The sequence below is a fragment of the Trichoplusia ni genome, chromosome 5 (genome assembly GCF_003590095.1).
Source record: "Trichoplusia ni isolate ovarian cell line Hi5 chromosome 5, tn1, whole genome shotgun sequence".
Classification (NCBI taxonomy): Eukaryota; Metazoa; Arthropoda; class Insecta; order Lepidoptera; family Noctuidae; genus Trichoplusia; species Trichoplusia ni.
The window spans coordinates 12,586,569-12,730,354 of record NC_039482.1 but is presented as its reverse complement, the minus strand read 5'-3'; the positions used below and the strand labels follow the sequence as shown (position 1 = coordinate 12,730,354).

Genomic DNA, 143,786 nt, shown 5'->3' with positions numbered 1-143,786 from the left:
GACAATCGATTGAAATATATCGTGGTCAATTTAAACATGGCTTCAGCATGCCTGTCAAAGTTAAATTTAATGTTGTTTTAAAATCATGTAAAAAAGGATCGATCGAATTTGTATTGTCTAACATTCACACGTAGTTAACTTTTAATGAAAAACAAAATAAAGTCTTTCCATTCGTTCGGGATCTATGATGCCATAGACAGAGAAACAAACACGCCAACTTATAACACATCTCTTTTTGAATCAGAGGTTAAAAATACTAAGTACTCCTTCTGATTAAACTTATATCCAAGGCCATTGGAGTATTAGCTCTCTACAATAAAATTATTCAGAAAACAGACAGGATTATTACGTTACCAAGCAATCGTACCGGTCATTGGATCTCATCGTAATATAATTTCTGTTCATAAAATTCTATAGGTTTAGAAAGCATGTAAATTGCGGGCGGTTCAATAAATATTAATGGGAGGGCGTTGGGAAGGCGTATTACTAAATTATTATTATTGATAAATTAATTGGATAATTGGATGTTATAATGTGGTCTATTTGATGTAGATGAGATTAGTGTGCAGACTTTTTAAATGTTGTTTGTTGACAGAAATACATGTGTGTAATTAGTTAAAGTTATGTTAATTAGTTTTTATTTAATTAGGATGCCGTTACCACGATTTCTGACTAACAGTAGAAAATAAGTTATTTAATTGGTGACATTTTATATATTTATAGTTTTATTAACAGAATTGGTGACTGGAATAAGTCAAATTTGAGGAGTTTGTTTTTAGTTTAGACATACGACACGTATTTGTATAAAAACGACAAAATATGAATAAACTGTAACAAAAAAAGAAGACTCAGCTTTTGTACTCATTTTTTTAACCCTTTCAGGTCTACCACGACTTCAAAGGACGCCTCGATTAACGGAAAAAACTTATACTTTTTAACTTACGCATCGTGTTGCGCAGGAGTTTAGTTAGGTATGTGGCCTGACAGGATGCGTTCACTGACATTTTTATGTTAATACCGGCGTGCGTAAGACATGTGTAATCTTACTGGTTTGGTGTGTGACTAAAATCTGTATTTGTAAATGATTCTCTCTGCACAAATACTTAACATTTTTGACATTTTTCTCAGCCTCGTCTTAATCTGGATCTTGAGATTCTGCAGAACTGCAGACTTATCAACAGATTCTCCACGAAAGATTACTTCAGTAACTAAATATTCTCATCACCTCAAACGATGTTAGCAAAACGGCGCAGCCATTTTACCTAATATGTATAATTTGTGTAGTTGGAATCGGCAGAGTCAGGCCGTGTAGATTCAGTAGCTTGGCTCTACAGGAGATGTAATATTTGTTACACAGGACTAACCTTATATGGTCGTCAAAGGTGGGATTGAAGACTTTTGAACCAATAAATAGCAAACTATTCTGATCATTTGCTTCCTCACATCTTGAAAATTGTAGATGATATTAAATTATAAACCACAGGGCACTAAGTCATCTTTTCACACCTATAACTTACCTTGCAACTTAACAAAAATGTGATGCAAAATGCGCATTCACATAGCAACAATTTTTAGTCGGCATTCACAAGTACAAAGAGCAATGACATTGAATTAAATTGTTATTTCCAAAGCTCCTTGGGTATGCTAAACCCTTTTCTGATGTAAAATGTTTTCGGTCTTTTCGGCCAATTTATTTGACACGGGTAGTTTTGGGTTTAGATGTATGTGTACAGTGGTAAGTAAATCGAGATTTTGTTTGGCTTCTTACGTAAATGTATTTTTTTAGTGTATTATAAAATTGGGTGTTATAAATAATGCATACAATTTAGCTTTCTTAAAAATATGCTAAGCTATGTTATGCTAAGCTAATAAGCTTTGTATGGAAAACAAAACATATGTAAAATGCATATTTTATCCAAGTAGTCTCCAAGGAGGCATAGCTTTATATTTTACATTAATACGTAGGGTGTTGCACTGAGCCCCTTCAGAAACTAGTGATAGAATGAAAATATAAAACCCTTTGCTCTTCAGTTGCGTAGTTTGGGCACAAATACTTATAGAAGATACAGAATTCGACGCGCGACACCGCCTCGCTGCGTTATCTCATGACTTCGGACTCTGATACTAGTCGGACAATCGCAATAAATACCTGTGAGTAGTTTTTTTATCTATCCCACTGTATCCCACTTCTGGGAAAAGGCCTCCCCCAAATCCTTCCTTCATGTGAGTAGCTACCGTTATTAAATCAATAATTACAGAACATACAAACATGATTCTGCAATCGCAATTTCGCCCTCAATTCTCATAAGGCGCCGATCTGACACACGGTCATTAAGAACTCTATAAAGGTAAAAGGGATGGATGAAACATACGTCCGTGAGAACCAGTAATAAATCACACATAATGCAATTATAATTAAGGTCATGATGTAAGTCTTCGAACATGTGGTAACAATGTAGGGAGATGGGAGTGATGAAACTTGTACAATGAAAGAGAGCCATCAGTAAGGTAGGTGTATGATCTATCAAGTGGTTTTTTAATTCGACTTCGAAAAGGAGGTTGTCAAAGCGTATTTTGTTTTATTTTATGTTTGTTACCGAAAGGACTTCGGACTGGTTTAACCGTTTTTGTTGATTCTTATTTAACGTGAAATAGCGTTCATTGGGTCCCCATAAAATTTTCATCAAGTTTGACTAATTAGTTTTCTGTTTGAAGTCTCTTGTAAGTTTTTGTTGTTTAAACAATATTATGAATTGCCTTTTTTATGTAACACGGTTTTGTGACACTTTTAAGATGAAAATCACCGCCTTTAAATTATTTGGAATTAGATACTCGTGGTTTAAAACATAATGCAACTCCTGCTTTAAAACTAAAAAATCAAACATTTATCTGACGAATCATTAATGCCGATATAGATAAGTACCTAGAAATTAAGATATAATCATGTATTCATGTAAATAAAATCCAATTTACAATTGTATATAACAATTCATAAAACGCAGTATAAATAATGAACACGAATTCTATTGCCTATTTCCGTAAGCAATCTATTGTCTGAGGATTGTGGAACACTATCTGCTGGTCTAGTATTGTGTGTCCGATGTCAAGGTGAGTAGAGCTAAGGTCAAGCTGCGTATCACCTTCCAAGGTATTGTACCTGCCGCCATCTTTAAAAGTAATCCTAAAACAATAGAGTATTTAACTAAAAAATCTAAGTACACCGTCAGACAGGTTTCCCAAAAATATTGAATACGAATTTTTCATTTTACCATATCATCAAAAAGTTAGGGAGATTAAAAGCACTTAAGTTGAAAATGCATGGTATTGGGGACTAGTAACATCACTTGCTAGTAAATAGCGTACTGGTAAGTGACGTCACACGAGATTTTAAATCACTGTATCCTCTTAATTTTTTGTTGACGAGAAAAAAAGAAAAGAAAAAAAGACGTATCGAATATACTTTTTAAATCTGTCAGATGGACTAAACTGTTTCTTTTCTTAAATACTCTACTGTGGGAGGGAGATACCGATATACGCCGTATACAGCTGTCTTGCTCACACATTTGCAATAGTTTTATTTTTATACTGGTGGTAGGGGTCTTGTGAAGTCAAGGGCGTCGCATCGTATTCTGCATTTTACATTCTAACTATAAAAGTTTATTGTTAACCTGATTGGTTATCGATTTTTCGACCTTATGGTTATGGACTACGTTTTTATGGTGTTTTTATGTTCGTTTTGAAAGTCAATTGTATGCAATTGAAATATTTAAAGCTAGTAAACTGTGGAATAATCAGAGGTAGCTTGACTTTTTTTCGGTATCAATTTTAATCAGTAGGTATCTAACACGATTCAGTTTTCGCGCGACCAAATGAAAACGGTTGAAAATAATGGATATCTTTTGATTAACGTTTTATGCAAAATCTGCTTACGTATTTTAAGGGTTCAACTTAATATATACGATACATTATAGTTCTTATTCACACAAGGAAGTTAAAAATAATGGTTTCCTTTAGGTTCTCATCCTGTTTTCTTTTTTTATTTCGATTTGTAGTTTGCAATTCATCTCTATAAATGAAGAAGTGTGATTACACAAAGTAAAACTAGTCTAATCGAATATCGTGCTAATAAATCAGGATGTTGAGTAACAGTTCTTTCTCAAAGCCCACGCTTTCAGCTTTCTTTTGACTGATAGCATCTTATTGTGGTCGTGGGAATATCGAGATCATCTGATCGTGTGGTGCGGGCCAAGAGAAACGCTGATGGCGTGTGGTTGCGAAATCGTGCTCTTTAAATATATTATGATCGTATCTTTAATAAGTAGTTTACTAATAGAGGGTTTTGCGTCGGAAAGGAATTCGCCAAAAAAGCCTAGCAGAATGATAAGAAGTAAGTTTTTTGAATTATATGTTTAAAAAATAACAAACTTTAAATTAATGAACTGGTAGCGCAAATAGTCTTTCATTTAATGTATGAACATCACAGGTTAAGCTACGCTTGATACGGTCGGTCCGTGGAAGGGGGATATCTCAGTCATAACAATTTAACCGGGAGGCAGGTAAATCGTGGATCTTGGCTGCCAATAACACTTCTTTGACAGTTACAGGTATTTAGAAGCTAGAAAGTCCGACGACAAGGCTTACTAAGGTGTTGCCCAGGTAACGGGGGTAAAGGGGTTGAGGATATGATAGGAGATCAGATAGGCAGTCGCTCCTTGTAAAACACTTATCTGCATCTAGTAAGACTAGAAGCCGATCTGAAAAGGCTCGGCTTATGACTTAAGAAAATATAGTGATTCTATGAAGCAAAGACTTTCCAAGCAGATTTCTTAGCCTATATACTGAATAAAATGCCTGAATCTTACATCTTAACCTTTATAATCATTACTTAACACGCCTATTAATAACAAAGTGTAATAAGGAAGAGATAACAAAAACAAATGGAACATTGACAGCACATTGATTCATCTTTCCCCATTCACTGGGGAAACGTGAAAAACCCATTGTCTCACGGGCGCGAGTTCATCTTTTGTCTATTTCTACCTTTTGTCTATTTTCTTTCTATCTGCATTTTGTTTTTAAGCGTAACTTGCGCGGAACACTTGCTCATAGTTGGAATGAAACTTTTAATTGAAAGATATCTCGCGGAAATTCTTTTGTTTCTTGAAGTGAAATGTGTTTTTAACCGTGTGGGGAGATTGTTACATTTTTCTTTGGCTTTTTGATTTACGTGCTGCAGTGGATAAGTTTAAAAGTGAGGTTTTTTTTAAAAGAGGATGTCTTATACGTGAGTTTCATGATCGTTTAGTAACTTATGTAGTGTTTTTTTTATCATAAGCTTAACTTATGCATTTATTAATAAATAAGTTACGCTTATTGATGTATTTTTAACGACTGCGTATCTCAAGGTCTGTCCACCCATCGTGCACCAAGTCCTGTAGATCATGAACTATGATATCTAAATATTTAGCCTTTTTGTACACCCTCAGTGGTGGATGGTAATCAGGATTTTCTGTTTTACTAGACACTTACCTAAAACATTCGTATCCAATCTTACAGCGACTATCCAAGATTACATAACAAAACTCATTGGTACTCAAAGAAACTACACACCTACTTAAGTTCTCAATCAGTCACAGAGGTAACGAGACATGATTAATCAGTCATGTCACATCAACGAGTATGCAAACAGTGTAACCTACATGCATTCACAACTCATACAATTCGCGTACGATATATAAATAGATAATTAATTAGGCATTCACTGGTCTCAAGGTCGTGGGAATGTGAGGGTTTTGAGGCTGGTAGCACAGTGATGGATATGAGCGTGGTGAAGATATAGTGGGGAGGGCAGTAGTATTTATTGCTGGTGTTTTGGAGTTTTTGTAACTCCTTGAGAATAGGATAGATAGTAAAAAAATTAGTTCAATCTTGAGAATGTACCGAGCTTTTTCTTATTTATTTATTTTTATTCTTTGTTGTAAGATGATAATAAGGTAGAAAAATACAAAGAAAGTATGTACAAAAGGCGACCTAGACAATAATATTAAAAGAAAAACTATTTATATCAGTAGATCTTGAGATATGCATCTTCAATCAACAATTCTCTCTTTTATTTTTTCGGGAAACGTGCTCAAAGTTTTGTGATAATAAATCAATGTATCAGAAACTCGAGTTTTACGATTTGATATTTCATTCGTTTTTGCCAAGATCTAAAACTTAAACAACAAAAAGTTTGCAATCAACTACTTTTAAGGATCTTACAACAAAAAATTTGGCGTCAACTATTTTGTAGGTTCTAAAAACGGTTTTCACTTACATTTAAATCTTAAACGAACGTTAAGTATCAACAGTCGGGCTAAATAACGCTTCGCATAGCTGGCTATGCTACCCGCCTCTCCACTTGACACCCACGGCACATTGTTGTCCAAACAATAGTAAGCTTCTGTCAGATCCGAGAAGATTACAAGATTGCCTTTTCATGTATTTAGCAATGACTCGACTAGGGTTGTCCTGTATAATGCAATTTCGGGCAAGAATGCAATTATTTAATTTATGAACCGATTTTGTTTATACTTGTCGTTTTGTATAACGTGAGATTGTTGTCATTTGGTTCTATAAAAATTTCGTCATGTTTGGTAGGTACAGCAGTTTTTACGTAAACTCGGTTCTGAGTTTTTGTTCTAAAAAATATTCATGATAGTATTGAATAGTTTCTGTTAAGGACACTACTATATTTTGGTGGAATTATTGCAATAAAATGGGACAAGTGTCTTAAGTGTCAGCTCAGCTGATAAGAAATATAACATATAATATGTCTAAAAGCGTTTAATTGAAATTCCTGCCTTTAATTGTTATAAACCTTTACATCTCGTTGCCAGTCTTACAAAATATCTTATTTCGGATATCCGATACTTTCGGATAAACATTTACGAAGCTGTAACATCTCTAGTCTCAACATACGCCGACGCACTGAAGGGGTTAATGTCATTATGACAATTAATTAAAGTTTTAGTTAAATTGTCCATTCTTAGAATGCGTTTTGTGTTAAGATCTCTTTGTTGCTAATAGCTTGCTTTGTTAATTACATTCAGGGACGTAGTGAAGAAATTTTGGTTTTAAGTGTAGTTTTGTTTGGCTTGGAGTGGGTGGATATTGCTGTGTTTAATCATGAGTATCATTATTCTTTATAATAAGGGTTATCTCTCATCATTCTCCTTTTAAAAGAATATACCTACTTTTATCTTTTTTTCCCGTATAATTCTTGAAAGATTAAATAAAAAGCCGGTCAAGTCGACCCTGGCACACTGGGGGTTCAGTACAAATAAGACACGAAAACTAATTTGCATAAAATAATTATCACCTTGAAATGAAACTACTTTTACGGATTTTATCGCGGTTTAATTTTAGATTTTAGTTCCCGACGTTTCGAAACCTTTGCAGGTATCATGGTCACGGGCAGACTGAGATGGTGTTCGTCTTGACAGAAGATGTTGCTCGTTCTACCTTCATAATAAAATCCGTAAAAGTAGTTTCATTTCAATGTCTAACATTCGCGTAAACCTAAGAAATAATTATCACCTATCATTTTTTAATCGTAAGAACCGATGTCGTTGCGTGGTGCTCAAAACTCGAGTCGAAGAGTCGTGTGCCCAGAAGAGGGACGTATATATAAGTTGGTATAACTATATTTATAACTATAACCTACGTAAATCAACCATTACAGTCGTGAACTTAATCTGACCTTGTAACTAATTGATTTAATCCTAGGCAGCTTACACAAATAAAACATTTGCTTGTGTAGCAAATCGTGAATGAACAACGTATTAAAGTACAATGTTGCAGCTGTGCAAGCGAGATGCCGCTCTACATCGTCTATCACTATCTCTCTCGCACAACGGTTATAGCACTAGGGTTTTATAATTCAGTTTGAATGTCAAATATAGTTTAAGTGCAGTTATTATTAGTTAAGTTTTATAACATTATTGATTACCCTTCAGCTAATAGTTTTAGTTACTTTTTTTTTTGGTTTTGTGGCTATTTGTAAAGGTTTTTATTTAAATAAAACTATAGAAGGTTTTTAGTTTTTGTTAACATTGATTGTTGTTGCATGTTTTGTAATAGTTAGTTAGTTAAAGGTCAGGAATATTGAGTAAGCTTAAACATCTAGATCACGCATGAGATAGAAAATAGGGGAAAAAAACGAATGCAGACGTTGTACTAAAATTCAAATCACAAAACGAATTTTAGTTTTTGAGGTTCCATTGGATACTCAAAGATTCCTAACAATTTATTTTGTTAATTCTTTAGCGTATTTATATTGAATAATCAGTTTCGTGAGCCCAACTCGTACAAACCGTTTTTTTATAGTTTTACTGATGTAATTAAACCAAATAAATATAAGTGGTCTCCTCATTTAATTTGTACAGATCTATAGAAAACCAACATCATGCAGGTGTCTTGCTGCCAAGGGGTTTCCCAACATGTATAAAGTTTACATATTAATTATCGAATATATTAATTAATAGCTACACAAATAGGCTTGTTTAACCACAAACTCTGTTTTACGACCGGGTTTTACTGATCACGAAACGCTGAATAATATTAACATAATATTGTACTAAATGATAAATTATTTGCTTTTAACCAAAACATTGAATATTTAGAGTGGATATGTTAAATAATCTGTATTTTCGGATGATAGGAGAGCGGACAGATAATTAACCAAGTACTGTATATATTCCGAAGGGTTTTAATTACTATTTATTAATTGTAACTATAGTGTAAAGCGAGGCGAGGATGAAAACTCGACAAGCCAAAACAAAGTTATTTTCGACTCTACAATTTTTCCGCAAACTTCCTTTTTTGTATTGAGTCCCACACAATGGAATCTATCTCTCGTTGGTTTTGTAAAATCATTCAATTTACATGTACATAAACACCCAGACTCAGAGCAAGTATTTGTGAAAACTTGTTCTACGCAGGGATCTTAACTGCGACACATCCCGCACCTTGTCATAAAGGTATTGACATTGATACCACAACCATAAGGTTCAAAATCAATTGAGGAATTCAAAAGTTATAGCGAGATCATGAAACTAACATGAAAACTTAATTAATCAATTTTATAAAGAATGCAAACGAAATAATACAGGAGAAGTTAATAATTGACATAGACTCACCGATCAAACCCGTCCAATGTTGTCTCGATAACATTCTGCGAGTCGTTTCTCCAATGAGCACTGCAACAAACACACGACAGTTCACTACAGTAATTCAAGTCTTCACAAGTTATTTAACTTAAAACATAGAAGCGATAAACTTTCAAGTGCGAGTCAGACTACTAATAAATCGATAGAGTAGATAGTAAAGAATTAATACATTAAAAAATCTAAACGCCATGTTTTTAAAAGTCACTCCATTCAAATTTTATCAAAATTGGTTCGGCTATTTTATAGTTGTAAATTGCATTGTTATTGGGTTCGAAGTTACCCTTAAAATTTCAGCCTGCTAGCTTATCGGGAAATGCCTCAAAATTGAGTTGCAAAAATCCAACCGGATCGAAAAACAAACAAACAAGAAAAGTGAGTGTATAAAACCGCGGGAAAATAAAACGATAGGGTGACATAAAAATTGGGGGTGAGCACAGACTAAAATTGAAAAGTTTGTGTGTTGCTGACATTTTTGCGGCTGTCGCAAAAACTACTGAACCGATTTTGAAAATTCGTTTACGAATAGAAACATTACTTGTGATCATCATTGACTCATCATCATACTAACCCAACATAGTAGGCAAATTATCAATAATCATAAACAATTAAGTATAATGAAATCTAACATATATCTTGACCAACAAATCAAAGGTAAAAGGTCTATTATTGCTTAATTTTTGCAAAACCGCATCCAAATCCATAATTACCAGGTGTTAGCATTAGCCGCATGGTATCAGGTTACCGTGGCTTATGAGGTAACTCTGTGTAACATCGGTTAAGTAACCCATGTTACACACTTGATAAGTTCTCATGGGTTCACAACATTTTGTTGACCTGGTTTTTTAAAAGGTAGATTTATACGTTGTGGTTGTTTTTTTGTTGAACTTAAAGGGTCATAATTGAACTCTATTATGTGCCCTCTATATGGCTGTATCTCATGAACAATGATAGCTAGACCGTTGAAATTTACAAAGATGATGAACGTTTTTTTGACTACGCTTATTACGGTCAGAAATTTGGTGAAAAATCATAATTTATTTAATAAGAATTTAATTACAAATATATTTTAAGATGTCTGTAGAATAGGACTTGCTTTGTTAAAACTAACTATAATTTGCGTAGTATTTATTTCGAGGTTTTAGTTCAAAGGGAACTATTTAAGCTGGCTATGTTTAGCGTAAGAGTTTAAGGTATATATTTCTAGGTCAAATATTAAGATCATTTCTCTAATATATAACCAAATATTTCAAATGTTAATGAAATTCCCAAAACAAATATTTATTATTTCACATTAAACTTCTGCAATTGGTTTTTCAATTGAAATTGGAATCCCAATCAGACATTCTAATTGCGTTACATTTCCTATTTGCAGACATGGATCGCAACTGACTTAATGAATACGTGCTCGTTATTTTACAACCTTGAATCGTTAACTTAAGGTTGAATATCGAGTGGAGAGCATTGGACTGAAACGTCTTAGTGGCTTGGAGTGGTCAGCAGCAACAATAATTAGAAACTGTTGTTTAATTGGAAGCATCTTTGAATATTTTGTTATTGAAATGTATTGGTATTTTTAACGTGGATTTGGGATTATAGATAACTAAATAAAAGTCGTTTCTTAGGTTTACGCGAATGTTAGACATTGAAATGAAACTACTTTTACGGATTTTTTCGCGGTTTAATTTTAGATTTTAGTTCCCGACGTTTCAGTTTTAGTCTGCCCGTGACCATGATACCTGCAAAGGTTTCGAAACGTCGGGAACTAAAATCTAAAATTAAACCGCGAAAAAATCCGTTAAAGTAGTTTCATTTCAATAAATAAAAGTCGTTCATTTTTTGACCCTATTAGTATTATAAACACGAATCCTACTAATATCTTTCTAACAATATAAAAACAAAAGTTTGTCTCTATGGATGTGTGGATGTTTGTTCTTCTTTCTCGCAAAACCATTGAACGGATATAGACGAAACTTGGTACATAGATAGTTTATAACTAGGATTAACACATAGTTTTTATCGCAATCTACAGTGACAACAGCTAGTTACAAATAAATCAAGTTAAACTATTTTACATTCAAAAGTTTACTCAGTTAATTTTAATTTATGTTTGGGTAGAATATTACCGAAATAATTTTAAATCCTTTATGGAGCTTTTGAGCGTTATTTGCCCAGGCATGGGACATTGCATACTCATTTATTGCACGCACGTTGTACCAGAATCTTTCAAGTTTTTAAAGTCGTAAACCTAGTTTAAATAATAATAAAAACATCTCTAAACTTGGATTAAATACAAACTAACGATAGAATATTCTACTATGGACATAATATTTAGATTTTCAATACATAAAATATAAACTGAGTTGAAATTAATATTCGGAAACTTGATACCTCAGGGCTTAGCTTGGCTTAACAGATTTAAATGTTGCCAGAGTCTAGAATATTAAATAATATTCGAAATCCATGCGGAGAATATAGATATCTAACTGTATGTAACATCTATAAATAATTTTAGGTGGGTTTTGATTGGATTTTAATTAAATATCGTGAATATCGCTATCCGAAAGGGGAAATAAAAATAAAGCTTATTGAAATCTTAAAGGAGAATGGTATTGTGATAATATTGTAAACAACAAAAACAATACAAAATACTTCAAATAGAAAACTACTGAGCAAAACTTGATGAAGTTTTAATGAGACCAACAAAATCGGTTTATCCGGTCCGAAGTTTTGAGGGAAACAAAACAAAAAATTCAAAATACAGATGAATTTAGAACCTTTTTGAAAATATAACATATTTTTATACAAGATCTTCTACTAGTGTGATATATGCTTTTAATTAGCCTTCATTCTAATAATTTTAACATGATTTTTTATAAACAATTAACATAACTGACTTGTCCTACATAACCATTTAATTTTAGCACCAATAACACTAACTTTGAAGGCTTCAGTGGGAATATTAATAAACCGAGAAACTCACATGTTTGTAGGTCTGAGTTTATTTCTATTATTAAAATTGATTGGAAATCAACCTTGAATGAAAATGTTACGGCAGAAATAATTCATAACTAGCTGTAGCACGCGGGCCCACCCGCTACATATAGAAAATGATCATACGGGGACAGATAATCGGGGTAAAAACTACCCTATGTGTTAATCTGATGGGCCAGTTGGTCTAGTGGTTAGTGACCCTGACTGCTATACCGGAGGTCGTGGGTTCGATTCCCGCCCAGGACATAATTATGTTGTGTGATGAGCATGATCATTTGTTCTGGTGTCTGGGTGTAATTTATCTATAATATGTATGTATTTAGAAATATATAAGTAAGTTTATCAGTTGTCTGGTTACCATAACACAAGCTCTGCTTAGCTTGGTGAGTGAGTGAGTGTGTGAGTGTGTGAGTTGTCCCAGGATATAAAAAAAAAATCTCCTGGTTATAAATGAACCGTGTAACAAGTTTCGTGTAAACTTGTTCAGTAGTTTTTGCGTGAAAGATTACCGAAAATCCATACATACATACATACAAACTTTCGCGTTTATAATATTAGTTTACAAATACCTACATGAAGGATAACTTACAGTTGTGTTAATTGGTTGATTAAATTATTAATTTTATTGTTTAAATGCTGAATTATTTCCGGATTCATTCGTTTTATGTTTCCTTACCATACTAAGTTGTTTTCTACACAAATGTCAAAATTAGTCGGGCAAAAAACAAATCGATCGTGATAAAAAATATCTTTCTAAAGCGTCTATTTTTACACAAATGTGAGATTTTTGACAAACATTTTGTATTCGACTGTTTTATTTTTTATTTTAAATGTATAACATTAATTAGAAGTTTTATAATATGAACTAAAATAGAATAGAAAGTCGTACTTATCTAAAAAACCGCATCCATGCAACTTGTGTGATGTATTCACAAGTTTCTAATGTGCATGTTAAAAAATACGAGATTTTTAGCACATTTTGTTGTTGAAAATACTACTAAGCTTTCACTACTTATCCATCGTCGGATCGTTCGTTTGTCACCAGAATTTATCTGATGAAAAAAACAATACGTCTTTGTTTTGTCGATGTAACGATTTTTTTTTAAATACTTTTTAAATACGTATTCCGATCTCATTACAAAACCTTTAGAAGGGTTAAGGTCAGACCTTAAACAATTTACAACACCAACTTTACGAGGAGTTAACTATTTAACAGTTTTCAGTATAAGTAAGGGTCAAACTTGTGACCCTTATTACTAAAAGCTAAGTTCGGTTAACCGCTTAAGATAACCGTAAGTTAATCGTGACCTTTGACTAGGGTTAAACTTGTTGGCGTTTGAAATAACGATAAAGTGTTTTGTTATTGAAAATGCATCTTAAATTGTGTTAATTTGTTTTGTTTTCGGTATTGTAAGACAATGGATCGTATATTAATGTGATTGACATTGTCCTGAATATAAGTATTGTTGAGGACAAGGATTTTATGTACTTAGATGTTATATAAGACTGGCAAATATGGAAGGTGCTTTATGATTGAATGATATGTAATCACCATCATTCAATAATAGTTCCTTTACTTAATAGCTGTTATAAAAAGGTAGTCAAAAATTTAATGCAAATGCACGGTGCAGTGTGCGCGACGCGATTTTATGAATGCTTGTTTTGAGTCCGAGTGTCTTGTGCATCGCGACAATCCTTTAAAGAAAACAAACTATAATTGCTTTATCAAAAATATTGAATATAACTCACATGAGAATAAAAACCGTGAAGGATTTACACGATTCTTATAAATGCATTCGTTTCTAGAAGATTCACGGCTACGAAATTTTGTAAAGCAATTAATTTTGTTTCAGCAATGTTAGTAACACATCTATTTACAAAACAACGATTCACACGCCTGCATTACACATAGTAAATCACCGCTAACCGTACTAAATCGTTCATTCACGAACAAAAACTAATATTACATCATTGTTTCATTACAGATGGGCCTACCATCTTGTGGAAGCGAGACAGCAATACACAGCATAGAGCGACATCCCTTTCCCACAAGCAAGCCCCACTTTAACACCAAGTAGTAGGGCCCCAGTTCTCGTAAATTCTCATTGACGTAATTTTGTCGCACATGCGATTCGCAGTCGCACGTCATTGCGTCATTGATACCGGCCTCGACAAAAAATGACGCGACTGGCGCAAGATTCGCCAGTGAAAGTGTTCAATTAGTGCGTCTTGCGAAACACATCCGAATTCGGAGAGCAGTATGCGACCGGTCCGAACTTATTCCTAGAAAACTGATTGCACTTTGATTGGGTCTGTATGTGGAATTTTCCATGATTTGTTTACTTTGCCTGTACTTAGATTTTTAGGTCAAAGGAGCTAAGCTGTGTTTGGTTCGCCTGATGCTAAAGGTTAAGCTGTGGTTATTGGAGCTGTTTGGAGGCTGATCTTCATTTTTCATACGCAGACCACTTTTTATGCTTTTTGTCATCAAATGATTTTTCTCGGTTTGCGTTGTGCGGAAGGGAATATCAGACATTTACTCACTATCCACCGATATTCCTTCCTTTGCTAATTGGGTATCGGGTCCGCGTTAAACCATTCGGGTAACCCCACTTGCCCGGCAGGCATCAGCAACTATCAGCCCAACTGAACTTGCTGTCATCTCTTTGAACAGAAATACGAACACCTGGCCGATGAATCGGGGCCCTGGTCCCTCCTATGGTGTACGAAGCATCTCCCGCGGATGTTGGGAGGAGGCCGAGGGTCTCTGCCTGACGTGTTGAGGCACCGCTTTTCACCGCCGAAGCGGCCGCTTACCACTACTTCATAGGACCGGACGCAAGAGGACAACGCCGCCGCCGTTTCGTTTATTGTAACCACGTAATACTTCCATCGTAATAACGATGGTTATTCCCTTGCTAAAGTTAGGATATTACCTATTTGGTCCCCTCTGTGAAACTTAAATTTTTGTCTGTTAGTTCTTACTGCTTGTCTGAATTTGTATCTAATACTATGAAAATAGTCTGTAGATGATAGGTAGTTACTCGCTTCATGTTAAAAACTTAATCAAAATTTCGCATCAATTAAAATTGCAGGTTTTATCTTCAAATATATGAGATTTCACTCTTTAAATTAATAATTTAAATGAGTTTTCGATTCTGATTTAACATCCCAAAAGGATTAGTATAAGAAGATTAAGCGAAATAATACTATGTTAAAATTTTAACGAGATGTTATTTTGTTAACTTTATATGGTATTATGGTAAGGTAAAACTCTCAAAGTGAGCTGGTTATATAAATATTAATTAGGGATTAAATTAAAAATAACTTTAATTAAAATTTAGTAGACTAATGATTTATAAAACTGTCATGAAAATAATATAGTTTGTTAATTAACTTTAATACACAGATATAGGAAAAATAAAAACATGCATACATAAGTTGTAATCAGCTGTCATTCCAGTAGTTTGTCGAGTTGTCTGGACCATGTTACTGGTTTAACATCTGCCTTAACTAACTGTACAGTGACTAAAGATAACTGTTCCTACAAGTTTAACTAGTTTTAAGTGTTCCCGTAGACTCTAGGATAGGTAATTATTTATAGGATAAGAAAAAATTACATGTTACTTATTTAATAGATCTGGTGACTGTACGAGACAAATACGTGTATTTTTGCCAACTGTAAAATAGGTGGGGGTAGTATGTTTCACTCAGTTTTGTAACATCGGACTGTAGGCCTCTCATTGCTGGGCACAGGCCTCTATCCAGATAAGGAAGGGTAGAGTGGAGATCACGCTTGCACACGGGGGGTGGACGAATTCAAATGTCAATATTTTGTATCCAGCTTTCCATGCAATGATTTAAGAAGAAGAAATGCCACAATTTACCTTTATTTGGCATCAAATACTATCTTTGAATACGTCTGAAATTTCATGTCAGTGGACAAAAGACCGAAAAAAATAACTAAAACATTTCAGTATGAGGTTAAATTCCAAAAAATAAAAGGTTAGATAAGAATGCACTCAAAGAATTTGCTGTTGTCTTTCAAAGGTTAAAAGGAAAGCTTCAAAGGGCTGTTTCTTTGTAAGGGTGAGGTCCGCCACATCTTATAGTAAGATTATTACAAGTGTGAAAGGGAGAGAATGCACTACACCGCGTAGCTCGTCGTCTCTTTTACACAACGGTAACACTTATAGTTTATGATGGAAGACGGCTGGACTAATTCGATTCCTTTTGGCCTCTGTCAGCCTTAGTCAGGACGAATGGAAGGAGTCTTAAAAAATATAAGAGGGAGATCTTTGAAAAATGTAGGTAAGCATACTACGACTTCACTTCTGAGTTCAATATAGAAACATACAATAAATATGCTTCAAGTATAATCTAAGTCAAACACTAGCTTCAATGAGAGGTTAAATAAATGATATTAAAAATCAATTCATCAGTACTTATTCAAATAAGCAAAAAAGGAACATGATTCAAAAATAAAATTCAAATTTTTGTCACACTCCAACCTGCTAATTTGACCTCTATACTAAATAAGTAGAGTCTCTTTTCGAATACCAATTTCTATCTGTAACGTTCTCTGCATACTACAGTTAGTCGCACACATATGCAAAATGCATGTTTATTGTATATGTGTACATCAATTGTGTTAGTGTGCATCTTCGTTACTCTGTCTAATAAATAATGTAAGTATAGTGAAACGAAACAGTCGACGGAATTATTTTCACGGTTGGCCACAAATGGCGGATTCGCAACAATTCTGTTCGACGTTTGATTTTGTATTTCGAAGTTTGAATTTATTTCTTCGTGTAATGTCAGTTTTTACGATTGTTTTTTTTTTCTTGATGGCCAGTTTAGTTTTGCAAGGGATGTTTGTTAACACATGCGTTTTATGCGAAATTTTATGGATGTGCAAAGAAAATAAATGTGGATGTTAAGAAGTGCTCTATCTTTATTCATAAAAAAACACTGATAGAATTTCAATATATCTATAATAATTAATAATGTTCCTTCATTGACGTACAATAATGAATTAATCGTTACATAATAAGTGGATTATAATATAGCGAAAGTAAAGTAACTTATAAAATTCATATCAAAAACCTATTAGTCTCAAATATGTATTTATTACGTAGACACATTTTTGCTGATCCGGAAGATCGATCCATCTTAGATCAGACAGATTAAAATTTCGCAACATCCATCAATTCAAACAAAGACATAAAAACATTATAATCGAAATCGATGTTTATCGATTATTTCGATCACGATCGGAATTCATCGCCGGTCATTGAAATCGACCAATCGACCTCTTATATAACTCTTGGAATAACGAGCCGGCTGACCGACTTGAGAAAATAATACCATAATAAATATTCAAGAACCATGGATGGGTTGGTAAAGACAAAACGAATTCATCATTAACAGAACCGGCAATGGACGTCGTTCTTACGTTAAGTACGTGTTATGTAAGTGTCAAGTTGCAAAAGTTATTTAAATAATTTGTAAACTGATCAACCTTGGTAGGCCGTTGTGCTTTCGCGAATAATTTAAACTAGATGTTTGTGACAACGCCTACGTAAACGATTAATTCCGGATTAAAATGTCAGTACCTAAAAAGATTTTTGAAGTTAAGGAATGTTAGAAAAAATCGTACAATAATTTCTCTTAGAATATTGGTTTTAATCATTAATTGTTAAACAGACAAACAGATAATGTAAAAAATATTATTGTTAATGCTTTAGGATGTATTCTTACCTAATAACTAAGCAAAATTCGAAAAATATAACTAGGGTCAATAACCTTAATGTCGTGAAGTATCTATATCCATATTTAAGTATATCTATAGCCTTCCAATCTTACGAGAAACAACAAATTAAAATATGGACGGCGAAATTTCTTTGAACCTTACTCCTGAACTCATAATTTTAGATTTTTTTAAATACAAAGTCTTACATAACTTAGTTTACTTAACATTCAGGTTCTAAAACAAAGACTCACCTATTTGATCAAATGATTCAACAAAGTGGAAAGGCTTTAATCATTTACAATTGTACATAACCCAATATACTCACATATTACATAACAACACTAAAATTAACATGATATTCAAATAAACATTATTACAGCACAGTTACAAACATTAAATAAAACAATACTTTTTATTCGTATAATCAAAACAACATAACTAGTTATTAACTAGTTTTTTATAACGTTTAACTGCTTTTTATGCGATTTCAACTAGTTCTTTTACTAGTTAATGCACTGTCAATATTGGTGATGTTGCTATTTGCATGTTGTTCTTGTTATGTAAGAGCTAGCACTCACTGGCAACTAAACAGTCGTGCAACTGTTTTTTAACTTAAATTAAACTGTTTTGTCGGCGATACGTCTCAGAGCAACTCTATGAGACGGTCGATTCGTGGACGGGTGACCATCTATAGATGTCATAACGGATTTCCTCCGTGATTCGGAAGGCACGTGTACTGTGGGCTCCGGCTGTTATTGCGGATAGTTAGAAGTTAGAAAGTCTGACATCTAGTCTAAGGGGTATCCTGTTGCTCAGGTAACTGGATTGAGGAGGTCAGATAGTCAGTCACCTCTTGAAAAAAAGTACTTAGCATCTGGCTAGACTGAAAGCCGACCCCAGCATTGTTGGGAAAAAACTAGGATGACCTGAAATATTAATTACCGACATCGGTAGCAGGCAAAACCGTTCTGTTGTAGTTGGGACATAGTTGCGAGACCATCTTGCAACTGTTTTGTTGCCAGTGAGCACTGGCTCTAAAGGTGTTATAAATGTTATATTGGTGTTGTAATGATTAAGTTGAAGACGTTTTAATGTTTTTGCTGCCTGTTTTATTGCTGCAAATAAAACATTTTATGAACCTTCAACTTTTTGCTGTTACATGGTTATTATATAATTTATTGTGTCTGACGAATGTACATGGAAGTATTGTCTTTACTTTGGAATAAACGATGAATTAATGTACTATTCATCACCGGAGTATAAATGGAAGTATTCGTATATTGTTTTTATGCTGTGTAAGAAAAAACTTTACATTTATAATTAATTCGTGTATCACACTTTATCTAACCCTCACATCACGGGCTGTTGTTTCATGATGGTTGCCTATATCACATCATCTACCTATGCAGTCACCTTCGACTCGATAAAACGAATATAAAGATCTAAAATCAAAATGGAAAAAATATTTGCACATAAAGCATGCACCCTATAAGACCCTTTATAGCTAGCTACTCTTAACTTAAGTCTGAAGTCAATATCCTTCATTGACCTTTGTGACTCTACCTTAAATTTGACTTTTTATCTGATGAGACATAAAGTGTCCTTACGTTGCCTTTAAAGACTGATGTAAGGGTTCATATGGCTTTAAATCTTGCTTTATGATAAGACAGACGTTGAGGAGCTGACGTATCAAGAGGTCAACTAGTTAATTTATAATAGTGACCTTATGGTAAAAGTGTGGGGTAGAGTACGAAAGATAACGGCACTCAATCGGTACGTCACTAAGAGAATGTTTCATTCTACGTACCTTTCCTTCACATGAAACTTTTAAAACAAATACTTTCACGTCTCTTTTAAAGCAAACGTATTTATTATTAAATGATGCAACGGTTTACTCGCGCGTATTTATCGGGACTAACGCGACGTCCTCGCCGAGTCAGACTATGATTAAGGACTCCGGTTGGGTTCGAAACTACTCGGGCACTCCCGAGAAATACGCGTGCATAAACCGTTGCATCATTCAATAATGAAACAGTGTCACAGTAGTTACTATAACTTATATATTTGGCGCCTATTAGAGATCCAAAGTCCACTAAACGTTAGTAAATAGTTTAAAGAGGTCTTAAGCGAAAGGAAACGTACCAAAGTAGACTTGAGATGCGTTCCTATCATTTTAACGACGTCTTTCAAAAGCAATGCCTTAGCATACATTCTAGAATAATCTAGACACATTTACTTGGACATGCATGTGACATATTCTCGCTATTTATGCGTTTCCTCTCATTGCGTGTAAAGCTACGCTTACATAGCAAATACGCGAATTTCTGCAGTCGACTTTTGGCGATTTTCTTTTTTTGCTATTGTTGTACTCATACTCATTTGAATGAGATTGACAGATGGATTTGACAGAAGCATACGTCAAGAGTCAAAATGCAGATGATGTCTTTTTGTCCTGGTTTTGCTACTCTCAGAGCATATACGAAGTGAACTTTGAGGTACGTTTAGAAGTACCAATATTACTATTAGCCACAAGCGGAATGGAATGTATCTGTATGCATGTTACACCTTAAAATTTGGTATGCAGACAGCCGACACCCTGAATTAAAACACAGGCATTACTTTTTTCACCTAGGACATCGCGAACAAATTCTAAGCACCTAACTAAAGCATCGTAGTGTAAACTTATCTTAAATAAATATTACTTAACGCACTGGATTTTGCTAAACATTGCCGACAGCCGGTCAGTTTCCTCACACGTGTGGGGGGGGGGGGGGGTTCTGTGTTTTCTTGCTCTGACTGATCTTGAGTGAGCAAACATTTACAACAGACTGTCATTAGGTCTCTAGAGGTAGTTATAATTGAAGTAGGTACTGCAATAGACTTGGGACTTAGGGTTAGAAATGGAAGAGCTAAAGGATGGGCATCTTTAGCTTTTACCATTATACATTAGAGTCTAAAAGCTGATATTTTCAGGATTCCGGAAGTAAAGGGTAAGACGGGACCTTACTACAAATACTCTGCTTTTTGTCTCAAATGATGAAAAATAACAAAAATAATATTTATAATAATCAAAAATTATGTTATTCATATACATAAAAAATAAAATTTTAACTTTGAATCGAAGCAGCAACATGACTTTTTGGTTAATTTTACGACGTTTCAAAAAAGATTCTCCTTTTTAATAGAGTTGATTTCATATAAATATTTTCATTGGATTGAATGTTCCTAGATCAAGTCAAAACAGTTGATAAAACACATCACGGATTATGCCGAATTAAAAGAAAAAAATAACACAGGTTCTGTTAATGCTATAAATTGCTAGAAACCATCTAAAAAGGTAATTTATAATTCCTACCCTCCTAAAATTGTATTACCTTGTTAATTCCCCCTCATGCAAGTAACGAAAGCACGCGAGCTTTAGCTATTAATAGATATAATCACCGATCCGTGTGAAAAGAAATAGAAAGCCGTCATAATATTAAACAGTGCAGAAAACTTGCTTTCCTGCTTATGCCAACGATCGGAATCTGCCAGTGTATTTGTAAAGTTCGGGTCCCACGATACCCGATTTACAAGCTCTTACCTTGCAACTTCTACAACAAATTCAAATATAATAGGAGGCCAGATAGATGCTCGGATTGGAAGAAGGTCATCTAGAAGGATGTACATAGACCATCTACGGGAAAAGGCAGAAGGAAGGAGGAAGTAAAAGATGTGGCACCAAAGGATCAAGCGAATCAAGAAAGTTTTTTTCCATCAAATCATCATTAATTTTGATTAATAATTGTGCGCTCTGCTCTATCTTGGGAACGCTATGAACATAAAGTTCTCGTACGTCAAATCGCACCATGGGACGATGGCGTGTGCTGATCTGGTTACAGTAGTTAATTTTCCGTCTTTAATATTTCGAATCATGGTGCTCAAGTTTAAGATAACATTAATATAACTCGTCTTTTCTTATGTGAATATAGAGATAAGCTGACCGGCTCTACCACTTAGCATAGTATTTCTGAATGACTGAATTATTCCTATGAGAAGTGAGACAGGACTACACAGTTAATAATGCCATCTCGCTCGCACAATGGCTTCCAGTTTTAAGAGCTTATAGTAAGCGCAATAATGAATGACGAAGTTGACATTTCTAAGTAACAGTTTTTATGCAAAACTCTACAGCTTTTTTCCTTGTATTGTAATTAATTAATTTGATTAGCATAACTGCTATCCTAGTATCTATATTTATCGATTATCTTATCGTTTTGTAAGTAGTTCTTGAAAAATTTGCTACATTTTTATAGGATGAGTACAAAATTATTTTTAATAATAACTTTCATGGCACTAGTTTCAATAGCCGAATACTAGGGAAATGTCATTTTTCAGAATTCTGAGGGTATTTATTTAATAAACATGTTAGATTTTTTTTTGGTTGCGTATCTTAAGGGTAAAAATGGAACAAAATTATATTCAAGTATTTTTTTCTATCATACTTATATCCCAAAATATGCAGCCCGAAGTCACTTTTGACGAACGACATGGCTGTAATATCTAGTAGAGAATATAGAGTGAACGTTCACGTTCCAATCCAGCAAAAACTGAGCAGGTAGTACAAAACAAGAAATGTCTTCATGCACAAGAAACTTAATAACGGTCGTAAGTTCGTAACACATTAGATAATACCGTATAGTGTATGTATGGACATGGGTAGAGTCAGCAACGAAAATCGATATGGCAAGATCGATGGCAACAAATATATCGATAACAAAATTTTAAATCATCACCTAGCCCTTTTTTAAATCCCTTCTTTATATATCAATGCCACCTCGTAAGATATTTGTGGTGATAGCATTGATATCAATGGTGACAGTAACACATTTGAAAGAATTCTTATCAAAAAAAAGAAATGTGGTAAATAATTTTCTCTGTATCAGAAATGTAATTTTATTTAAATGCGTATTTAAGGTATTAAAAAAATATAATTTGATTTTCCCGCTCTTATTCGTATTTTTCCTCTTAAAAACTTTTATCAATATTTATGTGGTCATCAACTTGTTCTGCTGACCGTACTAGTAATAAGGAAACGTGGTCGCCCAGTACTTGTCGCTCAGTCAAATCTTCCACATCTGTCACTAGGCTGACTACACCACTTTCACTGTGTGATCTAACAAATAAACTCTACATGACATAATATAACACATCTTGCGACTTTCAAAACGTTATTTATTAACAGATACCTAGGATCAACTGTGTTTGTACTGTAACGTGACAATTAGAAGAATATAGGTACTGTGAACTACGTATTATTATTGCAAGTTTCGTGAGGCTATTTATTTAAGAGACTAATATTGAGCTGTCATGGCGTAGCTCATGATTGAGGACTCAGGTTGGGCCCGAAACTAGCCGGGCTATCCCGATAAATACGCAGGAGTATGCTATTGTTAATAAATGTACATTTATATTTCATTAATTTTAACCTTATTTTTCATACTTGGTCAAATAAAAATGTCTGATTACTTAAAGTAGAATTGAGCAATTTAAAACCATAATATAATTACCATTAAAGCTCTGAATTATTGTATTGCAATTGTTTTATATTCAGTTATATTTTTTCAATTGTTTTAAAATCATCTGCCTTGAACGTTTTTTTTTCTTGGAATTCTTAAAAACGTATTCTTTGTAGCAAAAAATTACAAGTAATATAATATATTTTCATTTCTTTTGAAAATACTTTATTTAAAAAAGACAATTAAAGAAGAAAAAAGTTTTTAAATATATATTTTTTTAATTTATTCTTCGTCCAAATAAATTTATTTAAATTAAATGAATGGTGTTTTGTTTTTAATTCGTGTTTTTTATATTATTGCAAGATTGTATAATGTTCGCTAAAAAGAAAGTTGTTTTATGAATATGTATGAAAAAATGTATGTAATTATAATACTGCACTTGAGCAGGTTTTGTTTTCTAGTATGGTCTACAGACTAGATTAATTTTACCTATTTTAAAATTATACTGACTTGTATATATTTGTCACTGCTGTTTTTTTATTGCTTTTTTTTAATATATTTTTTCCATATATTGAAAAATTCCACTCTAATATGACAATAAGTTATTAAAAATGAATGAAATATAGGAGATATTTAATGAATTTATACATAAAATACTTACGCAAAAAAATATCCGTCACCGTTGGCAACACACACAAGAAAAAAAGTACGAATTCAGAAAAAACACCGTTCCAAAATGGCGTCTGTTAACGGCGCGTTCGCGAGCTACAACTGCGGAATCGTCGCTTGCGCAGGTGACTGTGCACGTCACTCCACCACTCCTGTTTCGCGTACACACAGATGCACCTTCCCTACTTAAAGGCTAATTTAGACGAGGTAAGAAATATTGCTCGAGACCCAATACATTGCTGGCAATGATCTATTAATTTTGTAATGGGAGCTTGGCGACTCCGCAATGTAACATAGCTCTTACGATATTATCTGTATAGGTCTAAACGAGCCTTTATTGTTTTACTTGTGAAGGCTTCTTAATTCAGAAGGCGTATACCACTTGCTATGTACATTGAACTTTGCTTATTTGAATGGACGATTGTTCTCGACACGAGACCTACATTTTTAATGTACGGTGTATTTTGTGCGTTTGTCATTTGTTTTGTTGCTAACTGTTTTGTGTGGTATTTTTAGCCGACTGCGGTTGAAGGAGGGGTTATGTATTTCGAGTGTATGTTTATATATTTTTATAACATTTTGTAGTCAAAAAGTTAATTAGATTTAGTTTGCGACGTGTCGTCTGATTCGTCTAACTGTGAGAGTGGCATTGGGTATATCCAATTTATTTTTATTATCTATTTATTTTAATATGAACTAGTTTCCAAACAATGTGTTTTTTTTTGTTAAGGTGATATATAATTTTTTGATTATTCATTTTAAATATTGAATTCTCTTTTTTTATAGACAATCCATTTTCACCTTTGGTAGGAATTAAGGAATTATATTAAGAACCTTCATGTAGTTGGGATTTTAAAGATTGCAGTAAAGAGAAAGTAGTTTGAAAACTATTAATCATTGTACTGTCCTTCCATACACATTCTGAATTTTCTGTCAATTATTCATGCAAAAGTTATGTATGAATGAAAAAACTTCTTTTGCATCAGTATTTTTGCGATTAATTGCTTTTTCTTTATCATAGCTTGCTCTTTTATACTTAATTGAATATTGATTGGGGTTGAAAAATTTACGAATGATTAATGACCAAATATAAGACTAATTCAAGTATTGGATGATTATGATTAAGCGGTAAAAGTTCGACTGCTGCTACTGCTGGTAATTTAAATTTAAACTTTTTACAAAATGGCTAACTTCAACAAAGACTGAAATTTTCTAAAAGATAAAGCCAAGAAAATGTTTGTCTGTTTCTGCAGAATACAAAATACTTTCCGTGACGTGAGAAAAAAAAAGCTTCTTCTCTCGTGTCGTTGCCTTCAAACTTTCCACTAAGAATAGAGACTAAAAATATACCTAAGTCTAATTAATTAAAAAACACATCGTTTTAATTGAAAAACTTTATTATGGTTTAATAAAATATTCTTGTTATTTCTATAGACGTGTTTGCAAAGTTTTATATAGTTTGTCACTGTTGGACGAAAATAGAAAAGCCATTTGTTTTATTAATGAGTCTGTGTAGTTTTTGAAGGTATAATTACTGTTTTGGGGTCGACAAATTTTGTTTGTAGCTTTTTAAATTAGTAAAAGACTTTATAGGGATCTCTCCCTATGAGGAGATGAAAGGATAGATTGTGTGAAAAGTGATATAACAGTAAAGAGAATTAGTGGTAGAGTGAAGAATGACAGGGCAGAATGAAAGAAAAAACTTTGCGTAGACCTCAAATAAAATTGGACAAAGAAAAAAAGGAAGTGCAACGACTTAGTGTATAAATTCTTAACTAAAACTAAATTGTAAAGATTTTAAATATTAAAAAAAAATGCCGTCTAATGATAAATTAACATCGATACAGTAAACTTGGTTTATTGTATACTTAATTCGACACACTGTTACCATGTAGGTATAATTATAAATAATCGAATCTCATCTTCAATCAACTCATAAATAACTTTAACATCTTCAGAATACCGACCGAGGAAATAAAAGACAACATTTTTAATCACTGGACGTAAAAGTACATGTGCATCTACTACTTACTTCTCAAAAAAGGTAAACTGTTGTGGAAGCGAGATAGAACTAGACAGCGTAGAGCGGCATCTCTTTCCCACACTGCTACAGATATAAAAGAGGTCTTGGGTCCCTTGAAATGTCATTTACCCTTTAGTTTGATGGGCCAAGACAATAAGAGTACCAGTCGAGTCACTTGTTGACCTTTGGAGATCGGAGGATGTCCAAGGTCGACAAATTAACATACAAGAACAATTATTGTCAATAAAAAATAAACCTTCTTTACTTTTGTCGGAATTTATTTGTGAAATTGTCGATGGTAGCTTTTGCTGCCGGTAATACTGGTTCAAACTTCAAACAACAATTAAAGGTAAGTCGGACACGCTACGCTGCGCTCGGGGTTCCGTGCAAATAAGCTAAATAATAATTATGGGTACAAGTATTTGTTTAGGAAAAATTACGGAATCATTTTAGCTAAATAAATAATTTGACTTTACTTACATGCATTCATAAGCGCCAAGACTTAAAGTTAGGGTTGAATGAATAGAAAATATAATTTGAAGTTTTTTTTATCGATTGAAATAAATTGTATTATTTTTACTACACATTTGTATTTTCTACTACATTTGTTTATTTATTTTAGGCCTTTTCAATTAGTAGATGATTGTCACACAAACGCTCTCATACTTACTTTTGGTTTGTCACAATTCTTTCACACGCTTAAGACAAACGGTTTTATCATCTATGTCGCTCTTACATAACTATCTAAATCCAATCATAAATTGGGAACAAGTTGTGCTTCAAATTATTTAAATGACCAGTCGCAGGCCTAAAACACATTAAATAATGTAAATACAACCTCTTTAGTTCAACGAATACATTAAAAGTTGCGTTACGTAGCTAGGTAACAACACTAGTTGCTCATTACAACACTGACAAATCAGCAATCCTGTCAGTTTATGTTACGTAATCGTACATGGAGGTACTGCGAATATTTTTATTTGCATATGTACTTCAGTTAAACTTTGCCTGTGGCAATTTTTGCGGGCTAAACAGTTTTATTGCTGATGCGATTGTTATTTTCTGAAAAATAGGAAATCGTTGTTTGTGACTCTTTTCATTCACGGGATAACTTCATAGGAAGGATTAGGTCCTTTTATAGGCGTACTCAAGAGGAGGACACAGGCCCAACGCAGAGCCCTTGTAGATGAGTTTGATCTAGATTTTAATAGAACATCTACCAGGGATCATTCATCCAGGGCTCTATGGAAAAACAGATCCAAAGTAAATGCTTTTCATAAACTATGTTTGTAAAAATAGTCAGGCTATTCTACAGTAGGATTCGGCGGTTTATTTGCACCTAATATTGTACCAGATATTTGATTAATTTTAGAATGTTCTCCGATACTTTAATTATTTCTCTATGCCAGTTATTGCTTTTAACTATTTTTGTTAATCTCTTCAGCATACAAAAATAATCCTTATGACGTGGAGAGTTTTCCAAAGATTCAAATCACATGCAAAAAGACACTCAGACTCTGGACAAATATGTCTTGATGGAACACATTTATGCTTGTCTTGTTGAATGCTTTTTTTCTGGTCATCTCATTTCAGAATCCAGAAGATTCAACCCTTTGTCTCCTTATATCACCTCTTTCTCGGAGTTCTTCAGCTTATTTCATAATCTCTAAATATAAAGCCTGCCACGTCAATAACTTTTAAAAATTCCAACAAATATCGTACAATAATTTGATTTTGAATGAACATTTCAAAATGAAACCTCCCTATAGCGCTGTTCATTATTTGAAACCGATAAAAAATAAATTGCATCGCAGATATTTTTACAAAAACTCGGTTCAGCAATTTATTTCGTAACTAAATAAATGTATTTATTTGCACACTGGTTATTTCAACAGTTAATTCACATCGAGGTTTATGTCAATTTTGATGCGTTTTGGCAGAACTGTATGAATGAGGCAACGATATGCGTGTGATTTTCGTTTGGTATTATAATTTGATTTTCACTTGTAATTGTGAAGTAAATTATTTAAACATATGTTGCTATCTCCCTTTAGAGTAAAAGAGAGTACAACTCTCTATGTGAAAGAGACTTATTTATTCATTTGGTATACCAACAAATCAAACATCGTTTCTCGTATGCATGCCTATTATGGGTACACACAGCATTTACAATATTGGTTTACTTAAACTTCAAGTGAAAGATTGAAGCACAAATAAACCTTTCTTAAGCCAACGCATTAATACAAAATAATAGAGAAATACCCTTACCTAAGTTTATCTACAGTCAAAATCATTAATAAAAACCCACCTTTTAACAAAAAGGAATTCCGTAAATAAGTACTATTAATAGATTACAAAATGCAACACTCAAGACAATTCAAAACCAATACGCAATATTCGGCAACAGCTAATTATCGATTTAACCGGAACTTATCAAAGTAAATGACTTACTAATTATCGAGGTATTGGTTGAAAAGATTCTTCAATAATTTACATAATAATCGTGACGATTCACGTTACTAATTCTGACAACCAGTCTTGTCGCTTGCCGTTCTGATAAGTGAGTTGTTGTAGGTCTACTTTTTTTTGTTTTTTGAAGCAAAACAAAAAAAGACTCTTCGCAGTAAGGAAGATAATCCTTGTGTCCCTCGCTATAAGGATTAAATTAAAATTTTCAATTCAAGGATTTCAATTCACACATGCACAAAGTCAAATCACATACATAGAGTCAAAACAAGCATTTGTGGATTACACTAATGCTTGTCCTGCGCGGGGATCGAATCCGCGACACGGTTTGGCGTGGTGACCTTAAGCACTCGGCTATACGTGCATGTGCAGTCAAAGAAAAAAAGAACTCCCCAAGTCTCTCGTTTCGCAAATATCCACATAATAAAGACATCGCTCTACATGGGGCAGAGTGTGGTAGACTACATATCTCTCTTTCGCACCTGTAATAATGTCATTTTAAAAGATGGTAACAGGCCTGAACGTTTTCCGGGGTAGGTAAGCTTGATAAAATTATAAACGAAATTCCGTTCCACATAATTTTGAAAACGATGCTTGGGGTAAAATTATTCTATACTTGGATGACCACGGAGGGGATCAAAGTTGCGTATTTGGGCCAGTTAAGTGACATGGAAAAACAAGTTTTGATAATTTTACAAAGGGAAATTACCACAGAATAATGTGGACTAGCGTATAGGATAATTTATGACCGGATTATGTGGCTTAACGGATAAAATTAGGCGAGTACGAAAAAAAAAACATGACGAAACTGGATGGATATTTTTGAATAACGAAATAGTTACAAGAGCAAGATACAGTGTTTTGAAACCTGTTTTAATTGAGCTATTGTTTTGAAAAAAACGTTTATTTTATTTTTATTTCACGATAAGATATTGTTGGTTAAATAAAAGTCGTGCGATTTGCAAAATCTTTGTACGCTGTTGATTGTAAACTCCATTTTTAATTAGAAATTGATAACTACGATACGATTTAACCCCAACGCTTAAGGAGGATGTTATAAGTTTGATCTGTCAGGGATTTCTTTTATTTTGTATTTGTCATTATTTCTATTTATAAAGGTATTTTTGGTTTAGGTTTTATTTAATCGCAAGGATAGAATAGTGCCTGCTTTTCATATTAAAGAAAAAACAAACTTAATTGTGAATGAAGTACAGAAGGAATTGAAACATAACGTACACAAAACAACCGTGAGAAAATTATTTTCATTGTCCTATCGTTCATTCAATTTCCTCTCGAGACCTTTGAGTATAAAATCCAGCGGTCAATATTCATATCTGATACTTATAATTAAGTTTAGTACAAGAAGAAGTTCAACTTTCAAAATGCCCTCGTTTCGGAAACGGCCAGTCAAAACAAGGTTCCTTCCTTTCTAAATACGTGATAGTCCCATCGCAAGGTCGTTGATTATGTCCACTCGGACTGGGTGTGGTCCAAGTTATAATGGTCCAGCGATATTAAGGGGAAAATTTGGAGAGACAGCTTGATCTTTGAGATTTGTATGGTGGCGTAAGCTAGATGCAAGTTTTTTTTTTGTTATGTTGTGCCTTTTTGAGGTCTTTTCTTTAGTTAAGCAATTAATGTATTGTTTGGTTTTGCTGCACTGAAGTCGTTTTATAGATGCTCGGGTTCAAGAAGAAGCTATGGAAGTAGGATGTTAGGTACCTTCATAAGTCTCACAGTCGCCTGTAATGAAGAATTGTAAAGCATTGCCATGTATCGTCATCAAAGTGCGGCAATTTCTCCCCCGATATAGGAAAACGTTATATATGTCTATGTGAATGTTAACCTTACATTTATACTCTATACTTTTACCCGATAAAATATATCATCTGTCATAAAGTAATATCATCATTGCCCTAGCCTTTTCCCAACCAAGTTGGGGTCGGCTACCAGTCCAACCGGTTTCAGCTATGTACCAGTGTTTTACAAGGAGCGACTGCCTATCTCCTACCTCCTACCTCCTTAACCCAGTTACCTGGGCAACACGATACCCCTTGGTTAAACTGGCTGTCAGACTTTTTCAAGCTTCTGACTACCTGTAACGACTGTCAAAGATGTAGGAATAACAGCCGGGACCCACAATTTAACGTGCCTTCCGAAACACGGAGGAACTCGTTATGACAAAGATGGTCACCCATCTACGGACCAACCGCGTCAAGCATAGCTTAACTGATCTGTGAATCTGAACCACCAAAAGTAGTATTCGAAAACATACAAAACCCATTTAAACCGGCTCAGTCGTGTAGATGGAGTTTAGAGACATGCACATGTACCTACAAGATATACGGTTGATAAATATACAAAATGAACATGCCAACAATTGACCGTACATTACAAACTCTACAAATGTGGAGTTTATTAAAGGTAACACAAAGCTCTCTAGAAATGAAACTGCGATTCTTAAACATGCTTTCGAAGTCATGCTCACTTGAGCGTCAGAGGGCGTATATACGTGCATATAACTGGAGTGGGTCTGGAATGTTCCATGAAACCTACGCGTTAGTTCTAGACAAGTCAATAGAAAGTTGCATAATACAGTCCTTGTGCGACCTCGCCTCGCCCAGTGTTTATAGACTAATGGAGTACAAGGCGGTTTGATTTGCATGTATGTAGGTACGTGTGTAGTTAGAAAATATGAGGCATGAGTCGATGACATGGTGTGTGGTTGGTGGATTTTGCTCAGTTCTTTAGGGTCAGTTCAGCTTGACGGTGACAATTTAAATATGTTTTATTATAAATCATTGTTTTGTGCTTTAATTAGTTTGTTTTAAATTGATGTATCTCAAACAGTCGGATTTTTTATTCTCTATCTACTGCAGTAAATGGTAAGCTGCAATATACATATATAGTCATGAGCATAAATACAATAATATATATTTGCACAAATTGATTGGCGTTAACGATAATAGAAATGGAACTCAGCTAAGGAATCTGTTGACGCAAAAATAAACATTTTATTAATAGACCTATTTTTTATATGCCTATCTTTAAAGATATAGAATAGAATAAAAGTTGGTATCCTCTAAACAATTTGCAATTTCATAAAAATATCAGTTTCTTTGGTATTCATTTAATTCTTAAAAGTTGCTCAGATATTTTTTTCTCAATGAATTTCGTTAACCATTACATCGCCCGCTGCCGCTTTCACCTCACACCAAACGCGACCCATCAAAGCGCTCACAGAAATAGTATAAGCGCACAGCTTGGGAGTTTCCCAGCATTGTGGCACAAACGAGGCATTGTGCGGCACCCTTGGCCGAAATCTACGAGCTGATGATCACTGCGATCAAGCTTCAGCTATTCCAGTCAGCCATGGACTCAGGAAGCCGGCTTTTGGCAATTAAGAGATTTTTCGGCAAAAAAACAAAAAAAAAACGTGGTAACTTCGACCATAACATCGTTTCGTGACGGCTTTATGACTTTCTGCATGGATTCTAAGCACGAGTTGCAGGCTCTATCCCATTCCAGGCATACTACCAATATATATTTTTAAAGTTATATGAATCCTCTAAATTAATTTTAAGACACCACTGACAAAACGGTAGATGCCTGGATTCAAAACATTGGATCCTGAATGCGATGAGCAGTAAGCAAGCTAAGTGATCAGTTGTCAAACCATTCCTGTTTGGGATGAGGCGTATGCTCAGCGGTGGGACGTTTATAAGCTGGGGAAATAGTGATTCTTGTGTCGAAGACCTTAACATTGTTCAATGTTATTGCTTTCTAGAACATGGCGAGACATGTGAAACACTACCTACTGTACCATCTTATAATATCATACCATGTTCCTAGCAAATAAAATTTCTTATTTCATGGTCACTTAATTGTATCAAAAGATGCTGATTAATACTGATTATATTGATAAATTTCAGTGGAAATGAAAATGAAGCCTTGTACCTATGTGCATTATGAGGCTTCATTATCTTTCTTAATTGGAAAAAAACTGTTTGTAAAGCATGGATTAATTTCTAATAGTATAGTATAAAAAATCACACCCGATCGTGTTCACACACATCAAACATTTTTACTGGATGGGAATCAAACCCACGCTCCACTTATCAACGTTTTAAATAACCGTTTAAATTAACATAAAGATAACAATGAACATGAAAGGGAAAGAGAATACGTAAATAGCTATCATGTTTGATGTTTCACAAGATAAAGGATATCACTTAGGACTTGATTGCTCCATTAAAGATATGAGAAGGGAAATATAAATGGCACGTCGCTTAACCGTAAAGATACATTTAAGGTAAGTAACCAATCAGAACGGATTAGCAGTACTTGTGTGTGTTAGAGGAGTTATCTATGGTTTAATCGTTTTTTTTTAAGTTTTTAGTTTCAAGTATAATCTTTATAGACAATATATTATTAAATATTTCCTGAATATAATCAGTGTAGAGTAAAGGGCGCAATGTGTGTTCTTGCCCAAAAATTTGGCTTACACTTTCGTACTAAGCATACTACGGTATTATCAGTCAGCTTGGGCTAATAATTTTAATATGTATTGAAATTCTCGTGTCAATGTGCATCTAATTAAACTCCTTCGGTTCCATCGATTCTTACCAAAGCTTGTTTGCATATTGGGTAGGCCTATGAACCGGACAGCATCCAATTTGAATCACAATAACTGAATTGTCTTTTTTCTGCATCTTGTCAAAACAACGTTTGCTGGGTAGGTAATAATAATAATTGGCAGATACGTTGATCAAATACCGCGATACTATGTTATATTTTTTTGTTTTGAAAATAGTTTGCCTATATGTTCAGACGCGGTCTACCTGAGAGGCAAACACGAGGCTCATCACTCATCCATGTTTCTGACACTATAGCCTTGCCCAAAACTTTCGTTTAAAACAACAGCAATGCTGCAATAGAAATAGGACTTTATACTCAACTGGTAAGGTTGTGTTTCAATTGTCCAGTAATAATGATTGCTGCTTGGTCAAAGTTGTAGACGTGGTAGCCCTTTGAGTATTTAATGACAAGGACACAAGTTTAGACTACTAAAATCTGTTTTAGTTTGAGTAAAGTTATTGTCTAATTTAGTATTTAGCTATGATTGGATACTGTACATGTGTAATTAAATAAAAATGGAAAGAAATAAAATACAGAGTCCGATCTACGTAGCTTCTAAATTTAATCAATTTCGTTCACCCAGTTCCGCTCGCACCTTTAAAGTAAAGGGGTGATGTATTTTTTTCATTGTATATTTTTTTGTTTAATGAATACTTTTTTGTTACACAAACAAAATTGATCAAAAAAGAGAGAATGGAACCTATGTGTGACGTCACGTGTTTGTATTATTAATTTTGCAAAGTCGTCACAAGTATAACTTATCTCTGTTTTTTTTTTTTTTCATTTTTCAAATGTCTAATATTTTTAATCATCTATGTATGTTATGTAACGACAACGCACAATCTATTATCTATTAAGCACTTCTTGGCCTTATTTCAAGACAAACTTATTGTTAGTATTGCTAAGGATAAATTTGTTCTTCCTAAAAGCTCTCGGATTAACTAATTCAGCGTAGTCCAAAACAAATGTCCTAAGCTCGGATGAACCAGTTTAGACTAGTTCAAACTAGTTGATCTTGATAAATTCTCACTCTCGAGAATAAACCAGGGTTGGAGCACTAAACGTTTTCCGGAGAAAGTACATAAGCTTGAAAACTCCAAAGCTGTTTAATAAACAAAATGTCTTTTCACGTCATCCGTACTAATATTATAAATGGGAAAGTAACTCTGTCTGTCTGACTATTACGCTTTCACGTGTAAACCACTGAACTGATTTAAATGAAATTTGGTACAGAGATAGAGTTGACCTTGAGAAAGAACATATGATAGTTTTTATCCCGGATTTTTGAAGAGTTCTCTTGGAAACGCGATATAACCGACCTCGACGCGGGCGAAGCCGCGGGCGAAAAGCTAGTTTTATATAGATTATTTCACGTCTATAACATGAATTCTCTGAGGGTTGATGGTGGGTATTATCAACTCCTAATAGTAAATGCCTTATAAAGTGTCTTCCGTGTAGATTCCATCATAATATTAATCTGATTTATGGGAATGGGCTAGAGCATCTCTATAGCGCAGATTACTGGTTATATTGAAGATTATCGGCAATCACTATTGTTCCTCGGGATACGTTTGCGAGAAAATCGCTTCGATTCTGTTAATAGGAATCAATAGGTATATTACAGATGGGTGGAATTGTACTGACTATGTAATATCAAGTTATAAAGAAATATCAGAATAATGTAATTGTTTTGCTGTTGTGCTCAATCAAAAACGTAATCTATATCCTGTATTAGGATTAACTTAATCTATATTATTTATTTATTACAAAGTAGCACTTTTTGAAAGTCAAAGAATAATATTATAAAGGCCAACCCTTCTCTGCTTCCTAAGTGCCCTGGCTGTAAGAAAGAGAAAAAATGCTGCAAAATAAAACAGTGTTCAATCGTCTCTACCGATCAGAACTTTTGTCTTACATAAAAATAAAACATAATAATTGAAGAGTTGTTATAACAAAGGCACACTTTTGTCTTAATATCTGATTGAGAAGAAAACAGAATTGAGAGAGTAGTTTTTCTCTAAGAGACATAGAGCTGTTTAAAACAGTTGATTGAATGCTATAATAATATTTTAGAAGCCGATTCTCTTTCGTCTATTCCAGCTTTCTATAAAATTATAGATGAGTACGTAATTGCATTCAATATCCTGCAAAATTATAGAAAACTTGACATTTGATTTATAATTTGGCAGTGGGCGAGGAAATAATTAAGTATTAGCAAATTTTTACGCTAAGTGCGAATATCGATTTAACGCTTATTTATGAAATACAGGTAATTGGCTTTATTGCATATTATGCATTTAACTCTATCATTATATTGTTACTTTCAACTACCAAATTCAACGTTTAGTAACAATAATTATATATTAGGTACATGGAGGCATGAGGGGTCTAGAAAAAATAGGATGTCATCTGATAAGAAGAGACGGCGCGGCGTAGAGCTTAGCTCTCTTCCATGATTGTAACAATCTTTCTTTACGAGAAGGAGGCAGGAAAGCCTTTTCCGACTATCAGGGAGTTTTCAGTTTAATCGGATGCAGGACCTACTAGTGTTTTATTCGGAGCGACCGCCTATCTTACCTCCTCAACGCGATTACCCGAGTAACACGATACGAAATAAGATTGGTTGTCCGTCTTTCTCCCATCTAACGACCTGTAACGACTATATTATAAAACATTGTAAAAAAACTGCCTGGATCGAAACAAGGAGGAACTCGTTATAACATTGATGATCACTCACCCATAGACTGACCGTATCAAGCATAACTTGGCCGATAAATTTTCCAACCTGCAATCATAGCTTAGCCACGGGCTCCTCATGAGTGGACATGGATATAACTAACATTGCATCGTTTCTTCTGATGAGGCTGAAAATATAACTGCATGCAGTTGGAGAGTCGGAAAACAAAAAAAAAACCCTGAACGAACATTATGTGTATTATTAATAAAGTTCAGCACAACCATTAAGTACTTAGATACGTGAAAACATCAACAATAGGTAACTAAGGCACTTTGTAAAACTTTCATACATTGCGAAGTTTTAGTTTAAAACTTGTATCTTATCTCATTACCTCATCTTACTAAAGTACTATTAGGAGACTACAGTATTACCTAATGCAGACATTGCCTCGTTAAGTACTCTATAAAGCATTTTCTAAAACTCAACAAGAAATATTACACGTAATACAAGGTTTACAGGTAACGTTATCGGCTTTTTCGTTCGTATAAAAAAGGTGAGTTAAACAACCCGAGCGCCTGCATGCACGATGAAGGCAATTTTTCACTAGCCGACGTTATTGCGTTTTGAAATTTTTATCCCGCAGGCGCTTAGCCCTTTCAGTGGCAGAAAACCTTTAATAAAGGTATAAATTGGGCAAATTCAACTCATTTATTTTTCAATTCATCTTAATATGAAAAACTAGTTTATTAAGATCATTACTTTAATTCAGTTTTTCCCATAAATATCGAACAGTAGGTACCTAAGAGCAAATGCAAACATGCTTTAAAGAAAACACCTCAAATAATACATTATACCCATATTTCAGTCTTGCGAGATACTCAAAATATATTACAAGGACGAAACCCTCGGAAGGTTTTAATAATAATTTAGGTCTCTTTGTGCATCCCTCTTGTGAAGGGCGAAAGACGTCTCTCGAAAGTGATGGATTTTAGCATGACAATACGTTATAATCTGAGGTTTTGCCAACAAATTTAGGCATAGAAAGCTTTGATATTCAATACCTATTTGTAGTATCTACTGGGTTTTCTAAAACCTTTTGTGGTTGAAAACTCTTTTTGAAGTGGACGATTTTGGTATGCTTAAAGGCCTAATTATGACTTCACATTACTGTTTTTCAGCGTAGGTATTTAATTTGCTGCAAAAGAATCGTTTCGACAAAGCAAACAAATAAAGATGCCGCACTTTTGAGCTACTTTATTGAATTTGGCACTTGCGTTTATCCTCCATAGACGGAAGAGGTCTTTCCGGATATGTTATGCACCTTAACAAAAAACTGATCACTATAAATTGCGGACAACATTCAGAAATATTACTTGTTCTCTATGAAGATAAAGACAAAACATACAACCGACTCCAAATAAAAAATCTATTTTAGCAATGACAGCTATTTCATGTTAAAGTTTACAAAAAGTTTATATAAAAATAATCAATTTACAGACGAACTGAGAACTCCTCCTATTTAAAGTTGGTTGAAGATATTTCTCTAAACAATAAGGCCACCCATTGTGGCACTATGTACCTAATAATATATGTTCACTTCTGAACTCATGCTTGCAATAAAGAATATTCTATTCAAACAAAATTCAAAATAAATACCCAACATTAATAAAGCCGATAGGCGATATTATCGAAAATGTCCGATTTCCTTCGTACCTGACTGCGCTTCAATCATGGTTCGTGACTTGACAAAACTAGTCCTCAACTTCTGCTTGCCTATAAACCGATTTTTGGGGTTCTATAATCTTATTTTCAAGGGGTCAAAAACTAACTTCCATTACTGAGGCACTGCTGCTATCCGTGGGTCTGACCATCTATCTGTCACCAGGCTATATCCCAAGAAAAAGATTATGTTTCTGTTGCCATTTTAATAAGCAATACCAAATAAACCTCGAGGTAAAGCCAAGTTTGTTAAAAAATACTAATTTACTTATTACTCAAAAAAATTGTCTTTCTTTAGCCAAATTCGTACTAAACTTTCAGCTTTGCGAGTCCAAGTTCTTTTCATGAAGCCAGTTTTTTATATGTACACAATATTAATAAAAAAGAAAAATGAATCCCGCTCATAATAATCAAAATCCGTTGACTAACAAATGGCTGTACCACAGTTACCTCATACGTTGTTTCCCTTACATATTACATTTCCAGGTCTTTTATATCCCTCATAAATAATAAGCACCGCAATTTATAACCCTGAAGTATTAGCACTCGGCAAGTGAGGTCGTTTCGACCGGGGCCCATGGTGTTTTATATTTTGTCAATTTTATTATTGTGATCCAGCATTGTAAGGGTTGAGTGAGCTTTTTATTATGAGAAAGGGTTTCATAATTTATGACGTCATCAAGTAGGTATCATGTGAACATTTTAGGTGAGGATTGAAAGAAGAGTGGGTTATTTCGTTTAGTCGCGTGCTCGGTTTCAGAGATATTGTTTGATAGTAATACATGAATTGGGTATTTGACTAAAGAAGTTTACTCAGTAAATAATATAATATAGATTCAAAAATATATGGGCTTAATATTTCATACATTTCCACTTTCAAACATTACCACACTTTTTTGATTTAATAAAGAAAGAACAATGTTATTTAAAATCTACTTCACGGACAAGTTCGTTTTTTTTATATTCTATTTCAGTTTTTAGATATCCCTCTTTTGGACAAAGCCTTATGAGACTAGCAATTACAGATTCTACTAACATGAAAACCTAATCTTTTTCCACTTGTTCAATATTTTTTTCATTCGTCAGCTGCTAATCGGCTTGGCAGCACTGAGGATTTCGTTTATCCAGAGAATATATTTGTAACTAAATAAGTCACCCATCAAATTTATGACCGTGCCAGCAATAGCTTAACCTCAACCTTTACACTTTACTTTTAATATTTAGGCTGTTTCGTAAAGTGTTAGTACAAAATAATAACCAATCATCCGCAAGCTCTAGAATCGATAAACTTCCATTACCCTATAACGCATGTCATCGTTCCTTACCTTTTTCGACTAGGCTTAGATATTGGGTCAGCTGTCTATAGCTATAGCCTTCAAGTATTAGATTACTATGAGTAACACAAAATATCCTTGGGCTTATCGGTAAATGTTCCATCAAGCGATAAAGAAAATGTATTAGGATTAGATACTGGATGCCACTTTCAAGGACATCTTGGGTAGGGCATGAGGATGTTATAAAATCAAAACCTTTCTTTTGTTATTAAAGACTCTGGTTGGATCCGAAACTAGTCGGGCAATCCCGATAAAAACGCGTGAGTAAACCGTTACATCAATTAATAATTATATTGTTTATACCGCACTAAACAGTTATTAGAGCTGTAGGAATGTAAAACCCGAATTCCCGAAATTATTTATCTGAAACGCCTAATGCGCAAATGAGCAATTCAACAGACGTGGATCATATGTCCACACTATTTTCAATATGGGAAAAGCCCAGCCGTCGGTTTGTTCATTTCACCAATGTTAATTTTTTCATTTCATCTCAATAGAATCAAGATTACTGCTAAATGTATTACTTTAAATAGAAAATACCCGTTTCGTTTGCATTATTAGCCAAAATGACTAAGATAACATTTATTTTTAAACGCAGAAGCCAAATAAACGTTTTTACTAACGTTTCGAGTAAATATGAATGTTTAAATATTGTCCAGAACATTGGTTCTCAAACTTTGGCAATTTTTTCCAGATGTCTTTGTCCTACTGTAGTGCTTGTCTACTGTCGAACAACATTTAGCCACCAAAACATGATTCGTGATTATCATTTGTTCGATTTAATTACGAGAAAGACTACATACGTTTCTATTTTCAAAAACAAAAGTAGATACACAGTACATATTACAAAACACAAATACTTACCAATTATTTGTCTAGTTAATGTTAAAATACTATAAAGGACTTTTGATTTTAGATTTTGAACACCGTCCTCCATACAAATAATATAATGTACAAATAAAAAACCTGGGACTCGAACCGGCGACTCTCTCGGTTATACTCGCAAATCGTTATACCAACTAAGCCACCAAGGTCACGGACCAAAAATTAATTTGTTCATTGCATCGTAACACGTGTTATGGCGGACATGTAATATAATAAAACAATGAATACATTATGTACCAACGTGTGAAGTCGCTGTGTAAGCGAGATGATATGCTAAGATATGCAATGCGCCATCTCGCTCCTGCAACTGCAACCGACACTTTAAGTGGTGTTAGTAGGAACACGGGGCAAGTAACCAAGGTCAATTTTCCTGAGGCACCGCTCAAATATTTAATTAACAAGACAGAATGACGTCACTTGTTCGAAAATAACATTCCTATACATTAGAAGTTGTTCACGTATCACATGGGTGCCCCAGCCAAGAGTCTCCAAGGGGGCAGTGGGAACTACAGGGTTCTACAACTACCGCGAGCCCCTCCACTCACTTAAGGAACCAGACATTTATGCATATACCGCACGATTCAAATCATCAATTCAAGTTTATTTGTAAACAACACAATTAAATCGAACTACTTTCATGCAAGCCTTTAGTACATCTTTTGCATCCTCAACAGAAAAAAAATAATGCTATTAAACAATGATCAGGGCTCAGGTGTCGTTTAACTTTTAGCCAGTAAGAGTCTGACGCTACCCGCTTCCTCCCCCGAAGAGGCGTGTGTCCATGAGGATTCCCCGCTTTACAAAAAAAGGTGTTCTTAAACTATTATAATAGATTTTAAACAAAAAGGTTGAGAACCCCTGGTCTTGATCGTCTGCTGAATATTACCGTAATGTTTCATTACATAGCCTAGGACCACGAGATATTTGTCTAGACTGTAGACGCTATATTCCTGTCCTATGATTGTTTGTGGTTGACTGCAGTCCTCTCTACCGAGGCTAATAACTACTGGACATTAAAATTTAAAGACCAAGATATGGGTTGTTATAGCTTTTACTATTTTTGAATGGGAAAGGTATTTTAGGGGAGAAAAAATATTATAGAGTTCGGAATGATTGTTTAAAACTAAAAGTATATATTTATCGGGATCGCCCGAATAGATTGGATCCAACAGGATTTCGCCTTTTGTCTTTTATGTCTCGCGTTCCCGTCGTCACGACAGCTCATGATTAAGGACTCCGGTTAAGTCTGATAATCTAAAGTTTGGGCTTTCAGTAAAAGAACTAAAGACTAAAAACTAAAAGTCAAATCCACGTCCGGATATGTCATTTTTTGTAAAGGTATCCAATTATTTTAATGACCCTTAATGAGTTGTAATTTTGTTCGTGACCAATGAAAATCTATTAATCTTATACTGTTAAAAGTAAAGCAATAAATACTTCTATAATAGATTGGCTTCTAAATATAGTTGTAGTAATAAAAATATTGAAGCTTATTAAAGCTCTTTATCTCCAAAAATTATCAAGTAAATGGCAGGCTGAGTAGCTACATCACAAAATTAAAAAATAATTCGCTGAGTTGCGAGTACGACTACTGGCATTGTAAAAATATGACAAAGAATCAAATTGCAAGTAAAATCAAGGTCACCTGTCAAATTTATGACCGTAACAGCCGTTTCTTAACTGCGATCTCAATTTTTCATCAGTCTAGCTAAAACTTTCGCGAGATACAGTCTGGTGGCAAATGGACGGACAGACGGAGAAAGTTGCAGTAAAAAAACACACTGCGTGTGCTTATTAGAAGAACTAAAATATTTTTTCACATAAAATTGACAACCGAACCGAAAAATTGCTCACAGACAAAAACATGCAAAAGAAAAACAGTCAAAGCATTTGAATCAAATTATAAAAAAAAACACAATGCAACAAATGGCAAAGCAAATCCGAGCTTAAGGCACACATGTCAGTATATACACATAAACATACACACATATATACTTGTTGAATGTTCGCGTAGAAAGTTTCAGGCATGAATTCAGTTGGATTTCGATGTCGGCGGCGAACGGACGCTTGCATCGTACGCGGCGCGGTTCGAACTATACGTCCATTATTTAAATACGGATTCTAAAAAACGTGAATTAAGAAATATCATTCAAATTTCGATTGATCGGTTTCGTTTTTTATTTTGCTTTTAATAGTCGAGTTTTTATGTGGCTGGTGTTTTTATAAAAAATAATTTAAGTTTTTTTTTATTGACTTGGTAAAGAAATGGATCACAATGATTTTGTTCCTGTACATTTTTGATAGTTAGAAACTTTTATAGATAGTAATATGTGTTAGTGTTAAATAAGTAGTGTTAAGTGCACAGTTAGTTCAGTGGATTAGTGATATTTCATTGAAGAGAACTGAAACTCAGTTTACCACAATTTTTCCAGTAAGAAGGTAATATTTTATTTTTTAATATTTAATTGATATAGTTAATATGAAATGAATATTTTCAAAAAAAAAAAATTAATGCTAAACATAGACTCTAAATTAAATTTATAAATACGGCTGAAAAGGAGGGTGCGTAAATGAAATAGGTGCCGACAATCAACATTTCTTATCTTCATTCGTGCAAAAATACATAAACCAGTATTCGTCCCTTGGGCTTTTCTACGCACTACAAAATCCTTTTCTTAAAATAAATTGGTACCTACCACTTTTTTAGGTACCTTTTATTTTATAAGAAGTTTTTTTGTCTACCTTTTTTGCGTATATTAAAGTTACTTATTACGTTTTATTCTGATCACCATTTCAATATGAATTTATTTCTATAGAATTAAAATTGATTTGATATTGTTGTTACACTACAGACAGTCTGTGTCAGTGACAGTGCCTATTTTCATAAAACAAAAAAAAAACGTAGCGAAGCCTACGGTTATTTGAATAGTGATAGCTTATTTCGTATTAATTTTGATTACTAAATAGTCTTTGTTTTCTAGCCGTTCAATACAATGCTTACGTAGGTGTAAGTAGGTTTAAGCCGAAATTACTAAAAATGAACGAATTTTTAAAAGAGCCTAAAAATAAAATGAATATTATATTTATTTTCATTTAAGAGGTGTCTATAGAGATTTGCGTTTCTTCGTCTAGGGAATGAACCGTTGGAACCGTGCAAATAGAGTTACTAGATTTGTAATTGAATGTTTCTAGAGCGCCTTTTTTTTGGCCGACTTATTTATTTTATCTAGCCCCCTGTATTCAACCGCTAAGCAAAAGCTTCGACCAAATTCCAAAATATCTTAAGCCGCATATAAGCAGCTCACGCCAACCTATTAGAAAATAAAAATATATTGGTTTTTTTTAACGCGTTTACTGATAGCGGTTTCTTAGTAACATGGTTTCATTATTTTCCCCACGTTTTTATAAAATCACTTTCTTGTTTGTTTGTTTGTCGTTCCGGTTGGATTTTTGTAAATCAATTTAGAGGCACTTCCCGATAAGCTAGCAGGCTGAAATTTTCAGGGTAGTTGTGGTAGTAAAACTATAAAAAAGCTGGACCGATTTTGATAAATTTAACTCAATACTCAATGCTCAATTCGTTATTGCATTCTACAATGTAATTTTGAACAGAGTGACATTTAAAAATGTGGGATTTAGGATTTATTATTAACTCGACTCTAGTTCGACTCGCGATCCCGCCGCGTCTGCTCATGATTAAGGACTAAGGTTGGGTCCGAAACTAGTCGGGCTACCCCGATGAATACGCGTGAGTAAACCGTTACATCATTTAATAATGAATCATTCTCACGTCAGTTACTATCAAAAGATTTAGGATTTGTTTAAATCTATTTTACCCTCTACGCACGGAACCCTAATAAGTAATAACCAATAGACTCGTATAAGTGTTAAAATGATTAATGATCGGAATGTTGTTATGTTGACACCAATGTTTAATCATTTTACAATTCAAGGTTCGACGCCCGATGTGCTGGAAAATATTCAGTTTGACAACTTATCTTTTATTCAGACCCCATTATCTTATTACTTATTACTATGTATTTATGGTATTCCTGTTTTAACTGAATGTGTGAATAATGTCTTGGGTAGGTAACATTTTATTTAGTTCACTACTTCTTTTTCGTTTTCTGGTTATTGCGTATTTTTGTGACTTTTTTTTTGAATGGCTCTATGTAGAGTTTATACTTGCGGAGGTATTTTTTTTTGGACAATAATTGCCCTTGAAACTCTTGTAAACTAGGATCAAAAATCTACTCTTGTTAACTAGGATAACCAACGAAAACCAACTGGCACGTAATCTAGGCCTACTCTTCGAGAGAAAATGCCCCAAGAGAATAATAATATAATCAAAGTGATTTGTTTGCCACAAACGCCTACATTTATTAAAGATTGGCGTTTGTATAGCCTGCAAGTGACAGCCGCTATTCATTCAATACTCGATAATGTACAAAACAATGTTGGAAACAGATATCTTATAACAGTCGAAGGAACGAATTAGGGGGTCTACTACTGTGTCTCAATATTGCAGGCTTACTGTCAAATTGTTTTTTTTTTAAGTAAATGTTCTATAGGCGCGATTAGGCGCGTAACTTGACGACAATGCAACGGGAATCCGTTACGGTAATATGGCGTCACGTGTCTGTATCATCCGGTTTTTGAATATTTTAGATAAATTGATAAATGTTTTAATTCAATCGCGTGTGACGGTTATAAGCACTCTTTTTTAGTTTGATTAGAAATTGTATTCGTTTTCGAGCTTTCGTTTTGTTCTAATCAAGTTTGAGGAGCTACTCAAGTGTTATTAGCGTCGTTGGTAGTCGGCCAAGTATAGTTCCAACTCATACAACCACACGTACTACCACTAATATCCAATTTCAGAAAACCAACTAGATGTCCTGCTTATTGAAAAAGTCCCCTCTTTTATTGATGGTAAACCCACAGAAGATGTACGAGGCAATAGGTACATTGTACACTTTACTCTCATTTTAAAACTGTCTGGACTTTAAAAGAGACTACGACCCCTGAGTTTGTTTCGACATTTCTTCTCAGGGTAGTCAGATAGGAAATGTCGGCTCTAGCGTTCTCATAAAAAGACATGTAAAAGTGATGAAATATTCTATTTGCAGAATAAATGATTTCATTTCATTTCATTTCATGGTGTGGAATGGGGAAAATGAAAATTTAGGAGGCAGTGGTAGACCCCCAGATTATTTGTTCTTAAACAACAAGGAAATTGTCGAAACTGTCGTAATGATGCTAATAGTAGGTCTTTACCCACATCGGTGGCGACACGTGTAAAGACGAAATGTTTATCCGTCAATAGTAACTCATAGTGATCAAATAGTGATAAATGTTTTTTGAAGTTATATGAATTTGATAAGTAGCACATTTTCTAAAAAACAATAATATAAAAACTAAAGTATCAATAAGGCTTCTGCACGTGGGACATGTGTCCCGGTCATTAAGGACAGGTCTCTTGTCATGAAGCTTCCCCTTGAAAGAAATGGGATATTATAACCTATTTTATTATAAGTTAACCTGAATAGGTACCTAAAGGTAAAGTTTAGATACACCGTAATCCATCACTAGGACAAATATATTTTTTTTTCGCCAATGTTTGAAATATACAGCGGATATACACGGTGATTTTTTAGTCGTCTTACAAAAGGAGCCCAGGTCATGTATCCGACGTAAAATACCCCTAGGCGCGATTATCATTTTTTTATCATCAACTAAGATAATAAGTACGAAGAAAAATTAAACAAGAGAAATCTGAAAATACTCTTCACCATTGTTATAAGGCTCGGACCGCGCTCGCAACACGTGTTTCTAAAAAACTACGAATTGCATCATAATATTGTATAAAAATTGCATTTTAAATTTATTCAAATCTCATAAATACCATTTTTTTTTATCATGAACGTGTTCTAGTCATTGGATACACGAACTGGGCTGCTTTTGAAGACGACTAAAATCACGGTGTATAAGTAACATTCGTATGGACAATTCATACCTACATGATACAAAGTATTACTCACACGTATTTATCGGGATTGATCAACTAGTTTCGGACTTAACCGGAGTCTGTAATTATCAGTTGACGTGACGACGGCGCGAGTCGAATAGATATATGTTTTTAAAGCTTGGACAATACATCATACGACGTATAAAATCGTGATGTCATGTGAAATGTCTGATCATTGTATTGTATAGTATACAAGCTGTTGCCCGCGACTCTGTCCGCGTGGAATTTAGTTTACAGAGCGATTTTCTATTTTTTTTAAATAAACTATATTTATGTCAAATTTCGAAGTTTCGTAAAACCTTTGCCCCTCCCATTACCCTATTAACATCAAAATACCCAAAAACCGCTGCGGAATTATTTCATTATTAAAAAAAAAACAATATTTAAGATCAACTTTAGTTTTTTACTTTATTCCACTCTATTCCTAAAAAACTTTTACCCGCATTGCAACTTTTTCTTACATGTAGAAAGTAGTCTCTGTCCCTTCCATATTCTAGACTACCTGTGTACCAAATTGTATGGCAATCGGTTGAGGAGTTGTGGCGTGAAAGCGAGACAGACAGAAATCCTTTTTCATTTATGATATTAGTATGGACATCATTGTACAATAAGTTACTGATAACTAGTCGAACAATGAGGTTTTATCTGTGCCTTACAGCCTTCCAAGTTAAATGGACTATCTGGCAAAATAAACTCAATTAAAATTTGGATTACAATCAAACAAACCAACTGTTCAATTATAATAATATTCTTATTATTTTATGTTATTGCAAATTGGTTTATCTTATAACTAGCTGTTGCCCGCGACTTCGTCCACGTGGTTAGAAGATATAAGTTAAGATTTATATCTACCCTGTTTTTTCTACATTTTCCATTGTATCTTCGCTCCTATTAGTCGCAGCGTGATGATTTATAGCCTAAAACCTTCCTCGATGAATGGTCTATTCAATACAAAAAGATTTTTTCAATTTGAACCAGTAGTTCCTGAGATTAGCGCGTTCAAACAAACAAACTCTTCAGCTTTATATATTAGTATAGATATAGATAGTCTAAAAGAACCCATGCAGCTTTTATATGTAGCGTGTTTTATTTTATTGTTTAGGTGTTTCCATTGAAAACTGCGTCTACCTCATTGAATGATTGGATATTTATACATCTGTGAAAGGTTTAAAAAGCACGCGGATCCGGTTCTATGTGCGCTCCACAGTTTAAAAAGGCTTTGTTTTTGCAGCCTTTGTTTCACTTCAATAGGTAGGTATACGTGCAAAAATATTGTACAGCAATCACTGTACTGTTTACCTGTACATTTAAAAGGCAAAAAGAAAAAAAAACAGATATAAATATGTATACTAAATTTCAACCCCCGTTTTATCGGCTAAAGGGTTGAAGTTTCAAAAATATTTTCTTTACTATAAAAGCAACCCCTGTTCTAAATTACGAGTTTCTAAACCTTATAGTTTAGGCCCTGCGTTCAGTTTTAATTTCAGTAAGGATTTTTCTTGAGACTCTAATTAAGTATTCCTCAATGCAAATTAAACCAGTTTAATTCGTCGTTTTATAGTGGAGTTTATATGACCATCTTACAGTTCTAACGTCAGATCAGCTCCATACTATCATAATATGGCATTGTCAGGAAATGTACCATGCAAGGAAAGTGGGATTTAATTTAACTTGTATGACAAATCCAAGGTAAATAAAGGTAGTAATTTTTTTTAAATTCATTTAAAAGTTATGTTTGGTACAAATAGAACATCGTTGTTTGCTTAAAAAATCATGTGTTTTAAACGTAAACAAATTTCAATATTCATATTTGTGAATATTTGTTTTTGTTTCATGTTATGTTACATAACATATGTATACGTAACTTTTCATCAGATTTAATGTTTTTGTATTTCAAACAGAATGGTTAATTAATAACGCGGTTGTTGTGGATTTTTCGTAACAAAGAATATTTCAAAATTTTGTTTCATATTATGTTACAATTTTCAGATACAAAAAATTTTGTTTATCTGTCTACACGTGGAAATGAAACGCTTTTTTATGGTACCATTACAGTTGTTCATCTTGATTGAGAAAATCTAAGAAAACATACACTATATTTAATTCAAAAATATTAATCCGACTACTCTTTGGAAAATGATTACAATGGCTTCTTATATTAGCTCTCCATTCCACGAAATCAAAATCTTTTCCCATAACCATAATATTATATACATAATTAATTATTATTTATCGTTTTCTTTTTAAACATGGAAAATTTGAATATTACTTATTTGATCAGCTTTAGGCCTCCACGCGCATGTATGTAGCATAGTAGCGGGCATTGTTTTTAACTTTTTTTTAGTAAAAAGAAATAACAATAATTTACTATACACATTTTAATTATAGATATAATCGTTTTCGTCGTATTTGTCGGGGATGATCGGACTAGTTTCTGTCTGAATCTGAGTCTTCAATTATGAGCTGATGTGGCGGCAGGGTCGCCAATCGTACTGTTGTATTAAATTTAAATATAAATTAACCTCACTAGTAATATTTGTTTCCTTTTTAAGAACGTCCCTCCCACTAAAGATTTAATAATTTCATTTGTTGATCACGTAAAAGCTTCTCGGATCAAACTCGCGGCACGTCGCAAATACCGGGTTTGGCGTGGTGACCTCTACTATTCTACTACCCATGCAGTCAACATAAACACAGACTGGAAAGAGGGATGTGCATTTAAATTCTATTAGACAAGCATATTACCTCTATTACCGTACGCGAGCGGACAATTAATTTACACAAGCAGCACAGCCTTCGAGACTCCTGTGTACGTAGCAATCGCATGTTTACCGCCATGATTACATTAAGACGCCTAACCCTGTTTCTAGAATAACACGTCCCTATTACAGGAGTTGACAACATTTTGTGGTTTTTTAATAGGTTGTTTTCGCACGTCAAAATATTCATTAGGTAGTTTGTCATACACAATTTAATGTTGAGTAAGAATATTTAGTACTGGATTTAAATTTTTTATACGTTGCTACATAATTATTCAGGTACACAGCTAACACCACATGTTCTCAAAATTGGTCCGGCCGTTTGGAATACGTAACAAACAATCATGCACACTCAGAATCTTTGCCCTGTCCCATTTAGGGAGTATTGCTCTGCTAAAGTGTGCTTGTCAAATTGCAACACACTGGACATTCTGGGGAATTCGGGACAAAACATTTTCCGCGCAAAACCGGCTGACCACGCATTTTCTAGTCCTTCAGCATTGCATATCGCAGTATTCATTTGACTTTAAAAATCGCTTACACCACGCCAAACACCCTAAAAGCGGAAACAGAATATACAAAGCAAATATAAATAATATACTTGTGTTACTATTTTCTTCAATAAAAACGTCAAGAAATATTTTCTAATATGGCTTCCATTTAATAAATATCGCCCTTTCTTTCTATACTAAGCTTTTGCGGTGCCCTTGGAAGCTAATTAAACGAGATTGCACAAAGTCAAAGCCTCAGACTTTTTATGAAGACCTAGTAATAAACTAGACGTTCTTTATTAAATTCTACTACATTTTTTGTGTTAAAAAATGTACATAATTTTAAAATTAAACCGCTTATACACACAAAAAAAAAACAAATGCATACAATTATATATTATATATTACGTATATATTATTTATTATAAATTTTGACATGTATAATTTATTAATTATAAAATTGAATGACGTAGCAATTTATGCCGCCTCCGTGTTTAGGGCTATGCCAGGTAAATCAACGTTTGGGGTATTTCTTTCAGTCTTATTTTATTTTATTAGCCGGCAGCAGATACGTCATGCTCCCTAAGTCGTCACTGCCTGCGGTGGCGTCTTGGGTCGGGTCACCTCCTTCCCTCTAATATGGCGAGGGAGGTGATGGCTGACCCTTGCGTCATACTCGTGAACGGGTGCTGCTTGCGGTGGCTGGTCGGTCTGCTGACCTTGGCCTTAGTACTTAAAGTTTAATTTCGTATAGGTTTATATACAGCGACCTCAAACTTTCTTTTGTTTGGTATGGCACCTGCACACTTATTTTTGTTATTGTTCTGTACAATTATAATATTTTTTGTAAACGGAATGACAGCGTGCTGCTGGGGAGTTTGTTGCGCCGTTTCTTCTCTCACAGCAAAAGCACTTAGGAAGCGGTGAAGGGTGGGCGAAACTGGGTGCTGTCCAATGTAAATGACCTTCAAAAAGTGCTACTTAGTAGCCTAATTTGAATAAATGAATTTTGTTTTTTTTTTAAATTAAAAAAAGAAAAACTGTGTCTGTTCAAAAAAAACAATTTCTGCAATTATTTATTTAACAAAATACAATAATTGCCAAAGGTTTACTACCCCTGCCTAGTCCATTACCGTGATGTACAGATAGTAATCTTTACGAAGGGAAAAACGAGCTTTTTGTGTCGTGGTGTTAATTACTGGCCTACTTAGCTTTGAGTGAAGGGTGAGCTTCAGTATTCCGATTTGAATGTGAAACTTTAACTGTGATGCATTGTTCTGCTGACCGCTGATATATTGTTTGTTTGAAAAAAATTTGTTATAACTGGTGGTGTTGTCAACCTTCGGTTATCTGGATATTTTTTTAGTTTTTAGCAAACCAATAAAAAAAAGCTAGTCCTCGTGGCAGGCTCAGAAGAATATGGCAGGTTTACGATTAGCTTGAATCCTTTTCTCAAGACCGGCTATAGTTATTTTTTAATGGCAGTCTGTAATTTTCACGTTGATAAAATATCTTCGCTTACGCGTACCATTTGTTTAAATACTACCGACTTTTAGCCCTACAATATAATAGTGAAAAACAGAATTTAAGAAAGTAATTCATCTCGAAATTTAACAGTTTAACTAAAAAAATCTTTATTATTGCCTACAAAAAAATTTAGAATGCAATAAATCTATCCTGATTTCGTAAATTGAACTTTAGAGTTGCAACAATACAGTACATTTTTGTTAAAAAAAATGTATTTTCCATTGTTTACTTAGCCTTACCTTAGTATAGATTTTTATTAGATCGTTTATCATATTTAAGTACTGTGTGCGTGCGAGTATTATAAACAGAGTTTTTTTTGGGTTTAATACTCAAAGCGTATAAACAGAACTCTCCTGCATAGACTCCAATGTCTTTTCGTCTGTCCTTCTGGTACCAAGTTTTATCTCACGAAGCGGGATCGATGGACATTAATTTTTCTGCAGTTGATTTTCCGCAATTTCAATAAGTAATAAAAATTCAAGTTACTAGCCTTTGGTCCGAGTCTCATAGAGATAAGACTCAAGTAACAAATTAAGCAGGAGATTTTACAATACCCCAATAATTTATCACAAAGGTACTAATGATAATTTTAATTGCCGCAACGTGACATTATTGCCAATAGTGCCAATCGGTCCATTAACCATAAATCCAGTTCACTTAATTCAACCCTTACCTTAACGAGACCGAGAGGTGATGAATCAATTAATTTCACTAATTAGAGCTTTGAATACCAAATTGTATACCTATATTTATATAAGTCTATAATGTCGAGCGCGTTTCCAAACAAATTCTATTGGCTATCAACAACGAATAAACATGTGTGTGTGTGTCTCCAACGAGAATGTTTATTTACACTAACATTGATGTGTGCGTGCTAAATGTTCATAAGCGTTTGCATGTGTTTTCTCATCCGTGTTTCTGAGTGTGTGTGTGTGTGTGTGTGTGTGTGTTTGTTTGTACCCAGGGTTGTGTAGCTTAATAAACAAGGGCAATTAGATTTAACCAAACAAAAACAGCTACGTAATGCTTTAAGATATTAACATGCGTAGCTTACTTCGGTATACATTCTAAGTTGGAACAATCATAAAAGTTGAGATCGTTGGGGAAGTTAACTTGAATATCATTTACTTAGTTTTTACCCGGGCCTTTGTTTGCTTAGAAAACTATATATATATATATGATGACTATATATATATATATATATTTAATTAAATTATCTCACCTAACCTGCCATTAAAACTGATCAAAATCGATCCAGCCGTTTCAGACATTGGCCGGAACAAACAGACCCAGCAGACAAAAAGTCTAAAGAATGTGTTTTGGCGGACTGTGTATTTACGCATCTAGTTAAAAAGATTATTTTACTATCATAAACGGATACTCCAATTTTAAATAAGTATGTATATGTTTGTATAGATTAAGCGCTTTTGCAAGACTTCGTTTTGATTTATATCAGAATCTTGGACAGATTTAGGATGAATTATTAGTAGTTAATAGTTAATACTAGCTGTTGCCCGCGACTTCGTCCGCGTGGTTAGAAGATATAAGTTATAATTTATACCTGCCTTCTATCTATCTATCTGCCTTCTATCTATCTTGTAGGAATAATATAATATCATATCATGGGACAACTCACACACGGTTATCTGATCCCAAGCTAAGCAGAGCTTGTGTTATGGTAACCAGACAACTGATAAACTTACTTATATATTTCTAAATACATACATATTATAGATAAATTACACCCAGACACCAGAACAAATGATCATGCTCATCACACAACATTTGTCCTGGGCGGGAATCGAACCCACGACCTCCGGTATAGCAGTCAGAGTCACTAACCACTAGACCAACAGGCCCGTCAAGGAATAAGTCAGCGTTTGCAATGTAAGCGCAAAAAATGTGTTTTTTTACGACCTCACATTAGAAACCTCAAAAATTGTAGCCTATGTGTTATTCTGATGTATAAGCTATATTGTGGTAAAGTTTCATTCAAATCCATTCAGTAGTTTTTACATACGTGAAAGAGTAACAAACATCCATACATCCATACTTACAAACTTTCGCCTTTATAATAGTAGTAGGATTACTATGAAGTACATACATACCTTATTTGACGAAGCTGTTCAGCTCACCTGTCCATGTCTCCTGCTATTCAGATCCATTGTTCTGATATGGGTTATTAGGTAGCCCATTGTCTTAACTTTGATGCCAGATTCCCAATTCCGAAATGGCTAAATTGAGGACTAATTATCGTCTGCTATTCACTCGTCTTATTATTGAGCAATGGAACATTATTATAAGATAAGCATAACGTATACAAACTGTAATTGTATTAACTCATTGATATAATAAAGAATTTTACAGATAGTAGTGAATATTCTAAAGCTAGTGTCTTTGTCGATGCCTCAAAAAACGTAATTCGAAATAAAATGTTTGTTAATAATATTTTGATAACGATCTATTTAGCATCGGATTACACAACTGTCTAAAATATGTTTTTTAAATTCATTTTTTATTTTATAGGCTTTTGTATCAAGTAATTTGTTTCTTGTTTTCTGACTCGTAAACTCTGGCTACAAGTAATTTATTAGTTTAAGAAAATGTCATCAAAGAAAATTACTTATTAAATAAACTTATTTAGAGCTTTTATAATTTTGTTTTAACTTATTTTGAGACTTAAGATTGCTTAAAAATAGACTTCTCTTTTCGATATACATTCATTCAGATTACGCAGAATATTTACTTTCTACCCTATTTATCATCTCATCAGCCATACTAAGCCTCACTTACTTTTGTTTCACACCCTCTTCATATCTCCTATGAAATTTGTTCAACTTCTTGTACCTAACATATAATATGGGTTTAAAACTTCTCCGAACAAAAATTCAACTGTATTTTTCCGTAACTGATCCGCCTCGAAAAACAAATAAACGGCTTTCATTAAAAATTTGATTGACACACACCATACGCAGTTGTAACACGTTAAAAGCCTAGTTTATTACACATTATGGTAGGTAAACGCTAGATCTAATTTTACCCATCTGTGTACGGATCAAAGATCATAAACAACACCTGTTAGAACTCTCTCAACAAAACGAAAATCTAAATAATGCAAGTGAATTTTACTGGAAGAGTTTCTCCTGTCAAACTATACATAATATCTGGGCACTATTGCAACTCGTTTAAAAGATAGTGTTTTGACGAATTTCAATAACAATTCCAAAAATAAATCTGTAGTTCCAATTTTGATGTCCAACTTTTCAATACATGTGTTAAAAATGTTGCCAATTTATCATCAACTGAAGTATGAATCATATTATTATTCGAGTCAGAAGTTGAAATACACCGAAAATTACGGAAAAAATAATAACCTGGTGAATTTTCGCCTACTCATTTACATTGCCACGTGTAGAAAGGCAGGTGCCATAATTTGACCCAAATTCCGTCTTAGCAAAACAGACCAATTATTTTTTGACAATTAGTAAGCAGTAGTTCTGCAACTTCTTTGTTTATGTCTATTCTTCCTCAGGGCGTGGATAGATGTTCCCTGATACATGGATAACATTTTCGTATATAATATGTTACATAGGATTTTTGGACCTGTCTCCCCGTGTACGCCATTGAAAGAGCCATGACATAAAATGAGGCATATAATTAGGAATCAGTCCAATTGCGATAAACTTAAGCAGTCCACAAAGATGAGATAATGGGCCTAACTATCTACTTAGTCTAGAACTATGGATCTAAATGGGTAGTGAGACAGCCGGATGAGCTTAACGACTTAGATAAATTATGTGATGTAGGTTCGAATCCCAGTAGACACCGATGTCTCTTTGAATTTATGTATTACCTACTAGTTGTTAGTTGCGGTTTTATCTGATATTATGTCAGTTAAATCTGCAAAAGCATGTATGTCAGGTGTCAGCCACCTTAACTTTATCTAAAACGGGTCCCCATTTGTGTGTAAAGAGGAAAAAAAACACACTCACATGTATAATTTTCGTGGGATTTATAAGTAATTGTCACTTAAAAACGTTAAAGAAATACAGCGCGAGAAAACCGAAAGCACCTAAGAATTTCGATAATAAAAAATAGTACCAGTGTCAGTGTAGTAACGCTTGGCATTTGACAAGAAACGACGAAGTGTTCATAAGGAATACAAAAGATAATAAAAAATCTGGATATGACGGAATAAGAGAAGCCAGATGCAGCGCCCAGTTCACTGTTGATTATTTCACCATCGAAAACGATTCGGGGTAAACAAACCGAATCAGCATTTAATCAGAGCGATTTGGAACAAAACAACATCGCGGCAAAATGGAAAAACAGAATGAGCTTAAAAAAATAATCCAATGTTTAGAAATAACGAGATTCCTGATTACCATATTCCAGATTAAATTTACTGGAGAAATTTAAGGCTGCCTTATATCTTCTGTTTTACGTAGGGTTACCAAGAGAAAACTGAATAATCATGAGTTCGTTAATTGGTATTTCTAAATGTTCCGAGCTACTGAACGGTTTTCGAGGTTTTGTTATTTAATTTGGTTCTTCTTGAATCCTTTTTTCTTTTCTTTTTTAATGTTTCTTGATGGGGTTTTAATTGCTTTAGATCAGTTGCCTATCACAAATTCTATGGTTTGAATGTGGTTGTGTAATAAAGATGCCACTATGCTTTGACTAGAGCACCGTCTTGCATCCACAGGTGCTATAGTCTTACTTTCCGCGGTTTTTCCTTAGTTTCACCAAAAAGTCTAGTACCTAGTAGATAAGTTTATCCGTTTTATGGTCCTTGGCTGCAATAGAAGAGATCGGATTTTTTATTCCCACCCACGAGAAACGTCCGTGAAAAAGCATCATCATTGTGTCTAGATGATATTTATCTACAGCATACATTTAGAAGTTTATAAGGACGTTTAGCAGTTATCAACTGAAAAAACTGTGGACTGACTGCTTCAGTCATTTCTATAGCTGATCTATACTTACTTACTCTAATCGCTGATCGCGATCTATGTTCATCATTCTATTCTATTCTACTCTATTTTTCTTGCATTTACTATTTTCCTTGTTACTTCTCAGCCTCGCGACTTTGTATTTATTTTCACAGTTCGCAATAAAACTGTTCTGTTTCAATGGTTTATATTATTTCGATTTCGGATGAATAGATTTTATGCTTTATTCTCATTATCTCGTAAACGTCAGCTGTCGTTAAATTCGTCTCCGAGATAATAATGTGATCCTGTGTTCAATAAATATTCTGTTTCAATTCATTCCACATTTATTATTCAAAGATTCAATTGTTGAATGTTTGTTGAATCTTCGATTTCTTTTCTTTAAGGTCGTATATTCCAATTTTTGAATCTTGTTTTTTAGGATGGTAACTTGATTTTCGACTTAGTATATGATATATTTACATTATAATTATACTTTTGAGCTAGGCGCTATAAACTTTTGCCATTTGATTGCGCTTAAGATAAGTCAGCTTATTTGCTACTGTAACAATGGTGTCCCAAACCTGTCACGTAAAGCAAAATAATCTTTCTAAATAAGGAAAATGCGTATAAAAGTCGTAGAAAAAAGGTGACGCTTTCAATCCGGCTTCACAAACCCTCATTAATAGCCAAACAGGCCTGCATCAGACCCAGGCCAGGATAACTAGGTCACTGGCGATTGAGGGCCCTCATGACAGTGAATAATTACACACGCCACGGCAATGTGTCGCGAGAGGACCATTTACAACGAAAACGGTGAAATTACGACGGCTTTGATGCTAAAACAACAAAAATAAGCTGGACGCGAGTTGAGGGTACATTACAATTCATGTGACCAAATGTTACTTAATAACTTTTATATTTTGTCGTTATAATTAATACAAAAAACATTATCTGATTGTACTGTCTTACTATCACGGTTCGTGTGACAGACGAACAAAAAACTCAGCCTTGGTAACATGATTCTGTCATTAATTTCTAGGTAAAAAACCAATTACCTTAAACAATTGTAATTTCTACCCCAAAATGGATTTTGTAAATCACTATGTAAATTGTCGTTAAGTTCACATATCTGCGCTGTCTGTGTTATGATTAGGCATATAGCATTTTATATAGATATACAGACTTTTGACTGCTCGGATAACCGAGTGGTTGATTTCACGGTTCGGTCTCCTCGTAGGACAAGCCTTTGTGTAGTACACAAATGCTTGTTCTGAGTCTGGGTGTCTATGTGCATGTGACTTGAATGTTTGTGAAAACGCCCGCAACACAATGATTAGATTCCTTAACGCGGGAAAAGTTTAAAAAAAGTTTTAAGATCTTCATTGTAAGCAATTTTACTTTTTCCTATTGTCTCAAGTCAAATGTCATTAGAATAACAATTTTTATTTAAAGGGATTATCAGATAGACCTTAATCTATCATTAAAGTTTGTTGAAGAACATATATCACAACTTTCAATAATTCAATAAAGCATCAGTTTTCTATCGACGCTGTGTCTAATATAAACTTTTCGATAGTTTTAAGTTTCTTGACAAACTGTTTGTTTAAAATTGAACAAAAGCTCCTAAACTGTTCACTTTTATAACAAATGCAAAAACTGAAACAACTTATCGAACTTTTGAACTAGCAAAGTGAGAGACCGGTCTCGATAAGTCCAATGCTTAGCTCTAATGCAACTTTATTGAACAGATGTTGTATTTGAGAATATGAGGTATAAGTATTGAAAATTGGATATTTTAAAATAAATCGATTTTTTTTGTAAGAGATTTCCAAAAACGTTAGAAAGGTATCTTTAGTTTTATAGTTAAAAAAATGCATTATCTACAGATGGTGAAACATATCATAACATATGTCGTCAATCATATAATCATGTGTTGTGTCTAGTATGTAACTTGCCTTAAAAAATCGTTTCTAGTAAATGCATTATTTTATTTAAAATTATAATTTTTTGTTAACGCGATGAAAGAAAAAGGAACGTACCTATTTTTTTGAAGTTTTGTGTGACTATTTCGTATTTTTTTGACTAACCTTATTACAGTATACTAAATTCTTCACTATTGAGACGACATAAATCGATCGTATATGCGGGTTCCTCATATTTGCGAACGTTCCGGTCGATCCGAGTAAGGTCATTGCATGTTTGCAAATGTTAACCGCATCGCATGGCTTTCCAAATACGAATTTACTGCCAAGAATTGTATATGCATGCAAATGCGTATGCGCCAACTGTATTTTATTTTACGCATATTGTGTTCAACTATCTAAATTATGTTTTATTTGTCTGAACTAAAACAATTGTTAAACAAAACCATTGTACTTAACGGTTTTGTGTGGCTCTGTGTGAAATAAAGGCAAATAAATAAAAAATCCTCACTCAATTTCTTCCCCTTATACAACTTAAAGACACTCAAATTCATAATTTAAATAGGTCCTAATTATGAATTTCAATACTTCTTTTCAAAAAGATATTGACTTGAAATCCTCATTCATTGCTCTACGTTGGGCAGTGAAAAGAATGAATAGAGTATTCAATGAAGTCACCTATTCTGTCATTAACGAACGGACATTCGACGCGAACAAAATTGATGTATGGCACGGGACATGATGGATTGACAACGTATTATGACGTCACATTTTGAAGGCAAACATAATAGCTTTGCATGTGTTTATATTCTTGCGGCAATGGGGAAATCAATATTTGAGGACGGTATTTTGTTTTTTCCGCCATTTCCATTTTTTTTGGGGTCTTTCGCTAATGTTACTTTTGCAAGTTTCTAAATGTCAGTATTTTTTCCCCTAAAATTTACCAGAAACAACAACCTCACAAAATTTACCACTTGGTGCTATTATGTTAGTCTTATCATTTCTAGCTTTTAAAAGCCTACTGCAGTGAAAGGCTTTCTCTTCTTTACGGCAATCTTTGGTCTCTAATATTGTTATTATTATCTGCCATTAGTATCCCACTGCAGGGTAAATGCCTCCATTTCAACCTTCCACTTATTTTCAGTCTATGGATAACAGAGGCCAGATCTATGCAAAGTGCTCGTCCCTATTTTATTGTACTCTAAATTGAATTTGAATGTTACTCATTTTTGGACATAACCGGAGTCCTATACCGAGCTGACATGGTGGTCGACTCGCGAATCGAACTCCTATACGTAAAGAAACTGCTATTAATTAACCAATTATTTAAATCCACCTCACGATAAAAATGATATCTTAGAAACGAACTTCCTCTACGAAATATATCACTACTTATGATAACCAGTGACATATTCTGTAAGAAGCAATCTATATTCTATTGGAAGCTGTGAAAGTCCGCCATGAATTCAGGTGAGAGGCGAAACCTTTGATAACATCAGCATTCGAAGTGAATGCCCCATCTTGAAAACAGATAATATTTTATTATTATTTCCTCTGAAATTTTATTTTGTGGAATTTTATGATGAAGTTGAGTCTGGATGGGATTGGAGTATGTATTTAATAATGATTGGCAATTTTAAAAATATGTGTTCGTATTGTTCTCTTTTATTTTTTAATACCGTTTTTGCATCAAATTAAATTAAACAATTTACGAATGAGGTTAAGTGAAAGATTGTTAAACTCAGTTATTTGTTGAGTGAGAAATAGTTCTGCCATCCGTCAATTTTTTTGGCTTCATTTTTTTTTTGGTCCGTCTTAAACTTGACCGGTTTTACTTACTTGCAATGTAGTGGTTTTGTAGAACAACTCCACTAAACAACAACTTTCTAAGAATTACGAAAATGGACGAATAATAATTTAACTTTACAAATCACTAGTAAACAATACCCATTTAATTAATTGAGAAGTCTTTAATCATGGACAGTCCTAAGAAATCACTGTTCACTGTGAATCACATTTGAGTTCAAAGGGCTTTTGTATTATAAAGTTATCAGGGGTTATTAAACGTCGATCTCTCTTTAATTGCATTGTCCAAAAAGGGTTTAACTTTATACCTTTGTGGATTTTACTACTCGAATTTAAAAAAAAACTCTCAAAAATTTCGAGTGTTTTGGAACAGAAGCCACGTTACAATGCCTTCAGTTCTTAAATAAATAATTTACAAATGTAGGTATGTGCAACTAACTATACCTTGTCAGTTAAAGCTAACAAAGCATTATATGAAAAACCGATGTTGTTGAATCGATGAGAGAACGCAAAAATCTAGATGTTGAGCAGATCACGATTGATATTCCACGACACTTCACAATATTTATTAATATACACAAAAAAATCTGTGAATTGCAAAACATAACATACCTTCTTTATTCTTTAAAATTAAATTAATCGTTCTAAATTCTTCTTAACAAAAGTTACTGGCAGAAATAATAAATTTGAAAGATTCAATAACTAGGTAAAACTGTAAGTCAATAACGGAGACAAATAAAGAACTCTCTAACACAATACAAAGAAACTTAATCCCATTAAGATGTATCTTATACGTTTGGGATTCCGTTGGATCCCGAAAATAACCAAAAATGCCCAGAAAATGGGCCGAAAATGGCTAGGAAAAGGCAGAAATAGTGGGTGTCGGGTTACGTTTCCCAGTGTGCGGAACCATTATTCCAAAAGGGACTGGAGGTCAATAGTAAAGGGAAGCCAACAATATTCGTAGCTTTCCCTTTGTGTAATGGACTTAGGATTATAAAAGGATCTGTTAATGTAAGATGTGAGGTCCAGTTCTATCTTCCTCGAATATTTTCGGGTCATCGTCTTAATATATTATTTCGTTCCAGAAGAAATAGGTTTGTTAATATCCTACTGTTGGGTAAAGGATTACCGTTAAGATGGATTTATCATCATCGGCTTTAAATAAACTACAGCTGAGCGTGGACGACTCTTGGTTTAAGTAAAATAAAAAACTTTCATAATTTAGAAATGCAAGTAATATGTTGAAATATTTGCAGCATTTTTATTGTAAGAATGATTCGAAATATTTATGGAATAAGTCAGTAGTTTTTGTTTCTAATGCGTATTCATTAAATTACTCCTCACGCTTTGGGTTGAGCGGAAGCGGAGAAAGAATGTCCTGATATTCCGCTTATTTAACTCTCTTTTCGAAGAATAAACAAAGTACACACGGGGGTAAACAGAAACATGCCCAATATTTTATGCCCTACTTTTAAAATTATCACATCATTACTGTTACATTGACAAATCATGTCCTTTTAGATCAGAAATGACACTGACGATATACAAGAACACAACAGCACCCCAATTTTCATAGGACGAGCTCAGTGATTCAAGAGCGCATAGTGGATAAACATCACTAATTCTAAATCACATTTCAGTACAGTCAGACCGACAATCTAAGCTTTCGGTAATTAATCCCTCTCGTAAACCACTCGCTTTGCAATCAATGCTATCTTTGAATACCCGAATCTCATATAGCCTCTACTCTAACTCTTGAAGTAGAAATACTGCTTTTGTAAAAGGGAGACAGCGCTACTCTTTTTGTATGGCGCCATCTCGCTTCCACATTAGGAAGAGGTTAGTTGAGAGGGAAATTTTAAGAGCTTGGTACAGGCATTGATTTGGATAACTCGACGCTCGACGTTCATTTGTCACTAATTACAATTGACGACTGGGAATGCTTTATGAGGTCGTTGGTTAAGTTTGATTGAGTGGCAGAGATCTAAAAGTTCAGGTTACTTAACACAAGTGAAGGATTGTTAGATTTTTCAACAGCACCATGTTAAATACTCTCCTTTCTTCTTCTCTTCTCTCTTTTTTCATGAATACTGATATGTTATTTTCAAAGATAGAGTCAGAGTTTGAACTATATGTATGGCAAAAATCTCTCATGTCTTGGATCTGTTGCATCAGTGTTTTTACTAGTGATTATTATTTTGTTACTTAGGTAATACACAAGAATTAGAAAAGCTATTTGTGCTTTTCGGGATTCCAATCTACGTTTTATTTGGTAGACCAACGTATCATACTAATAGACGATCACTGCTATATACCGGGATTAGTGAAAATTTTCAATTAACTTCAACGATTTCATGAGAATCTTAGGTCACATAGCTTACAGTAAAAACACACTAAAACATTCGTTTATTTTTATAATAACTATCGTGAGACTGATTCATTATTAAATGATGTAACGGTTTACTCACGCGTATTTATCGGGGTAGCCCGACTAGTTTCGGACCCAACCGGAGTGCTTAATCATGAGCAGACGCGGCGGGATCGCGAGTCGAACTCTACTAGTCGGGCTACCCCGATAAATACGCGTGAGTAAACCGTTACATCATTTAATAACATTCGCTTATTATCCATCGGCTACTATTAAATCTTTTCGTCCTTTCTCTAATTTCCTCATCATCCTTAGTCAATACTTTAGCCGTAGATCTATTTTGCGCTTGTTCTGCATCGTTTAGGTGAACAATAAAACAGTTGAGTACTAGCTGCCAAGACTCTAGAGCCTTTAAACTGTTGTTTTATTGCATAGTTTGGTTTCCTTTGCCTCACTCAGTTTCATATTGCGCAGAGTGATATAGAATTGCGTACTTTAATTTATATTTAGTACTAATATTTACACAAAAGGCAAAAAAGCAGCACTTTGTTGATAATTTCCAATGTTTGTGTGGCTATCACCAGACTCCATCTTATTAACCGTGGTAGCTAGACGGAAGAAATTTTCGCAGATGATTATAACAAAAAAATCGAAGTTAAAAAACGATTGATAAATTTTGAATTATTTCAAAATAGGATCTTTTCTCAACATAGCCTTGTTGTTGTAGCTTTGTTAACATCGTCCTCTAGTCTTTTTATGGCATGTACTACTAATATTTTTAAGCCATTCCATAATATTTTTCCCCTTAAAAACAACTGCTCTAAGGAATTTAATCCTTATGTCGCTTGAGTTTCACAAACATTTAAGTCTAAGCACATTGCACAAAAACACCCAGACTCAGGACAACCATTCGTGGATCACACAAATACTTATTCTACGCGGGGATCGACCATGCGACACGTCGCGCGCAACGGATTTTGGCGCTGCTCATGAAATATTATAACAATATGAAAATATTCTCGAAGCCATAATAACTCCAGAGGGTTCTTTGCTAAGAGAATAAACCCAAAACACTTAAACACGACATTTGGCACAGTTTCTTTACCGAAGTGGTAATTTGGGTTGTGACTTGATTTATTACTGCAGAGTTTCTCTCCGAATCAAAGGTCACTGTTTTCCGTTTGAGAGTGCTGTTAAAGTGAAAAATGTTTGTGGAAATATCGAAGGTAAATTCGATCACTGTTCGAAGATTCATGAGAGTACTTAAGGTCGAATTTCGTGTAATTTATTGCTGTTTTATTGTTGTTAAGTGTAATTTTATGACTTGTACTAGAATATAGATGTTCTCGTAAACCAGGCAACAAGGCAGGACCTTTTGGTGGTTTTCTTGTCCTGGCCAAATTTGTTTCCAAGTCCATCTAAATTAAGTAAATTAAGTAAGTAGATCTTAAACCAGAGGTCCCGTTGGATAGGGATTTGTTTGTGATCATGCATGATCTGAGTCTAGGAGTCTTGTGCATCTGATTTAATTTTGAGTGAGTGAGACGGGGGTCTCACAAACATGCAAATTAAACGTGACAAAATAATAAGGATCTTATCGATAGTGTAATGCAAACTAGCAGAATAAACTTATTTACTGGCAAATATTATTTCTCCAGAAATTATTTTTGCACACAAAACCACAGAACAGATCGGTTTCCAGTTACTAAAAAACTCTATCGGACTACAATAGTCGCAAATTGCATGCTAGCCCTTACCACAATCCCAAAAGCAGTACCGGTCGCGTTGTGGAAGCGAGATGCCACTACATGCAGGATAGTGCGCTATCTCTGTCACAAAAGAAAGAATACGGCTTTAGATGCATATTGTACAGGTACGGGATTATGTCCCAGTCCATACGTTACTATACACTTTTGCATACCAATGTACTTTGTACAGTCAGAAACAAATATCCATGAATACTATCAAAATTTAAACGATGAATGTAACCAAAGACAATAGCATAGTACAAAAATGGGAAAACAAATTAGGTAGTCACAATTTAAAACCGGCCAAGTGCGAGTCACCCAGGACAGGCTAACAAAACATATTTAAGACAAAAAATTGGCATGCATCAAAACGACCGTACTTGTTGTTTACTTTATTTTCTTCGAATTAAAGCACAAACTATATATCTTTCATAGTTTGTGCTGGGTGAGAATCGAACCCACGACCTCCGGTATAGCAGTCCACTAGACAGGTGAGTCCGTGTTAATCCATCAAATCCACTTGTATAGCTGACCAGACATCGTGCATTTGAATGAAAATGCCTAATTCTGTTCTGCGTGGGAGAACCACAGATATCTATCAGTAATCTAGATTTTATAGGCATTGAGTTAACAACTTTAGTCGATAACTGAACGCAGGCAGAGAGCGAGTTTTATTGTAATGTAAGAACGTCTGTTAAATGGAGTTTAGTATGTAGTTTGAATGCAATTTATGCTCTTCAGAATAGTTTAACTGTAAGCAGTGTTGGCTCAAGGTTGAATATTTTTGAATCGAATTGTTTGTTAATTCTGAACCGGAGTAAATATAAAAGTCAACATTGTTTATAAGTGCGAGTAGGTATGGTATGGCTTGATTGGCTTGAAAAAATATTTTAAGATAATAAATAAGAAAACGTTATATTTTGATTTTCATATTGGAGTAGTACTTATTTCATAAAAACTATAATTGGTAAATAAATAAATCAGTTGAAGAAATTCACTTGTGGTATTAAAAATAGAGGTTCTCATAAAAATATATTCAAAAACCTTGAAATTTTCCGAAGAAATACTGCTTTTTTAGATAATTCTCAACCATTCAACAAATTTTGGGTTAAGAGTGATTTTATTACCAAAACGATACAGGGTGATACATCAGAATCCCATTAGATTTGTCTTGTCATCGTTTACGAGATAAATTGCTTGTCCTGACATGCCAGCGATAAAAACAGATCGTTTTCCTTGTTTTGGTTAATAATACCACAACAATAATGGAGTTTTTTATGAAATTGTTTGAGATAATGTAAAACCTTAATTAATATTCTAAAGCTAATTTTCACTATTCCAACCTTTTTTGTATCTTACAATTTTTCTCACAGTAAGAATCGTATTAATTAATTAACTGCATAGGAGTATTATTAGTTTACTTTAGGTATTATTTTAGTTAGTTTTAGTTTATTATTATTAGGTTACACGGCCAATTTACAATATTTTATAGTAATGTAGTCATGTGCATGATTCATTAAAGCGATTCAACGGTTTATTCACGCGTATTTATCGAGATTGCCCGACTAGTTTCAAACCCCACCTTAGTCCTTAATCGTGAGCTGACGCGACGATCGTCAACTCATTTTACAATATGGTTCAAGCATATACAAAAATGTGCCATCAAATTACACTGATCTTTTGTCTTTTATTTTCTTTCCCCTTTCTATCAAATTACAAAGTTTTCGTCTGTGTAACTTTGCCACCTACACAGCATATACTTAAGTGATATCCTAAACTTGCTAATAAAGTTATAATATCATTATGATCTCCTGTAACGCCTAAGATAACCAAGCCAGTGTTATCTGAAGGTCTTGGATAATTGTTTTGCCGCAAATAAGGGGGAGTTAAATTTTAATCAGGACTAAAGCCTCTGCCCTTGACGTTGACTGATTGTTGGCTTACGATGTCTTCGATTCGTTTTAGCTGTGTTTACTACGTACATAATATATATTATCTAGTAGTATGTACCTCATTTATAACAAAAGAATGTATAGGAATAATCCTACACCTCATGCACCTTATACAGTATGTAATTAAACCTGTGCGATTAATTAAGGGATTGTAGTGCAGTGTAAAATTATTAGGTCATAATGATTATTAATTGAAAAATAAAACAAAAGAGTTTCCCCATTTAATTTCATTAATTTCTACGTTTTGTATACACTAACTTTTCTTGTTTGTTTGTCGTTCCGGTTGGATTTTTGCAACTCTATTTTGAGGCCCTTCCCGATAAGCTAGGAGGCTGAAATTTTCAGGGCAGCTTCAAATTGGATGACGGTTTTAACGATTTTTTGTATGGAGTAACATTTAAAACACGTTTTCTAATTTATTAATTTTCAAATAATGTCGCCTAATATGTCGAAACTGAAAAAAATGCAATTTCAGTTGCATTTCCAACAAAACACAATTTTAATCACTCAGTAAGATAGTATTGTTTGTGTATCCTCGTGTTAAATAAACACAAACTTTTGGCAACCATCAAGTTTGATCTGTCTGGTGAATCTTGTTTAGTAGGTCACGCCTAAATAATGTAATGTTTGTTTTTTAACGGTCAGACTAGTACCAGACGCCAGTTTACGTAATGCTCTTGTAAGTTAATACGGACTTGTTGTGACGTGAGTAAATTGAAACGTTGTTTCTTATTTAATACGCCGTGGTCGTAGGTGGACTGTATTTGAAATAAGCATGATAATATATTATATTTTTAACTGTCCTCTTGTAGTTTCATAAATAATAATGGACACGTGCTTTTAATTTGTCCCGCAAAAATAAAAGATGATAGAAGAGGAAGATATATGTATTTATCAATTGATCATTAAAAAAAAACAATGTTTTTTGATTGATTTCATTGTCAGTCAAACTCATACTTACCGACTACTAAACTTGGCACAGGCACTTCATTCCTTTCTGTCTCCATTTTGAAAAACACTCCCGATGTCTCGCTTTTGTCAAAACAATTACCATCGCGTACTTACAATCAAAAATGTGTGTTAGTGTTTTTGTTTACATATTTAATCACCCCATTTCCACCTATGACTTTTTTTTCGTCGACACAAAACACATTAATATTCCACAAAGTATTTAGAAACTGAGCATTTGAATTCAATATTACACTGGTCCACACATCGATACGGTTTTCGATATTCGATTTAACTTTGTGTTCAATCTAATCTAAACACTGTAATCGATTCCGATAAGTTGATTATGGGTTTAATTTGATAGTTCGTTTATGTTTAGCTTTCGTCGGTGACTAACAATTTCGATGATATTTTGGGATATTTGAACTTAACGTTATTGGGTATTGTCTCTTTTAATTATTAAGTTACTGCTCCTAACGGACGGGGCATGAACGTCTTTGGGCTTCCTCCTTAAATTAACTATAAAAAAACAATTCCGACGCCTATTGGCTGAGATTCGCGAGACCCATCAAACAATTGATCCCACAGTCAAACTGCTTTTACAGTCTTGTGGAACATTGTAATTAGTTCATAAGTTAACAAATTATTTTAATAAATAAAATAAAATCATATATGAATATATGAGTATTTTCGGGGTTTCACTACATTGTGCTTCTATTCTTAATTATATTATTTTCTTACGTTACCACGTGTTCAATCGATCTTAAAATTAAAATACATTCATTTTGACATGTCTTAATAATCTGACACTCGAGAAATTGATCAAGGATCAAAACTTAAATGAACATTTCCAGTTAAACTTTAAACAAAGTGCTCTTCAGAAAAGTTGAAAGCATCAATCGATCATTTCGATTTCCAACTTTGTTACCATCGGTTAAAGTTTGAATTTGTTTGACGAGATGATATTGGCGAGGAAGGGAAATTTTCAAGAACACTTATCATAACTATAAGCTTGCAACTTGAAGTTTTGAAGGCTCGTTAAAATGTGCCAGTTCTTGACTTTGATGCGAGGCAGTTTCAAAAACTTTGAGATTTTCAACCCATGTTTTTCTTCGTTCCCATTTTTTCATTAATTTGTCTGTTTTGTCTTTCATACCGAATATTTTTTTACTTTTTTCATTTCGACTTCTTGCTGGCCTGTGATTTCATAATTTTTAGTCTTCATTCGTTTTATACATGGTCTATATATTAAAACTGAAAGCCATATTGCCATATGCCAATCTCCGGTCTGATTTACCTCAATACTATGATTTATAAAAAAACCCCAACCGTTAAAGCGAAAGGACTTAAAAACTTTTGAATCAAAACACTTGTATCAACTCATATGTAAATATTTTCTGCATCTAAATCCCTTCCTCTCACCCATACAACTAGAACATCCTATAAAATATGAAGGATCCACAGGAAAGTAACGATGCGACTTCATCAAGCCCGAGGTTCAGTATTAATAAAGCTTGTGTGAAGCCACGTTGTTATCTTAATTGGCCGTGTTTGAAACAGTTTGATGGCAGCCTCCGGACCGGCTCTCATGAGTTTTACGACTACTGCGGTGGCGTGTGTACTATACGTATAGTTCGAGTTGGTCTTGTGGGATTAAGCCTCGTTTGAAGTAATTAATTGATGAATAGATGTTATTAAAGTATTTACAAAAAACTATTGAATAAGTATTTTCCATTTTCTTACAATATTCAAAAGTAAGGAAGATAAAAAGCACTTAAGTATGCTAGTGGGGGCTAAAAACATCACTTGCTAGTAAAAAACGTACTGGTAAGTGACGTCACATGAGTTTTTAAATCACTGTGTCCCCTATGTTTACGACATAAAAGCAAAGATAAGTATCTAATAGTTTTGGAAAATGTCAATTACCCTATTCTAATGTGTAGGGCAAAGGTGAACGGCAGATTTCGTACAGCATACATTTATTGTTGTTCTGTTATAGAATTTATACCACTTATTAAGGCAACTGAGCCATTTATTTTTATGTAAGTATACTATTTTTAGAACTTGGGATTAATGAATAATATCAATAAAAATATTTGCATAACTAAACGAAAAAAATGGTAAACTAAACGCAGATACGTTACGATTTAATGATAGAAACGATTTTCGTGATCAATATTTTTTTGTTACTATGGCAATTATTTATTGACAGGTTAAGAAAATATGTTTTACTGTCAGTTCTTTGCTGATGCTTTGGATTGTCCGCATTCTATCTCCTGATAGTAGTTTCGCGAACGAACGCTTTATAAACTATGCTGTGTGTGTACGTGCTTCAAGATGTCGAGTTTTCAATGTGTTAATTGCAACGTTCGACTGTCCCGAATAAGAAGGCACGCTTTATCCGTTGAGAGTGAAGATGTTGTCAGTACGATTCGACTGTGGGCATATCCTAGAGATGTAAGTATTTTACGAATAACTCCGATAGGTATAACGTGTTAAAAAGTAGTCCTTACCATTACACAGCACTCTAAATCAATTCATTATTTCCAGATAACACCTGCTGACCACGATTGCCATTCATGCAGGCAGTAAGCTAGTTACTCGCAACAGTGGGAAGCTGCTCACATGTCAGGAGTATTATTTGGTACCTCAGCTATGCTCGCCATGAGGGTCTTACTCGACCTGCCTCCTTTTTAGATTATGTTTAAGTTATGATAAGAATTTATTGATTATGATAAAATAAATTGTATTGTATTAACAAAAAAACGTATTGTTTTATTTACCTCAAAACTAATCAAAACCCTATCAGACCTTTATCCTTATCATTATCAAATTGTTGCCGTTCGCTGCTGGATATGAGTATCTCCTCACGCAAGCTGCTGGTGTCATGAGTAGGTACAATCCTCATCTCAATCTACCTAAGTAAGTAAAACACTAAAAGATAACGACAAAAGGAATAGATCATTTACATACTCACCAAAAGCAATGTTTTTGTACCTATATGTAACAATCTACATTGGTCAACTAGTACATAACCTCAAAAAAAATAATGGTTATAACTTTTACGTCCCAAGTTCTAAAAATCTAAGAATTTAAACAAAACTTGTCCGTCATATAAACTAACTATTAAAACAAAAACTATCCCAAAACACGAATATTTTTAGCGGTACGAAACGCCCATACAAACCTGCCGTTCTCCTTTAAATGAATAATTATTTTTAATCAATCCATACATTGAGGACTCTAGCGACAGATGAAACACGAATAATATATTTGTCCATAAAAGTTAATATGTTCTTGCCAAGAAATTATTATCTACATTCATAATTGTATCAATACAACTATTCCACATATCATATCATGATGTTTCATATTTCATATACAGCTCCTTTATTTCATTTTCCAAGAAGAAATATACAATGTCTTTCTCGTTACACTACAATTTAGGCACCCGATACACTGTAGTTCCACGAAAACTCAGGTAAGAGCCTGTATTTGGGGGCCACTAAAATGCCGAGCACATGTGCTTCCAAACCTGATCAAGTCGTAAACACAGCATATGGTGCGATGATGGACGACCTCCCTCATTGTTTCTTCACAAGGTCGTTTAAACAGTTACTGGGAAACGAGGTACAGTAATCATTTTAATGGAGATTGGATGGAATTTGGGAATGAGATGGAATGGATCGAAAAAAGATTGCAATGATAATGAAAATGTTTTTGATGGAGTGCTGAGGAAATTATCAGCGTCAGTGATCTATGTTTGGGCTTGAAATCTTAGTTAAGAGATGGTTGGTATTTAAAGTCACGCTTTACATAGATTTCGCGTTTTAAAAATTGTCTGGACTTTAAAAGAGACTCTTCTTTTCAGGGTAGTTAGATAGGAAATGTTAACTCCAACGTTCTCAAGAAAGCTAGTAGAAGTCATGAAATATCCTATTAGCCGAAAAATGATTTCATTTCATTTTGGATATTTAAAGCGACAAGTTCAGGTATGTTCAATTTGGATGTCATAACGCTAGCGTCAATGAACGGAATTAATGTTTGTATGTCACGATGTCTCACGTAAATGTCATAAATAGTACGCGAGCTACGATAGACTGGACTGACTGGTACAATAAAATTAATCTATAATAATAACGACAGTGCTCGTAGTATTTTGGTGAGAAAGTTGAACTACGTGACATTTCCGATTGTTCGACATACTTTCAAGGAAAGATGATTCAAAAATATTTAGGAAAACCCGCTATCACTTCAATACACATTTGGTGAAATTTTACTTTAGTAAATTAAGTCAGAATATTGGACTGGATATGCCCCCCCCCCCCCAGCAGGAATCAACCCATTGGTAGTTGTGCTACAACACCCGATCCTCCGCCTTCCGCATTCAGTCCCATACTTCACCAGCTACCTGTTTTAGGTCATCGGACATGCAAATTTTATTTAGTGAAATAGAAATTACGCATCCTACATTCCTATTTGCGACACAATGATTCAAATTCAATTCTAGCAAACATTTAGAACAATATCAACCACTGCCAAAGTATGAATTTGCCTGAGAGATTCACTTGATTTACTGACACAGCTGGTACATGATGTATGCTAGAAGATAATTTATGTCATTTGGCAAATGATGTGTGGATTTAGATCTGCCCCTACGATGAGGAGACTGTGCAATTAGATGCGACAGAGTTATAGTATTGTGTCAAAATAGACCTGATCAAAGCGCTGTTACACCTGCGCAATATGGATACAGATTCTTTGATCATAAGTAAGGGACGTATATGAATGAAATGGTTTATTTTGGTGTTTCAAAATAAAACATTAAGATTACTCATATATTTTCAAATAAAGATCTTGTTTTACGGATCGCAATAAACATTATCGTAATTACATAGGTATTATCTAATTATCTTGTTCAACAGTGAAGTAAATAAGTAAGAAAAACAGCAAAACCTGAGAATTTTCAAAGGTAGTCAGAATCTTACGTGTGACTTAAAAACTGACACCAGAAATTGTACCGTGTGCAGGAGTGATGTCAGAACCCTATTAATTTTACTTTAAGACGTATTGGTCGACCCCTAAACTGTAAATCGACCTAACAGAAAACTTGATGTGATTTTACATAACAAAAGCGCGTCTAAACGAAGTATTGATTGCAAAATCACTTGGAATGTCCACCACGAAAGGATATCACCATACTTCGATCGGGACTAACACATTTTTCCTTTATCCATAGCAAATCTAATCCTAAGTTACACGGAAAAGGTCGTTCCTCATATTTAATTAATGAATGGTCATGTTAGTACATTTTCACAGAATATACTAACATATAATAAAAGAGTATTATTACGTAGAATTCCTGCCATCGGTTCCTTCGGGATTTGCTGACCTTGGTTTTTACTATAACCTTTTAGAACAAGGCTATTGTTATTATAGAAAGCGAGTCCTTAGTATCGTTAAAGACGCGAGTTCTTACTACACTCAGCGTAATATGTTGTCCAGATTTTACAATGGCTAATAGTGCTGAAACAAGCCCTCTTAATATTGGCTTTATGATATTAACTAGCTATGGCCCGCAGGCTCGCCCGCTACGAATCGAAAATGATCCCACGGGAACCTAAAATCAGGATAAAAACTAACCTATTAAAATATGTATAATTCCACTATTTCACACTCAGTAGCAATTTAATATAACATCATTATAATAATTAAGGGTCAGGTACTATATAACTCAATCAACGCAACTATTGGAACAAGAATTTTTTCGTAACCGTACTTGAAGGCACTATACGTTTCAAATAATCTCTGATAGAGGCGGAATTAGAAGATTTATGATAGGTTTTTTGTGATCTCATTCAAAATAATATAACATCATCATAAGTCTGTTTCTGTTAAGGTATTAACAACCAGTTTATAAACTGGGAATACTGGCGAACCTAGATACATGTGCAACTTCTCGGCTACCGACCTCTTTTCCAGCACTCGTATTGGTCAAAGCTTTTTGTGCCCGTCTCCATTCCCACCTGGTCGGACCTGTCTTTAAATATTTAGGGGACCCAATTTCCGCGAGTCTCTTGACGAGCGGTAGACGTGGACTCAATCTGACGTAACCTAGAGTTACATGGAAACAACTTTGTTACAGTTCAGATTTATTGTTTAAAATTGATGATGGATGGTCAGCAGTATGTTTTTGGTTTTTATGGGGAAGAATACTGAAGAAGAACTTTACTTTTTAAATTTATATTTCCTTTTTTAAAAGAGCCTATTTTGTAATATATTTACGTAATTTAAATTATTATACATAATCTGAACGAATATAACCTTTTTCTCTGTATAATCCTAAACGATTAATCCGATTTGAATTATTTTTAGATGCTTCTGGGTGAAAACCTGGATGATTTAGATTTACAAATCATCCCGACGGAACGAAGTGAGCTGGATTAGTAAGTTTTTGAATGGAAATAGCTACATTTAGTTTCATTTAATCGAATTTCATACACATTCGCCTGTATAATATAACTTCTATATCGCACAAGACGCGCTATGTAGTTAAGTCTTAGACATGATTACGCAAATGCTAACACACCTGAAAGAAATCCTAATTGCTACACGTCTCGAAGATTAATCTCAAGATAGCTTTAGCTCCTTGGAATGCTAAATACTGGAATGAAACAAGTAGAATAAGATATTATGTTTATATTATGTTTTATATTGTTAAACATAAATTGAGTGGGTTTGTTATATTAAGATACGCGATTTTATGAGCTCACTGAATAAAACTATTGTAAATACTATACGAAATATTACTAAGCTTTATTTTTAAGAGTGAAAACAGAACCTGATTGTTCAGGATCAACTGTCCGTCTGTCTGTCTCGAGATGAATATGCTAGTTAAACAGTTGGAATTTTCAGGGTTAATACATTTCCGTTGCCGTTAACAAACAATGAGGTTAACGCTGCTACAGACATCAATGTGATGGGTGACCAATTTTCGTTGAAAAGTTTTCATTCTTAGCCTATTTGTTCGGAACCATTTCCAAGTCCATTTCGCACTTGTCCGACTTTTAGACTTCAAATATACGTATGTAAAAGATATATACAAGACTATTAGGTATAATATTATAAATAAAAATACTTGCGTTTAAAGTTAACAGAAAAAGGCACTTCAACTTGAAATTAAAAAATGTATAACTGCCAGACTTCAAAATGAAATTGTAAGTTAAGCAAAATATTTTTTGCTCTCCACTCATGAATCGACGACCATTATTTTTAATTGGCAATGTTAAAATTTAATACTTTTATTGCGTAAAGAGTATTTACATATTCAGGCTTGGAATCGCACATCGGTAATCCATGTATTGCTTCGATATCCAATTGCAACCCATTTATTTTTATTGGTCGGCCATATTTTGTTAATTACGCTGTATAATACTTACATAAATGAATAATTTTGGATTTTTTTGCCAACAATTTTGATCAGATAAATTGGTAAAGTACTAGGATACCGTTTCCTAAATGGTAAAAACGGAAAGCTATTAGCGAGGCTCCGCCATGTGTCTATCTATCCGTCTGTTATCAGGCTATATTTCAGGAACTGTGACAGCTAAACAATTGGTATTTTCACAGATGATGTGAGTCGTGCGTTTAACAATCACATTACACCTTAACATGTACCTTAAAATAAACAAATTCTATTTGACAGAGCGCTGTGTAAAAATGTACTATTTTCCTATCCATGCCTACATATTCTATGATAGTCATATTAAAATATGTTCCACGTGAAATGATATTGGACAATTCGGAATCAGTGCGATGCCGCGATGGAATCGTATCCGTCAACTTCTCATTATTACCGTGGTTTTTCATTAATTACCACTTGAGGCGATGCCAATTATCTGTACAGTTTGTTAATTTGTTATTAAAACGAGTATTAAAATTAATGATTGACTTAATTGATACCTGATGTTAGAACGGTAATGTATTTCTTATATATTTTTGATGAGAGTTATTTTGCACTGACCTTCTCAAAAGGTGAAGTGATGTCTTCTCAAGTGATGATCCAGGACGCTTTAAACTTTTAAAGGTTAGCAATTCAGGTATGCTACATAGCTCAATTAACTGTCAGAATATTCGAAATAAGAAATACTTTTTTCTTAACCCTGCTTGCAAACAAGGTTTTAGATAATTTCGGAATGCGGAATTAAATCATTTATGATAGGATTTTTGTGATTTCAGTCAAGATACGTGATTATTCAATGATGCAACGGTTCACTGCAACTAGTCGGGCTCTCCCGATAAATACGCATGAGTAAACCGATGCACCATTTACTAATGAATCAGTCTCACGATAGTTACTATAAAATGAGATGTGTGATGTTTCATATAATACGTTAAGAATATTCCAAACCGAAAATTCCCGAAATAAACCATTAAGCCGACATTTAACCGACATTATACAGCCATATCCGTATTCGTAACCGGATCTGATATGCCAACACTAGTTACATCCGTGCTGTAATTATGAAGTATACGAGATCATTACTGTGTTGTAGACTAGCTGTTACACGCGGGCCCGCCCGCTACAAATACATATGGAACGGGGGACATAGGGAACATAAAATCAGGACTAAAAAATTTATCTAATATATAAAATTCCCGTGTCACGATGTTAGTTACCGTACTCCTCCGAAACGGTTCGACCGATTCTTATGAAATTTTGTATACATATTGGGTAGGACTGAGAATAGAACAACATCTATTTTTCATACTCCTAAGTGATAAGGGTTGCTCACACTAAAAAAAAATATTTTATTTTTTGGACGAAATTGTTTGTTTTTATTTTCTTATTATGTGGCATTGAAAATACATACAACTAGGAAAAAAAATCGGCAAAACAACGTTTGCTGGGTCAGCTAGTAGATTTATAAAATCTAATAACCCACGTTTTTAAATTTTGACAGTTTTATAGTTGTAAATTGCATTGTCATCGGGTTTGAAGCAACCCTGAAAATTTAAGCCTGCTGGCTTTTCGGGAAGTGTCTCAAAATCGAGTTGCAAAATAACAACCGGAACGACAAACAAACAAACAAGAAAGTGAGTTTATAAAAACGTGGAAAAATATGTAAGTGTAAATCTTGGTTATAAACTATCTGTGTACCAAGTTTCGTCTAAATCCGTTCAGTGGTTTTTGTGTGAAAGAGGAACAATCATCCATACATCCAGATTTTCAAATTTTCCCGTTCATAATATTAGTGAGATTTTGCATTAATAATATAGGTAGGACGAGTTACTACTTTTCAGCTGGTAATATAGGACGTAGTTATTTTTGAGATCACATGACGCATGCGTCAGCCTTCTTTGACTCAACTTAGACCAAAATAATGTCAATAAATTCCAATACAACGTACACTGCGAATGCACTTTACAGTATTTCAAATGAATTTAGTTCACCGACATTGTTTTAAATGTTGTGGAAGCAGAAATAACTAAATATTTCAACGTCCCACGTTCAATGATTTTTGATTAGTGTATAATGTAGTGAACTAATTTGTGATAGGAGTAACAGTTTGACCTTAACCAAGTTAATTTTATATAAATAAATAACCCAATAACGGTTTACAAGTAGTTTCGGACCCAACCGGTCTCCATAATCATGAACTTACCAAGAAATATATAAGTACCACAAATAATTTTAGATATAGGTAGATTCCATTTATTTGCATCCATCACTGCATGGCAAATCCCTCCCTTACATTTTTTCGCTCCGTCCGGTCTATTGATTTTTCCGTCCCTTTTTTTTGTGGAAATAAACTAATACGCACAGCAGGAATATGCTAAACCACATGACGAATAAGAACAATAAGTACGTTCTCGTAACACAAATTCTGACTTAATTAGAAAATCAAACAGCACCCTAGATTACGTACAACTTAGCAAGTCTAACAAGAACTCCAACTATTATTGAGTAAACGTCGAGTAATATAGCAAACACAAGGAGTTTCATCGGCGGTATTATTGTTAGGGATACCCTACAGTTGGAATGGAGATAATTATATAAATTTTATGCTATCGTTTTTTGTTGCTATGCTTAGTGAATATGAATCGATTTTTGGTAGTCCTTTGTTTAATTCACTCAATTCATACTCGATTTTGATGAAGCTGTGGTTAGTTTGGAATCAATCGATTAAAAATCATCATTCCCCTGCCCTTATCCCAATCATTTTATTTGGGGTCGGCGCAACATGTCATCTTCTTCCATACCTTCCTATCGGCCGTCATCTCACAAGAAACACTCTTTACAGCCATATCGTCTTTCACAAAATCAATCGATTAAAAATGCCAGGTAGAAACCCGTTACTGGCTTATTTAGGTTGTACTTAATATTTTTTTAAGATTAAAAAAAGCGATTAGAGAACACAACAAAATGAATTTTTAGACTTAAATGATAGTAAAATTCTTCGTGACGCAAAGATTAGATAAATAATGAGACAGTTATTAGAAAAAACCATGTAATTTCTCACAATTTCTTAAACATATATTTAAATAAATACAATCTTTTCTTTCATTACATTTTATTTTGTGTTCAAAGTAAAACATTGGAGCGATAAACATAATTTCTTATTTATGGTAAAATAAATGTTGTTATTGCGTTACCCCACGCAAGAGAGTTGTATTTTTAACAACAATAAATAAACAAAACTGCTCGAGAAATGAATATTTAGTATGTTGTTTAGTATTTGTATACATAAACAAATTTGTATATAGGTACTGAAAAAGTTGCGGTTACTGGCTTCGCTGTCCGTCTGCCTATCAGTCTATGCGTCAGGTCGCGCTGTCCGTCTGTCTATCAGTCCGTCCGTAACCAGGCTGTATCGCATGACCCGTGACAGCTAGTCACAAGAGATTTTCACTGATGATGTACATACTTCTGCTGCCGCGTAAAAGGAGATTATATATATGAAATCAATATTTTGCCATACAATCTAAATATAATGGATGCTAAAGAGAAGTTTTGAGGAGAAAACGGAGCATACTATCAATTGGTTGATTCAGAATGGTTGGAGTGCTGTGTTCTAAGATAGGTCACATAATAGTCTATTAACCTTTAGGATTCTAACAGAGTGGATCGTCAACCAGACGATCCACTCTGTTAGAATCCGCTTACTAGCACCTGAGCCACAGGCAAAGATAGTCAATTCGTTGCACATCTAATAATGAGAATTCTAGAACAATCTTCATGAAGTAGATTGTGTTATTAAAAACATTATCAAAATTACCGCGGCCTACTTATTGAACTCTTTCGGGTAAGATTAAATAATAAATTTGATATAATAATGATAAAAGTTGGACGTCAATGCATTTAATTATGAGATACCTTGATTGATACAAAGCTCTCATTAAAATGATTAGTCATTTAGCCTATTGCGTTTGGCTAAATTATTAAGTGGGCTGATTAGGTCACAAAAAAACACACACACACTGACAAATTGGATTGATTGTGAAGTATTGTTTTAGTTCACATTTTATTTAGTATTTTGAAGTCTGCAATAGCAATAGTCCAGAATATTCTTCAATTACCGATCGTCATTATAATTCGAACAACGGGTCTGATTAAAAAAATACATGTCAGTATTAAACAGCCAGTTCATTGAGGAAAGCCTTAATTAATTAACACGACAAAGTCAGGCACAACAGCAGCTAGATGACAGATAATGTAGAAAAGTTGGGACATAATATTCTTGACAACCTACATTAAAATATTTCGGAATAATAACTAAAATCTTCATACATACATACACACCTACTTACAGGTCAAACTCAGAACCTCCTTTTTTGAGTCGGTTAAAGCACTAAAACCTTCCACTGAATGTAACAAATACATTCCTGAAAACTGCATTCCAATTGCTTCAGCCAAACGCGAGATAATCGCGGACAAACACACATACAAACAATCAAACAGAGGACCTCCTTTTTTTGAAGTCTTGTTGTGTCTTGTTAACGACTGTACATTTTCTTTAAAGCAAAATGTAGTCGCTTTAATACAGTTTTGCGAGAGCTGTTATAAAAATAGTGTCATTGTGCTTTTCTACTCATTTTTTAATTAACTGGAGCACGTAGGTCATTAATAGCCGCATCTGATTTGCAAGATAGAGCCAACCTCGACATAGTTTTTAAACAGCTGGGTTGAGGTTAGATTGAGATAAAAAAAAACAGTTTGTGGAACACTAAATTTGTGTGGATTTTGTAGGCTAAAGTTTGGTAAATTAATGCTTGAAATTTAAATAGTGGTACTAAAAGAATGAAGTACGTGTAGTTTGGTACTTTTGGTACATCGACAATGGTAATTCATATTAATATTTTTAATGCGAAAGTATCTCTGTCTGTCTGTCTCGCTTTCACGCCAAAACTAATGAACCGACAGTCTTGAAGTTTGGTACAGAGTGGTCTAGAGTCTACGAAAGGGATTTGCTACTTTTTAACTGTATAAAAGGGCTGTAAAAGGGGATCAGGGTTTGTATGAAACATTTTTTGGAATTGTTTATTTAAAATAATGAAATATGTGCACAGCGGTCTTTGGGTATTTAGATTAAAAGATGCCAATGGGTGTATTTACGAAGTTTTAAAATTAGACAAAAATATTGTTTATTTAAAACATGAAATACGATTACGTATATAAATAACTCTAACTATCCGGCTAGAAGACGGAGTTGCGGGCAATAGCTAGTGGCTTGTAATACTGTATTGATGATTGCCTCAGATTAATTCGAGAACTACACAGATGTGAAACAAAAAATCACATTGATATTAAAATAAACTTGAAATAGGTATATCTTATGTTATTACTGAACCCGATAAATCAATACTAGATAAGTATGTTGTAGTCACAACAAATAGACATATCAATGTCAATATTCTAAAAATGTTTACAAAACAATTTCAGTACGGACCGATTTTGTGTGAATGTATGAAAGGCGTTTGGTTCTACGTGAGCTTTGGTGAATAGAAGTTCGTTTTAAAAAACGTATTTATAGAATAAATGATCGATAACCGAAGTCTAAATACGTGGATTTGTAAACATACTATTGGAGAATGTTTAAGCCATTTATTGAAATTACATTTGGAGAAGAGTATTTTTATAAGTTTTCGTTTATCTTTTTTTGACGTACGTAGACCCGACTTCATATTTTTTATCTATTTAATACAATCAAAAATAAGCATCAAATCTTTTTTTAGAAATCTAACGCGATTCTTTTTTTGTGAAATACTGTAATATTGATTTGTACTGTCAAATAAACAATATACTCTAAGAAAGCTTATGAAAAACCCGATAATAATTACGGACCTCCTATACAAATTGTGATCTCCACGGATGCTCTATTAGAAACAAAAACGAGCATCGCACACACACTGTATATTGAAGTGTCGAATACATAAAATTACGACACTACACTTGTACCGACCAAAAAGACATAACTTTTGTGAACTTTAAATAGCTTTATGTGATCGTGATTGCACATAAATCACAGTTTTATTGCTAAATTTATTGCGAGTTACGTGATTAATGCGTTTGCGTACCTATTAGAGGCATTAATAGAGTTTTGGTGTTTGTCCACCGCGGCCGATTTATGTCTGATTTCGTGTCGAAAGTGATATGAATGACGTGACGTGACGCAATCATGTGAAAACATCGAATACTCCATATACTAGAATGACTGTGTTTTTTAAAGAAGTAAATGAAATAACTCATCGTTTTCAGCGCTATATTTCAGCAGATTATGAATAGACAAGATACACACACTCAGACTAAAATGGTCTAATTCAATTATCGTTTCCTCATCTCATTAAGCTAAATATCACTGAAAACACTCAAGCTTCAAGTTACGAAATTAAACTTATGACTATATTTACTTATTTTATTTATTTCCTCATATAGTAAATGGAAGTGCACGCAAAGGCGAACCAAGTGCGAAAACGCAATCACTTCTTTGTATCGTACTAGTCTATGACGACCATATTTAACCAAACTTGAATCTCTATCATAAAGCATTTGTATCAAAGCGACATAATTTGTATGGACACCTGTGATCTCCACTCAAAATTTCCACATTAATAATAAGCTCATCATCGTCCATACACTTATAAGTGTAGAATTATTATTTTACTGTAAGTGGCACTCGTTCCTGCACTCAAACCGTATGTTTTCATGTAATATTTTTATTAATAAACACTTTTGAACTGAAATTGATTATCCTATATAGCCTCCACGTGATTTTTTATTAAAAAACCTTTACATAAAACACTTGCTCTGGAAAATAAAAACTTATTAATGACACCAACAATATTTTCAACTGCATTACCAAGAAACATTTAAGTATTTACGTAATTGCGAATATATTCAGTTTACAATACTGCGCTTACATTCCTCATTAAACAAGTCAGTTGTACAAAAACAACGATAATTAACAAAGCGGATTTTGTAATTAATGTGTTGTAAATGTCGCTCAAGTATTTTGCAAGACTTGGCTTTGAGCCAAGGAAAAATCAAGGTACGTGACTCTTTCCTGTTGATATCAAAGTTATTGCGTTGTATGCTTGTACTTTAAGCTCTGAAAATCTTCTTAAAGTGGTGTAAATCGCCACGCCAAAACCTCAGTAACGCGTCGCGGGTGTGATCCCCGCGTAGACAAGTATTTGTGTGATCCATGAATGCTTGTGCTGAATCTACCACTAGGCTATCCGTGTAGTCAAATTATTTATGCCTTTTTGTAAATCACCATTTTTACTCTAAAATATCAAATGTTTAGAGGTTTATATAAACTTTTCACAAATAATTTGAAAAAACGAGGTAATAACTGAACTGACTTTAAGAAATAGTTTTTGCTTTTCGCAAGGAAAATAAGTTGTTTGTTACAAGAACTAAACATTAAAAGCTCAAGTTTCACAAGACTCCGACTGTTACTGAATGTTTTTAATTCAAATGACTTCTAGCTTGCTTGTTAGCAATCTGCAGCTAGTTGGCTGATTGTATTTCAGGTCTTAAGTAAGCTCTACTTTAGCTTTTAAAACTACAGCAACTAATTTAGAAATTGGCTTGCAGGCACTTTTAAAATATGTTATAGATGTTTTTAAAACTTCGATGAAATAGCTCGTTTGATGAATTTCTAAAGAACGAAGAGCACGCGGTGAAACTTATGAAAGTGGGGTATAGTAAGTCATTTGTCACTAAACAGTATACTAGTAATCGTAACGTCACACTAGCTTCAACTTACAAGGAGGTACTGCATCATCTCCATTTATATTTTCCCACGTTTTTATGAACTCACTTGTTGTTTTGTTTGTCGTTCCGGTTGGATTTTTGCAACTCAATTTTGACGCACTTCCCAATAAGCTAGCAGACTGAAATTTTTAGGGTAGCCTCAAACCAGATGACAATGCAATTAACAACTATAAAATCTGTCAAAATTTATAAAATGTAGATAATATCTAGATCTTTTTAACATATATAATGTATATTAGTTATTTTTCTAAGTTAAATACTCAATTAAAGAATATAAGACATTTTTTCTTTTTGCGATAGTAAAAACGAACTAAATAAAATGATTTATAAACTTCTGCAGAATAATGTGTTGAACAAAATTGAATGGAGATGATTGCTACTTTTATGTTAGACCTACAGATTAATGAAAAACATGGAGGCACGTATTTTTTTCTGAATATACCAACCTAACAGAATAACAATGAAATATTACTTTGGGCTGTCACATGGCATCAAAAACACCTGTGCTCAAAAGTTATTTGTCAAGCAAAATGACAAAATTCTCTAACGGAGAAATATTGATCTAAATAAACAACACATATTTGACAAGGCATTTTGGTAAACATGGTATTAATCCTCATTAAAACAAATACAAAAATACCTTAATCGTTCCAAGTTTTTAATTCCTGTTTTTAGGTACCCGTTGCGGTCGTAGTGCCGTAGTTTGCCTGAGGATACCAAGTAATGTGACAAGTCCTTAATTTTAATACACTGTGGAACTTAATATCATAGCTTATGACTGATCTACCATGTCAGGCATAAGACAATTATTTTTCTATTCATATTTCAGTATTATATTTATAGTAGAATATAATTTTTCAAGATTATTTTTCAGTATTTCGTTATCTATACTCTATACTAATATATGAAGCTGAAGAGTTTGTTTGTTTGAACGCGCTAATCTCAGGAACTACTGGTTCAAATTGAAAAATTATTTTTGTGTTGAATAGACCATTCATCGAGGAAGGCTGGCTTTAGGCTATAAACCATCACGCTGCGACTAATAGGAGCTAAGATATAATGACAAATGTGAAAAAAACCGGGCAGGTATACCTGAATCATAACTTATATCTTCTACCCACGGGGACGAAGTCGCGGGCAACAGCTAGTTATCCAATAAGTGTTCTCTATAAATTTAACAACGCCTTAACCTATCCTGTTGTTACAAATACAGTAACAGCACAACAGATTATAAACGGAAGATCCATCAGGTATGAAGACACGTTCCCAATGTTTGTTTCTGAAATAGACTCACAGATTAAATCAAAGGTGAACTTAGGAAATCAATCTCTTTCCGCACGGTAGGCAGGAAAAGATAAATATAGAAAGTACAAGCCGGTTATATTAAATTCTTGTCATCTTTGTACGTCGCTATAATATAGTCTATTTATAATTTATAGTATAGTCTATATGTATAAAGTCTTTGTAGGTATATATTGACGTTGGATACTAATACAGCTTTCATTTGTAAGTCATGATCAGCTTGAATAATCTACTGCTGGGCATAGGACTCACTTTGTTTATGCCATTCTCCTCTGTCACTTGTATTTCGCATTTTGTTTGTCAATTTTATGTCACTGTCACAAAAATCAAAGCTTCTAAATTAAATAATCATATAAACGGGCGCAAAGATAAAATGAAATGATATTATCCATTGTTCCTACAAATAGGATAAATGTTATCTTTAACATGTCAAATTCATATTTAAAAAAAAATCTGGAGTCGACATTTTTGTGATATCTACTCTAAAAAGAAAATCAAAACAAACTCTCAAAATAAAAAAATAATAATTTTGAATATTCCACAGATTGTATATGGTAGCTCTGAAACTAGGTAACTGATAACTAACTATTTTTTTCCATTAAGAAAACAATGGTTCCGTTACCTTATCATATTTTTGAATGTTTTAAATTTAATGGCCTCTCCTTATTTATGATGGTGAAGATATCGGAATATACACCTAACATTCTTCTTCGCCGGCACAAGGAAAGCTGCTGCATGATTTAGTCTATAAACAATTTCCACGAATATACGAGTGGTGTAAGTAAGGACGCCAAAAACACTGAGCCAACAGCGACATGTCACGAGTTTGATTCTCGCGTAGGCATTTATTGATCCACGGCCTTTTGTTTTAAGTCTGTATGTCTGAATATTTTTGCATGTGACTTATATGTTTGTGAAAACGCTTAGTAAAAAGGATAATAATGCCTACATTTTAAACTATCCCGTTTAAATTGCTATAAAGTCATGTCAGAAACAATTATAACTGATTGAAACCGGGCTCGGACCGTATTATTATAAACTATCTGGCCGTGAATGACCCGTAACAAATTTTCAGCGATAATCCGTTTCAATTGGTTTTATTTCATAAAATCATCGAATCGTGCTGTTTCCAATTATTTTTAGGCGTGTTTTTTATTGATTGGACTATTTTTAAACGTCAGTCAACATTTTAGGCTAAAAAGAATATGACTGATTTACTCTTTGATACTACTATTTAAATGGCAAACCTAGATACTAAAAATTGTTAACCAAGAGCATGAATAAGATAGGAAAGTTTTCAGACTTATATTTATTTTTAAGCTTAATCAAGACATATAAATCTTACTATAATCTTTGTTTATTAATAGGACCGTTAAGTTCGAAAAGCCAAGTTTTATTCCCCAGCCTATCTCAATATGTTAAAGACAAAATATGTAGTTATGAAAAACAAAAGTGCTAACATCCTAGCATCGCTTTAAGACCAAAAAAAAATGTATTTTACCGATACTTTGCAATAAAACATTAAATTTCATCTATTTTCATTAATTAACTTAAAACAAACCTTTATTAATAGATTTTATACAAGCTATCTTTTTCAAAATAATTGCACTTCTCAAAGGCAACGCGAATTGAATTTCATTATTCTAAATCTTAATTAAACCTCAACTTCTGTGAAGGTAATTGACAGAGGGATATGAAAGAAAATTAATTTGTTCTGTGTCTTAACCAGAACGATTTATTTTAATACTAGCTGTTTCCCGCGACTTCGTCCACGTGATCGATTGTATCTTCGCTCCTTTTAGTCGCAGCGTGATGTTATATAGCTATAGCCTTCCTTGATAAAAAATCTATTCAACACAAAAATAATTTTTCAATTCGAACCAGTAGATCCTGAGATTAGCGCGTTCAAAAAAACAAACAAACAAACTCTTCAGCTTTATATATTAGTATAGATTATTTTAAATTTATGAGGTGATTTTAATTCAATAACGATTTGGATGTTAAATGTTTCAAAACTCGTAAAAAAAAATATATCCGCCGTTATAGGTCACCCTGGATTGGTTTGATCACGATTTTGCCTGTAATTATAACCGCCATCAAAGTATTTTACATTTTAATATAGTATAGTTACCGGAAAAAAATTTACCCTGGATTGAAAACTTAGTACGCTTTCATTTTTGTGCCCACCGGATAATTAAAGTCAATTACACCAGATTGAAAATCATAACATATTTTTATGAATGCTTTAATAAATATAACATTATGAAACATTAAATAAAAACATGCTGTATAGATGATTTTTTTTATCTAGCCAATTAAGTCCCTGTGCTGGGCAAAGGCCTCCAGCAAATCCTTCCACCATTCTCGGTCTGGGCCACATAGAACCGGCCCATACGTAATGATAATATCTTCATAAATTGTCAGCTATATCCCAAAAGCATTTCTCCAAAGTCAAGGTCTTCCATTAATACAAATGTTTAGAGGAAATTCCCGATAAAAATACTAAGTATAAATCATAATAGCATGGACGATGAAATCCAAAATGGACGACTACCCTTAAATGTAAGCATACGGATATAATATGGCTATCTATTCACAAAATATATCGTATATGACGCAGTATAAATATCGTTGATCTGCGGACTTCCTGATATAAGACCTGTGGTTGAGAAAGCGAGATGTCGATATGAAAAGTGTATTACCGTCTCGCTTCTACAATAATCAGCGTCCTGTATTATCTCATAGTACAGGCATTGCTTTCTCTGTTGTGTGATATTACTGCGTTATGGAAATTATCACGACAACCCTAAACGGATGGGTAGGGTACAGGCGGTTTCACTTAAGTAATGCAAGATATTAAGGATTTTATTGTCATTCCGCCCTGTAGGCCGACCCAAATATCGCTGGAGTGATAGTCGAGGCGGATGCGGCAAGAAGTGGCTAAATATCGGGTAAAGTGGCGCTCTTTCGTGTCAGAGGTCAAGAAACATTTTGGGTCGCTGAGCCAACGGTGTGAGTAGTATTTCCATTCAAACGCGATAAATATCTATCTCTCTTACTCTTTTTTTTAACTTTTGAATGAAAACCACAGAAATTAAGAATTTTATGCTTAGAGAACTGCTGAAATGCTTTTTTTTTAATTGAATCCTAAAATCCATGGATAAGGATAAGTTGAACGAAAGAGATGCGAAAAAAATATATCGCATTAATACTTGTTCCAATAAAGATTAATGTTGATTATGTTTTCGTCATAAATTACTTTTCCATTAAGCGTCGTTTGACATTGCATATTTTGCGATAGGTATAGCCAACAATTATTTTTAATTAAATGTTTGTCTGCAATCGTGAAATTAATAAAATGAGTTTAAAACTTGCCTCAAACCATAATCTAATAACTTCACCTGTATCATAAACAGCGTTATTTTATCACAAATAAGCTTGATTAAAAAGATTTTACGGGCAATTTGCTCGAAGCCTCAGACTTTTAATTCGAAACTAAGTTTCCTCGCAATGGACCGCCATCACAGCCGCTCGGCGGGGAAAGTCTCGGGAAAACAGGAGTAATTTCACGCAAATATTTTCTTATTAACTTTGATTGTGACGTCAGGGAAAATATTTACCGAGGTAGCTATTTTTGAGATCGTTATTTTTTATTCTATAATATTATACATTATTTTATTATTTTCCCTGTAGGAATAAGCGTATGCTTTGCAAATTGTTATTGCTGTTTCGATTGGTATTGTTTCGATCGGGAGTATTACAATAATATGATATTAACTTACAAATGTCTTACTGTCATACCAAAGCCTCTTTCGATATAAAAAAAGAAGGAAATATAAATGAAAAACCAAAGAAAATTTACTGAAAAACTTTGTATATTCATCAAAAGTAACGTGAAAGTCTGTTTTAAATTAATAATTTGATGCTCAGGCATAATGATATTAATTAACAAGGCAATTTAATCGTAATTATTGAAATACAGAGCTAATACTGCATGTAACCTACATCTAATTGTATATTAGTATGTACATAATAGGCATTGATTTGTGATGTGGGTAACTTAATAAGCAATATTCTACACTGATATCCATATTATATACATACACATCTATACTAATATATAAAGCTGAAGAGTTTGTTTGTTTGTTTGAACGCGCTATTCTTAGGAACTACTGGACCAAATTGAAAAATTATTTTTGTGTTGAATACACCATTCATCGAGGAAGGCTTTATACTATAAACCACCACGCTGCGACTAATAGGAGCGAAGATATAATGGAAAATGGAAAAAAAAACAGGGCGGGTATAATCATAACTTATATTTTCTACCCACGACCCCGGGACGAAGTCGCGGGCAACAGCTAGTAATATATACAATACTGCAAATGTCTACTTCTTACTAAAATTCTATTATAAACGGGAAAGTTTGTATGTATGGATAGATCAAAATGGCCAGCCATTTATTCAAATTAGGCTACAAAGTAGCACTTTTTGAAGGTCAGATTACATTGGACAGCACCCTTTCCACCCTTCACCGCTTCCTAAGTGCTTTTGGATTTTTGTCCCTCTTTCACACAGAAACCTCTGAACGGATTTCAACGAAACTTGGTACACAGATCTCGCTGATCTCGTAAGCCAGGATCTACATTGAAACCAACGAACACAACCGAAACACTGAAGTTCGGTTATTGCCTTGGAACTCGCAACGAAATTAATCAGAAATAGTAAAAAGGAGGAATACACAGATAGTTTATAACCAGGATTAACACATAAGACGGTGTTCATCAAGATTTTATTTTCCCGTGGGATAATTTTCTATTTGTAGCAGGCGAGTCTTCGGGGAACAGCTAGTGGGTCATATAGGTATGTTATGTACTCGCATCAGACATGACGGGTCAACATCTATTGATAATGCCATGTTCCAGATGTTTGCGGTTCGATTTGACCGCAGACAATTGATTTGTGTCATACTGTCAGCCTTTCACGATGATGAACAGAAGATTCAAATTGATACAATAGTTCATGCTAGGGAGAGACAAAGTGATCCTACAGATACAATGTATGTATGGGATTGCGACGTTTTGACTCTTAAATATACATTAAACACTGGTTTAGTACGAGTTGGACTCGTGACACTGAGGTTTCTGTACAAGCTTAGGTTAGTTCTAATCATGTTAAATAAATGGTAAGAGAATTTGTAGATACCGACATTATTGTGGCTGCAACAAGCTTTACTTAAAAATTCAACTTGATTTTTAGTACCTATTTGTTACGAACGGTTTTAAACTTTTGGTTGCGGTAATAACTAGACATAATAACATTATGATTATAATTCATTTAAACCATTTCATATTTCAAAATTTTCCAGATTCTTAGAGATCTTATAGAAATTAATAAAAACTTCGAAACAAATAAAAAATAAAAGACTTTATTATCTATTCTTCTATACTAATATATAAAGCTGAAGAGTTTGTTTGTTTGAACGCGCTAATCTCAGGAACTACTGATCCACATTGAAACATTCTTTTTGTGTTGAATAGACCATTCATCGAGGAAGGCTTTAGGCTATAAACCATCACGCTGCGACTAATAGGAGCGAAGATACAATGGAAAATGTGAAAAAAACAGGGCAGGTGTAAATCATAACTTATATCTTCTACCCACGGGGACGAAGTCGCGGGCAACAGCTAGTTTTATTATATCCCTTTTCTAACTTAAACTGTAATGTTCAACTTATACACTGTTCTTAGTCTAAGTGAATGTCTTGTAAATGACAAAACCCTGAATAATAATGATACAATGTATCCCACACATCAAGAGAGACACTTGCTCGTTTATTCGGAGTTCTCGACTGTAATGTGTGTTGTTTCTGAAGAGGTTACAAATGTCACCCATTCTATACAATTTGTATTCGTAAGATAGTCGTTGTGTCCGTATGTAGAACTTTTATGTGGCTGTTAAACTATATGCGTTGTGAAATGTTTAATGATGTTGGAAAGGAAATTATCCTGTATCATGGAACATAATTAATTATTTATTTGTTAACGATTTATCAAGATCTTTTACTTAAATAAAATGATGTTTAAATAACAGGTAAAACAGAATGTAGGCGGAAAAAACAGGAAGAAAAAATAAAAATAAATGTTAACCTAACAAAATGGCCGTAAAATACGGCCATTTTGTTAGGTTAAGTTTTGAGAAAATGACATCTGGCAATGTCATGTCCAGTTTTTGAGATACAGCCAAGTGATAAACGCCGGTCCCACCGTTGGGCTTACAGCAAAGCCTCACTCACACAGTTCCGTTTTTCTCTTTGGGTACGGAACTACGAAAACAAACGTGCGAAATGTACTGTTTAAAATCTCAAAATACTCGGAACTTACTTTAAGAGAGACAAAGATTAACAAAGTTTCCTTTACATCATTATAAAGTCAAGTTAAGGAGCTGGTCCGCCATATGTATGTGTGATTTGCGAGATGTTCTCATACCAAGCATTCAGTGTAAAATATTGATCCATTAGCACATTTATAAAGTCACAACAGACAATGTTGTTTATACATCTCACATATGGAAATGATGCATTGTAATAAATTGGCATATTAATGCATGTTTTTGTCTTATCTGTTTAGTTGCTTTGTATACATAAAGCTTAAAAACTCTCACCCTCCCACAACCTTTAAAAGTCTCGATCGATTTTCACATTTAGAAAAAAATATACTAAGAAAATTAAAATCAAATAAGCCTATCGGGGACTATGATGCCACAACCAGACAAACGATTCCCGAGTCTCAATTTTTTTGAATCGGGGCTTAAAATGAATAAAAAATATCATTACCATTAATCAAAGATTCAATTATTTGTTGTACTATGTTCTATTAGAGTTACCTATGTAGACCTTTACCTATACCTATGTAGAACGTCCGCTTGTCAAACATACATACATCGAGGTTAAGCATAGTTAAGTACGGTTACAAAATTTGACGGGTAACCATTTTTTTGAAAAGGAAAACAATGCTCTTCCATTTTTAACGTAAGATAGTTTTTCTTCAATCACTATATTATTTTGAATAAACAAAATTTACTTTCACAACGGCTTACAAACCTTTGAGATAAACTCAATGATTAATCTCTCACTGACGTTGTTCAGTAATTACAGTTACAAAATAACTCTAATAACAGCTGAGTCACGATACCTTTGACTGAAACCAAAACATTTCGGGTTTAGTTATGGTCGGCGTCGCTCCGGAAACATTCGAAATATTTCGAATAATTTATATCAAACAAGCCCACAGGCGATCCCAACCAACCCTGTACCATGAGCACAAAAAATACGAACGCTATCGTTGTGGAAGTGAGACGCCGATAGGCGGAGCATAGCGCGCTATCTCTGTCTTAATGTGAACAGTTGGTCTAGTGACGATATCATGGTGAGAGTCCTGAACTTACTTGACCCATTGATTTAGCACAATTTTTTGTGTGCTACGGAAATATAAACCTTATTTAAATATGACGAAGGAAAAGCTTCTAAAAAGATTTTATTATGTATCGTTAATTTTATAGATTTGTCCTTATGTCACATCCGTCTGGACGAAAAAGATTAGTCAATAAAATTGGACGGTTATATTTTTTTAGTGCCGTGTTCTAGATCGGATGTATTGATTTTTGTATAAGAATTTATTAAATTCAGTCTAGTTTTTTTTGCACAGGATTTAAATAGTAACCTGTCTTATTTTGTGTTTAAACTGTTCTCTATACATACACATTTCATTGTGCACATATTCTTTTCAACAAAATTGTTAATTGGCATTTGTTTTTGACTGTCGAATGTAACTGTAAAAAAAATGAAAATATTCTCATTTATTTGCTCATATTATTTTCTATAATAAAATAAAAAAAATACACACCTGCCGAATATCTAAAGGGCTGGTATCATAAACTGCTAATTACGAGTAGTTTCAGTAGGTACAACAAATAAGCTAGTCCAGTTCGAGTGGCTTTGCTCCTATATAAATGCGGTAACTGGCATAAAAACAGTGAGACACGAGTCTTAATTAAATTCTTCTTGTTCATTTTCCTTAATGTTATTCCTAAATTACTACTGACCTTTGCGCCTTGATAAGGCTACTTTTGGTATAATTCAATGTCAATTATTTAGGTCACTCTATGAGGCTCATTTTTACAAATTCGCTAAAGTTAATTAATTATACTATTATAATTACAAAAAAAAAGATTATTGTTCTCGCATATAATTGGTAAAATAATAATATTTCAATTCTATGAAGTTCATTACCAATATTTCCATAATATGAACAAATTTGAATATCCTTGCCGAAATCACAAATTGTTCAATAACTTTATCGTCTCTTTTATCCATATTATTTTGTAACTTTTAAAAAACTAACCTTACCTAAAATAGTTCCTGTATTTATTTACCTGTTGAGGCGTGTAGTCAAATCAGAGCGTGTTTGTACGGCATGACTGCGCAATTTTGCAACATACGCGGTTTGCCTGCACTGTTGAACTAAACAGGGAACTATACAAAATAGGACGTGTATGTGTGGAATGATGTATACAGTAACGTTTTTGGCTAGGTTGATTCTTCAACAGACATATTTAAAATCAATGTGCTATTGGCAAACGGACTGTAAAGTCAAAAATACATTTAAGAGGTATCGTTTTTGAAAACGCCTTTAACCTGTCGGAAAGTTTAACAGGCAAGTATCTATTTCATCGATTGAATGCTCTATTTATGGACTAAATACCTAGACCGAGTGCTAAGTAACATTTCAAATATGGCACTATCGATTGTCCATTAAACGAAATGATATCTACTGAGGCACGCCAAGCCATTTTATTTCGGAGGCAAGTAATAAATAAATTACAGAATTGGGGACTACTGACTTCGTTTAAAGTATATTACTGTTGCGGTTGTTGAAGCGAGACAGAGCACTACAATACATAGAGCGGCATCTCTTTTACATGGATGTTTCAGTATTTATTAAGAGGTTTTCGTGTTTCTCCTGGACAAAAATGCTGGTCATGGTTCTCGGCTGTCTGTCCTCGGAGGACATTAATCTAAAAGCTTGAGAAATGATCCTGTCAACTAAACAATAATACTGTCCCGTAGGTTAATGACCTCTTTTTGTGTAAAGAAGAAAAGCGAACCGAAATTTCGAGGTTTATTCAGAATTTCACTTTGTTTTCTCATGTTGAATGCGTTAGAACAATGTTGTAAAGTGCCATAGAATTTTGAAAAATGATCTTCAAAGGGTAAATTTTTAATTTGCCCAAAGTTTAAAGTATATGAATTTATATTACCGTAGCTTCCAGAATACCTTACCGATTTCTATAAGTAAAAAGGAAAACACGTCAAATTCTATTAATACTTTTGTTGCCACTGATACTAACTATAATTGTCTTAGAAAAAATAACTATTTTCTCCACTTTAGAATCTTAGGCTAGTAAAAAAGATTCTCACATTTCTGGGTAAAATGGATAACAGAACTCGTTAGGGACTTTTGTTTTAGTACGTCTAAAAGGGTTGTCAAAGGGATCAAAACTATTTTTATCTGGAGACGAAAAGTTCAAATGTGAATTTATTTTATGTGGGTGTATGGTGGCTTATATTTCCGGTCAGTATAAGAATAAAAAAGTTTGTCCCAACCTTTTTAGTATTGTAAGTACGAATCATATGCACTATGATGACTGTTTAAATGAAAAAACAAACATTAAACAATCTTGTACGCAGCGATAAAGCACTCCTCCTTAGATTTTGATAGAAATTTACGCTTCAACCTAACGTGCTTGGATTTTATTTGGTGCTCTCCGCCATTCCTGACTTGGCAATGTCTTCTAGTAAGAGAAGACCTATCACCATCGTAAACGTCTGAACCGATTCAGACAATTTTAGTCTTTAAACATTTGTGGAGGCTCAAGAAAGGTTACTCTGGTTACTGGTGATGGGCTGTGTTTCCTTCACGTTAGCTGCAACCCAAGGAAGTTAGGCGTCCTTAGACGTGGTGGTAGACTCCCAGTACCCAGCCGAACCATTGGGAAAGTCCGAAAACTTTACCGTAGCTACGTAAAATGCTTAATAAGGAACATGGGTGGGTTTAAGTCCTTGGAAGTCTGACGCTCCCTTGCACTGAACCCAAAGCGAATAATTTCGGTCTGAATAATTTCCGATCCGAAAAAGACAGACCTCAATTCGTCACCAACAGTCGCTTGTTACTCTATTAGTACTGTTATTAGTTTATAAAAGTATTAATTAACAATGTTCACATTTTCACGGTGACATTAAATCTATGTAACAGCTGTTTATCATGCGATAACCCGGCCGGTCATTAGCAGACCATAAACGTTGATAAGCCTTCTAAATTGTGCCTTAAACTTTCATTAAGCACTGAAAAGGAACCTTATTTATGGCAAAGGTCAGTCAACTTGACCTTTCAAATAATAATGGGCTACCTCAGTAACTACCTTGATTTTTCTTTGTAGCTAGGTGCTATAAGTACCAAAGTAATCGATGGTAAAGCCTTACTTTTCGCCGATGATCTATGTATTAGTGAATTCTGAATCCCATTTTGCACAACGTTTTAAACACAGTTGAAAAGCATCTAAATATTTACAGATCACGTATATCGGTATATGTTTAATTAATAGTGACGCCAAAATTGAAAAAATCTATATAAAGTGTTCGCATGTGTACTTTCAACCTGTGATGAAAAATTTGTAATTTGATTAAGGTCGCCATACTTTTCAATTGATTGATAATATCTCTATCCGTATAACAAAATGGTAAATGTTAATCGAATTTCAAAATAAACAATTTCCATTTAGTTACAATATAAAGATGAATTCATAACAAAATCGCATATTAAATTGATCAAACTTTAAAATTAGTTAACGTAATAAGACCGGTTTAACTGAAACTATTTATAAAGTTAAACTCATAAACTACAAGTTAATTAAACAGCGTTTTGAAATATTAACGCTTTGACTCCGGCTATACTTAAAAACTTATTAGTGGGGAGTTAAAATTCAGTGGCTGGCTTCATAGCGATGTTTTAATTTGTTTTGAGATAGGTGCGAAATAGTGTCAAAATTCAAATGGATTTTAAACTTTAAGGTATTTGAAATAAAGTTTACTATTAAAATAATTTGTGTATTTAGTAGTTGTTATAGTCAAAATAATAATTTTTTTTAACAACAAAGTCGCTACGACTTTGTTGTTTCCCGGCTGTTTACCGGCTTCAAATAAAAACTGCTAAGCGAAACTGAAACTTGATGTTTTTTTTTATGGTACAGCTACTTTGGTTCATCCAGTCCGAAGGTCTGAAGTAACAATCATAAAAAAAACAAAACAAATTGAGAATATCCTCCTTTATGAAGACGGTCGATGATAGTTACCATGCTGAACCCACAGTGTGCGACGTAACGAGGATTTGAGCCTCGCGTAATACAAGCAGTTGTGCGATCCACGAATACTTCTCCTTAGTCTGGAAGTCTTGTGCATGTGACTTAAATGTTAGTGAAAGCCCAACGACATTGTTAACACAATGCGAAATAACTATCGGGAACTGTATTACATACTTACGCACAAATAATTCATAATTAACTTGAATACGCAATTCGGCATCATATTTTACTCTGCGTAGGCTTTTTCCAAGTTTGATCCATGTATTTAATTTCGGCTTATCAAATTATACCAAGTATCATGAACGGCATTTACAAGTTTGAAAATATCGTTCGATGACCCTTTAGGTCTGATTTTGGCTCCGATATTAAACTCATATTGCTAAATTTGTAATTTTGAGTAGAAATTAAAGTATTAGCTTGCCAGCAACGTGAACACAGCAAGTACAAAGGCACCTTTAGTGAAACTTTTTACATCGGCGGTTATCTGAGTGTCGAAACTTCTTTGAGGTAAAAGTAAAGTCTATTTATCTTCTGGATATATTCAAGTTTGAAGATTCATAACAAAAGTTCTGAAGGATTATTGAAATTCAGTTGCTGAAGACTGAATTTGAACGGAGGATTCTGTGTGAATAATGTTTGTTATTTTCAGTGCAGATTTCATTATTTTAGTATTTTGTCTTCAAAGTATTCGTTCTTGACCAAAGCTGGTAATTGACTGTTGCTAGCCAAAAAGTTGTACAGCAAGGTGAAGTTTCGGACCCTTCTTCGGAAGTCATGAATCTGGATAAACTTAGCATGTCTGCTTAGATCTGCCTAACTGACGTTCTTTCATGAAGGAAAAGAAAGAAAAATACCAGAAGAACGATGACTAATATCTGAAAATGGGTGGATCAATTTTAACGGAACATCTGATGCAGAAGCAGAAGTAATCAGGAGTATTTTGGGCTTTTGTTTTAGAAAAAATATGTAATTTTAATTAAATTTCATGCAGTCAAAGTCGCGGTTACGGCTAGTCGAAAATGAACGAAATTCATTCATTTAAAGTTACTGCAGCTTTTGCGTCATAAAACAAATCTCCCTCCCGGGCTTTCATAAATGTCTGATAAAAATATCTGTCAAGACATTTGGAGAACAGAACAATTTAATTAAATCCAGTATGTCTTGGGATAAATGAGAAAACGTGGAATGAACCGTACGAGACATCTTGTTAAAGAAATTTGATTAAAATTCGTAATTGTAATTAGTTTTTAGAACAAATTTAGGGAAAACAATGTCCTCGTGTTACATATCGAGGGGAATGGATGAGGGCTTGGAACATAGAAGTAGGGAAAAGTGCTCTTGTACAGATGATATGTCGAATTTTCGGTGGGCTAATATTAAAACTGTAAAAATTAAAATCATCAAATTTCTACTTAAGTAAAAGTTGGAAAGCTGTATTATGTATGCCTTAAATGGTGCTGCATTGGCGGCAAACTTATTTATTAATTGCGCCAAACTAATTCATCAAATTGATAAATATATATAATATGCTACTGATAAGCTCTCTTGAGACCGTTTCTTTCAATAGCGGACTGCGATACGTTAAGATGATAACATTGTTAATACGCTAAAGTTGATCACCACCTCCTAATAGTGACAGCTCAAAACTTACCTAAATGCCACTTCAATCTACATCTTTGTTCCACGCTCATCACATTACTTGTCAAGTTGAATGTATGAGAATAATGTTGTTTCATTCCCTTGAGGTGTAACGCGTGCCTGAAGGGCTTACGTAGACGTGGGTCCAACATTAATGGACCCTCGAGGTGCTTTCATGAACTAAAATTAGATACACATTAAAGGCTCAGTACCTATAGTATGTTTCGAAGGTAAGGCGGTCGTATTTTAAGTGTAGTTTATGTTTTAGCAATTTGTACAAATATTATAAAGGTAAGGAGTTTGCTTTTTTGTTTGAACGCACTTATTTCGGAAACTACTTATCCGATTAAATCTGAAATCCTAGCTTAGGAATATCTTCTTTAATACCTGGGAAAAGACGCGCGCAAAAAAAGAGTATGTTATTCTGCTGGTGGGTAGATACTAGTTTTATTTTAGGGTATAATTTTTTTTTGTCGTAAATTGATGTATCTCATTAAAGAAAGCTTTAATTCATTTTGTACCTCTCTAATTGTGTGGATAAAAATATTTTAAAACTGTATAAGTAAGATATATGTTTCGCCAATGGAAATAATTAGTAAAAATAATGATCAGTAAACCGGACTGACAAGTGATCCTGAATACTATACACCGTGATTTTATAGTCGTCTTGCAAAAGCAGCCCAGTTCATGTATCCAATGACTAGAACACGTTCATGATAAAAAACAGGTATTTATGAGATTTGAATAAATTAAAAATGCAATTATTATTCAATATTATGATGCAATTCGTAGTTTTTTAGAAACACAGCTCTATTGCGAGTGCGGTCCGAGCCTTGTAACAATGGTGAGGGGCGCCGGCGGCGGCGTTTTTATCATTTTTAAGAATATATGTCAGATTTCTCTTGTTTAATTTTTCTTCGTACTTATTATCTAAGTTGATGATACAAAAATAATAATCGCGCCTAGGGGTATTTTACGTAGGATTCATGAACTGGGCTTCTTTTGTAAGACGACTAAAAAATCACCGTGTATATGGGATCACTTTGACTTGGTACAGGTAAATAAAAAAAATACCGAACAATTTTACCGTCATTCCATAAAACCTTTTTCCAAACGAGATAGTTTCAAAAGGTTCAGCACTAAACATAAAAACCGAAACAAGTTTTATATTAGTTTTGTATAAAAAGTTGTGAGCAATTGTATCTTCTTTACTGAAAGGTCAGTCAAGAGCGAACTACATTTACGAGCACGAATATAAAAAAAAACATGGAAATGGCACTCAAGCAATGAGTCAGTGTCGGTTATAAGAGACAATGATCAACTTTGACGACCAGTTTTTGACTACCGTATTTTTTGCAGTCAAAACCCAACAGCAAAGGTTTTAATTTCAGAGATATGAAATAATTACCTAATAAGTGACTGGTTCCAAGTCCAACAAGAAACCATTCTAGAGCCTGTTAGGAAATGAAGACTACAATATATGATAAAAATACATGTAAAAGTGTTATTTGATCACACTGAAAATAGATCTAAGGCATAAATACTAGGGAGCACTTAGAATTAGAAATGGAAAGCGTTATGACTTCTTATGGCAATTGTGTAAAAAAAATTAGCCAAAAATGACACTTAAAAATACCTACTCCGGTTGGCATTTATCCTTTATGCAAATAAAACTATTTCATTCTAATATCACTGGTTTTAAAGCAATGTCATTTCCAACTTTTTATATTACCTATTCGTGACTCTACTTAATACCATGTGACATGTCACTTCCTTCTACTTATCTCTTCCACGTTTACGACATTCAAGCGTCGGAGATAAACCAACCGGTACACTGTTGCTGACAGTTTGCTTATACTTATGTGGTTAGTTGTCATTACAATATTGTACCTTATGTCCTTGAAAACACAGTGTAATATTGTATAAATATGTTGTAGTGGGTGCCATTTCATTATAAGGTAGAGCTACGAACGTTTGTAAGAAAAAACATTGTTCGTGTGTTTATCAGGCTAAGGAATTGGATTTATAATAGGTAGATAGTACAAATTAGGTTACTGTGAAAACAATTGTTTTTAAAGTAATGTCCTAAAATTCAATATAAAAATTAACTAAACTAGGCTACTAATAATGTCTAATTAAAAGTAAAAACATCAAAGAAATAACTAAACCATTTTATTACGAACTAGATACCATAGCCTTCATCAGTCCATGAAGGAAACATAAATTGGAGAAAATATATAATTAACATATTCAGTTTAAACAGCAGTTATTATTGGTCTTTTGAATGTAGTTTCGTAAGTCACTTATTATTCGGTCTCACTAATTTATTTTAGGTAAATGTTTGACGAATCTCGTGATGTCTTTACAGAATCTCTTCACATACAATTATACAAGTTTAACATGACGATTTGGCGTATGTGTGTCTTTTTGTGCTGATGTAGCTCGCAACGGGCTGAACCGATTTTGATTTTGTTTTAGTTTTGCGTGATTGGTGAATTGGTATAGTTCTGTGTTGAATGAATATTAGTCTAAGATGGCAGAAATTACAAATTGCGAAAGGAGGAGTTTTGGAAAACTCCTAGATATGTGTACCAAATGAAACGGCTGGACTTGTATAGTAATAAAAACTGACAATTATTAAATCCAAGTGTATTGCGATTTTTTTCATACGTAGATTAGTATTTATTTTTGCATGAAAACTACACTAAGTTCGCAGGTCTATCACAAATTGAAGAAAGTATTAGTCAGGTAACTAGAGCTACTATTCCAGAAAAACAGAAACAGTTTCCTTAGATTCAAAATAAAATGGCCAAGTTAAGAAAAAATGTTACTTGTCTCGTAACCCTAAAATTAACTAAAATATAATAGTGCGCAAAAGAGCGCAGGCGAGCCAATAACAGCAAAGGTACCAAAAACATAACTCAAAACGTCACGTGTAGATACTAATCCTCAAAACTTTACTATATTTCACCAACCGCGCCCAGAATACTTAATTTATGAATACATCACACATTAGTAACTAAGTAAACCAAAATAAACCTTATTCCGTTACAATAAGGATGCTCTCTTGCATACCATTGACACTGGTAGGTTTATGAAGCAAATCGTGACGTCACATCAGGGGGTATACAAGCACCCCTTCAAGTAAAACTTACAGGTGTAAAAGCGAGACGATCGAAACGGTGTAGAGCGTTGTCTCTTTTCCCCAGCCCTGCCGATTGTAGGCCCGCAGATCCTTCTGGCCTATATCTTTTAAAATGTATGACAAAACAGACTTTTAACACAATGCCTTCCGTGCACAGCTGTTCGTTGTAACTTCAAGTCTCACAATTTATTAGCAGAGCGGAGACATTTCAGTAACTCTTCAAGGGATTTATGTACGTTTTTAAATGTAAATAGGAATATGTTTTTTTGATCCCACTGAAGCTAGAATATAATGGTGACGAGATCGTGTTTTGTCACGTTTTATGTCAGTGCCAAGTTTCCAAGTTTTGAATAAATCTGCTCAAATTCAACATATTGGTATAAAAAAAATGTATTGATTCTTCCTTTCTCAAACTAATGTGGTTTATACAAACCTCTAAGCCATTAAATCATAATTAAATAGCAAATATACGATTTTTATTTGATAATCTGTAACTACAATGTGTTCCTACATTTTTAAACTTCCTCCTACTAAAATAGACGAAAATTGTGCATAAAATTGCGTCATACGCTGGCGGCGATAAATTAATTTGGTTGTTTCAATGCGACAACATTCCCAAAAGGACTGTCATCCGTCCGAATTCAATCGCTAATTGTATCCTATGCGGCGTGCATACAAAATTACAATTTATCGATACCACTATCACAGTGAAACGAACTCTATCTGAAAGGCATAGAGTTGTTTTCCCAGTGTGCTCGTTTGATAAAACAATCGATCATGATGTATTGATATCATCATATATGTCAACAAAATCTCCAATTTGTAGTAGAAGAATATATTAGGGTTATTAATATATGAGCTGTCAGTTGCTATAGTTGTGAGACAGACAGACCGACAATTCATTTAGTTAGGAGCGAATGTTTATTGTTATCGTACACGGAAATCAAGACGGTGTGATTCAATTAATAATTAAATTAAATCATTCAATTGGTTAAGTGTAATAAGTTATAAAGTGTGTGCTTAAGGGTTCAATCTAATACGGTAACGGGGTGAATTGAAAAAAGAGTTTTTCAGGGTCGCATGCGTTTGTGAATTTTCATATAATCTTTTTTAATTATAATATTTTGACTAGTTAAGCGTTCAAATCTTAATAAAAAAACTCTTCTATCTACCCCAAAAATAATTCACTCTCTTTTACCGCATTTTCAATTGCTTTTCACATTTTTGTCTTTTTTCATGTCAGTGTTTTACCAGCAATGCGTAATCAAATAAATTGCGACGCGAAGAGAAACACATGATTAATCTATCAGATCAAGTGTAACGTGTGATCGACTGAAATTTTATTGAAAGGTCCTAAAGTCGATGTAAGTGGTATACTAGGAGTGGACACCCAAAACGACGGTATAGTGACCTCGTGACTGCTGTCCTTCATAGATGGGATAAGGATAAAGCAATTACGATAGAAAACTTCAAAATAAATCATACAAGTAAAATGTTCAATCATATTCAGTGTCAAATCAAAATGATGTAATTTATAGAAGGCTTGAAACAGACGCTAAAAGTACATTAAATTATAAAGGTGCAGATGACTATAAGTGCGCGGTTTAAAAATGATATTTTTCAAAATCTCAATAAGTTACTGTTTAAAATGTTTCTCCATAATAATATAATCACACTAGTATTAAAGACATGTACCTACGTTTCTAATCGTGTCTATATGTTCGTGAGATCCTCACGTTCAAAGGCTAAATCAATTTTGATAAAATTTTGTTTGAAGTTAGCTGACATCCTCGATTAACATTAGCCCATAAGTGCTATATCCGATATCAAAGCGAGCGAAACCGCGGGAATAAGGTAGTTATATCTAAAAGCTATCTTAGCCAAAAATAACTCGACAAAGTATTTAAATGTAACTATATCTACATAATTACATACACAGGTGTGTATAACTTTTACGCCAATTTAAAAACGATATAAAAAAAATGCAAATTACAAAATTTTATAAAACAGCAAACTGGCAACATTATTTTATGAAAGCCGTTTCCTTTTTTATGTTAAAAATATAAAGTGAATATTCAAATTAGGAATACAAGCTTAGTTAGATTTAGCTAGCTTCGCCCCGCGGTTGTACGTGCGGTTTAAATGGGCTTGTAAGCAAAATTCATTTTGTTACCCCTGTTACAAGGCTGTATCTCATGAACCGTCATATCTAAACTGTCACAATTTTCATGGATGATATTTCTGCTACCTTTATACCAATAAATACCTAAAATAAAGGTGGTTTATATGTAAGTTTAAAGGCGGGTATCTACCCAAAAAATTGTTTTTTATGTACGGAACTCGCAGTGTGGCAAGTCAACACGACTCTTTAGATTGGTGCAGAAAGGAGCCTTAATTTTAATTAAATATATTAGGATCTTAAAACAGCCGTTTGAGTATAAAGAGTTAACACATATTCACTCGGCATTTAATTTACATTGCAACACACTCGACTCTCGACTTGGTAATATTTTTGTGATTAAAAAGTTGTATCGTGAAAAAGTTATAAATATAATGTCATAAGTTAAAAAAACCAATGCATTACCTAATTAAGAGAATACTCCAGAAAATTTTAAACCTGTATTGCAACCTATTAGTAAGATAAACGTGATAAGCGCGTTGTCGTAATAAATTAAATACTTGACTTTTATATATAATATGCATAGGTATTTATACAAATATTTAGGGTCCCGCGCCGAAGGGAAAATACAAACATATCAAAATATTTAATATACAAACGGTACCCTATACTACTTAAATTCCGGTATCTGCCACCAACTTGTATCTCATAAACAACACACAAAAAAAATATTATTAATTTAATTTAAGCTCTATACTCACAAGATTTTTTGTCGTTAAAATAATGGAACCCATTGTGCGAGTGTTTATTCGCACTTGAATGGTATTTACAAAATCATACAAAGCGCATAGCCTTAAAATACTATATAATCTATCCAAAGCAGTATCAACACGATAAAATAATGAATAAATAACCGGATCGAGCGTGATTTTTCCAGACGAATTTTTTGCCCAAGACGATCCCCAAATTCTGAACACAACATAAACATTATAAGCCGAAATATATCGCATTATTACTAAAACTAGTTTTAAACGTTGAACATTATTGCATTGAATAAAATACTAAATGATTTAACGAATAGTTTTATCTGATTTGGCACTCAGAGTGAATGTGTAGTGTTTAAATATAAAATTATTAATTTAATTTCATTCATCATTTTAAAACGTGATTAAATGTGACTTGAATATGTTATGCAATTTGAATTGTCGGTTAGAATTGTTCATCAAAGAGTGGTGTTGATTGTTTTATAGTTAATTTATTTCAAAATTGAATATATTTCTCTTTGTTACAGATCACATAAGACATCAGTCATGGCGACTGATAACGCACTCAATTCTCAACGGTAAGTGATCATCAATCAATATATTTCACTTTCTTAATCAAAATAAAAAAATATATTTAAAACTCACCGCGAAACGAGAAGATAAATGAAGCTAGTTTATTTTTCTCTAAGCTTTGACATCAAGATAAACAATGAATTTAATATTTTTTCTTACAATTTTTGATTAATTTCGTTGCGGGTTCCAAGGCAGTTAATCGTCTCTCCCGGGACGTTAAGTGTTTCAATGGTTTTATTATATGTAGATAATTTCACACATATTGTATTTCAGACTAAAATAATTTTCTCTGCTTTTTCGGACCCGCTACGTTTAAACTCACCTTATTCCCAACATTTTCTCAAGCTACGGGAATATCTATGCATATTCCTGTTTCCCAAAAATACTTTTACCACAGAAAAAAAAAACTACTACCAAAGCCCAGTAGTATTAGTACCAACACTCCGAAACAAACTTTCCAATACATGATGGACGAAACAAATCTCGTCAGGTAACAAGATGATATGCTTTTCAGATGATCCAAGTCGTGATAACCCATATTTGTGGGCAGGAGTAAACACTGCACTGTCCAGTCTGCCTTCGAAACAACCTTTGACCGTTGTGACCTTGAGACACTACAAAATCCTCTATCTCCTCAAACATTTGGACGCTGGTCTCCACGTTCCATGAATCCGTCCGAAATGTTGAAATTGTTACTCTTGAGATGCTTGAAATCGAAGCAGAAGCCAGAGCCTGTCATACCAACAGCTCCAAATATTCTGGTTCTGAATGACCCGGAAGATGATGACAGAAATTGTGAGATTATCCGTTTAGGTAGAGCAATGTAAGAGAAGTTGTGAAAACTCATTAATACGTTCGATATTCATAGTATTATGTAGATCCTATTCAATATCAATTGGCAAATTGATAAACTGTGAAAAGTGATGTTTTTGGATGTCTCAACAGGAGTTTAAAAAATAATCAACTACGAAATTATATTAGCAGCTAAAACACAAAAGTTATACAGTATTCTCTTGTGTATATTTTTGGTGAATTATAACACTTACTTGTCCTTCACATAAAAAATTCACAGCAGCTTGGGTTGTGAATTTTAGATAAAAAAACATCAAACATTTGAAACCACATATAAAATTGTTTGTCGAGAAATTTCTAGACGAAATAATACCCTGACCTACATAAGTACAATGACACAATAGCTCAATTCCATCAAATTGGGTTTGTTAATATATAAATGTTATAACTAAACTCTTGACCTTATCAATTGGTCGACGTATGTGTTAATTTGCTGTACCAGCTCTGGTTGCGGGTTCATAACGATAGCTGGCAATTGGCGACCTACCACGAGATCCCAAAGTGACATTATTATTACTACGGTAACAGGGGCGACTCTTCTTGAAAAGAGGTTATCAATTCGACGCGTATTTATTTAATATTTCCAGAAATGTCCAGTTTTCGTATGTCTATGTATTTATGTTACTAATTTTTGTTCAGCTTATTAACCACAGCAAGTTTCATCAAAAAAGTTTCAGTAGTTTTTGAGATAGGGATTTTTTGTAGTTCTGCTATACTCTTTCTAAACATAAACATTTATTTGAAGTTTTTTTATATTTAGTATTTGTTTACAACTGTAATAATCTCTCTGTGGTAGGTGGTAGGCCCCCAGTTTATGAGCATATTGAGATTGCTTGCAATTGGTTCAGCAATTGACCTTATGAACACCCAGTCTGGCTCATTTATTACGTTAATATAATCTAGACAGTCACCATCTTCCTTAGATTAAACAGCAACAGCCAGAAACAGGCACATATTGATATATTTATTGTTAAAAAGAAGTTGGTAGCAAGTAGGTTACCATACGTTTCAATATGCAGATTACCTTCAAGATTATATTTTGTGAATCAATATTTTCAATTGAATCTTTATTTATAATTTTATTGCAGAAAATCATCATAAAACAAAATTAAAAATTATAATTAAGGTGATTTTTAAAAAATATGATATTTTCCGTTATTGCAAAAGCCCTTATCATGCTTATGTTATACGTCAAAACAGTTTTCGTCGTACTGTACCTAAAACTCACTTTTATATGCGAGAACATATTACAATTAAAGTAATGTTTTGTAATTTTTTTTTTGTTTTACAGTGTGTTCAAAAAATCATCGCCGAACAACAAACTGACGCTTTACTTAGCGTCCCGAGACTTGGTGGTGGAAAACGGCTCCATCGATAGAATCCAAGGGGTTCTGCATGTTGAACCGGAATACCTTGAGAACAAGAAGCTATATGGACAAGTCACCTTGACCTTTAGGTAAGGTTCAACTTTTAATGAAATCAGTAAATTGTTAGTCGGACTTGCGATGCTGAGGGTTCTTCATAAATTGGCTATATAAATACAAATTGCAAACATTTTTGGTGACTTAGAAAATTTTTGACTCTAAAAACTATGGCTTAATTGCAATGTTATCGTTATAGAGGTGAAAATATATATATGTGATCTGTAAAAAATACAAGTCTAGCTATCATGCTTCATGAGATACCGACTGGTGACTGCCTGCTGGAGAGATGGATAGACAGCGGAGACTTAGTGATAGGGTTTCGTTTTATCTTTTGTGTAAAGAACCCTGAAATCGTTGTTTTGTTATAGAAATATTATTATGATTATTATGCTAAAGTTGGCGGCGTAGACACCGGTCGGGTTAATCAAGTTTAAAACTAGTCTGGCACCGCATTATATCAATAAATCTTAATAATATATAAAGTACCTATTATCGGCTTGCTAATATCCATTTGCTTAAAAGTTGTTTCTTAATATATCATTTTAACAAAAAAAACATACACCCATTTCAAATAAAATCAGCTGAGCCAAACTTGATAGAAGGTTATGGGACCAAATGCAACCTCTTTCACGTTCAAGAAAATTGGTCTATCCTCAAATTTCCACAACTGCAATGATATTGCCATAAGAAGTGGTGCAAGGCCCCCGTGCTTTATGTATCAGATTATATTCATGGAAATAAAATACTATTTTTTTTCAAATATTTTAACGACTCCCGCACAAAGGAATCGAAGCAATCCGCTATTTTCTAGAAGGTTACCCAAACATTTAACTCACATGAAGAAAAAACATTAATGTATAACATGCCTAAACGCATGCCCAACTCGTAATACATCACGTTGGTTACGAGTTGGGCCTCAGTTACCATTCCACTACCTGTGTTGGACCTGAGTTCAAATTAATGTTGCAAAACATGCGTCAACAAAGCAAAACCTTAAATATTTACACAAAAAAAATAGATAAAAGTAATTCCGGCTAAAAGGTATACAACATAAAAAGCACATTTAACTGACAGTTATTTTTTTACGTTTGTTTAACACTTTTAAACTCAAAGTTATAACATTTTTAGCTGGAATAATATATTTTACTATGAGCAGTGAAATAGGAAGAGTCGTTGTTAAAAGTAAACATTCATTCTGTTTAATCTAAAATGAAATATACGCTTTAATGGTCCTGGTTCTGTTTTCTGAAATAGTATTGTTTACAGTGATTATTCACTGAAACATAAAAAGAAAAAAGTGACTACAAGATATCGTTTGCAACGGTGAGGGCAAATGTTGTGGATAATCCTGGAACCCTGCGCTCTTTGTAATCAATTAAAGAATTAAAAAAGTAACACATTATTCAATTTCATGGTACCCTTGCCATTCTATGTATAGGTTTGAATGCACGAGGTGCAGTTTCGATTCCAATAGAGGCAAGTACCTGTGTCTTTTCAGATATTATAAAAGTACTTTTTAAATTATTTTGCTGGTGACGAACGGACAGGCAGTCAGCGGAAGATTAGTAATATAGTTCTATTTTTAACCATTTGGGTACCGCAACATACCAAAATATCTTCTTCTTCGTCAACTAAATCCCGTAAAATTTGTTTACAAAATGCGAGTATTATTTCCCCCACCGGGTTTGGTTCGGTAATAAACAAGTACCCAGTCTCATATAGTATGTGTACGCGATGACATCGTCTCGTGTTCATCATAATTAGCATTGGTTTGTTTAGCAGAGGGTTTTGTGTGTCGTACGCGCTTAATTACTGCACGGATAGCCGAGTGGTTGAGGTCACCACGCCAAACCCACTGTGCGCAACGTGTCGCGGGTTCGATCGGTGAGTTGTATGTTTGTAAGCCCCCGCGATACAAGGATTAAATTACCTACTTAGTGCGGGAGTCGTTTTTTTAAGAAAAAAAAATTGTATGTTTCATTCAGGTGGATAAAGTACGGGAATAAATTATTTTAGACGATAATAAAGTCATCAGTACCTATGTTGATAAAAATTAAAAGACTTAAAAAATCTAAATACTAACGTTTTCCATTCAAGTTTTATCAAAATCAGTCCAGCCGTTTTTCAGCTACCCTGAAATTTCAACGTACCTGACGATTTACTTAAAAAATAAGTATCCAATATGTTTTTTGAAACTTACCTGATATGAGATATTTTACTCAAATATCCTGCTGTCAAATGAATAAACCAACAATACTCTTGCAAATACATATATCGAAAGAACCGAAATATTTTCAGGCAAGTCGCAATCACGAAGAGGAAAATGTTACTTTTACCACAAACCACCCGAAACTATTTTGAAAAGACATAAAATAAATATTAGAAACATTTGGTAAATCATCTTAAAAAGTTTGTGGTTGAATCTCGAGGCATATTGCCAAAATCTGAGATATTTATCTAGTTGAAAAGTCGCTGAGTAAATTAAGGATTTATTTAGTTTCCGTATAACACTTTACTAACATTGGTCATGCTTGGTATGATGTATGTTATAATAATGTTGCAATAAGCATTACTTACTTTTGAAATCTTACAGTGCTCGATATGTTACGCGATTTACTTCGCAGCTGAAAAATATTTGAAATCTGTTATTAAATACCTCTCAAAACGCAACTTTTTGAATGGAATGTTAAATACAATTTTTATTAATTAATGAGGAAAAGACCTTACCGACAAAGTATAACACTAGCAGTTTCAAAATTAATAATTCGGTTATATTAAACCTTTTTTCCTTTGTTCTAAATTAGAAAATACGTAAGTCAGAGACGGATCGCAAACGCGGGCCCCTATTATATATTTTTTAATACAAAAAGCGGTGAGACACTAATGCTTGTTACATCCGTGGATCGGAAAAGTCGGTCATTGTGGGCCGTTTATATAAAAATTCAAGCTTATTAACTTGTCTTACTTGGAGATCGAACCCGAGACTCTGGATTAGGTTATACCACTCCATCCAGTGAACCCTTAATTACCGTAAACATAACACAAATGAGATGATAATAAGTTTGTATGTTGAACATAGATTACGATAAGATTCGCTAGTCGCTTTGCTGTTGCCATTAATACCAAGTGACATCTTAATCTAAATCTCAACATATCTAGATCGTCGCATAATGTAATATCCTGCAACTTAGTAATCAGATGCGAGATATGTATCATTTAGATGATTCGAGATTTATCGAATAATGTTAGGAGATATGAACAAGCTATTGCTTGCTGTACATTGCTAACGATGTTATATATGTGATATGTATGATGTGTTGGTGTCCGATCAATTAGTGGTTGTAGTGCAGCGTTAAATGATTGTAATTATTTATCGGAAAAAAATATTTTTTTACCGATGTACTTTTTAAACTTTTTAAATACATTGTTAAGCTGTTATTATATTTATGTTCTGTTATTTTGTTATTCACTGAAAACTAATTAATTATAACAACTGGGTAAATAACAAAAATGAAGCATTTGTTAGTTCTTGTAGTTTCGGGAAATTTTCCCAAAATTCAAGGTAATATTTGTCGTTAATGCTGTTCTAAAGAAATATATTTGGTTGTGACCTAGTTATTTCAATATTTTTAATTTATTTTAAGGGTGGGAGAAGTTGCAGAAAATTTTATTTCTACACAATTTTGGTTTTATTCCCACAAACTGTAAGCTTAACAATATATAGTTATCAATTGTTATTGCTATCAATAAACAAATACATATGACCAACCTTTTAACGTGAACATAAGCTTTGACCAATAAGGTCACTGATTAGAATCGCATCGCTTAATACTAAAATAATGGCTATGATTATTAAAACCCTTTGAAAAGCTTTCACTGAACATTTAAACTACATAGGTAAAAAGACAATCATTGTTTGAATGTACATTAAAAACGGTTTGCTCGTATTTGATGCTCAGCGCAGCGTGGAATCAATATTTAACCCGCTACGCAAAATCAGGGGTGTTATAAGGTTTGCGTGTCTGTCTGTTTATCTGTGGCATCATAGCTCCCGAACGGGTTGAGCGATTTCTATTTAGTTTGTTTTGGGAATTTCACACAAAGCTACTGAGGTTCTGACAAAGAGTAAGAATTAGTTCATTGTGTTGTAAAAACGTGTTATGGGTCAGTTCGATTTTTTTTTACTATATATTTGTATTCTATTTTATAAAAATTTCTGCGTACTATATAAAAAGATAAAAATGTTACTATTTGAATGATTTAATTTCAAATCAAAGAAAATATACATTTTTTTCATATACGTTTACTATTTTCTCAAGCCTTACCAAAACCTTTGATGTAAAAAATTCTTATTTGTATTTATGAGGCCAAAGAAAGTTTAAGACCAAACATAAAAACACAAAGAATATCAAAGCTAAAAACCAAACAGTTAGGGCTTACTTAGACTGGGTGAGAAATGTTCTAAATTAACTAACTTTTATGGAGACATTATGTTAAAGAAAAGTATTCCATACTTGCTCAAGGTCATTGGCGAAGAATATAATAAAAGTAAATTTAAAAATAAACTAAAAAACCTTATGAAATATTATACCATAAGTAACATGAAAAACACCGCTATTTGTAAAAAATAATTTAAGGTTAATCTAGTATTAATTTTTGATCTCACATGTCAACAGTTTGAACTGTTTTGTGAGACCAGCTTAGTAGTTAAGCATGTACCATTTTACATAAAAAAACTAACGCTATAATAATATAGTCTCAAACTAAAGTACGCTGTTTATGAATATTAGACAGCTGAAAAACACACTTAAATTTGTCTAAATCCATAGTATATACCTATTATAAAAAAAAATTACCCAGACACGGAAAAAAATGATCGTGCTACTCACACAAACATTTGTTCTGGGTGGGAATTGAACCCGTCACGGCCGAAAAAGTTTGTCTACTAACCGTTTTTGCATCGCTCTGCAACATAATATATCTGCATATCGCAACTCGCTAAATAATTTTCCCATCGTCTAACCAAGCCCTTACAATCTTAAATCGTTTTACATAAATGTTCGACATTCGTTTAATCGATAATCGATATATTGATGAGAAAACTTTTATAAATGCCTTTAGACACAGATGTCACACCCTTTGTCGTCTGCGAACTCGAAACAAGGAAAGTTGGTAAGAGATTACAATAAAGTATTGGAATCGATTCTCGTAGATCGATTTGTATTTTTATTTTAATTAAATGTTGATGCTAGGTAGGTAAGGTACCTTTAACTCTAATGAATTCAACCTACGGCGAGGGGATACGTCGGACTCCCACCGACTAAAAACATCCCGGGCCCCTTCAACTGCCTTCGCCTGAGTTTGTGAAATTGTAAAAAAAATACATGCTAGACTCGCTTTAATGAGAGTTCTGTTTAAATAGAGAAACTTATGTAAACAACCTGTATTTTCTTCTTTTTAATTACTTTTTATAGCGCCAAATATTGTCATTATTCGCTGATACCGATACACAGATAGTGGAACCTTAGTTATAGGTTATTATGAAACCTTTCATGAAGCGGATTTATTATCAATTTATGAATAAGGACTCCGATTAGGTCCGAAACTAGTTGGGCAATCCCGATAAATACGCGTGATAAAAACGTTATACCAAAAAAAAACTTACTAATAGTGTTTTGATTCTACCCTTCGGCTACGAAAATGTATATAAACATTTGCACTCATTCCACATTCAAAGCTACATGCAATCTTGCTTCTTACTAATCCTACTACTATTATAAAGGCGAAAGTTTGTAAGTATGGATGTATGGATGTTTGTTACTCTTTCACGTAAAAACTACTGAATGGATTTGAATGAAACTTTACCACAATATAGCTTATACCTACATCAGAATAACATATACGCTACAATTTTTGAGGTTTCTAATGTGAGGTCGTAAAAAAACACATTTTTTGCGCTTACATTGCAAACGCTGACTGAATCCTACAAGATAGATAGAAGGCAGATAGATAGATAGAAGGCAGGTACAAATTATAACTTATATCTTCTAACCACGCGGACGAAGTCGCGGGCAACAGCTAGTATAACATACGCGAATATTTATTGTAAGTGTTTGTTCTTTTTTCACGCAAAAACCACTGGACGGATTTCGATGAAACTTGGTACACAAATAGTCCATAACCAGGATTTACACATGGAATAGTTAGTATCCGGATTTGATGTTCCTGTGTGATCTTTTTCGATGTTTAGCAGACAGACCCTTGGCTAATAGCTAGTTACAAATAATTCTTGACGCAAAATAGAGCGCTGTATTGATTTGCAGTCGCAAAACAAATCATTAGCTAAAAGCTCGTGTTACTTCAATAGTTTAATTAAAGCTTGCTTTTACTGTCGAGTTTAATGTTACGGTAACAAATTAAAACTCTTTGATATTGTCACTATTGCAAGCTCAATTTCTGTTAACTAATTGAATTTGCCTTTGGATTCATTTGAGGTGACATATTTGTGTGAAATATTACTGTTTTCGATGTGGTTTATCAATATTTTTTTTCTATGTAAATAATTTAAACCAACTTCAAAAAAATAAATTTGGAATTTGTCTGTTTTTTTTTATTCTTGTTACTTCTAAATTTCCGACAGTTTAAAGAAAATAAAACAAAAGCATCTAAAAATGATTTAAAAAATCACCGTATAATTTTAACCTCGCCACCCCAAAAATAACGGAAGTCTGTATCATAGCGTGGCAACACTGGCAACCTTGCCCCTTAATTAAAGCTCGACTGCCTCCATTTATTATAATTTGGGAGTCGGGAAGGTTTTACGTTGCCTAATGGATCGTATTGTAATATACTTCGTCTTCCAAAGCATAAAAGAGATTAAAAGTATATTTATGTAGATTTAGGGTCGAAAAGATTGTGGATACTGATTAGGTATTTAAACCTCTTTGATGGTTAATCTCCTTATATTTGTTATATTAAATCTGAAATTAAAGGACTAGAATTTACGTTTTAGCTTGGATAATTATTTTGAGCAATTAAAAAAAAACTGTCGTGTTTTTGCAAAAGTGGCAACTGTTCACTCACGCGTATTTGTACTGTTTGGCCGACTAGTTAAGACCGGAGTCCTTAGTCATCTAATAAATAGTCTCCGGTTGGGACCTAAACTCGTCGGGCAATCTTGCATCAAGCTCACGCGAGTTTCAAAAATATTTGTATTATTCATAAGCTCATCAGGAAAAGGAAGCTACGTTTTGATTTAGGTACTGTAGATGTAGATCTCTTGAACGTAGAGAGACCTAACACTTTGAAAATAAGTTCATTAGAAGGAATTTTGACAAAACCACATTCATACAGACCGCACATTTATGTTACGACTAGAATTTTCTAATTCCATTTCTTTTACAGATATGGCAGAGAAGACGAGGAAGTCATGGGCCTGAAGTTCTGCAACGAAGCTATAATGAGCCTAGCTCAAATATGGCCGCTACACTGCAACCACGACAGAGAGCCAAACACCCCATTACAGGTAAACTGCTAACCTTTACCCACAAATAGAGCAAAATAGACTTAAACTATTCGCATTAGGTTCACAAATGTGTGACAATAAGTCATAACATTCGGTTAATAGAGAAAATAGACTATAAAACTATAAATATTAAGTTCAAAAATGTGTGACAAAAAGACAACTGAATTGCTCACGTGTTCTCGACGCTACCTTTTTTAAAATAATAATGCTCTTTATGCAGTTAGATTTAAAGTCTATTCTTGAGTGTCATAAAAATTAGCTCTACCACTGTGCACCGATCTTTAACCACAAATAGATCACAATACAATTTTCTTTGCAAAACATGCAAGCTCAGGACAATTACTAAGTGAGCTACTTAAATATTCATTGAAATAATAAAGGTCGTTTTAATGTCGGCTCTACATGAATTTTGCGATCATATACAGAGTGATTCAAGTAAATCTGATTTTTATTATTGATTCTGCGGTTTTATTTATTTTTATTCTCAAAGGAAGTTAAAAAATGAGCTTCTAAATTTCGCACTTGATGATTTTGTAATAAGCACAATTTGTTTAAAATATTCACAGAGATTTTTATGAAGGTACTATTTTAGGACGTCCAAATGAAGTATTTAAACATAATTTGAGTCTTAGAACACGCTGTGTATATTGAAGCCAATTAACTTAATTAACCGTTCAATCAACGGCCTAGATTTTTTACTAACCAGCGCCGTCCAACAAGGGACCTTCAAACATATAGAGTTTTTGAAAAATAGCTCGATATCTATGACTGCTTTGATTTTTACAAAAAAAATAATATTAAATATCACTAAGGTAAATTTAGACCTAGGTATGTCCTTTAACTGATCACCAGATTAACTATTTTGTAAATTGCGGTAAGTATATCTGTTTGAACAAATGGCTAAATATGATTTAAGAAAAACTGCTGAATGTTGCTGTATATACCAAAGTAACGAGGTTGTAAACGGAGAATGAAGATAATTGGCTGCGACATAATTATATACAAGCATTGCAAAACACTTTAGAATAGGTAAACATAATTGATTTTTAGCACAACTCTTTATGTATTTAGAAACATTTTTATATATTTTTCAATAAACAGACATTAAATTACCGACTCTACCTTCAATATCATTAAGCAAATTGGCCATGAAAATGAAATACCCAAAAAAATACAGTGTCAAAGAATTCCGAGATTTGGACAACAGATTTGAAAAAACTTCAAAGGGTTCTTGGCTAAAGCGAAATTGCCAAGAAAAGCCTTGCTTTAAATTGTATTAATTTGTCTCATAAACCCACGAAAGGACTTGGTAGCTTAATCATTTTTATTATAACTAATTGGGCCTAGATGAATCATAAGGTTACGATTCCACTCGGGGGATGTGTCAAGAAAAACATCACTTTCAAGTAAAAAGCGTACTGGCAAATGACGTCACACGAGACTTTTAGTTTACGAGATAAAAGAAACAATATCAGAAAATTACATATTAAAACAGTTGTTGGAATTAAGACCTGCAACTATGTGTATAATAATTCAATCTTTGAAACCCTAGTTCGCATAAATACTTTAGACCTTTGTTTAGTCCTAGCTACCGCATTAGGTTAAGTAACCTGTAATGGTAGATAAGTGTGATATTTAAATAAATAAATATACCCATTATATTTTTGAAATCTGTCTGTCGGACTAAACGGTTTATTTTTCAAATACCTTATTCTCCTCTCTTAGATCCTATGTCTAGCAGTGAACCTTGGTAAGCTGAATTGAAATCGAATCTCAGTCTCTCTAGCCAAGTGACATTTCTATCGTTAAGGTCAAAAAACTTGAATGTAGACGACAGATCAAAGTCACGTGAATTATGGAAAAAAAATGACATTTCTATACATTTGGGCGATATTTATAGTATCCGATAGTCCAATAGTATAAATATTTTGTATCATAAAGCGTTATAAAGTGTAGAAATATCGCTTCTCTAGAGAAGCAGGTGTGAATTCAGCCTTACAGTAGAGAAAGGCTCTATAAATAGATGTCGCTATTTTTGGTACCGACATTTATTTAACTCAATCATGATTTCTAGAGGAAACTAAGACATTTCTTTGACAAGGTACGCTTGATCAGGCAACACATTTTGTAGTTTCGTCGAATAAAGCCTTTTTCTGCTCAAAAGAGTCCAGTTACTGAGATATTTCAAGATTTTCTCTCTTTAGTTTTGTATTTAAGGTTCATGGCATCCAATTTCGCTAATCGTATTACTTTTGGTGTAAAAATAGGTCTTTTTTTCGGACTGGAAAATTGTTCTCGCTTAGATTGGTTTGAACGTTTATCTCTGATTTCAGTTTTTCATCAAAAGAGTTGATGAAAAGATTAAGAAATTCATTTCTTTTATAAAAATTGCTATTTGTTGTCTAACTTCAGTATTTTTTCTCAAAAGACAAAATTAAACAAGCTTAGACATAGTAAAATAACTTCTTATAGAAGCAAACCATTGAATCACTTACAGCGATGTAAGGAACCAATTTAAGTAGTTTAATCCTTTGGAAATCAAGGTACAAACATCAATACCTAGATGAACTACGAATTAATCCATCAAAATATGCAGTCTACAAAAAATCTCCCTTCAATGTTCACCTATAAACTGTAAAAGTCACCTAAAAAATGTAAAACAGATAAAAATATTTGGGTGTTATCCACAACCTGAATACGATGCTATTATCCACAAAACGTCTCTCATTTAGTAATAACTATTGAACACGCTCCCGGTCCAACTGGTAAGGTCATTCAAACGGTACAATTATCTTCGGAAAGAGCCTGAGAGAGTAACAGGTGTCGCATGTTCAGATATTCAGGCCGTTACACTGAATATCAGTATATATCATTTATTAGTTAACCTTCCTCTATGACAAACTAACACTTTGTAGAGATTAACTTTCTAGTACTGGCAAAAAACTTACTCGCATCATCAATTTAAAACATAAATTAATGCAAATCAAACTAGAGACAAATTAATTACGTGAAAGCTGCGTGAAACAGGTGTACAAAAGAAACTGACTGTCTGATATATACAATCCTGAACTATAGAGGACACTGATTCAGAGTATATTGTAGAGCATTAAGAAATTATTTATATAAAATCACCTTCAAGATTTTTTTTACATAAGGCTTTCTTTTGTAACGCAGTAAAGAATTTCCAAAAAATCACCCAGTAAATAGTAAAATATTGGTGCAAATTTAGTATGAAAACTCTTAACTCTTCAACTTCAAATGTTCAGCTATTCTGGCTGATACTCAGTGAGTATTCGTTGCTGTGTGAAGATAAAATGAGTGCGGGCCATGTTCGACGAGGTCCGACTTTAAAACAAAAGCAACGAAATGTCACAGGTAAATGTTCAGTGGCTTTGACTATCCCATCGAATGGAGAGCCGAGTATTCATAGGAACGTCACTCGTTTTGGAATCTGAAGTTCCGACTTCTAGTAGTATTTCTAGTTTTAACTTTAGCTCTCTTTCTTGTAAAGTTACGTTACATTTTGAGGTAGAAGCTGGAACCAATGCTTGAGGTAATATTGTAGTGGGCAAAGTGTTTTGTATTCGTTTGCTAAATTAAATAGGCTTAATGAAGTAGATTTGGAAAAATGTTGGCTTGAAGAAGAAAAATTATCTTTAATTTGTTTGAATAGCTGATAAATGTATTTTCCTTATAAGAATACGGTTTGGTGTAATCCTTGTATAACGGTGGCTTTTACAAGCTTTCAAGTCTCATTCACATTAAGACCTAGACTCAAAACAAGCTGTCGTTTATCACAGAAATGCTGGTACCATGGCACCATGGCTTATCTGGGCAGTAAAAATACTTTAAAAATCGTAAATAATTGGGTGCAATAAGTACAGAAAACAAACTATCAGCTAGGTTTCCAGGTATACAAAAAAGTACGAAAGGATACCTAGACCGAAATACTGTAAAATCCATACAGTTTAATCTTGAGGGTACGAGCTATAAAAAGCTAATCTCAGCTTTATACAACGGCTCAGACGCCTACGTCGTGCAAAATTGCGTCGAAGTATAAGATTTTTAGTGAAGTAGATAAAACAAGCAAAATACGTTCAGGTATTTTATTTATTGAGTATTTTATTATATAATAAATATATGTTTACTTGCTGACTCAGCAAACCTTGTTATGCTATATGAAAAAAGGGTTTGAAAAAAAAAGCAGTCTTTGTCCGATTCTCAGACCCAATATGCACACATAATTTCATGAGGATTGGTCAAGCCGTTTCGGTGAAGTTCAATCACGTACACCTTGACACAAGAATTTTATATATTAGATAGCGTCTAACTTTCGTGAGAATTGTTCATTAGTTGATATTGCAACGGGTCACTCACGAGTATTTATCGGGGTTGCCCGACTAATTTCGGGCCAACCGGAGTCCATAACCATGAGCTGATGCGTCGGGACCGGAGCCAGATAAATACGTTTTGCATCGTTTAATAGTAAATATAATATTGTTTTACATTCAAACGAACATGATTTTCTATTAAAATGATCTAGAAATGATATTTATTAAGTACAAAGCGTAGTAATTTACATATTAATTCAGTTCACGTTATAATTTTTGGGGATGAAATAAAAGATCCTCCAATTATAAAGATATTGTTTGATAATTTCGCTTTATTATCTTCGTTCGGCGTACCCTTGAAGTTGTTATCAAAAGTGGTAATAGTAGCACCAATTTTCTAACGATTTTGTTTTGTAAATCTTAATTATTATAAACTGAGTTTCATTTATCATAGCTAAAATTTCAAATTGTAAATCTTTTCGATTCGTCGTGCAATAAGCAGGATAATTATAAAGACCTTTTTTTATTGATTGTTGGCCCATTGCTCGAAAAGTTCTAGATCCCGAAAGTAATAAACTAAAGTACTAAATCTGTACACTATTCAACTCATTTTATAAAGACGAAAGTTTGTATGTATGGATGTATGTATGTTTGTTACTCGTTAACGCAGAAACCACAGTACGGATTTACGAAACTTGGTACATACATAGATAGTTTATAAACCTAGATTTCCAATGGGATCATTTTCGATTTATAAAGGGCGGGCCCGCTGGCAACAGCTAGTACCAAATATATTATAAAAAAAACAACCATATTCATCTCCACCCAGACAAAGCGTAACAAATCTTAACACGAAAGGTGAAAACATTTTCCGGAATGAGGAAATATTATTAATAATTACAATGTCGACACATATTATCGAAGAGTCCTATCATAATTGTTATCAATGATTTATTTCATTAAATTAACCTTTCATTTGTGGACATAAATTGAGATCGTGATCGGATTACAATATGATACTGTTTTTATAGCTTATTGTTTTACTGGTTGATTTTTCATTGTCTTATGAGACCAATATGTGCTATATTTTTGATGTTTTTTGGGGAAATTCCTTAATATTTTTTGGAGAGCTTTGTTTTTTTTTATATATAACTGAGTATAGGTCCATCGCTGGCCTACATTTTTTATTTAAGTTAGGTAATAATATGGATATAGCTATGCCATAATATATTTTTTATAATATTGTTTATGTTAGACGTAAAAAGATATGAAAGATATGAAATAAATATTTTCTTCCAGTGGCACTGGTTTTTATATCTAGCATTGTCGTTCAATTAACTGCAATACATTTTTAATATTTTCTCACTTGTTATACAGGACGCCCTCATCAAACGCCTGGGTGCCAACGCCTACCCCTTCCACCTGGAACTGACGCCGCTAGCGCCACCTAGCGTGCAACTAGTGCCAGCGAAACAGTACCACGGGGCACCCATAGGAACCTCTTATGACGTCAGAGCTTATATTGGTAAGTTCATTAAAGCTAGTCTGAGATAGACAGTAATGTTTCTTCCTTTAAACCTACATGAGTCCCGTAACACAAAAATTACAAGATAATATGAACAAAAGCATTTCTTTGATGATAACAGAAGAGAATTTAAATTTCACTTTTAGATAAACTTATTACGGAGTGAGGAAATTACGGAAGCCGACCCCAACATAGTTGGGAAAAGGCTAGGCCGATGATGATACATTTGTTACCTACTCAAAGATGTCTTAAACAATAACTTTGAGCAGGATAGTCAAGAAGCTAGCTTTTAATAAAAACTTCTCAAGAAATTAGAATTGTTTTTCATGCTTTTACATCTTCAACATATGACTTCCATAAAATATACGTACGTGTATACTACGTTACGTCTCCGCGACTTGAAGACCTCATAAAATCCACAGTTAGGTACCCAACGGGCTGTGACAACCACTTGTGTGTGACAAAAGGCGAAACAAGAAACTTCATAAAACAAAGTTATATAAATACACAGAAGTCGCGCCGTCATAAAAATGTATCTTTAATATTAAATTCGAGTATTCTCAAGTTTATAGCGCCCTGGGAATATACTACAGCATCCTATATATACATCAGTCGCAATTGTGAAAGCGAGACAGCGTTCTACGCCGTTTTATGCGCTGTCTTGCTTCCACAAATTTTCCAGTCTTATTTCAACACGTGGTAAAAGGCTCTCAACATTAACGATACTTGAAAATGTTAACAGCTACATAAACTTCAATGTCCCTGCTTTCTGACAAATGCAGACGTTTGGAGATAACAGGACAAACTTTGTTAACAAGAAACAATTGAACAACTTCGGCACTGCTTTGTAACAAATTAAGACAATTTAGACTTTGAGACACACTGAATAGGTTTGATTTTAGACTTGTATAAGTTTGGTTAGATAATATTCACGGAGTCTTGGTTTGAAGATAAACATTATTACTACGTGTTTACGTAAACTGTTCATTGAGTTTATTATAATCTTAGACTTTATTGTTGCTATGACGTAAAGTTGTTATTTAGAAGTGGGAAATACTATTTGTTTTTTCACTTTGTAAAGAAAATAGTAGCCCATAGTGGTTTCTTAGGTTTACGCGAATGTTAGACATTGAAATGAAACGACTTTTACGGATTTTATCGCGGTTTAATTTTTGGTTTTAGTTCCCGACGTTTCGACACCTTTGCAGGTATCATGGTCACGGGCAGACTGAGATGGTGTTCGTCTTGACAGAAGATGTTGCTCGTTCTACCTTCATATTTTTAATTAATTATTTATGGTCCGACCTACGCAGTATGAGCTCACTGTGTCGTGATGTCTTGCAGCGCTGCTCTTGGGTTTAGCCTTGAGTTTTTGTATTATTGGGTCCCAAGTAGGTGATATCTTCCAGCCATCTTCTCTATTGAAATTAGGGTGTTTTTTAATCTCAATAGCCTCGCGAAACATCCTTGGTAGGAATTTGGATTCTTTAGCGAGGATCTGTGGTTGATCAAATCTAATATAATGGCTGGAGCCTTCAGCATGTTCGGCGACTGCAGACTTCGTTGAGCGGCGGTGTTTGACGTCAGCTATGTGTTCTTTTACGCGGGTCCCTATGCTTCGTTTAGTTTGACCGATATAAGAGAGGCCGCAGTCACAATCTAGTTTGTATACTCCTGCATCTTGTAGAGGTATGTGACACTTGACAGATGGTAAGGACTGGCTAATCTTCTTGGGCGGCTTGAAGTATGTTTTAATTGAAGCTCGCTTCAGGATGTAACCAATCTTGTCAGTGACTCCTCGGACGTATGGTAGTACAGCAGGCAGACGATCAACTGTGGCTGGCTTCACTCGGTTTCTGTGACGGGGCCGTGGAACTTGGAGCTTGTTGTCTCGCAGTACTTGCTTGACGTGTTGAAGCTCAGCGGCAAGGTGTCTGTCATCACAGAGTCCGTGTGCTCTCTGAAACAAAGATTTTCCCACGGTAGCTAACTGTTTAGGGTGGTGGTGAGATTCACCGTTTAAGTACCTATCTGTATGGGTCTTTTTGCGATACACGGTGTGACTTATGGTCTGATCAGGATTCCGTTTAACTAATATGTCTAGGAAGGCAAGAGATTTGTTATCCTCCAACTCCATAGTGAATTGAATTTTGTTGTTTATGGAGTTGAGATGTTTTAAAAATGCATTTACTTGGTTAGATGGTAAAATTGTGAAAGTGTCATCTACGTACCGTTTATAAAACCTGGGAGTGAAAGGAGCTGTTTTTAAGGCTAAACTAACCTGACAATGAAGTAATGGTTAGTTTCGATGTACAGTCCTTATTTACATGCCTACCGGTTAAGGATTGCATTGAAATTGTCTCCAAGAAGCTAGCAGAGAACAACTTACCTCTAGCATATGCAGAACTCCTAGAACACTGCCTCACATCTGGCTACCTGCTGTGGAACAATCATTTCTATGTACAAGTAGATGGTGTAGCGATGGGCTCGCCTGTATCCCCTGTAGTCGCCGATATATTCATGGAAGACTTTGAGGAGACAGCCTTAAAAACAGCTCCTTTCACTCCCAGGTTTTATAAACGGTACGTAGATGACACTTTCACAATTTTACCATCTAACCAAGTAAATGCATTTTTAAAACATCTCAACTCCATAAACAACAAAATTCAATTCACTATGGAGTTGGAGGATAACAAATCTCTTGCCTTCCTAGACATATTAGTTAAACGGAATCCTGATCAGACCATAAGTCACACCGTGTATCGCAAAAAGACCCATACAGATAGGTACTTAAACGGTGAATCTCACCACCACCCTAAACAGTTAGCTACCGTGGGAAAATCTTTGTTTCAGAGAGCACACGGACTCTGTGATGACAGACACCTTGCCGCTGAGCTTCAACACGTCAAGCAAGTACTGCGAGACAACAAGCTCCAAGTTCCACGGCCCCGTCACAGAAACCGAGTGAAGCCAGCCACAGTTGATCGTCTGCCTGCTGTACTACCATACGTCCGAGGAGTCACTGACAAGATTGGTTACATCCTGAAGCGAGCTTCAATTAAAACATACTTCAAGCCGCCCAAGAAGATTAGCCAGTCCTTACCATCTGTCAAGTGTCACATACCTCTACAAGATGCAGGAGTATACAAACTAGATTGTGACTGCGGCCTCTCTTATATCGGTCAAACTAAACGAAGCATAGGGACCCGCGTAAAAGAACACATAGCTGACGTCAAACACCGCCGCTCAACGAAGTCTGCAGTCGCCGAACATGCTGAAGGCTCCAGCCATTATATTAGATTTGATCAACCACAGATCCTCGCTAAAGAATCCAAATTCCTACCAAGGATGTTTCGCGAGGCTATTGAGATTAAAAAACACCCTAATTTCAATAGAGAAGATGGCTGGAAGATATCACCTACTTGGGACCCAATAATACAAAAACTCAAGGCTAAACCCAAGAGCAGCGCTGCAAGACATCACGACACAGTGAGCTCATACTGCGTAGGTCGGACCATAAATAATTAATTAAAAATATGAAGGTAGAACGAGCAACATCTTCTGTCAAGACGAACACCATCTCAGTCTGCCCGTGACCATGATACCTGCAAAGGTGTCGAAACGTCGGGAACTAAAACCAAAAATTAAACCGCGATAAAATCCGTAAAAGTCGTTTCATTTCAAAATAGTAGCCCATACATGTCACACAAAGAAGGTTAAGAACACTATTCAAATACTCACGAAAGCCCGAAAAACAGTCGTATTCCCGAACAACCCTTTAGTAAGTCAACCTTTTATTGGTCCAGGCCTTTTAAAATGTCTGTTTGTTTTTGCATCCCACTCAAAAATGACAAAGATCATGACACTTCTGGGTAACTTTTAACTGAGTTCGGTTATAAATGGCATTGAATCATTTGTCTGGACGAGAACAGATACCGTGCCCTAAAGATTGTTTCGAGGTTTCTTTAGAGGGGACCTTATTATTCTGCTGTCAACTATGTTTTGAGAAAGCGATGAAGGGTGGGCGATACCGGATGCTGCCAATATAGCATGACCTTTGAAGTTCAAAATTTCCTGCTCTGCAGCCTTACTTGAATAAATGTATTTTGATTGATTTAAAAACTCTAGAACACAAAAAGTACGTGTGTGAAATTGCACTGTTGGTAACCAAAATTTATTATGTGTAAATTAAATTTAGGTTATCTGCGGCTGGACACTTGCCGGTGCAGATTTTACAATTTCCTTGAGTCTGTCAATTCTTGACCTTGATCTTAAACATTGTTGCGTGTCTTTATTCTAGTCTTTATATACACAAAGATTAAATTTTTTAGTGCGGGAATCTTTTTTTGAAAGAAAGACATCTTAACCTATATGCCTTTGCCTTCAGTCTGAAGCTAAAGCACTAATTGGTCTAAGGCATTTCAATCAGAGTCTTCCCCTTTTACTCCAGCCTCTATTATGACCTTCTATTATGTTTTATCTATCGAGTCAAAAATAATTTCATGCATGAAATCGTACATTTATAAATGAACACTGCAGCAGATGAACATAACATTTGAATAGCAGAAAAAACAATACCAGTAAATCCCGAAGTTGCTTTAAATCATTTTTTAAATTGTACCTACTGGCTGTAATAAAAAACCTACCGATGGATTTTATGCCCAAAAATCGCTCAATTTCCCATAACGAAGCAACTTGTTCGAATATTGGAAATATCATGTATAACGATAGGAAATCGTAAATTGTTATGGATCTCAAAATAAAAGCGAGCAATTCAGAATACGAAATAATTTTAAATATACAGTATGTTATTAATTATTCATGTTCGACGAAGCAATATTATATTTGTTAAATTTGTTTTACGTTATATATTTTAAAGGTACCTACATACTACCTTTTTGAATTTTGAATGGACGTCAATTCACTTAAATAATATTCTTATTTAGAACGAACATTGAAATTATTAATTAATAATAAGTTGAGCCAGTTGCGTTACCTGAATACCTCCAAAACGGCCAGACCGATTCTTATGAAATTTTAGTAAACCTGAGAATCGGACAACATCTATTTTTGTTTTGTTCAATTAAACTCAATTGCGTGGCAAAACAACGTTTGCTGGGACAGCTAGTTACATAAATTAATCTTGCAACATTGAGTGATTATGGCCACCACTATATCACCTACTATTATGATAAAAACTACAGATTTACACAAACAATTCTTCCTAAAATAACTATCTTTGTTCGTCTAACAGCGGAGCGGCCAGACGAGAAGGTGTCACGTCGTAACACAGTCCGCATGGGCATCCGCGTGCTGCAGGGTCCCGGCAGGTCCATGCCGCAGCCCGTGCTGCCTCCTCACTCACCGCACAACACGCTCTCCGCACTGGCTCACCATAATATGCTCAGGTATGTACAATCTGATATGTTTTTTTTTTGGGCATTTTAGATAATGTAGGAATAGATTCGTACAGTTTATCTTATAAAAATAAATTTAAAAAAAACCGACTTCCAAAAGGTAAAAATAATAAACCTTCCCGACTTCTAATACGTACTTAGAAGTCGGACAGGTATATTCAATTCACTTTTTAGTGTTGTAAGAAGGGTACAACACGAAATTTCAAGCGAGAATTCGTTACGTATGTAGGTACTTCTTCTTCTTTTAAAAGTCGGTTAGTCTCTATCTACATTCGTATGCAAAGTTACAACACGATACGTGCAGTAGAAGTTAGTGTACATCGTCTCGCAAGTTCGAGAAATCGACCGATTGTCTCCGCCTGGAAACTACTGGATCGATTTCAAATATTCTTGAAATGGGCCCACTCGGAATATATTTCGGGTCGAATGTAAAAAGAATCACATCAATCGGTCAACGCGTTTGGGCGCTATCGATGTACAAACACACAAAAAAACACAACTCGGCAGTTGAGACCCTCCTCCTTTTTGGGAAGTCAGTTAAAAAGTGAAAAAATATTGTAAAAAAGTGAGTACTTGTATTTATACATACATATAATTTGTAATACCTAATACAGTATATTAAAAATATGAGTTAATATATTTTAAAATATTTTTTCTGCTATCTATACTTTTTCTTGTCTTATTTAAGGATATTTTCATGCCGGATGAAAAGGGAATATTTTTTCGGATGAATTGGTAATTATATAATTATAATTTGGATTTCGGATGAATCGGGAATATTTTTTCGGATGAATCGGGAACTAAAATAATTCGGATGAGTTTTGCGGATGAATCGGTAATAGATCGTATTTTTGGATATTTGGATTCGACAGATTTGTTTATTCTTTTTTTATAGCTGTAATTTCATCAAATCTCAGTAGTTTTCTATTGGAAGTCGGTCGTATGTTTTTGTTGTTAAAACGATAAGTATTAAATTATATAAGACGGGAAAACAATCGGCAGAGTAAAGATAACATCGAGTCTGGCCAATAAATTTCATTAACTAGGTGTCAATGAGGCAGGCAATGTCTCTGATCTTAGCGAAGCTATCAAAAAATCTGACTCCAATTATGGGAATGTGTGCCTTCTGATTGTATTTAAACTCATAATATCTAGGTACTACATACGGTGGGCATAATATAGTTAGATATCTTTTGTGAATCGATTTAGTAAAAAAATTAAGATCATCACTGTGACAAGTTTGAAAGTGGCCTTTCAGGGTTCAACGGCATTTTTGTAAAAGTAATTCACTGAACGGTAATAATTTGTGTTTTCTATATTTTTACTTTATTCTAAAGTGGAAAAAATCTTAACAAATTAAATGTATTCAAAACTTTATAGAAAACATTTACCGATATTGAGTCGCGAAAACCCGGATATTTCTAACTAATATCGATAAATTGTAACACGTGTATCGATAGTTTATCACGCGATTGTAACATTATAAAAAGGTTAAGCGCAAAAATCGCATTCAAAAGTTAGGCTTACATCGATCTATTATTTACAATTGTAATTGCATGGTCCAACACTTAAAGTGAACATAAAAAAACAAATAATTATACATACATTTATTATTGTAGACCCTCTAGGCCCATCCCGGTGAACTAACTGGAGAACGGTAGCTGGATGGAAATGGATTCCAGCCAGCAGTATAATGGCCGATGAATGAATTTAAAATTGAATTAAATTTGACACTATTTATATCCTCCTAAGCATTTTGCCGACACAATACATTTAAATTCAGCACGGAACACTCACTGTCGCAACGAATTTCTAATGATTCATCTGCCATTGTAAATAGCAGAATTTTGGCCCAGGTGTTGTGGTGCAACTCGGGAAGGTCTATGAGATGAAGATGGTTGAGATAGGCCCAAATGATTGATTAAATTATCCTACTTATGAGTTTCTAGAAAAATCAAATTTATAGGTTGTACGAATCTTGATTTTTTTACGAATAATAAGCGATTATTGCCGTCGTTATGAAATCGGTAGATTACAAAAAGCTATCACATACGGAACTTATCAAAGGCCAGTTATCTGTTATGAATTTATATTATCACAAGAACCTTGCTTTCATTTTTATGAGGTTAATATAGACTTTGATTGCCTGTATCAGACATGGCTTTTCTCTCAACATAGTAAAAATATTTATACTTCATATGCTAAAGTTTTTGTTTTTGATTTAGTACGTACGCATGCAAAGTACGTATGCAAAGTATTGCAGATCCCTCTCTCTCTAACCATGCGGTCAACTAATTGCTGTAATATATTTCGTAGAAAATTATCCCTTAAGCCAGCTAGTTATTATGCAAGTTATTATGAAAGTTCTCAAATTCTCTCTCACAGATATTATAACACTAAAATGTAATATTTGAGCCATATGCTTTTTTATTTATTGATTTTAAAACATTACATAGTTTGTGATACAATACAATATCCCACAAAACCAGTTCAGTGGTTTGACTGTGGGAGCGCCGCTTTATTTATTTTTTTAGAATACTTAAACTAAACTAGTTGCAAGCAACAGCTATATACGCTTACTTTTGCTTTCATAAAAATAGGTTTATCATCATCGGCGTCTTTTCCCAACTATGTTGGGGTCCGCTACCAGTCCAACCGGTTTCAGCTGAGTACCAGTGTTTTACAAGGAGCGACTGCCTATCTGACCTCCTCAACCCAGTTACCTGGGCAACTCGATACCCCTTGGTTAGACTGGCTGTCAGACTTTTTCAAGCTTCTGACTACCTGTAACGACTGTCAAAGATGTAGGAATAACAGCCGGGACCCACAATTTAACGTGCCTTCCGAAACACGAACACGAAACATAAAAATAGGTTTATATAGAAAGTATTACTTAGAAGTACAGAGCGACATCTTATAAATTATACCCCAGAATCTTCGGAACAATAAAACACCTGCTACGATCAATCATCTAAAAACGTTTTGAACACAATAAGGACCTTTTTCAGTCATTTTTTCAGTCAACTTGACGCATTTGAACCCTTTTAGAGGCTGTCATAGCCTGTAATAAATTCAAACCGGAGTCTTTGGGGAGTGTCTACTGAAGCATAAATAATGTTGCCATACTTCAATGGGTAACGGATGAACATGTCTCTATAACTTTATGAGGCTTGGCTGAATTGAAAAGTTTTTGTCTATGCTTGGTAGTGAATTGACGGGAATTGGGTATTTATTAGGAAGTGTTCTAAATTTCATGTACGTAATATAAATTAATGTATACTTATATTTTTTCCGCTTAGAGTTCTTATCCCTAAAAGTCTGATTGTATACAAAACTTTTTGTAATTAAAGGTAGGTTTTTTGAAGACGTTTTTGGGATATTTTACGTTTCTCGTGTACTCTCTGTTCAGATAAAATAAGCAACACAATTTTCCTCAGAGTAGTTAAGTCCAAGGTAATCCAAAAGTATTTAACCTTTTTATTTCAGGCTGCTTGCTAAGGGTTCTTTCCGAAAAAAATCACTTAAATAAACAGGTATTATAGCTACTAGCTACTTACGCGAAGTGCAGACTTTCTTAAATACAGCCAACCTTCCAACATCTACTCACGTCAAGATCAGATTATCCCAAATATTTCAACCTTTTTGTTTAAAAATCATTCTTGACGTGTACTATCAACAAATCAAGTCTGCAGCCGTGACCTAAATAATATTATACTGACGAAAGCATGTGGAAACAGAGTATCTTAGGGTTCCACACCTAAATGATAAAACGGGAACATAATACGAAGTTCCGATTTCCGTCAGTCTGGCTCATGCCCCATGTTAGTTAAACCGTTGACGTTTACACAGCTGATGTATTTTCTTATAATAACGAATACTGAAAACAAAAGAGAAAATTAACATCGGAAGTCGACTCCCATTAAAATTGCCACTTTTGTTTTAACCTGTAGGCCTCTAACCGTTTTAATTCTTCTTTGATAATAACTTCGTGATTTGCACATAGATTCGAAAGATTAGAATTTATGCGTGCCCGAATTTCACAGGCGATCACTGTTGACTGATTCATTTTTTACTGTTTTTTATCTTCGATCAAGAATTGCTGATCGAAAGTTTTTGTAGAGAGTGGTACGGCAACTGTCGTGCATGAACCCAATTCGCACTTAGCCATTCTTTAGAATAACATTATAACATGGTTACAATTTCATTTCGCCTTTATAATTAACACACGCGACATTCTCGTATATTCTTGTATAATGTCCCATTTTCCTGTATATAATTGTCATCCCTGCTTTTATTAATGGTGTTAACCCTTTCCCTCCATGTATCGCGTTCTTGAACCATTTCCGCGTGTTATTATTATTATTTGTTAATTGCAAATGTAAGTTAGAGCTTTTTCCAGTGTCTCATTTGGTTTTTTTTTTCGAACTTGAATTTGAAACCTTGGAACATGAATTTGAAATGTAATGAGCTAATTTGACGATTGTTGATTGGGACATAATTTAACTGAATTCGATTTCTACTAATTTAACTTGAAATGGTTTTTTTGATGAAGTTAGGTTAATAAAAAGCAGAAAATATAAATTAATTTAGATCTAAAAACCTTCTATTCGGTTGAATCTTGCCTGCCGTTAAACCGTCAATCTTGTTTTTAAAAAAAACTTGCATTTAAAAAAACAACACACTGATTAATTACAACAATTTTCACGAAATAAACAAGATTATTATCCCGAGTCCCGTCAAAAAGCGCGTGTCAAAAACACGCAACCACATGCATCATGTAACGTGTCAGTTTAACATTGTGTAACAACACAATTACCTATTGTTGTAATCTATGGCTGCCGGCGTTACTTCGTTGCTAGGCAACGGGGCCCAAACAAAATAAACATCTCATAGAAACGTGCTTAGCTATTTATGAGAATAATCATGCTTTGTTGTCTGATTACTAACAAGGCGAGCGTATTGCTATTAGGTTGACATACATATAAAGCGTATTTTTTAAGAATGTAACTAAGTGAAAAACTGGGATAGTTATATAAAAATGTAACTATACTCACTATAGGTACTTTGAAAGTCTTTTCTAAGAAATAAGAGTAATTGACAAATCTTGCTGGTGACATAACAGTGACTCAAAAATTTTAGTAAGAAGTTATGGTACGTGGCATTAATTAACATTAACAACATCTTGATGATATTATATCGTGCTTCAGTAACAAAGAGGACGTAGGTTGCTGATACAACCAACCGGAGGGACAATCATTGCGTATTGTTGTCATCTTAAAATAGGCGGCAAAAAGTTATCAATAATTAATTGCTGTTTCTTTTATTTTATCTAGCCCATTGTGTCCCACTGCTAGGCAAAGATCTCCCCAGAATCCTTCCACGATTCTCTGTTCTGGGCCTCATGGAATGTATTACTACATTAAAAAGAAAAAGAATTAAAACGTAAAGGCGTTTACTTTAAAAACAAAAGAATACTAGAATAAAGAAAAATGTTCAACATCGTCTCGCGTTCGCTGTCACTGTACCCCAGTTTGCGTTTGCGTTTTACGGAAATGACATTTCCCACTGCGCTATAAGGCATTAAGACAAACACACGTTATAAATTACTTTGTTTACGATAGCTTGCTTCGTACACGCGATTTATGTGAAATAATTAGTGTTACATACAAGTTATACTGTTTTGAGGGGATATGTTTGGTTATGTTTTGGTGATTGACAGCGGTTTCCCCAAGGTTTTTATACTCTCACTTTTCTTGTTTGTTTGTCGTTCCGGTTTGATTTTTGCAAATCAATTTTGAGGCGCTTCCCGATAAGCTAGCAGGCTGAAATTTTTAAGGTAGCTGCAAAACCGATGACAATGCAATTTACAAGTATTAAAATGGCTAGACCGATTTTGATAAAATTTGAATGGAGTGGCGTATAAAAACATGAAATTTTTAATTTTTTTGATCTATTAATTTTTATTTGAAAAAGATTTTTTATTAGTGACAGTCTGACGTGTCTTATTTACACACCCTTATTATTTTGGATGGGAAAACACCTAAATCGGCTAGAAAGTTGTCATTATTATCAATTTCAAGAGATAATGTGTTTTAAACTATAAGAGATATTACACGAGCGACGTCGCAGGACAAAATTAGTACAAAACTAAATAAAAGGAAACACTTATGTTCCTACTACCATTCAATTCCTAAACTCATATAATTTTTATTTCTCTATTCAAAACAAATAAGAAAATATCAAATAAATATTAATGTTATCGCTTTAAATCGTAAAATAAACATATAAGTAGTTTTTCCATCCAATTCCCATCAATTTCAAAGACCTATTCAATTGTATTCAGACGGAAACCACACATGATCCTAAACTCACACAATTACACCTTCCAGTCAATTTTCAAGAACTAAGAATTTTCAATGAATAACACCCTTTTTGGTTGAAATAGTTAGCAGCTATTTCGGGGGTCTATTATGTTAATTTGTTGTTTAGTCTATTGTGGTCTATTCCACACATCATTGTGCTAAAATTCAGGGTATCGACATAGAACAAAGGTGTTTACCAAAACGAGTTGTTATTCTCCGTTCAATGAAAGACGTTGTGAATTTGTGACGTCATTGGTTATAAGTTCTTTATGCCTTTGGAGGGCTTTAAGTTTCCGAAGCGATGAGGTTTACCGATCAAGTTAACATGTTCATGAGCATGTGTATAGAGCTATGTATAGTAAGATGGGGTAAGCAAAGGCTTCTCTCGGACTTAGATAGTTTCCGCATAAAAATATGGCATTTACAAGTAGCTTGATTTGAGTAAGCTGAAAGCGATTAGAGATTGGATTGAAGCATTAAAGTATAGCCCCTAGTTTCAACGAATGTCAATATAATTTAAATTACCGCCACTTTGTGTTAATGCATATACTTCTTGTTTTCTCTGGAACACATGACTTTACTGAAATCCTTGATAAAGATATTAAATTTTATTTAAGAATATTGTTGAAATGAGTGCCGCCAACTTCAGGAGTAAAGTAGTTCTTAGCTGTGGCCGAAATTGGCTATTATAAGGATGACTGGAAGAGAAAGCCTTGGGAATTTAGTCCGCCATTCTAATTTGTTCATTTATAAGAAGTCTGAATAGACCTGTCAAAACAATTTATGCCTGAATATAAAATGTTTTGTTTACTATAAAAGTATTAGAATGTCCTTGAAATATGATCTTATGTTCTCCACTCATAACATAATATCTCTTTGTTAACTCAAAAGCCTGTTTAATGTAGGTAATAAAGAAAGTCTACACTTTATCCTAACACATAGACTCGAGTTACTCATAAAACAACTCATATGAAGTTTTAATAAGTCGCTTTTAATGAGGGTTTTCAAAGTTTTATACTGTCTTAAACTGTGAGAGGTATCTCATAAACATTGTCGGTACAAAAGCATAGTTTTACCTGGTCCATCAACATCTTTTAAGTCACTTCATTTAAAAATTATATCGCTGAAGATATGAGAGACTAGTGGTAGGATCGCAGGACTGAAAAGTCAAAGGTCTCGATTTATCGAAGGATGTTTTAATTACCTAATATACTATCTTTCTATTTCGTAGTACATAGTAAGTTGTAGAGTAAATTTTATACAGATAAAGAATAAATGATCGTGCTCATCACACAAAATAATATCCTGGATGGGTATCGAACTCACAACCTCCGTTGTAGCAGTCAACCACTAGACCAACAGGCCACACAATAGGTGTACCTTATAGTGACAACACTGGTACCCAAACCATTGTGAAAATATAAAGTATCATATCGCATTCAGATCGACACAGTATGGTATCCAACAGCGTTATAATTCAATGTAATCTGAAGGGCGACGTCCGTTCGCCAACTATAAGTACCCCTAATAAAGGTTTCGCAAACTTATTCATGCGGAACCTTTTAAGGTTCATTGCCTTTGGTATTGCCCTTTCACAGCGTCCGAGAGAGATTTGTATTCTTAGTGCAAGCATGTCTTGAAATATGCAATCGTTGTTACTAACAGTTTAGACCTTTCGTTTTTAAAGACGGAAAATTTTAAAGGTATCTTAGAGTGATCAGATCTGTTATGTAACGATATAGCTTAGTTTGTTTTCATTTTCTTACAAATGACTCTAGCACTAAGGAATTAAATCTTTGTGTCTTGGAGGTTTTACAAGAACAAGATACCGCCACAAGCATTCGTGGATCAAACGAACGCTTGTCCTACGCAGACACCGAAATACGTGAAAAATAATTACAACTGAAACTATTTTTATATTGTTAAAATCTACTACAGTTTTCAAGTTTTTTATCACGAAGGTTATTTATCTAAACCATGTCATTGTCAATGCTCATTTGACGTTTGTCATAGATACTAAAATGACATTATGACACAAAACGAACGATGTTATTATAAAGTTATTGCCGAAAATACCACGAAACAAAATGATTAAATACATTCTAGATAAAGCGAAAATTATGAAAATTTCAAGGTAGAGTTATTATCAATTTATTAATACATATTAACGATAAGTATAAGCTCAGTCACCAACTCTCGCGAAAGTTACAGAAACTTGATATTTACGTTATTATAAATTCATTCATTGATAACATAATTGTAATTATCAATTACCAATCAATGCTGCCTTCTTCTTGACCTTTGAATTACACCCCGTTGGCCGCGGATTTTTTTAAACTGAGTTATTTGAACAAGATGAGACATAAAGATTGTTTACATTTTTTTTACTACCTGAACAAATAGAGCATAAATATTATTACAAATTGGACGTGGTTTCATCTTTATTATCAAAGCAGCACACCTAGGTAAAAGTTGTGAGGCAAAACGTGTATTATGACCCGATGGAAGCCCGCGTTCGGTATATGAAGGATTGCAAAGCATTGCCATACACCGACACAAGAACGCGGATGACGTAGCACGGCGGTTCAGTTTACTCTGTAAGAGTCTGGCACTAACCATTTCCTTCCCGCAGGGAGTGGGTGTCCATGAGGATGCCTTACCAAAACAAAAAAAGGGTAACACGCGTATTAATCTCTTGGCTGGATAACTGTTTTGTTATCTAGAAAGACGCTATTCGCATGCACAGAACCAATATTTGAAACCTGATCTTGGTTTGCCGAAACCCTCTATATATACAGTGAAGTTGTTAACCCAAAATAATTGTACAGTGACCTAATGAGTCCGCTGGAAACAAAAGGGTCGGTTTATTTTTACCCTGAAACCCAAGGGACTTGATTGCTTACCAAGTTTTGGAGTCATTAATCTGCATAAAAATTCACTAAGTTAAAATGAAAATGTAATAAAATAAACGCCAATAAAGTACGAGTCGAAATTTATGATCGTAAAAATATTATTATACTACTTGTTTTAAGTTTGTTATTATAATGGTAACATCACTTTCAGAGTTCATGAGATACAGCGCGGTGACGAACGGACGGACAAACAGCGGGGCCTTAGTAATAGGATTATGTTTTACCCATTGGGTGCAGAACCCATAAAAGTGTTCTGAATCGCTGCCTGACATGTCAATTTAATACCTTTAAGCTCAAAAATTTAGCCTTGCATTATAGACACGGGCTAAGGGACTAACTACACTTATGCAGCGTTGAAAAACTGGTCTATAGAAACAAAAAACTATTGTGGTAATGGGTAGGCATTCGACTACCTACTCTACCTAGAGCTGAGTGTGGCTTGCCCCTGAACTGTGATATTTTTTTAAATTATGTAAATTCTAAGCATCCCCAAATTAGGTTACTAAATCACAAGAAAACTTTTCTACAACAAATTATTCATGGAAATACAAACGAAAATTTAGAGTTTCGGAAAATTTCTAAATTAGTTTTGACCTAAAAATTTTGTTCGCAGGTTGAAAAACAAAACGAAAATGGAATCGGACGAAAATTGCCGGCCGAAGCCTGAGGAAACTGGTTAGTAGAGATAATTTAATTTAGGTAATTTCATAATGATGATAAAAAAAGAACTCTACATTTGCATGAAGGTTTTTTTTAGGTTGGGAAATCATTATGACTCCTCCTTTGCTCAACAGGCGGCTTGCTAAACCCTTTCCAAAATCAAGACGCCTTAATTTTTTGTAAGCTGAAAAAAATGCTTTAAATTACAGAGCTAATGCTAATGACTCTATTTTCGCTTTAATATACTACTATAGTTATCGGCATCTATGTTATTAAAGCTATATTTGTTACAGAAGGCTCAGAAGCTCAGGCACCGCGGGCGACCGTCGAAAAACTGTTCCTGCTTTCTGATGGAAGGTGAGATTATTACAATGTATTTAAAATCTAGAGAACAGAGAATGACAAATGAATGGGGTATTGGACAAAAATAAACAGTGTTGGCCGTCAGAAAATTTTCAAAAAAAAAAAAATTATCACATCTTCGAAAATTTAGGAAGGTTAAAAACTTAAGTTGAACAAATGTATCACACGAGATTCTTAATTGTATAAAAAAATCGATTAAATCAAAAACTGCAAATTAATCATTATATTCCCGTCATTTTTTGTTTATGAGATAATAGAAAAAATACGGATCCTATTTTATTATGGAAATCTGTTTGACGGGTAACACTATTTATTTTTGTCGTCATCAGTCATAAAGGCCGTTGAGCCGATCTTAATACGATGCAAATTCTTGATCAAAAACTTTTTCAACATGTTTATATAAAGACAAAATAATAAACACAACCAGATATCTCCTCTTTTTATTTAAATCATGCCCATATTGTCCAGGCTTTCTATTTTATCCGATTTATGCAGAGTTCGTTACGAGGAGTAAGGAGCAACAATCCGATTCGCGCTGGAAAGTCTCCTAGCCTTTTCTGCAAAGCCCAAGCGGTTTGTTTCCTACTATGTACAGTCAGCAACAAGAACACAGAGACAGTATCAGATTTTCACGCAACAAAATGCAATAAATGAAAATCAAATCAACAAAGACACCTTAACCTATTTATCTATTAAAATCTTAGCATGCATCAATGCGGTGGTCTGTTAATTAGGATTTTTTGTTTTTTTTTGTTGACTCTACCAACAAATAGTTAAAAATAGATACACGTCACGTGTGACTTCTGTAACTTCAAGCTAAACTAGTGGAGAGAACATTGCGTGACTCGAACATAAATACATACTTCTTAAGCTTCTAAAAGGAGTTAGAACTAGTTATCAGTAAAATATTAAGGAATTTTTATGATTTATTTCGATGCTATATTCATTTGTTGTAAAAAGTTTGTTCGTTCAATATTGCAGGTTACAAAAAAACATTTTTTTGCAATTAAATTGTTTCCACCCTCATGGAAGTGAGACGCTGTCACTTGAAGTGTAGAGCGCTCTCTTGCTTCCACGCATACGCCATTTAATAATCTATACTTAATACTATAAAACTGAAGAGTTTATTTATTTACTTGTTCGAACGCCCAAACTCAAGAACATTAGGTCCGATCAGTGTTAGATAGCCTATTTATTGAGATAGGCTGTAGGATCTATTCACGCTATGATTAATTAGAGCGAGCAGAAACGAAATATCTTTGAAAAACAGGAGAAATTAGGTGTAATAAAAATTCGTAAATTATATCTTCCTGATCACAAGAAGACGTCTGGCGTAACAGTTGGTATAAATCAAGAAATACCTTCCTCATTGTCCTAATTATAACCCAGACCAAGCAAAACCGTTTTAATTCATCGCCAGAACGTTTAAACAAATTGTAAGTAATCTTTATTTTTGCTAACTTGCAGTTGAATTTAATTCGTCCATTAAACTATATGATCGTTACTTTTCACTTGCAATTATGTTAATTGAACCGTTTCGCAGCCAACGTTGGCGGAAAATTTGGCGTTTTACTTAAATTATTCAATGTTGGCGTTCCCTCGGAAATATAGCATTCGTTGGCTTCCAGATTTACTAGAATATTATTTTCATTCCCTGCCTAATGTAAATGTTAAACTGTGGGATGGTTGAGAGTCAGCGCTGAGGTTTTTGTTACAAAAGAGGTTTGTTATGTGTGTTAGGTTCTCTTACGTATTATGACGCTTGGAAAGTTGCAGGTTTTCTTAGGTTTTCTTCCTCTAAAAAAGAATGCATAAACAGTTTTTGTCATATCGTTGATATTTTTTTTTTTTGGGAATGGTATTGTGTTATTTTTATGCATCGGTTTGACGATATCACTGCAATGGTGTTACTATTGTAAACTAACAAATTCGTGATATAGTTTGCTTATTTTTTCCGAGAAATTAAAATATAAATAATTTTAATTTATTCCGTAGTATATTTATAATTTAATTTGCAAAATAAATTACGTCGGCACTTCTCATTTAGCTGACAAATTCTCATATCTCGGAATATTTCTGCAAATTATTCTGCGGTTGAGGCGTCGCATGAGTGGTACATTAATATTCCACGTGACGGAGAGCCTCTCTACCGACGACACGAAATTTAACTGGAAATATGCAATTAAATTGTTTCCTGGGTTGAAACTTTATGGTAAATTGAATTCTCTTCAATCTTATATAAACATAAACCTATTTAAGCAAAAACGTTATTTTGTGTCCTTCATTCAATTCAAGTATGTTGGGTGAATCCTGGTCTATTTTAAACCTTATCATAAGACTGATACGATAAAAAGTTCACCGTACCAGTCCAAAACATGAGTAAACTGCGGACCACCCCATCTGAAATAAAAAACATATTTAGTTATGCATTTTGCAAGGTTTTGTTTCTCCTACTAACGTGTTGTTTTGTTTTGTCCCAGGGTGGAACTAGAAGCATGGCTGGACAAACCGACGTACGCGCACGGCGAGTCGATCAGCGTAGGGGTGGTCGTCGCCAATCATTCCTCGAAGACTGTTCGGCGCATTAAGGTGAGAGTCAAACATTCAACAAAAAAACCGGCCAAGTGCGAGTCGGACTCGCGCACCGAGGGTTCCGTACAAACCTGCAAGGTTATATATTTTGTAATGTAACCAAAAATTTAAGGTTTTCGGAATTTTCCCTTTATGTGTGCTATAAAACGTTGCTTCATGCCAAATTTCAAGATTCTAAGTCGACTGGAAGTACCCTTTAGGTTTTGATTCCCTTGCGAGTATTTGCGAGTTTCAAAATATGCAGCTTAAATTGCTGTTTCTTTTGATTGCGTTGACATAGAAGTTTGATTTTGTTACAGCTTAAAGGTATTATAGACCTGAGTATTTGGTATGAATTTCAATTTAATACCTCTACGCGTTTATGAGGAAATAGGTAGTAAGTTTAAAATTATTAAAAAAATATATATTATGTGATATAACGAAAAAATTATGGTTTTCGTAATTTTTCCTTTATCTATGCTATAAGACGTTGCTTCGTACCAAATTTCAAGATTCTGAGTTCACGGGAAGCACCCTGTAGGTTTTGATTCCCTTGCAAGTGTCGAAAATTTGCAGCATAAACGGCTGTATCTTTTGATTGCGTTGGCTTAGAAGTTTGATTTTTTCATAGCTTCAAAGGACAGTAGACCTGAGTAATTGATATAAATTTCAGCTTCATACCTCCACGCGTTCCCGAGAAAAAGGGTCTTAACAGACGGACGGACGGACGGACAGACGGACGGACGGACAGACGGACGGACGGACAGACGGACAACAAAGTGATCCTATAAGGGTTCCGTTTTTTCCTTTTGAGGTACGGAACCCTAAAAAATAAAATAATCATTATCAAAGTTATATGTTTTGGGAAATAAGCAAAGCCTTCTTCTTCTTTTCCACCAAGATATCCCGATGTTCCACTCCATCCTTATCTTCTTGTCTATTTCGTAAGAAAAAACGACGTAGCAAAATATGGGAATAAAGAAAACAAAACACCGAAATCCTGTCAAATCCAAAGGGAAAAATCTAAGCAAATTAATATATTTGAAAAATCTAAGTACCCACGTTTTTAAATGTCCATTCAAATTTTATCAAAATCTCAGCCTACTAGGTTATCGGAAAGTGCCTCAAAATTGAGTTGCAAAAATCGAACTGGAACGACAAACAAAACAATAAAGTGAGTGTATAAAAACGTGGGAAAAAGTACAAGAACATAATGAGGATAATAGCACTAATAGTAATTTAAGCTTTAATATAAGGCTCACCTTATGCGGTGTTACTTTATTAGCTTTTCAGCATTATATCCAGTTTTAGAACTTAAATATGCTTTAGTCGTACAGCAACGGTTGATGTCGTAAGCCCCACTTCAGGATTGATCGCACTCAACGAGAGTATTTCTGTATCGAGTAGCTCATTCAACAAATCCCTCTCGACAGTCCGATTGCTATAATGACTAACGGATCTGCCTTTTAAAATCGAAACTTCTGACTGAATTTTATAATTTTTTTGATCGATTTTACGGAGCACGGATTTTGGGAACTGTGTTTTTTTTTCGTTCCACAACGTTCGATTTTTATTTCTTGGATTTTCCCAGAACTTTTCAGACAGTAATGTTATCGCGAAATACAAGGATGGAGGAAGGATGGAGGAAGAAGGAGGAAGTCCACTATCTGTCTATTTGTCTGTCCTTCTGTCACCAGGTAGCTCATGGAACGATCTAGTTAGACAGTTAATTTTCACCGATGACACATTTCTATTACCCCGATTGTTTTTGAAAATCAAAATCAAAAGGTTCAGCAGTGATTGTTTATTCGTAATTTTATTTATTTATTATTACAAAACCCTTATTATCGTGAGTCTGACACACACTTAACCCGTTTTTATTTCTTGTTTTTTCTTCTTTCCATTTATCCTTTCCTCCATATTAAGAAACTCCCATCCAACGAACTCGCCAGGGCCGTCAAACGACATAATTACGCCACTCCAGAGATTATCACTGCACTGAGTGTGAGGGGTCCCATGAAACTCTCATGTACAGAATACTTAATCAGCGCCAGAATGACAAACTGGCTAGCGACGTCAGACCGAGCTCATTGGCTGAATATTAACTGGATGTAACCCGTCTAAACTAGATTATGTCTTGTTATCTGAGTTAGGTTGCCGCATGTGAGCTGGGTGCAATTTACACGGCACTGTGATCTCTGTGTTGCATGATTACATGGACTCTGCTCATTGGGAAGCTTGAGTGTGCTGTTTGTGATTTATAGCATTAGGAACATCTTTCATATTTCTCCGTCTTTTAATGCCATGTATGCGATACGATGAGTTATTTTTTTTAAACTTTAAACTATTCTGGCATGAGTATTACGATTTAGAACTATTTTTGTTTATGTCACGGTCTTTAAATTTTACTCAGTTAGTTGATTTATTAAAATTGGAAAGTACTCGACTATAATAGAGTATAATTTATTGAAAACCATATAATTACATCAGTGAAATTAATAGGATAGACTTTAAAGGTAAAATGTCGGTATTCTTGCTAATAGTGATGAACCTATATAATATTTATACGACATTAAGTTTGGTAACGCTCGTCTCAGTTTTAATCTCTAAAAGAAAATGTATCTGTGAATAAATGACTATCGTGAAAGTTGACGCCATTACCTGTAAGCAAGCTTAAAAAGCCATGAGTACCCGTTAAAAAAAGTTGCAATCGTTTCACGTTTAGTACTTTCTAAACTTGGCTCGTTCCCAAAGTATTAATATTAAAAACGTTACACGTCAACGTCAAAAGTTTAAAACTAGTTGTATTATTCATATTAGATTGTATGAGCCACCTTGTAGTATTAACTAAAACATGCTCTACTTAGGCGCTTTACACATGAAGCTATGTAAGTCCTCAGACTTCATGAAATTAGTCTCCTAACGTTTACCGCCATATACAGGGTGACCAGAGAAGTATTTACAACTAGTTGCCCAGATTGAGGTCATTATAGACGTGAAATTGAGGCCCAACACTAAAAGACACTTAAAGGTAACCCAATCACCGCCATGTCCATGTTTTGTAGTTTTCGAGTTATAAGATTTTTTCGTTGTTTTAAGCGATCTCCGACTTGCATGTAGACTTTTACTCATACTGATGTGGTTAGGTAAGTTGTGGTTGTTATTTTGGTGTAAGATAGTTAAAAAGTTGGTCTATTAGACGCTGATTAATATTAGAAAATAAAGTTTGAAAAACGTCGCATAAAAAAAATGTTTAAGTGAAAATTGTTTCAATTCCCTATATATTTTTAAATTCGATGAATATAATAGTCGTTGAAAACTTCAGTTGCCGTGTGTACAAAGAGCACTAAACCACATGCCTGTACATAAGCTAGAATCCCTAGTTAATCGCCTCTTTATAATATTCCTTTGTGTGAATAGAGAAGATTATTTAATATGCTGTGTTATGAGGGTTCTTTATAAATTCAAGAATACTGAACACTGTGGAATTAACGAGATAGTTCTCCGAGCTTTATTTACAAATAACTTCTGCTTGTCAGCATATAAGCGGAAATTATGTAATAAAAAAAGGGAAAAAAAGAAAAAGGCTTAGGTTTTGTAATTCTGTGGGTCCCTAAAGCTTAATGTGGATTAAGCGAGAAATCACAAACATGGGTACGAGAATACGTCGAGGTGGCACAAAGACATAGATCTCGTTTCAAGAGATTAATTTAAAATGCCTTAAGGCTGAAAAGACTGCAGTCATCACCACATAGCCCTAATTCACGAGATTATATCAACCCACACTCGGTCAAATGTTGCACAGATAACTAATGACAGTCGTAAGCTTCCGCCGGCTCAATCCTATTACGAGCTTGACGAAGCTTGATCAAGATGTTTGTTCTGTTCACACTGATGTGTAAACTATTAGGCTTATGGATTCGCAAACAAGTATGGGCTATTGGATGTTATATTAATAATAATGTGTGTTACGGTAATAATTGTGTAAGTTTGTTATGTAAATCTATTATAAGGTGATCCTTGGGTAAAATTCAGTCAAGGCTATGGCACTATTTAATTGAAGTGTTCTTGGCTTAAGTATTGTAATTGAAAGAAGGATTTCCAAGCTAAGGATTTATTTTCCATACGAGCGACAAAGAGCCTCGCGTCCAAGTTGCCGCAGGAGACACTCCTAGTGTTGGTTTTAGTCAGTAAAACGCTAACTCCTTCTTCGCTCTAATAAAAGTGGAAGAAGTCATTTGATGGTTTCTAATCTGGAGGAAAGGACTTATTCCCCATACAGTTTACTAGCTTTTGTCCGCGGTTTCGCTCCCGTTTGTTTTCAAGGTTTTAAACCCATCCCAAATATGATCAACATCGTATTATTAGTAGTTTCATAGTGACAGAGCAGAGCGTCACAGAGCGAGACAAAGAACCAGAAAAGCCGATATCGGAAAAGGTTTATATTTGATAAGTAAGAGATTTCAACAAGAACAACATTTTCATCATCAAAAAAGTTTTTCGATTTTTCTCGCAAGTTACAACATCTCCATTTAATACAGTTTTGTAAATTCTCGATACATCTTAATTGCAATCGATTTCGAATCTAAACTCGTAAACGAGTACTTGAACATGCTCGGCAACTTCACGTGCTCTCTGGATTCGAGTGCAATTAATTAGCAAAGGCGTTTCGTACGTCGAGGGATGAAAATCCAAATACATATATCAGCAGTTTCCACGATTATGACTGTTTTCTCGAATGTACTAAAACCTTTTTTGGCCCTAATTTCAGGCGGCACTTAAGTTACGTTTTAAATAGTCTATTTGCTTCTACATTACATATGATAATGATAATGAACCGGTCTAGAGTGATTCGAACTCGTGACAAACAAGATTCCGCAAAAAAGAACAAATTTTGAAAGAAATTGTTCATCCGACAAATCCGGTTTATCCTTTCCATTTATTATTTGTTGTAACAGCGGATATAAAATTCATCCTTAAAAATCTCAACCGTCTATCTATCACGGTTCATGAGATGCAGCCTAGTGTCGAACGGAAAGATAGACAGCAGAGTCTAAGCAATAGAGTTCGGTTTTACTCGCTTCATCTTCCACCATTGTTTTCTACCGATGGAGTAATTCTCAGAATCACTGAAAAATACGCACAACGTTACACATCCAAGGCGAAAAAATAGCTTTACTTTTATAAAACTGTTGGCAAAATGTGACTTATGAATAATTTAAATAACAATTTTTAAAATCTTGTACGTCTTTTTAACTCCAGTTGCAACACTTAATTGTTTAAACAAGATTGAGTTCATAATTCCTGTAAAGCAATTACAGCTATGAACTCTTCAAGACTGTATAATTAAGTTCTAACTTCTGTAAAACTTTTCATTTTGCATTTGTGACAAAAGCCAATTAATAAATTTAAATGTCAAAGTTTAGGCTTGCCATCTTTCTTCTGCTTTAAATTGCATTGCAAGAAGTTTCCTGGGGAAAGATGCTCAGCGACCACTTCTTGAAAAGAGCGTCGTGATTGTGGAATGGAGACACCACTCTACTCCGTTTTTTGTCTTGTTTTCACTAACCGCAATAATCCTCATTTAAGATGTGGTAGTCAGCGGTGGAGAGCCCAGTTTGTTCGTCGTGTATGCGGAATCACGTGAATTTATTCTAGTCTTCGTACCGACTCGTAACGGCCATAATGTCAAGTGGCGTTTAATTATTATTACGAAGTTATTTTATACTTAATGTGCAATTTCCACTCGCGCTAAAGCTGGAAAATTATATACTATTACACTTCCTTAACACCCCTCTATACATGTATGAAAAATCAGGAAAAATGTTATTTAAAACAATCCGATGTGCATAGCGGCTACATAGCATTTAACTTGTGAGATCATTTGAGTGTCTTTATAATTCACCAAATAGATTAAGGAGGTTTTTTTCCCGATCTTATTTCATGTTCTAAATGTTTTGTCGTAGGTACTGGTGGTACAGCACGTCGACGTCTGCATGTTCTCCAACGGGAAGTTTAAGAATGTTGTCGCGCTAGTCAAGGGCAACGACGTGGTGTTGCCGGGACAGACTCACACCAACTCGTACCCCCTGACACCGCATAGAGGTGAGAAGTTCTTGACCTGTATTGCTTGAGATAGACTATGGAGAAAAGTAGCTTAAGTGCAACAATTATTATAAAATCGGGTTATGGTAAATCGGGTCCATCCAAAAACAGGATAACATCACAAATTGAAAAGATATTCTTGTTGCAGGTATCACCAAAAATTGGATAGCGCTTGAAGATTCCTACTCAAAAACTGGTGCCAGCCTGGCATCTACAGTACTGAGTAACAACACACCAGAGGACAGAAACGTATTTGCGATATACGTCTCTTACTACGTTAAAGTAAAACTAACGTTCAGCGCAATGGGCGGGGACCTATCACTGAAACTTCCATTCACTCTGACGCATTCATGCATCAATGAGGCTCCAACGGACAGCGTCACTGAGGAAGCGACCCACAAAATGATCCTGGAAGGAAAAGAAAATAGCGATGAAGAAGACAGCAAAGCTGAGATAGAAAGAGACAAGCAGAACAACAACGGAGAAGAAGGACCGCAAAAAACAGTGTTCACAGAAGACGCCGAAATAAAATCCCCAGAAGACCATCGACTTGTGGCTGACGTTCTAGTCAACATCGAAAACAAAATGGACAAGCCGAAGAAATTCGAAGGCCAGACTGAAGTACGAACTGTGAAACCCAACGATGAAGAACTGGATCTTATTGTCAAATATCCAGGTTCGGATACGTGATCCGATGAGGAACTTCACAATACAGGCCAGGGTGAAAAGACTGACAAACAAGTGAAAGCACCAACCATCGTGAAATGCAAAGGAGAGGTCCAAATTCATAAAAGTGGTTTCACTGAAAATCTCAAAAGAGCCGTGTGTTGTATAGACAGAAGACGCCAGTCGTAGTTTTAGGACTTACATGATCCATTGCTGTTAATGTGGAAATTAAAAATATAATCCAACGTTATGAGTTATTTTTGAAATATTTGCAATTCACGAATTGAATTTGTTTTGAGCCAAATCTTGGTACCCGAGCGGAAGTTATAAAATACGATTTTCTAGTTACTGTTTAATACTGATCGTGAACTGCAAATATTAATTGTTCTTCAAATAGGTTTTTAAGTATATTTTTGAGGTCGTAACAAGACTTATTACGAACGACGTCAATCAAAAATCGTCTGAAGTTAACGAATTGCATCTAGTCACT

General features: G+C 34.1%; 1 protein-coding gene across 2 annotated transcripts; it reads left to right on the top strand.

The window, feature by feature from the left end:
• The first annotated feature begins 41,892 nt into the window (after positions 1-41,892).
• Positions 41,893-143,541, top strand: LOC113494545 (beta-arrestin-1-like). 2 transcript variants are annotated; one of them, XM_026872935.1, is made up of 11 exons: positions 41,893-42,300; positions 102,538-102,588; positions 104,727-104,891; positions 112,264-112,384; positions 118,093-118,240; positions 123,495-123,648; positions 133,545-133,606; positions 133,885-133,948; positions 136,435-136,543; positions 142,492-142,630; positions 142,779-143,541. In XM_026872935.1, exons 2-11 carry the CDS (start codon positions 102,557-102,559, stop codon positions 143,318-143,320), a joined length of 1,536 nt encoding a protein of 511 aa, XP_026728736.1. In that variant the 5' UTR covers positions 41,893-42,300; positions 102,538-102,556; the 3' UTR covers positions 143,321-143,541. The 2 variants fall into 2 exon arrangements, with proteins under 2 accessions (XP_026728736.1, XP_026728735.1); XM_026872934.1 differs by having other exon boundaries at positions 142,764-143,541.
• The last annotated feature ends 245 nt before the right edge of the window (positions 143,542-143,786 follow it).

Coding starts and splice junctions, on each gene's coding strand:
- LOC113494545 (XM_026872934.1), top strand. CDS start 102,557: ATGGCGACTGATAACGCACTCAATTCTCAACG. Junction 133,949..136,434: donor TTCCTGCTTTCTGATGGAAG/GTGAGATTATTA, acceptor GTTTTGTCCCAG/GGTGGAACTAGAAGCATGGC. Junction 136,544..142,491: donor AGACTGTTCGGCGCATTAAG/GTGAGAGTCAAA, acceptor GTTTTGTCGTAG/GTACTGGTGGTACAGCACGT.